Raw genomic sequence first — 142,851 nt, forward strand, 5'->3', positions numbered from 1 at the left:
AAAGGCTTAACCCCCAATCTGATGGTATTCAGAGGTGGAGCTTTTGGGAAGTAATGAGGTTTAGATAGATCATGAGGATGGAATCTTCATGATGGGATGTGTTCCCTTATAAGAAGAGACACCATAGAGCTTGCTTTCTCTCCACATGTGCACAAAGAAGAGATCATGCAAGCACGCAGCCAAGATGATGCCCACAAACAAGGCAGGAAAAGAGATCTTTACCAGAAACTAACCATGGTGGCATCCTGATCTGACTTCCAACCTCCAGAACAGTGAGAAAATAAATGTGCATTGTTTCAGCTACCTGGTCTATAGTATTTAGTTATAGCAATCTGAGCAGGCTAAGGCAAGCATAGCCTGACTCCTAGGGACTGTCCCTTCTGGGAGATATACCTAGGGTATTTTCTGAGGCCCATCCAGTTTGGCAGAACTTGAACTCTAACCTCCACCTCCCTAATAGTTTTAAGTTGCTGAAAATCCTGCTCAGCTTTTTGCCTCTGGTCTGCTCTTGCCTGCTGGGTTTCTTGGATTCTGTTCCTACATATGCATGGTTTAGTCATCAGCCAATCACTGGAGTGTAATATCTTTGGATAATTTTGGGGTCACTTTTTTTATAGTTCCCTCCTTTCTGAGACTTTGCTCTTCAAGTTCCAAACTCTGATGTCCTCAGTGAGACTGCTACTTTCTGCTTAGGTTCTATTATCCTTTGCACAAAATTAGAAATACCCTCAGTGAAAAAGGAAGGAAATTAACTCTCTAATACCTTAAGTCATTTTATATATTTTGCCCATTTTCCATTATTGTTTCCAATAAAGGGTTCATTCTGGATGTTCTGTAAAAACCAGAATACAAAGTTCTGTACTCATATTTTGTGATTCAACCTAAATGTGACTTCCTTTGTGAAGTTTTTCCTGATTCTTTTGCTCTAGAGTAGAATTATCACTCAAGTGGAACTTTCTCTGGTTGCCATAGAACCTGGCACATACCTCTATCATTACCCTTACTAGATAATGTTCCCATTTTTATGTAACAGTTGTCTCTCTAAGGGACTACCCTATTAAGTTCATTACCTTTTCTGAAAAATTCTTTAAAGACCTAACTATACTCAGTCTCTCATTTTTCTCTTCATCTCCTCCAACTTTTCCTTGAATCTACTCCAAACTTGCTTTTGCTCTCAACCATACCACTAAAACTTACATTATCGTGCCCATTGACAATTTCCATGTTCTCAAATCCAATGGTGAATTCTCAGGCCACATCTTACTTGACTTATTAGCAGCAATTGGAACAACTGATCACTCTCTTAAGGATCCCCCCCTGACCTGGTTTCCCTCTACTTTCCTAGTGGCTCCTCTTCATCTCATCAACATCTAAAAATTGTAGGACCTCCGGGCTCATTCCTCAGATCTCTTCTCTTTTCTATCAACATTCCCTCCCTTGAAGATCTTGCCTTAGTTCTAGATACCATCCATGTGTTGATAACATTCTAATTTATATTTCCCATCTGTACTTCTTCCCTGAACTCCATACTCATATATCCACCTGCCTACTTGACATCTCACCTGGATGTTTAATAGACCATCTCAAATATTAACATGTTTAGAGCTCCTCATATTTCCACAAATGTGCTTTGACATTACTCTTTCCCTTCTCCATCAGCAACTCTGTCCTTCCAATTACACTGAGAACAGAAAACTTCTGGTTTCTTCATTTCTTACATCCAGTTTCTGATCTACAAGCTAATCATCACTTCCACCTTCATATTTTACCCAGAATCTGACAATTCCTTGATATCCCCATTGCTATCACTCTCATTGAAGCCATCCTTACTTGTCAACATTACTGTAATAACCTTCAAACTTGTCTTCCTACTTTGTTCTTGTTCCTTTTAGTGTATTTTCAACTCAGCATCCAAAATGATCCCATTATAAGATAATTTAGAACATGCTTCTCTTCTGCACAAAATCTTTCAATGACTCCCTAATTCGGAGTAAGAGGCAAACTTCTCTAAATCACCTACAAAGCCTCACATGATCTCCCTGCTCCCCGCCTAACTTTTCTGACCTCATCCTCTATTACTACTTTCTTGCTCCTTCCACAGGCACCTCCTTGCCGTGCCCCCATCTCTTTGTCCTTGCTTTTCCCCAAAATACCTCATTGCTTCCTCTCCCCAAAATATCCTCATGGCTTCATCCCTCACTTCCTTTAGTTATGCACTCAAATATCACCTTTACAACCAGCCATCCATCTAATACTGTGATACACTCCTCATACATACATGCACATCTCCTATCCAACATCGGTGCTTTTTTCTCTTAGCACTTACCACCCACTAACATACTACATAGTTTCCTCATTCATTCATTCATCTTCCTCACTAGCATGTAAGCTCCACATGGGTAGGTATTTTTGATTTATTCACAACTGAGTCTTTAGTGTCTGGAACAGGTGCTGTGCAAGTATTTACTGAATGAATGAGTGCCTTTTTGTATCACTTGTATCTACCATCAGATATTTTTGTAGCTGGTACCTGCTTAGCATACATTAGTCAGAAATGTTTGTGAATGAACAGGTACCCCGTATATATACATATTTTTAAAATAAAGAATTTTTTTTAACAGTTTTAGTTTCAAAGCAAAATTGAGTGGAAAGAGAATACTCTCACATATCCTACCTGCCTCCCAACCCCAAACACACAGCCTTTCCCACTATGAACATCCTGCACCAGTGCCGTACATTTGTTACAATCAATCAACCAACACTGACACATTATCAAGCAAAGTCCCATTCACATCTGGTCTCACTCTTTGTGTTGCACATTTGTGGGTTTTGACAATGTATAATGTATTCATCATTACAGCATTATACAGAATAGTTTCCCTGCCCTAAAAATCCTCTGTGCTCCACCTCCCTACAAATCTGACAACCACTGATTTTTTTTTCACTGACTCCATACTTTTGCCGTCTCCAGAATGTCATATAGTTGGAATCAGATGTAGCTTTTACAGATTGGCTTTCACTTAGAAATAAATCAGCATTTAAGGTTCTTCCATTCCTTTTCATGGCTTGACGGCTTTTTTTTTTTTTTAGTGCTGAGTAACATTCCACTGTATAGAGGGACCAGTGTTTTTGTACATTCACATACCAAAAAGAACATCTTGGTTGCCTTCAAGTTTTTGCAATTAGGAATAAATGTGCTATAAACATTCATGTCAGATTTTTGTGTAAATATAACCATTCAACTTTTTTGGGTAAATACTAAGGTATGGGGTTTCTGGATCATATAATAGGATTATTTTCAGTTTTCTAATGCCCAACTTTCTTCCTAAGTGGCTCTACCAATTTGTGCTCACAGCAACAATGAATGAGGATTCCTGTTGCACCACATCCTCATCCATATGTATTCTCAGTGTTTTAGATTTTAGCCATTCCAATAGGTATGCAGTGGTATTTCATTGTTGTTTTAAATTTGCAATTCCCTAATGACCTACAATGTTGAGGACCTTTTCATGTGCTTATTTGCCATCTGTATGGTGAGGTGTCTGTTCAGATCTTTTGCCCATTTTCTAATGGGGTTGCTCCTTTTATTGTTGAGTTTTTAGCATATTTTGGATAACAATACTTTATCAGATGTTCTTTGCAAATACTTTCTCCCAATCTGTGACTTCCCGTTCTCTTGAAGAATGCATTTGACCCTTGAATGCAGAGGTTAGGGGCACCCCTAACCCCACAGTTGAAAATCCACATATAACTTTTGACTCCCCTCAAAACTTTACTAACAACCTACTGCTGACTAGACGCCTTACTAACAGTCTATTTAACATATATTTTACGTGTTATATATTGTATTCTTAAAATAATCTAGGTAAATGTAAATGTTCAAAATATGAGGAAAATATTTACAGTACTCTATTGTATTTATTGGGGAAAAAAAATCCACCTATAAGCGGTACCCCCATAGTTCAAACTCCTGTTCTTCAACGGTCAACTGTGTATCTTTTCACAACATGTAATCACGCTATGAATAATTGCTTTCTAATATAGCACCATAGCACTTCCCATTTTGCGTGATCACCATTCTAAAAGGCTGCAAGATAAGTATCACATTTCTTCCACCACTGAGAGGACTTTATTATCCTCACTTCACGTGTGAAGGGAGATAAGAGAATGGTAATTTGCCTAAGGCTGTAGCGCCAATAACCCGCAGAGCTCAGAGTGGGAGTTGGAAGGAGCGGTGTAGTGCTTACCCCTAGGCCAAGCTGCCCCTCCCCGACCGCGGAGGTTTCTATGACTAGGTAACATTTCCTCTTTTGGCCTCCCACCGACTTTAAAAGCCAAGATTCTCAGGGTGACAACTCCGGGATTTAAAATCTGGGGGCAAGGCCATTTGGCTGCGGGGCGGGCGCTCTCCTCCCACACGGCTTTGGAGCCCGCGGAGGCGGAGCGAGCAGTCCACGCCCTCTCGCCGGTCCCAGCGCACTTAAGTGACACGCAGAGGGCGCGGACACCGGACCTAGCCTGCAGGAGCACGGCGGTCCTGCCGGGCCTACATCTCCAGGTGCGCGAGCCCGCTGTCCCGCTGGGGCGAGGGAGCCGGGGCCGCGCGGCAAGACGCGCGCTGACCAGCGGGGCCCACGGCGCCGGGCGCGGCGAGCCATTCCGCGGCCCGGCCTCCCCGAGTCTGACGGGCTCTGTCCCCGGTGACCACCTCTGTCAGGCTCGGGCGTCGGCCCCCTGCTCGCCCCGGCTAGACTGTCGCGACGTCGGAGTAATCCCGGATCTCCCACCGCCGCTTCTTCCCTTACCCAGGCCTCGGGAAATTTGCCGCGGAAACGAAAGTAAATTAAGTCTGGGTGCGTCTGCGCGGAAGGAGCGGCTGCCACATCCAGGTTCTTGGGAGAGAGGCTTGCAGGCGGGGGCGGGGCTTCCTGATTAGGCCGGCGGGCGGCGGGCGGGGACGGCGTGCACAGGAAGTGGAACTGTGAGTGGGCCTGTCGGGTGGTGGGCGGAGCTCGCGGCTGTCGAGGAAGTAGAGCTGTTTGCAAGCCTTCCGTATTCCCTGAAATTGGGTGGTGGCAGGGCCCGCGGAATTTTCTGGGGTCCTGTGCAGAATTGTCAAAGGCCCTGGGCTGCGCTCCTTTTTCATCAGATGTTTCTCACCAGGTGTAACTCGGTACAAGGGCTGAAACCTGCCCTCGGGCCAGGATGACTGTGTGGCGTGTTGCGTTGTTGCTATCATTTTGTAGCGTTGATTGGTTTTTATTGCAGTATCCTTAAGGTACAGTGGTGCATGCTCTGGTCACTATAGGATTACGTAGCTGTCCCAGGGTGGGACTGCTTACCAACCCTTTGAAAGGGCCTTTTACTCTTGCCCTTAGGGCTGCGCTGGTTGCAGAGATCATCAAAAGCATTTCCGAATAATCTTAGACGTGAGCTGGTAAATTGAAAAGAAGGGCCAACTGCCATAGCGACAAAAGGGACGAATATCATAACCCTAGGAGACCTCTTAGGTAGTCATGGCAAGTTTGCTTTTACGAAGTACTGCAGAATCTCTTCAGGATTTTGAAGAGGTTAAGCTACAACCTCCTTTCCTAAGCATTTGACAAAACCTCAGGGATTGGAGGAGCAGTTATTTCTTTATTTCTTGCTGATCTTTGGCTCTTCCTTGTCCAGAGCTCCTGTTTATCTTGGGCAAAGCCTGAGGCTGTTACATTCAACCACTCTTCTGAAGTCCTTTGGTAAATAGATAGGTGACAGAGTAACGAGGAAATTGTGATCAAGTGAAAATGTAGAGGGACGCCTGGGTGGCTCAGTGGGTTAAGCATCCGACTTCTGCTCAGATCATGATCTCACAGTATGTGGGTGTGAGTCCCGCATTGGGTTCTGTGTTGACAGCTGAGAGCCTTGGAGCCTTCTTCAGATTCTGTGTCTCCCTCTCTCTCTACCCCTCCCCCGCTTGTGCTTTCTCTGTCTCTCTCTCTCTCTCTCTCTCTCTCTCTCAAAAATAAATAATAAACATTAAAAAAAGTTTTTTTAAAAAAAAGTGAAAAATGGGGGAGCCTGGGTGGCGCAGTGGGTTAAGCATCCAACTCTTCATTTCAGCTCAGGTCATGATCTAAGAGTTGGTGAGATCCAGATCAAGCTCCTCTTGCCTTACGCTATCCGACTCTGCAGTGACAGCGTGGAGCTTGCTTGGGATTTTCTCTGTCCCTCTCTTTCTGCCCCTCTTTCTGCTCCTGCTCTCCCTCTCTGAAAATAAATAAAAAAAATTTTTTTTTTAATGTTGAAAACCGCAGCTCTTCTAAACACAAAAAGTGAAGACCAGGTTTTTTTAAAATTTAGGATGTGTCATTATTATTGCTAATAAAACAGCAGTAGTGATTAACTTTAATTTTCATTTTCCTCTGTACTATATTGAGCACCAGAGATATGTTACACTTTTAAGAATGTGAATATTAATGAGGTTAAGAAAAATGCCTTAAATATCAACTTCCAAAATGGCAAACTATTATGTGGTGCTTATTAATCCATAATATATCAACACCACAAATATGATCTGGAATTTGAAAAAATATATGTGGATTCCTGTGCTTTGGTTGGATGTTGTACTCTGGCAAAAATGATTCCATCAGCCTGTAGAGTATTGATTTTGAATCACATATTTTATGTTCTAAAAATTTAATCTGTGTTTTCCCTATTTCTGACTGTAACATACTCATTTAATATAGGTGAACAAGGCTACAATATTAGGTTTTTGCATGGAATTTTAAGAAAGAGTATAGTTTACTATCTAGAGAAGTAGCATGTGTTAGTGAATTGATGGTGGAGGTTTGAATGAAGAAACAAAAGTTCAGTTCCAGGATCTGCCACTTTAGGTGAATCATTTAACTCCAGATTTTAGTTCGTTTATTTCTAAATTGGAATGATAAGAATAAAACGTACTCATGGGGTCATAATGTGCTAATGTACGTGATAATACTTGGTTAAACACTTTCAGTCTTGTCCTTTGCTTTTCATTTGGTTCTTCCTTACTCAGGGCTCTTGTTTATCTGGGGCAAGACATTAAGCTGTTATAATTATAAGAACGTTAGAGAATTCCATGTTGGATACTTGAGTAAAATCAGAGTTCTATTAGCAGGGAAGAGGGGCAATGATAGGTAGGCAGCTGACATTTTCTGACTCTTTCTGTATGGTCATCATTGAAAAATTTTTAAAAAATAGTCTTCTACCACTGAAAGGTAAATATGAATATTTTTAAGTCTTCTTAAAACTTAAAAAAAATTTTTTTAATGTTTTTTATTTATTTCTGAGAGACAGAGAATGAGCGGGGGAAGAAGCAGTAAGAAAGGGAGACACAGAATCTGAAGCAGGCTCCAAGCTGTGAGCTCTGAGCTGTCAGCATACAGCCCGATGCAGGGCTTAAACTCATGAATCACCAGATCATGACCTAAGCCGAAGTCTGATGCTCAACCAACTGATCCACCAGGCGCCTCTTTTTAAAACTTTTTTATTAAAGTGTAACATTAAATGTGAAGTGAACATTTCATAACTGAACAGCTCTATGAAGTATCACAAAGTGAACATTACACAGGTTAAGAAAAAGAACATTGCCAAGGCACCCTCAAGATGAAGCTAAACATCTCTTTCCCAGCTGTTGGCTGCCAGAAACTCATTGAGGTGGACGATGAACGCAGACTTCGTACCTTTTATGAGAAGCGAATGGCCACAGAAGTTGCTGCTGAGGCTTTAGGGGAAGAATGGAAGGGTTACATGGTCCAGATCAGTGGTGGCAATGACAAGGCTTCTCCATGAAGCAGGGTGTTTTGACCCATGGCCGTGTCTGCCTGCTGCTGAGTAAGGGGCATTCCTGCTACCGACCACGGAGGACTGGAGAAAGAAAGCACAAATCTGTTCGGGGTTGCATTGTGGATGCCAATCTCAGTGTTCTCAACTTGAACATTGTGAAAAAAGGGGAGAAGGATATTCCTGGACTTACTGATACTACTGTGCCTCATCCCCTGGGGCCCAAGAGAGCTAGCAGAATCCGCAAGCTTTTCAATCTCTCGAAGGAAGACGATGTCTGCCAGTATGTTGTGAGAAAGCCCCTAAACAAAGAAGGTAAGAAACTTTGAACCAAACACCCAGGGTTCAGTGTCTTGTTACTCCACGTGTCCTCCAACACAAACGTCGGCGCTTTGCTTTAAGAAAGAGTGCATGAAGAAAAACAAGGAAGAGGCTGCAGAATATGCTAAACTTTTGGCCAAGAGAATGAAGGAGGCCAAAGAAAAACACCAGCAACAGATTGCCAAGAGACGGAGGCTGACTTCTCTGAGAGCTTCTACCTCAAAGCCTGAGTCTAGTCAAAAATGAGATTGTTATAAGAGGAACAAATAAATAAGATCAGATATCAAACCAAAAAAAAAGAAAAGAAAAAAAAAGAACATTGCCATGATTCTGAAGTAAGAGGTTCACTGTCTCCTATCTTCTGTCATAGTGATCACTGTCCTGCCTGTTAATATCATGAATTAATTCTGCCTTTGTTTTTGGCATTATTATTTATTATTTATTTGTATTTCCCCCAGTTTTAGTGAGGTTTAACTGACAAAATTGAGTACAGAATATGAGTATTTTCATATAAATATATATAGATTTATTTTGCTTTAGGAGAAATTTTAGAAATTTGTGAAATTCCTTGAAATTTTCAGTTAATCTCAGTGGACAAAATTTGCTTTCCTGAGTCCATGAATTAACATCTGTTTATGAAAAAAACAGTAAGAAATTCCATTAAAATGGACATAATTACATTATTAGTTGAAATTAGTTATCATCAGGTGATGTAAGAGGGCAGTGTGCTTTCATTAGTTACTCTGTAACATGGCCTTATAATGTGGTTTTCTACCTGCCTCCATTCAGTGTTTTTGTGACTCTTGGGTATCTAAACTACTCACAAGACCTTTCTAAGATATTCAGTGCTTATAAAGTTGAATTGTTCCATGGAAAAAAGGGAGGAAAAAAAACCAACAACAGTGAAAACAAAAGAAATCACTGGAAACCATGCAAGAGGTGCACAGGATTAAGTAAGACCAGACCAAACCAACAAACTGCAAGACTGGAAGGAGAACTGACTTGGGTCCGGAGCCGGCCTCACAAAGGGTGGTGGAATCACCTGGAGGCCTCCTTCCCCTAAGATTCATCATGCTTGCAGGAGGCACTGCAAATCCTAGTTGGTTCTGGCAAATTTGAGGAGACAAGATCTTGGCTGAAGGAGAGAGAGCTAGTAGAACTCAAAAGACATTGAAATCTTATACCCAAATGGCATATTTCAGGGTTAATAATTCCTTCGTGTTTCTTTACTCTGTGAGCCTTTTAAAAAAAAATTTTGTTTTTCAGAGACAAAGCAAGACAGAGCACAAAGTAGGGGAGGGGTGCGGGGTGGGGGTGGGGGGCAGGCAGGGGCACATAGAATCCAAAGCAGGCTCCAGGCTTTGAGCTGTCAGTACAGAGCCCGATGTGGGGCTTGAACTCACCATGAGATCATGACCTGAGCCGAAGTCAGATGCTCAAATGACTGAGCCACCCAAGCACCCTGAGCCTTTTTTTTTTTAAAAGGTTATTAAATATTCATATACAACATTATTTTTGAAAACTGCTAGATATATTTCAGAGTATGGATGTGCCATAATTTCTTCTGTCTTCTGTGTGTGTAAATTGTTTTGTATGCTTTTGACGTTCTATGTAATGTTGCCAGGAACATCCTTGTAAATAATCTTTCTCAGCAGCTCTGATTTAATTAAAGAAATACTGAGTGAAGGAATTATTCTCTTTAAGAAATACATTTTATTGGGGGCACCTGGGTGGCTCAGTTGGTTGAGTGTCTGACTTCTGCTCAGGTCATGATTTTACAGCCCATGAGTTCGAGCCCCACGTCGGGTTCTGTGCTGACAGCTCAGAGTCTGGAGCTTGCTTTGGATATGTGTGTGTGTCTCTCTTTTTGCCCCTCCCCTGCTCACGCCCTCTCTCTCAAAAATAAATAAACACTAAAAAATTAAAAGAAATACATGTTGTTATAAATGTATTTCATGTTTATTGAAGGAAATTTGGAAAATGTAAAAGTGTACAGAAGAAAGTAAAAATCACCCTTCTATCCAGATATAATCCTTGCTAACATGTTGATGTCTTTTGTTGTCTTTTTTTTCTGTATATGTATCTATATATCTAGACATCTACCTGTATGTGTAGATTTTTTATTTTTACCTGTAATTTTGAATGATTATATAATAGTCCATCTTATGAATGTCCTGTAATTCATTTAACTGTATCTTTTATTTTTGGACAAATAGTTCTTTTTAAAAAATAATCATCCATTTAATGATCAACTGCCATGTGCTAGGTTTTGTCCTAGACATTGCAGACGGTGTGCAAGGTAGTTTCCTGCCTTCTGTGAAATTAATTAGAAATAATTCTCAAATTAGAGCTGTCTTAACTGTTTCAAGGGAGAAGTAAAAGGTGCCGTGAAAATGTCTAATGGGAAGACCTAGGATGGTTTCCTTGAGGAAATGACATTTCACGGAGACCTGAAGGATGAATAGGATGAGCCAGGAGAAGAATACGCCCTAAGAGGTTTATAGGGGAGAGTGGAACAAATTACTCTGTCTCCTCCCACTCTACCATTCTTACAGGGATGGATCAGTAGAGCACTGCTGAGCAGAGGATCTCAGCTGCACCCTGGCATTCTCAAAACCCACTGAAACGGGTTAAATATGGATAAATGTGGGCGGCTGGGCCAATCATAGCCAAAATCATAAAGTAGGAAATGTGTTTTCCTTTCAGAAATGAGGAAATTGAGGCTTATGTAAGTTACCCAAGTCACGGGACTAACAAATTTTAGAGCTAGAGTTCATACTCACAAGAGAAAGGTCTGTGCTCTTTCCACAGCATTTATGGCTCTGCTACCTCTCCTTCTATGCCTGCCCCAGCTCCATCACCACCCTCTACCCCTGGTCTTCATGCCCGTTATTTAGGTAGCCTCCCCCACTCCCTGTCTACCTGATAGATGTGCATCTTTCCAGAGGGTGCTTCCTCTTGTTTGGGGATGTCTTATGTTATAGAAATAGTGTCTACTGTGCTGCTATGTGAGCTTTCTGGGGGTGGCATGGTCTACCCACAGCCTTTGTACAAGGTGTAGATGGTAACCTGAGGCAGATGACCACAGGCCACTACACAAGACCACTATCAGCCTAGGCATTTTCAGAAACACCTGAGGTAATTTTTTAAAAAATTCTCTGCCTCACAATATTCTATTATGAAAAATTTCAAAGTGTAAAGTTAAAAAGATTTTACACCCACAGCTAACATAATATTCAATGGTGAAAAGCTGAAAGCTTTTTGTCTAAGATCAGGAATAGGACAAGGATGCCGAAACTTGCCACTTTTATTCAACATGATATTGGAAGCACTAGCCACAGCAATTAGGCAAGAAAAAGAAATAAAAGCATCCAAATTGGAAAGGAAAAAGCAAAGCTGTCACTATTTACAGAAGACATGATATTATCTATGGGAAACCATGAAGATTCCATAAAAAAACTGTTAGAAGTAATAAATGAATTCGGTAATGTTGTAGGATACAAAATCAATATAAAAAAATCTGTTGCATTTCTAGACACTAATAATGAGCTATCAAAGAGTAATTAAGAAAACAGTTCTGTTTTTCAATTGCATCAAAAAGAAAAAAAAGTGCCTAGGGGGGTCACCTGGGTGGCTCAGTTAAGTGTTCCACTTCCACTCAGGTTATGATCTCGCAGTTTGTGAGTTCGAGATCCACATCAAGTTCTGTGTTGACAGCTTAAAGCCTGGAGCCTGCTTCAGATTCTGTGTCTCCCTCTCTCTCTGCCCCACGCCTACTTGCGCTCTGTTTCTCAAAAATGAATAGATGTTAAAAAAAATTAAAGAAAAAATGCCTAGGAATAAATTTAACTGAGGAACTGAAAAATCTGTGTACTGAAAACTATAAGATATTTTGGAAAGAAAATGAAGAAGATATAAGTGGAGAGATGTTCCATGCTCATTGGAAGAACTAATAACGTTAAAATTTCTGTACTACCCAAAGTAATATACAGATTTAATTCAATCTCTATTAAAATTCCAATGTTAGTTTTCACAGAAATAGAACAGGCAACCCTAAAATATATTGAACCACAAAAGACCCTGAATCAGCAAAGCAATCTCCAGAAAAAATAAAGCTGGAGGCATCGTGCTTCTGATTTCAGACTCTATTACAAAGCCATAGTAATTAAAATAGTGTGGCATTGGCATAAAAAGAGACTGATCAATGGAACAGAATAGAAAACCCAGAAATAAACTCGCACCTGTGTGGCCAATTAATCTGCAACAAATGAGCCAAGAATATACAATGGGAAAAGGACAATCTCCTCAATAAATCATGCTGGGAAAATTGTATAGCCAAATACAGAAGAATGAAACTGACCACTATCTTATACCATACAAAAAAATTAACTTGAAATGGATTAAAGACTTGAACATAACATCTGAAACCATACAACTTATAGAAGAAACCATAGGCAATAAGCTCCTTGACATAGGTCCTGGCAGTGACTTTTTGAATCTAACACAAGTAAAAGCAACAAAAGCAAAAATAAACAATTTGGACTACATCAAACTAGAAGCCTTCTTCACAGCAAAGGAAAACTGTCAACAAAATGAAAAGGCAACCTACAGAATGGAAATCAATATTTGCAAATCATGTATCTTAAGAGCTTGCTATCCCAAATATATAAAGAATGCATAGCAACTTCATAGCAAAAAAAAAAAAAAATTCCGCTAAAACATGGGCAGAAGATCTGAATAGACATTTTTCCAAAGAAGACATACAGACAGACAACCAGTAAATGAAAGATCAGCATCACTCATCATCAGGGAAATGCAAGTTAAAACCACAAAGGAATATCACCTCATACCTGTTAGAACTGCTGTTACCATACAGACAAGATAACAAGTGTTGACAAGGATGTGGAGAAAAGGGAACCCTTGTGGACTGTTGGTGCGAATGTGATGTGTAGTCATTATGGAAAACGGTATGGAGCTTTCTCAAGAAATTAAAAACAGAACTACCATTTGATCCAGTAATTCCACTTCTGGGTATTTACTCAAAACAAAAACGAGGACACCAGGGTGGCTCAGTTGGTTAAATGTCTGACTTTGGCTCAGGTCATGATCTCATGGTTTGTGGGTTTGAGCCCCACGTTGGGCTCTGTGCTGACAGCTGAGACCCTGGAGCCTGCTTCAGATCCTGTGTCTCCCTTTCTCTCTACTCCTCCCCCACTCTCACTCTGTTTCACTCTGTTTCTCTAAAAAATAAACATTAAAAAAATTAAAAAATAAAAGAAAACAAAAACACTAACTCAAAAAGACATATGCAGTCCCATGTTCATAGCAGCATCAATTGCAATAGCCAAGGTATGGAAATAGCCTAAAAGTCCATCAATAGATGAATGGATAAATAAGATGTGACATATATACATATATATATCTTTTTCTTCTTATTATTCTCATCATTATTCAGTCATAAAAAAGAAGGAAATCCTGCCCTTTGTAACAACATGGATGGACCTTGAGGGCATTATGCTAAGTGAAGTGTCAGCAACACAAATACCGTATGATCTCACTTATATGTGGAATCTTAAAAAAAAAAAAAAAAAAGAAGAAGAAGAAGGAAAAGAAGATCATAGATACAGAGAACAGATTGGGGTTGCCAAAGGCAGGGGCTGGGAGAAATGGGTGAAGGGGGTCAAAAGATTTTTAAAAAATTAAAAAATCAAGAGCTACAAAAGGCAATGTGGTATTCTGGATTGGATCCTGGAACAGAAAAATGTCATTAGTTAAAAAAAAAAAATGAGTTAATCAAGTAGGGTGTTTAGTTAATAGTAATGTACAAAGTTGGTTTCTTAGTTTTTTTTATCTGTACTATTAGAAACTGGGTGAGGAATATATGGGAAAAATTAGTAAAAATAGAAATGTAGAAACAAATTAAAAAAAATTTTACACTGAACTTTCGTGTGTCTACCATGAATATTATTTTATTCTGCCTGCGCTATCACAGACCAGCTATTTACCACTCTTTCTACCCACCAGTTTGTCTGCAAAGTAAATTGCAGATACCAGTACACTTTTTTCAGCATGCACTTCATTAACAAGATAGACTTCGGTATGTTTACAGATTTTTCTTTTGTTGTAAGATTTACCTAGAGTATATTTACTGAGTATTGACAAATGCTTATGCGTGTATAACCCTAACCCCCAATGAGATGGCAGAACATTACCATCACCCAGAAAGTTTCCTCATGCCCCAAACCATTCAGTCCTCACCCTGCCCGTGGGCAACCAGTGTTCCTTTTCCAGTGTAGATTACCTTGTTCCAGAACTTAATATAGATGGAATTATACAGTATGTATTCTTTTGTACAAGGCTCCTTATACTTACCATGTTTTGTGACTCATTCACATTGCTGTGTGTATTAGTAGTTCATTGCTTTTTATTACTGAGTAGTAATCCATAGTATAAATATACAATCCTTAAAAAAATTTTTTTTACCTTTATTTATTTTTGAGAGAGAGAGAGAGACAGAGTGTGAGCTGGGGAGGAGCAGAGAGAGAGGGAGACACGGAATCTGAAGCAGTCTCCAGGCTCTGAGCTGTCAGCACAGAGCTGACGCAGGGCTCGAACTCACAAACCACAAGATCATGACCTGAGCCAAAGTTGAACGCTCAACTGACTGAGCCACCCAGGCACCCCTACAATCCTTTTTTAAAAATCCATTTCCTATTGATGCATAACCATTTCCAGTTTGGGGATAACATGAATAAAGCTGCTGTGAACATCATACTAGTCTTTGGGGACATAGGACGCATCTTCATGTAGTGGAGAGAGAGAGTGAGAACTCTCATATTTTTTATAAGGACCCTGATCTCATTCATGAGGCCTCCACTTTAATGACCCAATTACCTCCCAAAGACCCCATCTCCTAATATTATCACAATGGAGTTAGAGCTTCAACAAATGAAGTTTGGGGCAGACACAAACATTCAGTCTGTAGCAGCCACCATGTGGGTCATTGCCCTGCGGCCAGTGCCCTGTTCTTTTTTTAGTCCCTGGAGTTATTTTCCTTTCCATTGGCCTACCTATGCATTTGAGTGGATATTTGTGTTATGCTATTCAACACACATAGGTCTTTTGCAGCAGGAGGGTTTTAAAATTTTTCTAGTCCTCCATGTTGCCAGAAATGGAAGTCTAAAGGAATACAAATTGTGGTTTTCACATGAAAAGATGCTCAACATCACTCATCCTCAGGGAAATGCAAATAAAAACCACAATGAGATACCACCTCACACCTGTCAGAATGGCTAAAATTAACAACTCAGGAAACAACAGATGTTGGCAGGGATGCAGAGAAAGGGGAACCCTTTTGTACTGCTGATGGGAATGCAAACTGGTACAGCCATGCTGGAAAACAGTACAGAGGTTCCTCAAAAAGTTAAAAATAGAGCTACCCTATGAGCCAGCAATTGCACTACTAGGTATTTGTCCAGAGGATAAAATACAGATTCGAAGGGGAACATGCATGCATCCCAGTGTTTATAGCAGCACTATCAACAATAGCCTAATTATGGAAAAAGCCCAAATGTCCACCGACTGATGAATGGATAAAGAAGATGTGGTGTATATATATACATATATACATATATATACACATATGTATATATGTATATATGTATATATATATATGTATATATATATACACACACACACAATGGTATATTACTTGGCCATCAAAAAGAATGAAATCTTGCCATTTACAACAACATGGATGGAACTAGAGTGTATTATGCTAAGTGAAGTAAGTCCATCAGAAAAAAAGATTTCACTCATATGTGGAATTTAAGAAACAAAACAGATGAACATAGGGGAAGGGAAAGAAAAGAAAATAAGATACAGAGAGGGAGGCAAACCATAAGAGACTCTTTTTTCCCCCATATTTTTAATGTTTATTCAGTTTTTGAGAGATAGAGCATGAGTGGGGGAGGGGCAGAAAGAGAGGGAAGCAGAACCGAAGCAGGCTCCAGGCTCTGAGCTGTCAGCACAGAGCGTGACTCAGGGCTCGAACCCACGAACCTTGAAATCATGACCTGAGCTGAAGTCAGACGCTTAGCCAACTGAGCCACCCAGGTGCCCCAGGAGACTCTTAAATATAGAGAACAAACTGAGGAGCTGGAGGGTAGGTGGTTGGGGGGCTGGGCTAAATGGATGATGGGCATTAAAGAGGGCACTTGTTGGGATGAGCACTGGGTGTGTACATATGTTATGTGTAAATTCTGAAACCAATACTACACTATATGTTAACTAGAACTAAAAAAAAAAAAAAAAAAAAGTAAAGCTGGAAAATGAGATTGGTAGAATACCAGTAAGAGCTTTAAATGTGAGGGTGAGAATTCTATGCTTAGTTTGGTAGACAGGGTTCAGTTATACAGGGCCACACAAACCTTGTAGGTCTAGAGTTTTTGAATTATATGACTAAATATGAACTCTCATAAGATTAATCTGGCATCCTATATGTTGGTTGGCTAGGAGAGAAGGACACTTGTTAGATGTTTTCTGTAAAAGTCTGGACAAGAGGCAATGAAAGTCTTTATTAGGAGAATGTCTGTGGGCATGGAAAGGAGTGGGTGAATCCAAAAATACGAACTGTCTGACTTGGTAAATGATTAGTTTTAGGTTGGAAAAATCAAAGAGGTAGCCAAAGGTAGAGTGGAGGAACAGATCACATTTGCACATTAGCTAAAGATTTAACCTTTGTAGATAAAGTTTATTTTAATTTCTGGGTGCTTTTTGGAGTGTTTATCATTTCAGAAAGGGCTCAGCAATGTTTAAAATAAGTTGGGGGTCCATTTAATCCGTGTATCTATGCGTATGACCTTGTTCAGTTCAAATATGTTTATCGAGCATCTGTTATATCCTAAGCAGCCTTCAAGGCACTGGGGCTAAAATTCTGAAGCAAAATAGGCATGGTTCCTGCTCCTAAAAGCAATAGTGTTTTGAAATATAATAATAAATTAGTTGTTGATTCAATATTAGTATAAATATAAAGATGCATATTGTGTAATGAGTGTGTACTTGTTCCAGCTCTGTTCTAAGTGGTGAAAATACAACAATGAGCAAAACAGACAAAAATTTCTACCTTCATGGAAGTTATATTACAGTAGAGGAGACTGACCCCTTGAAAGTAAACATATAAATGAGGTTATTTCAGATAATGATAATTGCTACAAAAGTGGAACTAGGTTAAAAAGTAAATATATATTGACAGAAGGGGCTTACTTTAGGCCAGGAGGCCAGGGACGGACTTTTTGAGGAGAGAGCAAATCATGCAAAAATATCCAGGGAAGAGCACTCCAACCAGAGGAAAGAGTAAATGCCAAGGTCCTCAGAAGAGAAAGAACATGGCAAGTTCAAGACACAGAAACAAAGCCAGTGTGGCCAGAGTCGAATAAGCAAGAGGAAGAGAGGTAGGCAGGGGCAGGCTCTTGGAGGGTTCTGTAGGTCATGGTAAGGAGTTTGGTCTTACCCTGAGTGTGTGGAGGGTTTTAGAAGTAACACAATTTAGTTTACATTTGTAAAAGGATCCTTCTGGCTGCTGTGCTGAGAGTAGTCTCTAGAGGAATAGGGATAGAATCAGGGAGACCCATTAGGAGGCTACGGATACACATGTCTGTCCATATGTATGTCTCTTGTCTTTTAATGGCAAAACACCATGTGTCTCCCTTTACAAAAAGATAACCTATAATATAAAGACTTTGTCATCACTCATCATTTTTTGTTCCAATATTGGTCAATAAAACAATCTTTTAAAGTAAAAATAAAATGTGGTTTTCTGTGATTCCACCGAACATATGATAGAATTTCATATGTTTTTTGAATAATGATTTTGTGCACTAAGATGTCCTTTTGTCTTTCTTACAGGGCACATCTCCGAAGGGGGAAAAAGTGGTGCATTTTTGGACATTCTGAGGATTCACAAGGAAACCAGACATGTCCTTGGATGACATTAAGATGAAATCTAGTGACTTTTTGGAGAAGGAGCATCTTGACAGTGGGGGCTTTGGAAAGGTGTCTTTGTGTTTACACAGATCCCATGGACTCGTAATCCTGAAAAAGGTGTACACAGGCCCCAAGTGTACTGAGTGAGTTGGGATCAGAGGTGGGTGGGCCAAATTACAGGCTGGCCATGGGAAGAGTTACCGTGGAGGAGCAGGGCAAGGCAGTGGATATGCCATGGCCCAGGCTTTAGAATGAGACAGACTGTGGCATATCAGCGTGTGGGCTTTATGTCAGATAACCCTGAAAGCTGGTTATTATTATTCTCCCTGTGCCGCTGATGAGGATTCTGAGGCTGGTTAGCAAAAAGCTTGCAGTAATAAATGATGAAAGACAAAGAGAAGGAAATAAAGAAGGGGAAGGAGATTAAGGGTAATGAGGGAGGCAATGAGAAGAAAATGGGGAGGGGTCCTTGAGATAGACTTAAATGCTTCCTTCACCATTTTGGTAAGGACCAGCCCTAAGTCTGGGGGTGGGGGAAGTAGCCTATTAATTAGAAGTTCCAGAAGCCCTCTCTTTAAAGCAGCTGGTGGACTTGTTTTACCTCCCTTTGTTCCTGCCAGAGTGGTTACCAAGAGAGGCTGCCTTTTTTTTTTTTTTAATATTTATTTTTGAGAGAGAGAGAGAGACAGAACATGAGTGGGGGGGAGACAGAAAGAGAGATGGAGACACAGAATCCGAAGCAGGTTCCAGGCTCTGAGCTATCAGCACGGAGCCTGACGCGGGGCTCTCATGAACCATGAGATCATGACCTGAGCCCAAGTCAGACGCTTAACTGAGCCACCCAGGTGCCCCAAGAGAGGCTGCATTTTTAATTATCCTGTCCAACGCAGCCCTTTTCTCAGGCTGCTTCTCCTTGCTGCTCTTCATTTCCTTTGCATTCATTCGTTATTGACCTACTGTTTCTTGAGCACTCACTGCCTGTAACTGGGAAGGAGGAATCTGAAGATGAGCAGGAAACGCCTCTGCCTCTGGAAGCTTGTAGCCTGGATCCAGAAGGGATCAGTACATGCACAAGTACCAACACAAGCCCATGTGATGTGATGCATTGGAGGCATATGCTGTGTTTCTTGGGGGAACAAGGACAAGGGCACTAACTGTGCCCATCTTAACAGCACCTTTCTCTCCCGCAGGTACAACGAGTCCCTCCTTGAAGAGGGCAGGATGATGCACAGGCTGAGACATAATCGGGTGGTGAAGCTCCTGGGTGTCATCTTAGAAGAAGGAAACTACTCCCTGGTGATGGAGTACATGGAAAAGGGCAACCTGATGCACGTTCTGAAAGCGGAGGTAAAGAGGGCTTTGCTGTGCACCGTACGGGCACAGCGGCTCGGGGGCTGCCTGTCTGTGATGGTTATTGCCACTGTGTTCTTTTGTAGCTTGTTGGTGTCAAATAACCCTTGTGTGAGTGGCTAGATACTTTGGATTTTCTGAAGTCAGTCCCCTTGTTAAAGCATCCTGGACTTTCCCTGCCCCAGAAGGTGGTCTTGCATTCCCGTCAATCCTTGCAGACAGCTGTCTGTACCCCTCACCTGGGGAGGTCCCCCCCACCCATGTCTTAGTCTTATAGTAGGCTTTTGTCAGCCACCCCAGCATCCACTGTTCAGGGACAAGCACTGTCTTCATGATGTGAAGTGTATGCCTGATAGGTAACAGTAGACACTGACTGATTGGTTAAAGGATGTACACTCTCAATAACTGTGTGTGGAGATGGAATATTGATGATTGCCCTTTGATACCATTTAAGAAACTTACAGGCTAAATATAGAACACTAGAGGCAACAACACTGGATAAGTAAGACTTAAAATAGGAAAATAAAAATTGATTTATGAAAACCAAATCACGTTGATAAAACATTTTATAGAGTTTATCTGTTAAAAAAATTTTTTTAATGTTTATTTATTTTTGAGAGAGAGAGACACAGAGCACTAGCAGGGGAGGGGCAGAGAGACAGGCAGACACAGAATCCGAAGCAGGCTTCATCCACACTGTCAGCACAGAGCCTGACATGGGACTCAAACCCACAAGCCATGAGATCATGACCTGAGTCCAAATCCTGTGCTTAACCAACTGAGCCATCCAGGCACCCCATAGAGTTTATTTTTCTAAAGGTATTTCATTTTGTTTTGTTTTTGTTTGTTTTGAGAGAGAGCTCAGGGGAGAAGGGCAGTGGAAGAGGGAGGGAGGGAGGGAGGGAGAGAGAGAGAGAGGGAGAGAGAGAGAGAGAGAGAGAGAGAGAGAGAGAGAGAGAGAGAGAATCCCAAGCAGTCTTCATGCTGAACTTGATCTCACGACCATCAGATCATGACCTGAGGCGAAAACAAGAGTCAGACACTTAACCGACTGAGCCACCCAGGTGCCCTGAGTTTATCTACCTAGTAAGAGCAAGGCCTTGTGCTAGTTAATCAAGAAGCAATAGCAAATATGACACACATAAAAGGGACAGATAAGGAAGTGAACAGTATGGTGCAATTGTGTTTTGATAGACATCCTCCTAGTGTGCTGTGGGAACACAAAGGAGCAGCAGTCACTTTAGCGTGTGATAAATAGGAAGGGATTCCAGAAGGAGGATGCTTGGGCCAAAGCCCAAATGACAAGCAGATAATTAGGGAATAAGGGTTCCAGGCAGAGACAATGGCATGTGCAAAGGAATGAGAGTATGCCATATCTGGGAAACTTACAAATAACTGGATTTGGCCAAAGTGTAGATTGCATGAGACACTGGTGGGATGTGGCTTTCTTTAGGGCAGATATTCCCCCTTTTCCTGTCTTCTCCCCCCGACCCTACATCTGCCCAAAATTATGTCTGTTCTTCAATTCTTTTAAGTCCCAGACATCTCTCACAGATACCTGTGGGAAGGGGTAAGAGAGGTTCACCTATACACATTGTGTTGTAATTTGATCAGATTGCTCTTCTCCCCAAAACTGGGTAAGATCAGCTGCTGCATGAAGTAAATAGTCATTTTGATTGGGAGGTAAATCTTTTGGGACAAGGGGGCATTCTCCCGGATCAGGCAAAGATAAGGTAGACTAGTTTGGGCTCCAGAGGGAACTCAAGAGGACATGAGGGAGAAAATCAGGAAGGGGAATGAGAAGGTCTTTCCTTTGCTTGCTCAGAACTTTTTCCTAATTCCAAAGGTATATCAAGGAAGAAAGGAAAATCTCTGGCTATTTTTTGTATGCTGGTGATCAGGTGACTAATTCATCTCCATTGTGGGTTTTAAATATGATTTGGGGGGTTGACTTGGGAATCTAACTTCCATCATTTAAATTTTTTTCCTGTTTACCAACAACCAACATATATCTAAATTTTTAGAAATCAGCCTAAACAGCCTTGTTTGTAAACTAGAGACTGTGCACATATACACGTACACACACATACAAACAGTTTGTGTTTTTCATTGTTAAGCAAAACTAATGTTTAGCTGCTATAATAGAAATTGGAGTTGTCTGTATTAATGTTGATATTTATACAACTAGAATACAGTCGTAAGTAAGAGTGACTTAAGAATTTACAAAGATCTAAAATAGATGATACCAAATCACCAAATAGATATTAAACCCACTTCAGCATTGTTTTAACATCATGTTATCCCATAGATTAGTCTTTACATATTTGTAATAAGTGTGAGCATGTTCTCTTGTATTCTTTTTTTCTCAATGTTCATCTATACATTTCTGTGACACTGTTCACCTATTTAATATATAGTAGCACATATTAATGTACTATAGAAAAATACTTGTTTTTTGTTTATTTATTTATCCATCATTCAATAAACATTCCAGGCACCATGCCAGATAGTCAGGATGCATTCTAGAATGATGATGATGATGGTGGTGGTGGTGGTGATGTTTTGCTCTCAAGGAGCTTAATTTTACAGCATTTTAGTATATTGCCATATTGGCATGAAAGTTTTATTTTTACATGACAGAGCACAACATTAGTACTCTTAGCACCTGGGATGAAATCTTTCTTTAAAAGGGGACTTCTTTTAAAATGACAGCAGTGCTGAACAGCATAATAGAAGGAATCCTGGTAACTGCAGATAGTCCCCAACTTATGATAGTTGGACTTACCAATTTTTTGACTTTATGACAGTCAAGAGCAATAGGCATTCATTGGAAATGATACTTTGAATTTTGAATTTGGATCTTTTCCTGGGCTAGTGACACACAGTACCAGCCTGTCTTATGATGGTAGGCAGTGGCCATGAGCCGCACCTCCCAGTCAGCTATGTGATCACAGGAAAACAGCCGGTATGCTCACAACCATTTGGTTAGTCACACAGCGATTCTGTTTCTCACTTGCCATTTTGTATTCAGTCAGTTACATGAGATGTTCAATGTTTTATTATAAGATGGGCTTTGTGTTCAAGATTTTGCCCAACGAGGGCTAATATAAGTGTTCTGAGCATTTTTAAGATAGGCTAGGCTAAGCTATGATGTTCACTAGGTTAGTTTAAACACATATTCAATTTAACGATATTTTTAACTTATGATGGGTTTGGGATGTAACCCCATTATATGTCAAGGAAGATCTGTCTGTTCTAAGGTTCAGACCCCAGCACTCTTGAATAAAACAGTCGGTTTGGCCTGTTTGATTACCTTTCCATTTCATAGACTTAACTATCACTGTTTTAGATCAGTATCCCCCTTTCTGTAAAAGGAAGGATAATTATGGAAACCATTGAAGGAATGTGCTACTTACATGGAGAAGGAGTAATACACAAGGACCTAAAGCCTGAAAATATCCTCGTTGATGATGACTTTCACATTAAGGTAAATCATAATCTAAAGGTTTCTAGAAGATTGGGGTGATTTTAGTTTTAATTCTCCACTATAGATCCATTTTTTCACATGGTAGACCTTAAAGGAAGACCTCACTCAGCTTATAACTGGTGGTGGTGGTGCTGGAAGGTTCTGCCAAGGATTGAAAAGAAAGATACGGACTTGATGGAGTCCATATTATTTATTTATTTACTGACTTTAATCTATATTTTGTATCAGTTTGTTTTTTTTTTAATTCTAACTTTTTCCATTGTAGTAAAGGGAACAAAGGGAAAGGATTTTCCTTTTGTTCACTCAAGAGCAAGATTTAACTAGATGGAACATCACGTCTAATTGGCTTTGGCAACAGGAATCCAAGCGCGAGAATCTGAAAGGGGAAGCAGCTTTTGGGGGAGAACTCAGGAACTGCTTACGCAGGCATCCTTCTACTACAAGATTGTGCTTCTAACACTTCCTTCTAATCTTGGACAGATTTTTAATCCTACGACTTTAAAGGAAGGTTCCTTCTTTACAATAATAACTTACCTCTAATGTATCTCTTATGTTAGAATCTCTGGATTTTAGATAATCACGTGCTGGAATTCATACCTATATGCTTGGATTCCTAGAGGCAAAAGTAAAACTGTCACCTTTGATTTCTTCTTAACCGTGCGGTTCTGTAATTTTATCCGGCCATCTCCCTCTTCGTTCTGTGTCTGACCTTTGTATTTGTCCCTTTGCTTTCTTGTCTGTTTTTCTCCTCCTTCCCATCCTGTCATCTCTTAGGTTCAGGCTACCAACTCAAAACAAGTAACACTACCATCCTTTTCCTCAGTGTCTTTGGAATCCTTAGACTCTCGCATCCATGGGCTTTGGAACACCGTTGGGGAAAATTGAAGGTGCAGTACCTACTCACCATCTGCTCTACAAATCTGCTGAGAAGAAAATACCTTGTATTCCTAGCCCCAGAAGTAGTTGAAAAAAATATGCAGAGTAAATGAGGAATTAGAATAAACATGTTTTACTGTAGTTCATGTCAGAAATACTTCTGCTTTTCCTCTTTCCTCCCCCTCCCCCAACCCTACTAGCAAATTCCCTGGGTTTATTGCATAAGAATTGAGATACCAGAATTTCACATGAACATTTCTTAGGGGAGATTTTCTTAGATGGCTGAAGAGACACAAAATTTCTGTGAGTCTGTTCAGAAATAGCTGTTTTAAATTTATCTAGTGTAACCACTTCAGGAAATTCACTATACCTTGCATCTATTAGATAAGCCCCAGAGTTAAAGACAAGTCTGATTTGCTTATAGCTTTCACAGAACACTCCCATTGGCTTGATCTCTTGCAGATAGCTGATCTTGGCGTGGCTTCCTTTAAGACGTGGAGTAAACTGACTAAAGAAGAAAATAATGAGCAGAGAAAAATGAATAATAGCGCCCCTAAGAAAAATGGTGGAACCCTCTGCTACATGGCCCCTGAGCATCTGAATGACATCAACGCAAAACCCTCAGAGAAGTCAGATGTATACAGCTTTGGCATAGTACTTTGGGCAATATTTGCGAATAAGGAGCCATATGAAAGTAAGATGTTTATAGAGGAGTAGAATCTATGTGTTAATCAAAACTGTTGAGTGAAATAGTGGCCTTCAATGACATCAGTTAAGATTTATAACGTCTTTTTACCTACTAGACCATAAGCTACACCAGGGCTGGGACGGTATCTGACTGAGTCAGTGCTATTTCCCCAGTCTCTACACACACAGTGCCTGGAACACAGTTGGTGTTCAGTACATTTGTGGTGAATGAATGATTAATCTCAGTTTAGGAATCAGGGATCACAGGACAAATAGGAGCCTTGATGATATATCTGAGCTTGGGAGGTATTGTAGAATTCCAGGATTTTTCCTGGACAGGAAAGCTTGCTTGCTTCTGCTTAGGAGACATATGCCTCATACTTTCACTCAATCGCTTGCTCCTTCACTCAAGAATTACTTCTTTTCGGGGCACCTGGGTGGCCCAGTTGGTTAAGCTTCTTACTCTGGAGGTTCTACATCTCAGGTCATGATCTCATGATTCGTGAGATCCAGCCCTGTGTTGGGGCTCTGTGCTGTTAGGGATCCCTGATTGGGATTCTCTCTGTCCCTTCTCTCTCTGCCCCTCCCCTGTGTGCACTCACACTCTAAATGAATAAATAGACAAACAAACAAATAGATAAGAATTATATCTTTTCAGTACTTACTATGGACACTTTAATTGGAATTAAGAATAAAAAGATGAGAAAGACATGATTCATGCAGGAGAAGATACAGTACTCATTCCTCAGTTTGTTAAGTGCCTAAATTACTGGCCATTTCCTGGTCCCTTTTTCTTGGGTCATTATTGGCTCCTCTGGTTTAATGATCACTACTTTGCCAAGGCCTCTCAAATCTCTTATCTAGAGCCCTGGCCTGGATATCCACTTATCTGTTGTATCTATTACACATACCAGAGGAACCCCAAAGCAACATGCCCTCAAACAGATTCATCTACATGTTCTCCGTGTAGTCCACTTGGCTCTGCTCTTCTCATGTTCAGAAAATGGCATCACCCTCTCTCCTCCCACCCCCTGTACCCTACCTAGTTGTTGGGCCAGAAGCATTTCACGTCTTAGCTTTGCCTCTTGTCTCCCACATGCAATCACACGTTTAAACCTATGAACTCAAGATTATATGTGATTCAGGCTACATCTTGAATCCATCCACTTCTCTCTATCCCCACCAGACTCTATGCAGTTCAGACCCTCCGTATTTCTGCTGATGGCTTCTCATGCCATCCCCCATTCACACTTCAGCCATGCTGGTTGTCCTAAAAGGCAAGTATGACCATCTCACTCATATTTTTGAAATCTTTCCAAGGCTCACTGGGCCTTCAGGATAAAGTTCAAATTCTTCAGTATGGAATACAAAGCCCTCTCTGATTTAGCTTTTCCATCTTTCTCTAGCCTCATTCCTTACCTGTCTTTCTTTAGTCATTTTGCCCAGTTATGGTGAGCTACTCATAATTCCTGGGCTACATTATGATTTGGGGGACTTCCAGTCTATTCATATCCTGCTTCCCTAGCCCAGAATCCTCCTCTCTGAGTCCTCCTTCCTGATTCTTTACATGGATAAATCCCACTTAGGTTTCTAGACCCAGCAAATCCTTCTCTGACCCTCTAGTCATGGTTGTGTTAGCAGAAACCTTTGTGCTTACTTTTTAAATAGCAATTATCACTCTATATTTTATGTTACTCTCAATAAACTGAGCTCCTTACAGGTAAGAGCCGTACCTTATTTGTCTTTATAGTAAAATCTGAAGTATGCCATTGGTTTTAGTCACATATTCTATTTGTTCTACCAGGAGACCTCTTTGGTGTGAATTCTGTCTTTCATCTCAGAGGTTAAGATGTTGTTTGATCATCTGGGCGGTGGACCATGTCAGAGGGTCATTCTGCCCCTAAGGAATGAGACAGCCCTACTGAAAACACACCCCAGGCAGAGAGACATCCAGCCTTGTCCAAACCCTGCGATCTTCCTGCCTGAGACATTTAGGACCTGAGAAAAAGTCAACTTAAATCCCTCTTTGCTTTATAGATGCTATCTGTGAGCAGCAGTTGATAATCTGCATTAAATCTGGGAACAGACCAAATGTGGAAGACATCATTGAGTACTGCCCAGAGGAGATTATCAGCATCATGAAGCAATGCTGGGAGGCGGATCCAGAAGTTCGGCCAACATTTGCTGGTAAGAGCAGCTTTTATGGCTATATACATCGCCTATGAGGCCATTTTCTTAGTAAGACATTATCAAAAAGTTGCTCTAAGTTTTTAAAACACTGAGCTCTACTTGTGATTTCAGATTGCTTTTCTAGATTTCAAACATTTTGTTCAATTAAAAAGATACTATCCCTCTCAAAAGCATGAAGGCATATAAGGCCCTCATTTCTTTTTTTTTCATAGAACTTTTTAAAAAATTATGTTAAAATATACATAACACATAATTTACCATTTCAGCCTTCTCTAAGTGTACAGTTCAGTGGCATTAAGTACACTCACAGTGTTGTGCAGCCATCACCACCGTCCATCTCCAAAACTTTTTTGTCTTCCCAAACCAAAGCTCTGTACCCATTACATACCAACTCCCCATTCCCCTTCCCCCAGCCCTTGGCAACCAACCATTCTCACTTTCCATCTCTAGGAATTTGACCTCTCTGGGTACCTCATATAAGTGGAATCATACAGTATCTTTTTGTACCTGGCTTCTTTCAGCATAATGTCTTTAAGGCTCCTCCATGTTGTAGCACATGTCAGAATCTCCTTCCTCTTTCTTGCTGAATGGTATGTATATACCACATTTATTTATCCATTCATCTGTTGGTGGATACCTGGGTTGCTTCCACTGGCCTTCTTATTTCATAGCTTCTTTTCTTTCTTCTCCCTCCCCTTGTGTAGCTGACATATTTGAAGATGTATGTTATTTTGATTGGGCCTGTAGTGGAGGGAGAGGGCAAGGGATATGGATGTTTGCCACATCTTGTACCTCCTCTCATACCCCTAGGTTACCTAGGATCTTGCTAAGATCCTAGAGGCAGAGGAAAAATGGAAATCAGAGGAAAGAAAATCAGGTGAGGACAAAATAAATAGTAGGAAGTCACTTAGGAGCCTACAAAGCATTTTACTTTCATATTTCTGCTATGAAGAAACAGAATTAAAGCCTCATCTACCACTACTACCAACGATTAGAGTGGTACTTTAATTTACTTGCTTGTTTTCTTATTCTCTTAGTCAGCCTGAATTTTCTCCTGGCTTGGTCTCTTCTCTTCTTCCATGCCTTTTTCGTTTTTTTTTTAAATTAAATTTCTTGAGGCAGCTCATTCTTTTAAGCATCCGACTCTTGACTTCAGCTCAGGTCATGATCTCACGGTTTATGGGTTTGAGCCCTGCATTGGTCTCTGCATTGACAGTGTGGAGCCTGCTTGGGATTCTCCCCTTCCCCCCCTCTCTCTCTCTCTCTGCCCCCCCCTTAAAATAATTGAATAAACTTTAAAAAATGAAAATTAAATTAAATTTCTTGTTTTGAGATAATTATAGATTTTTGTGTAGTTGTAAGAAAAAGACAGAGGGGAGTCTGGCTTTCTCAGTTGGTAGAGTGTGCGACTCTTGATCTCGGGGTTGTAAGTTCAAGCCCCAGGTTGGGTGTAGAGATTACTTAAAAATATCTTCTTTTTTTAATGTTTATTTTTTAGAGAGAGAAAGAAAAAAAAAATCACACAAGCGGGGGAGGGGCAGAGAGAGGGGAACAGAGGATCTGAAATGGGCTCTGGTTTTGACAGGAATGAACCTGATGTGCGGCTTGAACTCATGAACTGAACCATGAGATCATGATATGAGCTGAAGTCAGATGCTCAACCTACTGAGCCACCCAGGTACCCCTACTTAACAATCTTAAAAAAAAAAAAAAAAGGAAGAACACAGAAACATCCCTTATACCTTTTACCTAGTTTAACCCAATGATAGCATCTGACCAAACTATATATAGTATAGTATCACAACTAGGATACTGACATTGATACGGTTAGATATGGAACATCTCCATCACCATAAGGGTCCCTTATGTTGCCCTCTTATAGCCAACCCTACTCTCTTCCCCAGCCCCACCCCTCTCCTTCACGTTCTGGTGATCACGAATCTGTTCGCTATCATTTTGGTCATTTCACAAATATTACATGAATAGAATCATAAACTACTTTTTGGGATCCCTTTGGATTGGCTTTTTGCCACTCACCATAATTCCCTAGAGATTCATCCAAGTGGTTGTTTGAATCAATGATTTGTTCCTTTTTGTTGCTGAGTAGCATTCCATGGTGTGGATGTACAACAGTTTATTTATTCACTCCTCAAAGGAAATCTGGTTTGCTCCTAGTTTTTGGCTGTTATAACTAACAGTGCTGTAAATATTCATTGTTACATGTTTTTATGTGGATATATGTCTTTATTTCTCTGGAATAATACCCAGGAATGAGATAGCTAGGTTGTATGGTAGTTTCATGATTGCTTTTTTGTGGGTTCTCTGATGGCTAAGGACATTGAATATTTTTTTATGTGCTTTGGTGAAATGCTGCTTTATGTCTTTTGCCCATTTTCTCATTTGATTGCTTTGTTTTTTACTGTTGAATTTTGAGTGCTCTTTATATATTATATATAGTATTTCTTCATTGGATATGTGGTTTGCAAATATTTTCTTCCAACATATAAGGGTTTCTTTATCCTCTTAGCAGCATCTTTCATAGAGTACAAGTTTTTGAAGTCTAGTTTATTGATTTTTCCTTTTTATGGATTGTACTTTGATGTCAAGCCTAAGAACACTGTCAGTGTTAGATCTCAAAGATTTTCTCATGTGTTTTGTTCTAAAATTCTTACAGTTTTACATTTAATTCTGTGTTAAGTATATTTTTTTCTATATATATTTTTTCTAATTGTCCAGGAAAATTTTTAATTGCTAACCAAAGAACAGTAGCACAGAACTAAATATTTGGTTGTCCTTCTTGCCAGTTTTCAGTTTATATTTTATTGGAAAAATACCACATCCGTTTTGAATTAATTTTTGTATAAGGTACATGGCTTAGTTTGAAGTTCATTTTTTGCTTATGAATATCCACTTGTTCAGGCACCATTTGTTTGAAAGTCTATCTTTCCTCCATTGAATGGCTTTTTCTTCTTTGGCAGAAATCAGTTGGGATGTTTGTATGGGTATATTTCTGGGTTCTGTATTCTGGTGTATCTCTATTCCATGCATCTCCCCTCTGTCAGTACCCACAGTCTTAATTAATATAGTGATATAAGTCTTAAAATTGAGTAGAATTAAATAAATTCTTTATTTAAAAAATTCTTTCAGCTCCTCTAGTTCCTTTGTCTTTCCATATAAAATTTAGAAAAATCTTGTCTGTATCTACCAAAAAAAAAAATCTTACTAGAATTTTGATAGAAATTGTGTCAAATCAGTATATCCATTTGGGGAGAACTGAGGTCTTTACTATATCAAGCTTTCAAATCCACAAACACAATATGTCTCTTCATTTATTTATATCTTCTTTGATTTATTTTATCAGGGTTGTATAGTTTTCAGCATGCGAGTTCTATATATTTCTGTTTTTTGACAAATTATAAATAGTTTGTATTTTATTTTTTTAAATTTTTTTTAACGTTTATTTATTTATTTATTTATTTATTTTTTTCAACGTTTATTTATTTTTGGGACAGAGAGAGACAGAGCATGAACGGGGGAGGGGCAGAGAGAGAGGGAGACACAGAATCAGAAACAGGCTCCAGGCTCCGAGCCATCAGCCCAGAGCCTGACGCGGGGCTCGAACTCACGGACCGCGAGATCGTGACCTGGCTGAAGTCGGACGCTTAACCAACTGCGCCACCCAGGCGCCCCAACGTTTATTTATTTTTGAGACAGAGACAGAGCATGAACGGGGGAGGGGCAGAGAGAGAGGGAGACACAGAATCCGAAGTAGGCTCCAGGCACTGAGCCATCAGCCTAGAGCCGGACGCGGGGCTCGAACTCAGGGACCGCGAGATCATGACCTGACTTGAAGTTGGACACTCAACTGACTGAGCCACCCAGGCGCCCCTAAATAGTTTGTATTTTAAATTTAGGTGTCCATTTGCTCATTGCTAGAATATAGAAATATAGTTTTTTGGGTTTTTTTTTTGTATGTTAATCTTGTATCTTATGACTCTGTTGAACTCACTTATTAATTCCAGGAGTTTTTTAGGAGATCTTTTTTTAGATTTTCATGTCATCTCCAAATAGGGACAGTTTTATTTCTTCCTTTCTGATCTATATGACTTTTATCTCCTTTTCTTACTTTATCATATTGTCTAGAATTTCTAGCATTATCTTAAATAAGAGCAGTGAAATCAGATATCCTCATCTTTTCTCAGTATTTGGGGAAAGCATTTGGACTTTCACTATGAAGTATGATGTTAGTTATGGGTATTTAGTAGATACTCTTTTATCGGTTGAGGAAGTTCACCATATTTGTTCTTATTTTTCTGAGAATTTATCACGAATGGGTTTTGAATTTTGTCAACTGCTTTTTGTACATTGATTGATATGGTCATTATTTCACTTCTTTAAACTGTTAGGATGGGGAATTAACACTGATTGATTTTTGAGTACCAAACCAGCCTTGCATCTCAGGAATAAAACCTATTCAGTAGTGGTATATGATTCTTTTTATTTATTGCTAAATTCCATTCGCTAGTATTTTTTAAGACTTTTGCATGTATATTCATGAGGATATCAGTCTATACCTTTCTGGTTTTTATAGTGTCTTTTTTTTTTTTTAATTTTTAAAGTCTATTTATTTTGAGAAAGAAAGCACAAGTGGAGGAGGGCAGAAAGAAGGGGAGACAGAATCCCAAGCAGGCTCCGCACCATCAGCACAGAGCCCAGTATGGGTCTTGAACTCATGAACTATGAGATCATGACCTGAGCTGAGATCAAGAGTCAGACGCTTAACTGACTATGCTACCCAGGTGCCCCCCTTTGTCTGGTTTTGCTATCAGGGTCAATATTGGCTTCACAAAATAAATTGACAAGTTTTTCCTCCTATTTTCTGGAAGAGAATGGATGTAATTGATGTCAATTCTTTAAAAGTTTGATAGAATTCTCCCATGAAACCATCTGGGCCTGGAAATTTCTTTTTTGGGAGTTAAAAAAATTTTTTTTAATGTTTATTCCTTTTTTGAGAGAGAGAAAGAGAAAGAGAGTCTGCACATGCGTGCGTGGGGGAGGGACAGAGAGAGAGGGAGACACAGAATCTGAAGCAGGCTCCAGGCTCTGAGCTGTCAGCACAGAGCCTGATGTGGGACTCAGACACATGAACCGTGAGATCATGGCCTGAGCCGAAGTGGACGCCCAACTGACTGAGCCACCCAGGCACCCCTCTTTTTTGAGAGTTTAAAATTGTGAAGTTAATTTCTTTAAAAGTATAGGAGCTATCCAGATCTGTTTTACATCAGAGTAATATGTTTTATATCAGAGTAGAATACCAAGTAGCTTGGTAGTTCTAGTTGTGATAGTCTGTATTTTTTGAGGAAATTATATATTTCATTTAAGCTGTCAAATTTATATATGTAAAGTTGTTTGTAGTATCCCTTATTAGTATTTAGATATCTGCAGTGTTTGTAGTGATATGCCCTGTTTCATTCCTGGTACTGGTTATTTATGTCTTCTGTTTTCCTTTGTCAGTCTTCCTAGAGGTTTATCAATTTATTGATCTTTTCAAACAACCAGCTTTGTGTTTCATTGATTTTCTCTATTGTTTTTATGTTTTCTAACAGACCCCTGTTCCTTATCATTTCCTTTCTCCTACTTTTTGTTTGTTTTGTTCTTCTTTTTCTAGGTTCTTGAGATGGGAAGTTAAATTATTGATTTGGATTTGAGACCTTTTCTTTTTTCTAATATGTATGTAATGCCATAAATTTCCTTCTCAGCACTGCTTTAGTTATGTCCCCACAAGTTTTGATAAGTTCTTTTTTACTTTCATTTATTTAATTGCATTTAAAATTTTTCCTCGAGACTTTCTCTTTGATCTATGCATTATTTAGAAGTATGTTGTTGGGGAGCCTGGATGGCTCAGTTGGTTAAGCGTCCAACTTTGGCTGAGGTCATGATCTCATGGTTTGTGCATTCGAGCCCCACATTGGGCTCTGTGCTGACAGTGCAGAGCCTGGAGCCTGCTTCAGATCCTGTGTCTCCTTCTCTCTCTACCCCTCCCCTGCTCACACTCTGTCTGTCTCTCACTCAAAAATAAAGATTTAAAAAAAAAAAAAAAGTATATTGTTTAGTTTCCAAGAGTTTGGAGATTTTCCTGTTATCTTTCAGTTATTGATCTTCGGCTTGATTTCATTGTAGTCAGAGAACACATTCTGTGTATTTCAACCTTTAAAATTTATTGAGGCTTATTTTATGTCCAGGATATGGTGTATCTTGGTATATGTTCTGTGGACACTTGAAAGAAATGGGTTATTCTGCTGTTGTTGGGTAGGGTATTCTGTAAATCTCAATTAGATCCTGTTGATAATGTTGAGTTCTTTTATACCTTGTCTGATGTTTTTTCTAGTACTTTAAATCGTTGAGAGAAATGTTCAAATCTGCAACTAGAATTGTGAATTTGTCTATTTCTGCTTTTCGTTTTATCATCTTTTGCTTTATAGATTTCACATCTCTGTTGTTTGGCACATGTATATTTAGGATCGCAGTGTCTTGATGGATTGATCCTTGTTTTCTGTTCTTTCTGTTTTTCATTTCTCTGTTTTCTTTTTGCTGCGTTCCTGTGCATTCTTAAACATTTTTAGAATCCCATTTGAATTTACTGACAATATTTTTGAGCATAGTTTTCCTAATGGATACTCTAGGTGTTATACCATCTGTACATAATTTATTACAGTCTACTAATGTTATTTTACCAGTTTAAATGAAGTATAAACACTTTACTTCCTTTACTTCTCTTTACTTTCCTCTGTATATAATTGCCTTAAATATTTCCTCTACATACATTTATAATACTTTGACATTGTTACAGTTCTTCTTCAACTGTCAATCATAGTCTAGAAGATTCAAAAGGAGAAGGAAAGCCTATTGTATTTAGCCATATTTTTTATTACTGTGTTGTGGGGTATTTTTTGTAATACTACTTCTGACACCAAATGGGTCACAACTGGGTACTCTAGAATTCAATTAAATTCTGACATTGACTACCTGGAGATATTGTCAGATTCCACAGGTTTAAGGGCTTAGTCCTGATGTAAGATTGTCCCCACTTTATATACCAGATGCAGATAGGGTGCCCAGGCTACCCACATTTCTGCCCCATCAAATACAAATCTGAAGGTCCTCATACTACCCCCTGAGGTTTGGTAATTCACTAGAACAACTCATAAAACTCAGGAAACATTTTGCTTACATTTACTGGGTTATAATAAAGGATACAACTCAGGAACAGCCAAGGGAAGAGATTTCATTAAGCAAATTATTGATGGTGGGAGTGATGTGCCATGAAGCTCTCATGCCCTCTTTGGGCATGCCACTTTCCCAAAAATGTACCCACTCAATGTATTCACTAACCTGGAAGCTCTCCAAACCTTGTTGTTAACAGGTTTTCATGGAGGCTTAATTAGGTGGGCATTATTGATTAAATCACTGGTGGGCTCAATCTCCAGTCTCTGTCTGCTCACTGTAGGTCAGGGAGCTGTAATGAAAGCTCCAAGCCTGTAGTCATAGCTAGGTCTTTCTGGTGACCAGCTCCCATCCTGAAGCTATCTATCTTCTCCTCCCCATGCCTCCAGCCTGAAGCCATCTCATTAACATACAATTCTTACTGCCTAGAAGATCTTAAGGATTTGGGGAAGTTCCCTGCCATGAACCGGCTGAAACTGGGAAAAAGAACACCTATTTATTTTTTAGTTATACCATATGTGTTCTTTCTTCCTGATATACCAAGTATCTTTTTTTTTTTTTAATCATTTCCTTCTTGTTTAGGAAGTTTCTTTAGCCATTCTTTTAGAGTGTGTCTGCTAGGGACAAATTACTGCAGTTTTTCTTCATTTGAGAATGTCTTGATCTTCCCTTCATTTCTGAAGGATATTTTTGCTGGGTGTAGGATTCTAGGTGGACAATTCTTCTCTTTCAGGACCTAATAAATACTGTGCCACTTCTTCTGGCCTCTATGGTTTCAGTTAAGAAATCCTTTTTTCTTTCTTTTCTTTTTTTTTCTTTTTTTAACTTACAGGTAAGGTATTTTCTGACTGCTTTCATGATTTTTTCTTTATCTTTCAGAGGTTTAATTATTATTCATTTTGGTATGAATTTCTCTGGGTTTATTCTGTTTGAGTTTTGTTTTGATTTTTGAATCTGTTAGGTCATATATCCCTTGCCAAATTGGAGAGGCTTTCAGCCATTATCTCTTAGAGTACTTTTTTCAGCCATGCTCTCTTTTTCCTTTCTTTCTGAGATTCTGTTAATAGAAATACTAGAACTTTTGTTAGAGTTCCACTTGTCACTGAGGTTTTGTACACTTTTTTCTCAGTTTATTTTCTCCCTCTTGATCAGATTAGTATATTTCTATCGTTCTGGTCTTTCAGTTCACTGACTTTCCTCTGTCCCTTTTATTCTGCTGTTGAATTTATCCATTTTGGTTTATTATATTTTTCAGTTCAAAAATTTCATTGAAATTTATTTTATATCTTCTCTTTCTTTGTTGAGGCTGTTTTTTCATTTGTTTTAAGCTTGTTTGTAATTGCTTATTGAAGCATTTTTATCATGGCTGTTTAAAAATCCTTAAGCAGGTAATTCTAATATCTCTAATATCTTCGTGTTGGCATCTATTGATTATGTTTTTTCCTTCAGTTTGAGATATTCCCGGTTCTTAGTGTGATGAGTCATTTTTCTATTGAAACTTATACATTTTCTTACAATGTTATGAGATTCTGGATCTTCCTTAAGCCTTCTGTTTCAGCTAGCCTTTTCTGACATGGCTTTGGCAGTGGAAGGATGACTGTTACCTTTTTGTGACAGGTAGAGGGAAGTCCAGGTTTTCTATTGAGCCCTGTTGACACCTGGGGTGGGGGGTGGGGCTTCTTTTTACTGGTGAGGGTGGAAGTTCCAATGGAGTCCACCTGGTCCATGGACACTGCAATGGAAGTGAAAGTTCTGACTCCCACTAGCCCTTTTCTGACACTTCTCCATTGGAATGAATAGGGGCACCTTACAACTACAAAGTAAGGGTGCAAGTCCAGTCTGCTCTGGTAGTCCATTGACACCACTGAGTGGAGTGCTCATTACCATCTGGCAAGAAGGAAAGTCCTGGCTTCCTTTTTGGCCTTCTCTGACATCACCCCGGTAGGGGTGTTGGTATACCCTGTTACTGTCTCATGAGGTTGGAAGTCTCAGCTACCTACCTGGCCTTTGCTGGTGAGGTTGGGAATGGAGCTACAGTATTTTCTATGATGTTTGCCTGGAGAGTGGTTATTGACTAAAGGTCTTTTGTCTTGCTAGGATGCTCTTTGCTTAGTCCTTTGGCTCAAAGGATCAGGCTTTATTTAATTAGGATTTTTTTTTTCCATTGGGTTGCCAGCTTCTTTAAGCCCAAGTCTGGGATCTAAGAGGCAAAAAGAAATCCTAAATGAACACATTGTCATGTCTTTCCTCAGATCCCAAAGTCCCTAGTTTGTCAGCCTTTGTCTTTCCTTCTTTCAGACTCTTTTTATGTTTGTTTTATATGTGATATCTAGGGGTTCTTGTGCTTAGAGGGAGAAATAAGGAAAAGTATGCCTACTCCATCTTCCTGGAAGTGAAAGTTGCCTTTTTCTTTTAAGGCTGACAGCGTTTCACTTTTTATATCAAATCACTATTCTGAGTATTCTATCCTATAATAATTTTTTTAAGTGTATTTATTTTGAGAGAGAGAATGTCAGCAGGGGAGAGGCAGAGACAGAGGGAGAGAGAATCTCAAGTAGGTTCCACACTGTCAGCGTGGAGCCCGATGTGGGGCTCAGATCCATGAACCATGAGATCGTGACCTGAGCTGAAATCATGAATCGAATGCTTAACTGACTGAGCCACCCAGGTGCCCCTATCCTAGAATTCTGATACCAGGGAGACAGAAACAAGGAGTCCACCCATCCTTGTTCACTTGGAGATTAATTTATACTAGATAGGGCTTTGTGCTGCAGTGAGAGAAACATGCTATTAGGCAATAGCCCTTGGTTTCTTTTTTTTTTATTTATTTAAAAAAAATTTTTTTTAATGTTTATTTATTTTTGAGATGGGAGCGACAGAGCATGAGAAGGGGAGGGACAGAGAGAGAGGGAGACACAGAATCAAAAGCAGGCTCCAGGTTCTGTGCTGTTAGTACAGAGCCTGATGCGGGGCTCGGACTCACAAACTGTGAGATCATGACCTGAGCTGAAGTCAGACGCTCAACCAACTGAGCCACCCAGGCACCCCAATAGCCCTTGGTTTCTTGTATTACCCTGTTCCTTCTTCTTCCACCTAGTTATTAGTCTTGCTAATCTCTTTGGGTAAGTCAGAGATTTGGCATTTAAATTTTTATCTTACTGCTTTGTCCACAGATTAGGATAAGTAATTCAAAGATAATAGATTACTAATACTCAAATTTTACTTTAGGGTTGGCGTTAGCTCAAGCGGTTATTTCGCATATGGTTATTACTTTAGAAAATACTTAAGAAATTTATAGTATTGTTTCTTTACATAGGTATTGAAGAAAAATTTAGGCCTTTTTATGTAGATCAATTAGAAGAAAATGTAGAAGAGGATGTGACAAGTTTAAAGGTAGGTAATGCTCAAAACATTAACCTATCAAAGCATATATATTATCAATCTTGAAATTCAAAGCAATATAACTTGTTACTAAGATTTGAAGTAGGCTAGCTTAGTAATCACATGAAACAAAATTAGCAATTTTATACAGATATCATCAAGTTGGCATACTGGACCCATTCCTCCATCGAAACTAATGAAATGAGAGAAATTATATATAGCAATATGAAAACAAAAGCACAGCATCACTGGAATAGAATGGAAAGTACCACAGGTGGATCAGTCATTCTGAGGAATTCTTGAAAGATAGAAAGCCAACAGAATTAAATTTGCTAAGACATACAACAGAAAAAAAAACCAAACACTACCCCTAAACATAATGCTGAAAAAGTATTGGAGGAGCGAGCCTTGTGTCAACGTACCGAAGAAACAGCACGGTCACCTGGGACATCAACGATGAGATCTTTACTTGGGAACCAGGTTGTTGCAGTTTCAAAAGTTGGCTCCTCCCCCTGATAACCTTGTGCTAAGCAAAGGAGCAGCATCCACTTCAACCTGAAGCAATGAATTTGGTGTCTGGGCTATGACAAGGATTGTTACCAACAAGTAACCAAGGGAAACAAAGACCTTCCCTACATACACACCCTCAGGAAATAAGCTGCTAGCATAAGTCTTACAGCAACATACTATAATCATGAAGGCAAGACTACAGTAAAGAAAATAGGCAGGCATAAGGAGGTTTTAAGATAAAGATAAATTAAGAGAGTCAATATCCAGTGTTCCCCCATTGAATGGTCTTAGCACCCTTTGTGAAAATCAATTGCTCATACAAAGGTTTATTTCTGGGCTGTTATGTTCCATTGGTCTATGCTTATCCTTAGGCTAATACCACATTTTTTTTTATTAAAAATTTTTTTTAATGTTTATTTTTGAGAGAGAGACAGCGTGAGCAGGGGAGGGGCAGAGAGAGAGAGAGGGAGACACAATCTGAAGCAGGTACCAGGCTCTGGGCTGTTAGCACAGAGCCCAATGCGGGGCTTCAACCCACGGACGGTGGGATCATGACCTGAGACGAAGTTGGATGCTTAACCAACTGAGCCACCCAGGTGTCTTGAATACCACATTGTTTTGATTTCTGTAGTCTTGTAGTGAGTTTTGAAATCAGGAAGTGTGAACCTTCCAAATTTGTTCTTTTTTTTAAAGATTTTATGGCTATTTGGGAAAAAAGATTATTTTTAAAAAATATTTATTCCTTGTAAGAGCTATATGAAATTTCTACCTTTTGAAAAGACTCATTTTTCTTATAATAATTTTCTGGAACTATTTTCTACTGTTCACTAAAGTGTGCATTTACGCTCTTAATTATAGAAAGAGTATCCAGACCAAAATTCATTTGTGAAGAGAATGCATTCTCTCCAGATTGACTGTATAGCAATACCTCCAAGCAGGTCAAATTCAGGTAACATACTATGATTGAAAGTACTTTATTCAGTCATTCATTCATTCACTCTATTTTCTAAAGTAACTATTCATGACCGTATAAGAAACAGAAGACGCTATAATATTTAACCCCTGCCATAAGGGAATTTATAATATATTTGGGAGGGAAAATACATATATTTGAAATAGTAAGCAACCTTGCGTTCACTAAAATCATAAAGCATCTTGAACATATATCTGATAGGGAGAAAGTGACATCAGGACAAAGAGAGGACATATGTGGAAGCATAGTCCTTGAGAAGGTCAGGGATAATGGATTCAGAGAACAAGCAGAGAGGTTGGTCTCAGATTCAAGGAGGGTACTTTTTTCCATTATAACAAAAGGGAAAACAGACAATAGGATATTGAAACCACTTAATTGCTATCTATTTTGGGGCAAGTTAACCTCTTGTAAACTTCATCCATCAAATCATGATAATAATTGCTCCTATTCTTACAGGGCTTTTAAAGAATAAAAGAATCCATGGAAAGTGCTTAGCACCAAGCCGTTACTATTCCTTTTGTCCAGCCCTGCCTCATACCAAGGAGACACCCACCTTCTCTGTTGCAATACAAGTCCCTTTCTTCCTTGGTCATTCCTGTGACAATCATATTTCTGTTGCTTGTTAAAATTTCTCTAGTGCTCTCTCACCACCAGGCAGGGGCTTCACTTTATTACCTATATAACTTGTAGGAAGAGGACCATCAAGTAAATGCTTTTTGATTTGTTCTCAAAGTTTTCAGTATGTTCTGAGGTACATATTTATGATGGTGCTCAGGTTTTATTTTACTTCTTATTGCTTTATGAAACTCTTTCCAATGTTTATCTTTTGTTCTCAGCCCCAGAACAGCCCAGTTCTCTGCACAGTTCACAAGGACTTGGGATGGGTCCTGTGGAGGAATCCTGGTTTGCTCCCTCCATAGAGTACCAGCAGGAGGAGAATGAGCTCAGCTTGCGGAGTAAACTCCAGGAGGAAGCCAACTACCATCTTTATGGCAGCCGCATGGACAGGCAGACAAAGCCACTCAGACAGAATATGGTTTATAATAGAGAGGAGGAAAGGAGACGAAGGGTCTCCCATGACCCGTTTGCACAGCAGAAACCCTATGAGAATGTTCAGAACCCAGGAGTAAAAGGCATTCCTTATTCCAGTGCAACCGGTCATGGTAATGCAGTACACCAACCAACAGGGCTAACGAGCCAACCTCAAGTACTATACTGGAACAATGGATTGTACAATCTGTATGGTTTGGGAGCAAGACCATTGGATCTGGGAACACCAAGTCCAAGAGTTTGGTATGGACCAAATCCAAGCCATATGCCAAGTGTGCATAAAACTCCGGTGCCTGAGACCAACCTACTGGGAAACACACCCACCATCCCATTCAGCTCTTTGCCATCAAGAGGTAAACCGTTTTTTCAGTTACAATCTAAACAATTAAAATTTCTGAAAATAAAGCAGCCATTAGCTCTGTTGTAGACTACCAGGTAACAAGGGTGAGTTGTTCGCAGTCTTCAGTTGCCAGATGCAGTTTGTAGCCATGGAATAGTCTCCATCAGACCACTTGACCTCAGTCTGGGTAGAATTCATTGCACCTGCCCACAGGTGTTGGGTTACAGGTCCTGATAACTGGTAGGCATCTTCTGCTCTAACGTTCATCACAGTGGTCCCATTATCCTAATCCCTGATGGAAGTGAAGGTCACTGCTTGTGTTCTTTTTCTTGCTTGCTGTTTTCTGAAGGTAAGAAGTCTTAGATATTTTTATTTCTTATCTTATATAGGCCAAAGACAACCATTTGTGGTGAAGACCATAGTGTTGGGCTACCATCACCACCATTTATCTCCACAACTCTTTTCATCTTCCCAAACTGAAACTCTGTACTCATCAGGCACTAACTCCCCATTCCCTCCCACCCAGCCTCTGGCACCCACCATTTACTTTCTTTCTCTATGAACTTAACCACTCTAGGTACTTCATATAAATGGAATCATACAGTATTTGTCCTTTTGTGACTGCCTTACTTCACTTAGCACAATGTCCTAAAGGTTCATCCATGTTGTAGCCTGTGACAGAACTTCCTTCCTTTTTAAGGCTGAATAATATTCCATTGTCTGTATATAACACATTTTGTTTATTTGTTCATCTGTTGACAGACACTTGAGTGGCTGCTATAAACATGAGTGTGCAAACATCTGTTTGAGGCCCTGCTTTCGATTCCTTTGGGTATACTCCCAGAAGTGAAATTGCTGGATCATAGAGTAATTCTGTTTTTAATTTTTGAAGAACCTCCATACTGTTTACCACAGTGGCTACACCATTTTATATTCCCACCAGCAGTACACCAGGGTTCCAGTTCATCCACATCCTTACAAACACTTGTTATTTTCTATTTTTTGTTTTTGTTAATGGTAGCCATTCTGATGGATGTGAGGTTGGTTCAGCTACATTTTAAAGAAGAAAATTTCAAAGAGTGGCATAGGATAAATAACTTATACATCTGGAGTAAAGCCCTGCCCTCTTACCATATTGTATCTATTTCTCTTGCTTGCTTTTTTTTTTTAATGTTTATTTATTTTTGAGAGAGGGAGAGAGAGAGAGAGAGAGAGCGCGTGCACCTGAGTGGGGGAGGGGCAGAGAGAGGGGTGGGGCAGAGGATCTGAAGTGGGCTCTGACTGTAGAGAGCCCAATGCAGGGCTCGAACTCATGAACTGTGAGATCACAATCAGAGCTGAAGTCGGACACTTAACCAACCAACCACTCAGGTGCCCCTCTCTTGCTTTCAATCTAGATATACTTACCTGTATATTCCTCTCTATTCAGATGAGTCTATAAAATGTAACATATACAACAGCGCTGGCATTCAGGTTGGAGACCATAATTATATGGAGATTGGGGGATTGAATTCAGCACTACTGGAAAGCACACACGTGAACTTGAAAGAAGAGCCAGCTTCTAAGTACCAAGATATCTTTGGTAAGATGCCCTTAAGGATCCATTGCCTAGCAACCTTGAACTTTCTTCCTTGTTTAGAAGGATCTAATGGAATCTGGAAATTTCTCTGATTATTCTCTCTGAAAATTGCCCCGTGTTTTCTCTGTAATTTCCATATAATTCCTTTGTGATTTATTTATATTTAATATGGGGATGATTACAATATCTAACTCATGGATTTGTTATGACAATTAAATGAGTCAATATGGATAAATAGCTTAGAACACTGCCTGGCACATAGTTAGGTCAAGTGTTAAATACATCATCATCAATATTACTACTCAGACCTAGGAGAGATAGCTCCTTCAGGTCTTCATCAAGAGGGATTCTGTAAAAGAAAGAAGACTATGCCTTCAATAGCACCTCTGTAATAAAAATAATAGGGCTTTCTCTTACAGCTTTCCACTATGCAGGCTCATAATATTAATCCCAAAACACAACCTGGGAAAAGGAGTCACAAGGCTAAAACAATGGGATTTAAGAACCTAGCTTAATGATTAACTCTAGGATTGGCAAAACTTTTCTATCAAGGGATAGATAGTAAATATTTTAGGCTTCACTGGTCCTGAGGTCTCTTTTGCAACTACTCAAGTGACACTGTAGTACAATAGCAGCCACAGATAATATGTACACGAACAGGTATGGCTGTGCTCTAATAATAGGAGGTTCCTAACTTTTGGGCTGACAGAGGTACCTTTGAGAATCTGATGAAACCCAGGATCCCTCTCCCAGAGAGGTATTGACAAAATTTGACAAATATCTTGGGAGGTTTTGGACTGCTGATGTCCAGGGATGATGACAGAAGCTGCATTGTGGGAAGCGGAGGAAAGAACGGGAGTTGAGGGGTAAAAAAATGAGATGTCTTTTCCCTTATGTTCAGCTTTTTGAGGTAGGGTGTGGATCAAGGAAAATGTGTGTGGTGGTTATTTTATATTTTAGCCTCCTTTTGTTATTTTTATGAAGGACAAGGGGAAAGAATGAGTAGAAAGAGGGGTTGTGGCTGTAGAAGAGAAGACAGACTTAGGGTAGAGGAGAAATGAGTCCCAAAATAGACCTTGAAAAGTAGATCCCTCATTCCTTAAAAGACCAGGGAAGTCACTGTAATTGAACGAATTCACACTTGATGGTCTGTCTCCTTAATAAGAGAAAAGTGAACTGTTGGGTGCAGGGGATTAGGAGTTGAATGACCTTAATTCTGCCAAATGTAAGTGGAAAATGACAAAAGGAACAAAAGTGGTGTTTTCCCTCATTACATCAGGAAGGTCTGATATTAATATGGCCGTTATAGCCTAGTAGCCAAGCAGGGGTTTCATTCCCAAAGCCATCAGCTGTGGCTCAGTGTTGCATGTGCTATGAGGAAGGGGTTCTCTATTGTATTCATATCAACACTCCAAATAGGCTTCCAGACATGGAAAGCATCACCCAATGAGTCAATAACTATATAATTTAGAAGTTATCTTTTTTTTTTTTACTGTCTCCTGGGACTCTTTCTACAGGTTTTTGAAGCTAGAATGTTCCAAATGGGTCAAAGCTTTATGTCTTCTTCTCTTTTCTGTTTGGCAGATAATATCACTAGTCTGACTGATAAACATCTGGACCCAGTCAGGGAAAATCTGGGAAGGCAATGGAAAAACTGTGCACGTAAGCTGGGCTTCACTGAATCTCAGATTGATGAAATTGACCATGACTATGAGCGAGATGGACTAAAAGAAAAGGTTTACCAGATGCTCCAAAAGTGGCTGATGAGAGAAGGCAGTAAGGGAGCCACAGTAGGAAAGCTGGCCTATGCACTCTACCAGTGTTCAAGAATAGACCTTCTGAATTATTTGATACACATCAGCCAGAGCTAATTCCAGAACAGGCTTTGGCAGCATAAGGTAATCTCACTTAGTAACACACTGAAAATGTGCTGCCTCAGAATGTTCAGAATTCTTTCCTTCCTGATAGAGGTTCTATGTCTGCATAAAATTCTCCTGCATCCCATAGCTGGAGCATGGGAAAGAAATCTACAGCAAACAACCCACTAACCAGGAAGATCTATTAATGGTCAAGCCCCCCCCCCACAAAAAAAAAAAAAAAGCCTAATTGGGTTTTGAAAGGGAGAGGGGAGGTATTTGAGGAAGATAATTTTGTTTCAGTATATTCCATAACCTTCAGTGATGCTATTCATTTCATTTCCTGGAGTTTTGTTTGAGAAGGAAAAGCAAATTCAGAGAAATGTAAACTAAGTCAACTTTCTTACCTTATGCTCTCTTCTCCATGTAGGCTCCAGTTATAACCAGAGTACAGTGAAATTGCAAGTTCTCTTCAAATAGTTTTTTTTTTTTATTAAAACTACAGTTCATTCCAAAGCTATAAGGTCTGTTAACTTCAGTATCAAATGTTGTATCAGTCACTACAGGCTTTAAAAATTACATGCAATCACCACTCCATAAATTAGCTGAATGGATTTTAAGGAGTAAGGAGAAAAAAAATAGAGAACAAAAATATCAGAATTTTCCATTTGTTGCAAGGAATTGCTACTAATTGTGGTTAACTACAAAAATTTTTGACTAAGTTTTTAAGTTCTTTCCTAGCATTCTGATACCTTATATATTTTCCCAACCTCTGCCCTGAAGAGGGAGCATGTATGCTCTGACTGGAGCTTTGGGGCTGATCACTGTTGAGCAGCTTCCTCAGTTTACCCCAGAATTCTGTAGAAATTTCTTCTTTTTGTGTGTGTGTGAACTGTGATGTCAAAAAAGGACTGCTTCAAAGCTTGGTCACTGTGCCTTTAGCTAGCATCATTCACAGTCCTCCTGAAACTCAGGAATGAGTGAAGGAACCAGAAGACCAGAAGACTGAAGCCAACCAGGCCATCCAGTATCACTGTATGCACTTTGATAAACAGAGAGGGTATGTCATTGTGCTTAGCCCTTCCAGGAGGGAGAGAAGGATGCAGCATGGTGACTCCGGCTGTCAGAACAGATTCTAGGAACTGGTGATTGATAACAGTATTGTGGTTCTGGTTCTAAATCCCCTCTGGCCCTAAATGATATACATACACACACACACACCCCTGAGGTGGGACTGTAAAACAGGATTTCTCAACTTCTGCGCTATTGGGATCTTGGGCCAGGTAATTGTTTCTTGTGGGGGCTGCCCTGTGCATTGGAGGATTTGGATGTTTGAAAGTGCCCTCTACCTGCTAGAAGCCAATAGTGCTGTTCTCCCCTACTCTATCTTCAGTTGTGACAAGACACTGCCACATACATGTTCCCTGGAAGTGCAAAACCGCCCCCGGTTGAGAAGAGCAGTGCCATAAAGTAATGAACCTCAGCCCCTTATCCACAGATATCCAGGCTCACTATTAGTTGCCACATAGCATTCGATCACATAGACCAAAAGGAAAATTGAACGGGGAAAGAGTCCCAGGCTTTGCTGGGGTGGGGGTGGGGGTGGGGGTGGATCATTGCTTTTCTAAATGTATCCCTTGTACCTCTGTCCTCTAACAGTATTTAAATTCTCTAAATTCCCAAGAGATTTAATGATCAATGTTTTAAGAGGCAAAAATGGAATGTATTTTTAATGGCCTTCTAAAAATAAAATTTTGTACCTCAAATATAAGTAATTGAAATGATGTGTTTGTAAACGAAACTGTTTGGGCTTCTCCACGTAGGTTGACATTTCCTGTATGAACTCTCCTTTTCACCCTCCCGCTATTAGCAGGCAAGAGGAAGTGATGGTATAAAGGGGAAGCTTCTGGACAGCGCTATTTGTCTCTCAGGATGAAAACTTGCTGCCTTGAGAGCCTGCAGCATTGCTGTCCTTCAAACATGATTCAGAAGTCCTTCCTCCAGCCCCCACTCTGTCAAAACTGGGCTGAAAAGAGCCAAATTTGTATCTAAGGAGTTTCAATACAAGAAAATCAATTGGGTAGAAAATCAGTTAAGTGAGATGACACAGACTACAAGATGAGAGAGAAGCCTATCCATACCTTTGTTCCAAAAAAGATATTCAGACCCTAAGGTTACTAGTGGTAAATAACACCTCCAGCTCTCTCAGCTTTGTGATATCAGTATATTTTCCACTTGTTGCTGTGGTTTCAGTATTTGTTTTGGCTCCATAAAATGAAATTAGGTCTTCAGGAATGGTTCTTTCTTTCTCAGAAAATGGTTTAAATAGTATTTTGATGTACATTTTAATGTGCACTACTTCTAAAAGTTTTTTTTAATAATAATATAAATAAAACTAGGTGTTTACTAAGATAAAGGGCTTAGCCAATTTCAGATAAAAGTGTTTTCCATCAGAAGTGGGCTGTGACAGGGCACCTGGGTGGCTCAGTCGGTTGAGCATCCGACTTTGACTCAGGTCATGATCTCACGGTCTGCCAGTTCCAGCCCTGCGTCGCACTCTGTGCTGACAGCTCAGAGCCTGGAGCCTGCTTTGGATTCTGTGTCTCACTCTCTGCCCCTCCCCTGTTTATGCTCTCTCTCTCTCTCTCTCTCTCAAAAATGAGTAAACATGAAAAAAAAAAGTGGGCTGTGACACTACAGTGGAAAACAAGCTCAAGCTGACTTTATGAATGGTAAAAATTTCCTTGCCACAATGTGCAAAAGTAGATGGTATTAATTCTAATTTCTCTCAATACAAGGGTAACCATGTCAATGAGATCAATTCTTTTTGTCACATCTGTTGTAGGATAAAAAATATCTACTAACCGCCAAAACTGAATTTAATACAAAATCATGGTTTAATTTTTAAATTTACTTTATTTAGCCCATTGGGTTTTAATTTTTTAGGAGGAGTAAGAAGTGAAATATTGATGGTTTTTGCCCATTGCAATCAGCCAGGGTTAATGTGCAGTTTCACTAAAAAGGACTAAAGTGAAACAAAACAAAACAAAACAGAACAAAATGAGGAGTAAGAAGTGAAATACTGATGGTTTTGCCCATTGCAATCAGCTAGGGTTAAAGTGCAATTTCACTGAAAAGGACTGAAGTGAAACAAAACAAAACAAAACAAAACACTAGGTATTTATATGTTCAAGATCTTAGAAGCATCTGAAAGTGTTTTTATATTTTATTTTTACTTTTTGTATTATTATTTTTAAAGTAATCCAACCTGGGTCTTGAACTCCTGACTCCTAGATCAAGAGACCAAGAGTCTCAGGCTCTACCCACTGAGCTAGCCAGGCACCCCCAAAGAAGCATCTGGTTACAAAGAAATCATTGAAGGCCTAATGCTGTTACAGTGAATTCCACAACACATAACAATCCAAATACAGGTTCTGAAACCAAGCAGGCTTAAATTCTCCTCTGTACTCTAGCTATGTACTCAAGGCCTGCTTCCTAACCTCTCTTAATCTCAGTTTCCTCATTTTATAAATAGGCCAATAAGGTTGATGTGAGGATTAAAATAATGCATCATAAGGTACCTGGCACAAAGTTACTCTTTAATCAAAACTGCACAGTAGTGTTATACATAAAGGACTAGTTCTCAAGTGTACACTTAAAAATAAATTGTAACCAATAACTTAAATCTACCATTTTTCACAGTGCTACCATTTTTGCTGATTTATCAGTGGGATAACGTATTAAAAATTGTACAGACAACTATTTTTAACTCTCATGATCTCTGATAAATCCCAGTCAACCTCTCAGGAAAAAGTAAGGAAACGTTGACCCACCAAAGATTTCTGAAAGTCAGATGATAACAGCTGAACTGTATTTCTCTTTCCTTCTATGCAGGAAATTGATGTAGTAGATTTATGTTGAAAGAAAATTTTTGCCCAAGAAACTCAAATGGGCCAGTGAGGATACTGCAGGTATCAGAACCCCCATGGCTGTAACATGTTACATAATGTCTCAAAGTTCATATTATGGCATGTGTCAGAATTTCCATCCTTTTTTTTTTTTTTAAATCTTTGAACGTTTATTTTTGAAAGGGGGAGGGGAGGGCAGAGAGGGAAGGAGACAAAATCTGAAGCAGGCTCCAGGTTCTGACGTGACAGCACAGAGCCCATGTGGGGCTGGAACTCACAAACCCTGAGATCGGGACCTGAGCCACAGTTGGTGGCTTACCCAACTGAGCCACCCAGGCGTCCCAACATCTTCTTTACAGAACAACATTCCATTACATGTATACACAGGTATAAACCTTCATCCCTCCATTGACATATGGGTTGCTTTCCAATTTTCCACTTTGGCTATTGTGAATAATGCTATGACCATAAATAGCTTTGAGACACATCAATTCTTTGGGGGTATATACCCACAGGTGGAATTGCTAGATCATATAATTGTACGTTTAATTTTTTTGAGCACCCGCCATGCTATTTTCCACCACCACTGCACTATTTTGTATTCCCACCAGCAGCGCACAGGGTTCCAATTTCTCCACATACTCACCAACACTATTTTTTTTTTTTTTACAATAGCCATACCAAGCAATGAGTATGAGGTAATATGAAGGAAAAAAAAATAATGCCATCATTCCTAGAAGCAAATGCATTTCACTCCACCGACTGCAGCCAGCCTTGAAGCCTCCTTCTCCGTCCACAGGTCCCTCCTCACCACCCACTCCCTGAGAAGGGCGGGATGGGGGAGGGGTGCAGCCTCGCCTCTCTGGAGGGACTGGTCACCGCGGCGGTGGGAGGGCAAAGCCGACTGGGACGTACCCCTCGTAAGCCAGAGCTGGCACCCCGAGAGCAGACGATCTGTGTTGCGGTACCACTGGGACTTCGAGCCCCGTTACTGACAAGGGTCACAAAGAGCCTGGCGGGCTACGGGTCCTAGCATCCCGGCGTGACAAGCCGAAGCGGGCGATAGGCTCTGGCCGGAAGTTCAGGAGCAGCGGGGTTTTGTCGGGGCAAGGCGGAGGGTGTTGAGGGCGGCCGCTAGACCTTGGCGCTTGCATGTTTCCTGGCGACGGGGCGTAGCGGGACGTAGTGGGGCGGGGCGCAGGCTTGTTCTCAGGCGGTGAGGGGCGGGGGGGTGGACGCGGGGCGGGAGGTGGAGCCGGCGCATGCGCGCTCCGGGGCTCCTCGGAACCTGTGACCATGGCTGAAGTGCTGGGCGGCCGTGCAGTGCGGCAGGTGCGGCTACTCCTGTCGGTGCTGAAGCCAGGGAACCACGTCCCGTATGCTGGGCCTGCAGCCGCATTCGGGTAATGATGCCCGCTTCCCTCCGGGGGCCCCTGCGGCCAGGGTTGCGTGCTGGGGGGCAGTGGGAGGGCAACCCGCCAGCCAGGAGGCGGGCGGGCAGGGCGGTGCGGGTTGCTGCCGTGGGCGCAGCCTCGCTGCCCTCTCGCCCTTTGCTCCAAGACCCGAGCCTGTCCCACGTGGGTGCGCGGGAGGCGGTGCAAGTAACCACTTCTGCTGCTCCTGGCCTTGGCACTGCAGCCGTGCGTCGGCTTCAGTTCTGTGACTCGAGAGCCCTAAAGGACTTGGGTGATGGAGTCCAAGCCCCTCATTGTGGAGACGAGAGACCCAGGGAGGTAACGTAATTTGCCCATAGTTACGGACACACTCATGACCGAAATTAGAATCTCAAACCCTTCATTCTTAGTTGGCTGCTCTGCCCTGTGTCTTCACACCCTCAGGGCTCCAGTGTCTCCTGCTTCTTATATCAAAAACCAGCCTGAGAATCTCCTTAACCTATGAGCTGTTGTAGTCAGGCCCAAGCCCCTGAGTCATCGTTGTCACCTTCTTGTACTCCTTCTTTTTTCTTTTTCTTTTTTCCCCCTTATTTTGAACTGTAATGTGCAAAAAAAGCACCTTGGGAACCTGGGAAAATTCACAATCCTTGGCCTGACTCTCAGAGCTTATGGTGTAGGTGGAGAAAGCCAAGAATCTGTCTTTTTCTTTTCTGACCCTCCCTATCCCTCATGCATATTTCGAGATAAAACAACAAAAACAGCTAGATTAATCTCTGACCTACCGTCTTTTTTTTTTTTAATGTTTATTTATTTATTTTATTTATTTATTTTAAGGGAGAGAGGGAATCCCAAGCAGGCTCCACGCTCAGTGCAGAGCCCCACTTGGGGCTGGACCCCACAACCATGAGATCATGACCTGAGCCAAAACCAAGAGCCCCAGGCTTAACGAACTGAGCTATCCAGGCGCCCTCCCCCTTTTTTAAATGTCTGACCTGTCTTAAAAATGGGTGCTCTTGGCCCCAAGAGATACTAAGCAGAAAATGTAGTTAGAGCAGCATGAAACTTGCTTTACTTTATTCTCTCTACCTGTACACAAATGTACACAGGATATGTATGCAATTAACTGCTGATGGATCAGTTCCATTTATAGGAAAAGTCAAATGCTAGATAGGTACCTGGCATTCAGAATTTGAGTTGATCTGGGGTGCCTGGGTGGTTCAGACGGTTAAGCAACTGACTTAGGCTCAGGTTATGATCTCATGGTTTGTGAGTTCGAGCCCCACATTGGGCTCTGTGCTGACAGCTCAGAGCCTGGAGCCTGCTTCGGATTCTGTGTTTCCCTCTTTCTCTGACCCTCCCCCATTCTCTGTCTCTCTCTGTCTCAAAAATAAATAAACATTAAAAAAAAATAAAAATTAAAAAAATTAAAAAATAAAAGAAAAAGGAAGCACCTGTCAGGGTTCTGCCCCAGTCATTGAGTGATAGTCTCTCCTAGGATTGTCCTAGGCAGTTTATATATATATTTTAAATGTTTGATTTATTTTTTTGAGAGAGTGCAAGCAGGCGAGGGGCAGAGAGGATCCAGAGTGGGCTCTGCATTGACAGCAGCGAGCCTGATGTGGGGCTTGAATTCCTGACCTGTGAGATCATGACCTGAGCCTAAGTCAGAGGTTCAGCTGACTGAGCCACCCGAGACACCCACTAGACAGTTAATGGTTTTAACTCTCCACAGGTGATTCTAATGACCACACCTGCTTAAGAACACCTGGGTTAGAGAAGCAACGTGATTATTAGGGAGAAAGTGGTGGTAAAGATGGATTGACACCTGAAAGATTCATTTTTGGTCTTTATAAATTTTCTGAAGTTTTGTATCCTTTTTCCTATGTGAGAGTTTGATTGTGGTTCAAGTAATAAGCACATTTCAGGGCCATCAAAGGCCTGGTCTCTGCAGCCTGATTTTTCTTTTAACACACATAACGTGAGGCCTGAATTACTGTCCAAGAGCCCCTTGATAAGCTGGAGAAAAAATGCTTTACTCATTTCATTGGTCTTATATTTATGTGAAAATAAATCATTCAATAATTCTGTTTTTTAATAAAATGCTTTTTCTTGTATTTGTAATTGATTTGCTTTGATTTACTTTCATTCATAAACAGTTCTCTGCCCTGTTTCCTCCACCTGGAGATTGATGAAAGGTTTTTGGCAGCCTCCATTAACCCCAGTGGGTGGGCTGATATGATAGTGGCGTGTACCTCTGGTGTGGTGACATACAGGATGTTGATGACAAGGCACTAGGGGCATTTTCTTTCCCCTCAGCCTAGCTTCAAGCCCCCTTGGCATTTGGCCCCAAACTGTGCTCACTCTTTGCCCCCGTACCCCTGCCAGACTGAACACTGCCTTTCCCCCGACATATGTCCCTTGCTTCCGGGCCTTTGATTATGCTATTTCTTCTTCTAGGAGCACCCTCCCCATCACATTCTTTTTTTCAAAATTTTACTCCTCTTGGAAGTTAATTCAAATGCTACTTTTTCACTCCTCTTCAGATACCTCTACTCAACCCTGATAATGGTCTCTGTCTCCCTTCTTTCTTTTTTTTTAATTTTTTTTAATGTTTGCTTATTTTTGAGAGAGAGACAGAGCATGAGCAGGGGAGAGGCAGAGAGAGAGGAGAGACAGAATCTGAAACAGGCTGCAGGCTCTGAGCTGTCAGCACAGAGCCCGACGCGGGGCTTGAACCCATGAATAGCGAGATCATGACCTGAGCCGAAGTCGGACGCTCAACCAACTGAGCCACCCGGGTGCCCCTGTCTCCCTTCTAAAACCATCTTCTGCCTTAGTAAAGCCTTCCCTGACATTGAGTTCCATTATGCCAAATCTGGACTACATGGTTTTTACATTCATTTTAGGCAACCAAAAGATGGGATGGGGTTAATTGAGAGGAAAAGTTTGGAACAGGGAATCCAAACACAGGTATAGCAAAATGCAAAGGGAATATAGAGGTTTTTTGCAGAAGAGACTTCAGAATGATCACGAAAGCTGAAGGAAAGGAAGCCCCTGGAAGGCAGTGCCCTTGTGGGGGCCCCTGAGCAGATGCACCTAGTGAGAGCACACCCAGCCATGAAAACTTGGACGTTGAGAAAGATATTGTGCATAACCTCCTCACGGCACAAGATGATTCTTACAAGCATTCTTGAATACCGCCAAGGAAGGGAGACCCTCAAAGATCTTTAGGGCATGAGGTGTAATAAAGGTACATGTTATCACTAACATGAGCCATGCAAATGCTAGTCACCTCTAGTTAGGGAGCTGCCTCATTCCTGTGTAGTGAATATAGGAAACACTAATAACTTGTTCCAACCGGGCTCCTCATGCTTCTTGTCTCAGTCATAACCTACTCCTCCCCGACAGATTGCAGAGCAAATCTCTTGTGTCTTTTATCTTCTCTCCTACTAGATTGTGGGCAAAACAGATGTGTCAATAAATGTTTGTGGAAATGAATCTTTATTACTAGAGTGTTATTTGCTTTTATCTGGATCCTAGAGCCATCTGAACATAAAAATGAATGGCTCAAAAGAATAGGACATTGATAAGTAACATGGCAGTGTCAGTATGCCACCACGCTTGTTCAGTGGCTTTGTTACTGCTCCTCATAATTTTCCTATAGGTAATGAGCTTATGGTTATGTCCCAGCTTTATTACCACCCAATTCTGTCATATTTGCAGAAGTTGTGTTAAGACTTGGTGTACCTGCATTCAGCACATCCATTTCTGCATGCTCATTTGAAATGGGCGATGACATGAAACCCAAAGAGGAAAGAGCACCTCATTTTGTAAAAAGTGCTTCATTTCAATAAGCATTTTAACTAACTGCAGAAATAGGGATAAAGAGTATATAAAAGAAAAAGAGAGGCAGCGGTTAATTTAAATTCCTTAATATTCTGTGTGGAGAAGAGGAGCACCTCCTCGCATCTGTCTTGGCATACCAAAATGTCCCTTCCATGTGTCACTCAGCTGTCTGGGAAATTGGTGGGGAGGCTGTTAGGGCCTGATGCAGGAGCCATGTATGTGTTCTATTGCTATATATCCCTGCATAGTCGTTTTAGAGCTTCTGGAAGAGCAGGAGAGGACAGTTTCTTCAGAGAAGGACCCTTGGCAAGGTACACATGTGAGTCAGAGCAGACCCTGGCCTTGATTCTGGCCCAAGGTGCACTCCTGTGCCAACATGTCCAGTTAGATCCTGTGTCGGAGGTTTTGGGCCAAGGAGGGTCCACGGTACAGGGGAGGGCTCTTGGAATGGAAGCTTATGGACCTGGCTGTTTAACAACACAAATATTTCAACATGTTAAAAACCGGTCTGGCCATAGCAGTGCAGACAGGCATTCCTGCTAAGAATGCTTCTGTGGCTGGCTAGAGAACATGAGAGGCCATACTCCTAAAGGACTGCCTGGGGACCCCTGAGACCATCTCACCTTTAGGAACTCTGTCGATGCAGCTGAAGTTCAGGTAATCCCTTTAGATCTGTTCCAAGGTCTTCCCTGTTGTTGCTGACCCTAATGTTCCATTGTGTGGAGCTCCTGTGTCAGCCTGCACACTGGCCCCCTGGCTTCCAGCTCACCAGGCATGTGCCCATGGGACCTGTGTGGCCACTGGTTGCAGCAACATGTCAGTACTTTTGTAGGGTAAGTCCTGGGCTGGTGTTGTAGGATATTCACATATGAAGGCACAGTTCAGATCTGCAGTCTAGAAAGGTCCCTTTTCAGGTTGGAAAAACTTAAGCACACATCAGAGTAATCCAAGAAGCCTGAGGAGGGTCCTGGAGCTGACGCGGGTATGTAAAAGGACGATTTTGTCATATTAACATTTGTGCTAAGTAATTTTTCTTTGGGGATGGGATTTTTCTCTTCCAGCACCTCAGTAACCTCTGCCAAAGTGGCTGTGAATGGTGTCCACTTGCATTATCAGCGGACCGGAGAGGGAGAGCATGCAGTCCTGCTGCTTCCTGGAATGTTGGGTCTGGAAGTTTTTTCATGGAATTTGCATGCTGTGTAGTCTAGGATGCATTCACAATAGTAGATGCCAAATGTTGATTATTAACTTTAGTGTTTTGCTGAAATGCTTTAAGAGTTTTATTTATTTGTGAGAGAGGGAGGGAGACGCAGAATCTGAAGCAGGCTCCAGGCTCTGAGCTGTCGGTGCAGAGCCCGACACGGGGTTTGAACCCATGAACCATGAGATCATGACCCGAACCAAAGCCAAACGCTCAACTGATGAGCCCCCCAGGCACCCCTTAAATGCTTTAATATTTGCTACAAATTTAAGTGACTCAGAAAAGAAAGGCAACCTTTTACTCTATGTAGTCTTTATTCTTTTAAATACCCGGGTTTTTTTCTCCTACAGACATACTGTGTAGTTGCCTACAACTTGGGAAGATGATAGGAGTCGAGGAAAGGGGTGTGGGAAGAAGGGATAGATGAAGCTAGAAGATGAGCTAGTGACCAACCATCCCAGTGTGCCTGGAATTGAGGGGTTCCAGGATACAAGACTTCCAGTGCTAAAACATGGATTGCCCTGTTGCAGTTGATTATATGCTCAATTAAAATAAGAGCTAAGAACAAGCTTAGTTTAAAGTCTTTTTGTGAATCAAAATTAAATTGGCATGAATGGAGCATGGTGAAGCCAACTGAATCTGTCTCATTTTCCAGATAAGTAATTTACATGTGGACAGTTTAGGGGGATAATTTCCAGCAATCCCAGGACATCTCAGATTTGGTTTTAAGGGCTTTAATATTGTTTTGACTTAGTTAAATAATCCCAATATATACTATTTCCTTATGATTTTTTTCTTCTAAAATAAAATGCTAAAATTTTCAATTACTTGATGGTTCCACTTGACTGAGCCTTAGCTGATTGTGGTACTATTGTAGCTATTGAAGCATCTTTGTCTAGATAGTATTTAGTATTTTTTTTTTCCTCCTAAGCTTCAAAGGAGGAGATTTACTCCATTGACTGGTGTAGGTCTAAAGGTATCTGTAAAGTAGTGAACAAGTTACCAGCTTAAATTTCCATTATTTCAGTATTGTGATCGTGATCCAGGTATAAAAAAACTTTTCATAACTTAATTTCTTTATGTAAAACGTTAACCTGATCCCCAAATTAAAAACAGTGAGATTCTCTCTTCCAGTCCTCTGTCACCTAGTACCCAGTACCCTTCCCCACAGGCAACCAGTATTGTGTTTCCTTCTCAGGTATCATATACTGGTAACTATTCCTTAAAATAATTTTTTAAAGGTTTTAGTGTTCTTTAGTATTTAGTATTTGGTATTCAGATGTATACCTGTGTGCCAGAAAGGAAGCGTCTCATCATTTCTGAAATTGGTCTTGAGATAAACTGTTCCCTTTTCCCACCTTCTCACCTCCTCCACCTCCTTCAGGGTGGTTCCCATGTGGAAGTCTCTTCAGCCCAGGGACCACAAGAGATGCTTCGTGTGTCAGAGCAGTAGACCTGCGCTTGAAATCCATTTATATTTTTGCCTTAGGTTTCCTGAATGATTTATTTACCTGATGTTGAGAAAGATAGATCTTTCCAGGAAGAATGGTAGTCCTATAATAATTAACATTATCCTGTAACAGAATCCTGTAACATCTTGAAAGACATTTTCTAATAGTAGCTTGTTTATCAAGCAAGATGTTCAGTATCCATGTGTGGCCTGAGCTACAAGTTCTTAGAAAGTAAGCAGACTTTAAAAATGAAATGCTGGGGTGCCTGGGTGGCTCAGTCGGTTAAGCGTCCGACTTCGGCTCAGGTCATGATCTCACGGCCCGTGAGTTCGAGCCCGACGGGGCTCTGTGCTGACAGCTCAGAGCCTGGAGCCTGCTTCGGATTCTGTGTCTCCCTCTCTCTCTGACCCTCCCCCGTTCATACTCTGTCTCTCTCTGTCTCAAAAATAAATAAACATTAAAAAAAATAAAATAAAAATAAAAATGAAATGCTGACTGGTCCCTAGACTGGGCTCCTTGAGAGTCTGGCCTTCTGGGCCACATGCAGTAGGTGTGTGCACACAGTGGCCGTGACCTCGCAGGTGGGCTGGGAATTGCCAGTCAGATCCACCACAGGCTCAAGAACATAGTTCTGCTGGTTAACGTTTGCTGGTGTTTTAATGAAATAATTAATTTGATTTCCTCCCTCCACATCCTGCCCTCCCCCTGATTTCAGTGTTTTCGTTGAGTTTTCTGGTATTTATTTATAACCAGAAAATAAAATCTTCAGGGCTGTTCACATTTGCTTAGTAAAAAACACCTGGGAATTTAGAATTCTCCTTTGAATAACTTGTACCAAATCTCATACATTTGTTGACAGATAATATTGGGATCTCTCTCATTTATAAGTCATTTTTTTTTAATGTTTATTTTTTTGAGAGAGAGAGAGAGAGAGCGTGCGCGCGCACAAGTGGGGGAGGGGCAGAGAGCGAGGAAGACACAGAATCTGAAGCAAGCTCTGAGCTGTCAGCACAGAACCTGATACAGGGCTCAAACCCACATATCGTGAGATCATGACCTGAGCTGAAGTTGGATGCTTAACTGCCTGAGCCACCCAGGTGCCCCTATAACAGCCAGTGTTTTAAAAGGAAAGAAAAAATAACCCAGAAACATATCATATCAATAAGTCAATTTCTATGCAATTTCATGAATTCCTTTTTTTTTTTTTTAAGGAAGATTAATTGAAAAAGTATCAAAAATGCTGAAATAATACAGGGCCAAATGTATTGGAGCCTCTGTCCTCAAAGTAGCCACTGGGAGGAGACAAAAGGCAGGTCTGAACTCTACCAGGAAAGGAAGTCAGCCTTCCAGTAAATGGATTTTATCATCACAAGACTATTTTGCTGACTGCATCCCACTGTCTAACTTTGAGTAGAAACTAGTTACTTTGTTTTAAGATTGTAGTTGTTTCTGCTTTTACTGTACTGTGTTTGAAATAATGAAATCCTTCACCTGAGGGTAACCAAGTGACTGTTTTTAGGAAGTGGAGAGACTGATTTTGGACCTCAGATTAAGAACCTCAATAAAAAGCTCTTCACAGTGGTTGCCTGGGATCCTCGAGGATATGGACATTCCAGACCCCCAGATCGAGATTTCCCATTGGACTTTTTTGAAAGGGATGCAAAAGATGCAGTTGATTTGATGAAGGTGGGTCTCTCAGGGAAGAGCCCAGAGGAGGGAGGATGACTGGGCCTGTCTTCATCTATTTTGTTTTTGTTTTTATTTCTACAAGGGTGATGCCATGTGATTCTTATAGAAAATTCAAGTTCAATCAAATAGGTGTGAATAAGGAAGTAGAAATATCCCACAATCCAACTAGAGATATCACTGTTATGACTTTGAGACTCCCTTTCCAGCCAATCTTCTGACACATATAAATACACAGGATTGTATTGATGGCATCATACTATATCTAATGTTTTTCCAACTTACTCTTAGAACAGTTTGTCGAGGAAATACTTTCATGTTAACAAATATAAATTTACATAAATATTATAATAGTCATATAGTAGTCCATTGTAGGGATGTACTGTCTTATTTAATATATCTCTAATGGTAGATAAATAACTTAATTTTTAAGTTCCTCTTTTTTTTTTGTGGTTATGAGCAGCAGGGCAGTGAACATTGTTTTGTCCATGGACGTTTTAGTTCCTTTATAAACACCGTTGGTGTGGACACCCTACACCTGTCTCCTGGTACACATGTGCAAAAGTTCCATACATATCTAGGGGATGATGCCGGGTTATAGAAGATGCAAATGTTCGTTGGACAAGATAGTGCCAAATTATTATCCATGCGACTTCTAGCAATTTATAGTCCCATCAGTATCTTGGACTGATATTTGTTAAATCTTTAATTTTCCGAGTCATTCTAGTTTTACCCCTAGGCAACATCTGTCAGATGTAATCTTTGTTCAGTTTCCTTGTCAAACACATTTTCAGAGCCTGGTTGATATAAGGACTAGCATAACCTCCTGTGACACCATTCTCCTCCAGCCTGTCTCCAGACACTTCTTGCCACAGTTGCCCTCAGTGGTTTTATCAGGTGCAGTGACTTCATTTCATCCAGTAAATATCAAGTTCCCCTGTCTAATCTACATTACTAGTCTCAAAGTCTTTGCTCAGGTGTGGGTGTGCATGCACATGTGATTTGTCATTTCTAAGGACAGCTGATCTCCACTGTTTCCAGAGATTTTATCCAAACAGAAGATGTTGTTCCCTCATAATTCAAAACAATACTGTGTACTTAGGTTTTTATGATACTTACATTTACACCAGAACTAAATGAGAAAAAAACATTTCTGTCATCAAATGCTGGCCTCTAGGACTTTAATTATCAAGTGATGCTCCAAACCCCACACTGTATTGATTTGGATGATTGTTAATGATCAGATTCTCTAGCAGAGAGGAGCAATCACCTGTGCTGTGCATTTCTCTGTATTTATCACAGACATTGAAGTTTCAGAAGGTGTCCTTGTTGGGGTGGAGCGATGGTGGTATTACAGCACTCATAGCAGCTGCAAGATATCCATCTTACATCAATAAGATGGTGATCTGGGGAGCCAATGCCTACGTGACTGAGGAAGATGAAACCATTTATCAGGGTAGGTTTCACAAGCGGGCGATGTCGTGACAAGTAACATCTTTGCCCTCCCCTTCTCATGTCTTACTATTACGTGTACTAACAAGGCCTATCTCATCTGCTTCCACTTCTCAGCTCTGCAGTAGGAAGAGTAACAAATTCTTGGAAGTAATATGGTTTAACCAGTCTGTGTTTTGAATTTTTTTTTTAAGGTTGTTTATTTTTGAGAGACAGAGTGTGAGCAGGGGAGGGCAGAGAGAAAGGGAGACACAGAATCCAAAGCAGGCTCCAGGCTCTGAGCTGTCAGCACAAAGGCCGACGTGGGGCTCGAACTCACAAACTGTGAGATCATGGCTAGAGCCGAAGTTGGACACTTAACCAACTGAGCCACCCAGGCACCCCTAACCAGTCTGTCTTTCAATGCTTTCTATTTCCAAAAGTAACACTTTCATGACTCCGGAAAAGGTTTTATAAAACTCAGTGTTCACATTTCCTGCACCTGATAGTGAACTTCAAGGAGGGAGGGGTTGATGTAAAGTCTCATTTAAAATAATGTGAGTGTAAAAACGCACATTGTATTCAAATATGAAACCTTATATTTTGATAAAGAAATTTTTTGCGATTCACATTTCATTAGGTTGTCCTTCAAGCTTATCTTTGAAGTTTTTAGAGGCAGAAGAACGGGGGCCAGCAAACCTGGCAGCCTGTGGGCCAAATCCTGCTTGGGATTGTCTCTCTCCATCTCTCTCTGACCTTCCCACATGCATGCTCTCTCTCAAAATAAATAAGTAAACTTAAAAAAATTTTTTTTGTAATTTTAAATAAATAAGTAAACATAAAAAGAAAGAAAATGTACACATGATGTAAGATCAATCACACCCCTCTTCTTGAAGCTTTCTCTGCCTTGAAGTTCTTGCCCCCATGTTCTCAGCTTGCCCTCCTATCTCTGCTTGTTCTGTGGCTTAGACACATCCCCACTCTGCTGGGCCCTGTGATGTTGGGCTCCTCCAGACGCCATCCTTAGCGCTCTCTCTGTTCCTCTTCTCTTTCTTACACTTGAGGAACTTCTCACATGCCTTGGCTTCACCAGACTCCCAAATTCCAGATATCCAGCTTCTTACCTGGTTGCCCCACGTGCATCTTATGTTTACTATGCCTAAAGTCTAGCTCATAATCTTTCCTCTACACCCCTTCTTCCTGCTACATTTCTCATTTTGGTAAGTGATGCTCAGAAATATGCTATTTCTTCCACAAAATAATTTGTGATAAGTGAATCAATAGTTATGATTTATTGAACGCCTACTGTGAGCTAACACTGACATAGCCCTGTATGACTTCAACCCAGGGCACAGAGAAGTGAAGAAACCTGTCCTGATGGTACAGACGTGTGGTGGCTGTTCCCCTCTGCAGTCTAGTGATCCAGCCCCGTGTTCTGCCTGCGCTCTGCCTTTGCTGTGCCTGGAATCCCTCCCAGCTTTTCCATTCCTCCTGCCAGGCCTCCATCTGTCCCCACTTAGATTGACCAGCACTTTCCAACCTGTCCTCTGTCTCAGCCTCCTTTCAGTGTGCTTTCCAGACTGCTTAGATAGGAGTTTGCTAAGATGTAAATCTCATTGTATCTTACTTTGAAGCCCTTCAAGGTCTCCCATAGCTTTCTAGGTAAGTAGAGTTCAAACTCCTCTGCTTTGCCTACAAAGTTTGAGGAAACCAGGACCCCGGGCCTTTCTGGGTCCATCTCCTGCCACTTTTGTCTCCTCTACCCCCACACACCCATCATTTTCTTCAGGTACCTGAAAACCCCTGAAGTTCCAGCAGTAGGGGGCACGGCTCGCTGTCTCTGCCAGTGTGCTGCTCCCATACTTGCTTGCTGGCTTGTGTTCTCACGGACTCAGATCCTGCAGTGCATCCTCCGGGAAGCCCCCCACCACTGCCACTCCCGCTCATTGACCCCACCCCCCCGTCCTCCTTCTTTTGGGACATTTATTCTATTCCACTCCTCTACAGAGGTCAGAGGTCGGTTACAACTCTCTAGACCATAAGGCCCTTGAGGGCAGAGGCCTTATCTCATTCAGGTTTGTATCTGCTGTGACTGGCACTCAACAGGCTTCAGATAATGCTTACCAGAATAATTCACTAATTAGTGGTGAGCGAATGAGTTTTATTCTGGTGCTTAGCACAAATTATATGCTCAGAAAGAGAAATGTATCAGTTTTGGGGGGAATACAAATCATATCTGTTTTGCATCAGCAAACAGTTTGGTTCAAATGGTTTTTTTAGGAACTAAAACATAATTGCTGCTTTTAAATTTTTTTTTTGGTGGAAATTATGCTTTGGGGAAAAACTGGCTTCCTCTTGGAAAAAAATTAACAGAAGTAAGTAAATATACAGAATATTTTTGAATGTTTGTTACATGCTGGGTACTGTTGCTAGCACATTCCATGTCTGACTTATTTACTCTTTATCTCGGAGTGTTGTTATAATTCTCATTTTTCGGATGAGGAAACTAGCACAGAGGTTAAGGAACTTGCTCAGGGTGACATGGCTAGCAGGTGCAAGTGCTGGCATTCAGACCCAGCCAGCTTGACTTCTGAGCCTGTGTGTTTAACCACAGTGTTTGATGTGAACATCTGGCTTGCCCCAGCTCAGCTGGATACCCCTGTCCCTCGATATTTCGGTAATATTTCCCATTAGAGTCTAAAGCCTTGCCCCAGATTTTACATGCTCATAGATGCCTCTTCACATGCCTGGTTGTACTGAGTTAACTCACTTTGAGAATCTCTCACTTTCCCAAGAGGAGGAATTTACATTTTAGCAAGAAAAACGTCTACACATTAAACATTAGCCAACTTGGTTCTTAAAAGATCTTGTCCTTCCTGGGACGCCTGGGTGGCGCAGTCGGTTAAGCGTCCGACTTCAGCCAGGTCACGATCTCGTGGTCCGTGAGTTCGAGCCCCGCGTCAGGCTCTGGGCTGATGGCTCGGAGCCTGGAGCCTGTTTCCGATTCTGTGTCTCCCTCTCTCTCGGCCCCTCCCCCGTTCATGCTCTGTCTCTCTCTGTCCCAAAAATAAATAAACGTTGAAAAAAAAAAAAAAAAAAGATCTTGTCCTTCCTGTCACAGAGGAATTTTTTTTATTTTATAAAAATATAATTTTATAAAATATATAACTTTAAACCATTACATTTAGATTATATATTAATAACATAGTAAAAATATAGTAATAATAAAGTACTAATAATATATCACATCTTCAAATTAAACATTAAATATTTAAATATATTTATATATCTTATAAATATGTAACATAAATATCATGAATAATATATACTATATACTAAAGTATATAATACATATTTAAATTTTATTCTGTAATTATATATTTAAATTTTTAATTCAAATTTATTTAATTGTATAATATTTGATACATATAATGCAATACATGTGACACTGTGAATTATAGACACCCATGAGCCCACCATGGAACATAAGACTGATCACTGTTTGTACCCTCACTGTATGCATGTGCTTCCTCCCCAGGCCTCCCCTACCTCTAGCCTGAGTCCTACAATCATCCTTATGCCTTTTTGAAAACACGCCTGTCACATATGTTTATATTCCTAAACAGTATATAATTTAATTCTATTTGGTTTTGAGCTGTACAAAGTGACTTTATACTGTATACATCATCTTCTGTGACTCACTTTTTTTCAGTGAACATTGAATTTCTAAGATTCATTCATGATATTTCTGTATTATATTCCATTGGGCAAATGTATTTTATTTTTCCTCTCTTTTATCAATAAACTGTAGGTCTGTTTTCACTGTTGCCGTGAACATTCTTATACATGTCTCCTGGGGCATCTGGGCAACAGTGTCTCTCTAGGGGTATATGCCCAAATGTGAAATTTGCTAAACATTGTGGTATGCAAATACACCATGTGACAGGTGACCAATTATTTTCCAACTAAATAAATTTGTGTTTCCACCACGAGTGTATAAGATTCCTTAACTTGTATCCTCAACGAAAACTTGAAATCATCAGACTTCTTAATCTTTCACCAAATGGGCAAGAAATGGTATCTTACTGGGGGACTTAATTTTCCTTTTCCTATTACTAGTAAGATTGAGAATCTTTTTTTATGTACTTATACATCATTGGGGTTTCTTTTTCTGTATTGTACCTATTCATGTCTTTTCATTTCTTTTTGTTTTAAAACTTTTATGTAATATTTGATAAATATAAAACCTTGTGTTTAACAGGGATACCTTATGAAGTCTAGCAACAAAGCAAACACCCAAGGACTCTCCACCCACTCAAGACTAGAACACTTCAGTGTTATTATGACGTTATTGATTTGCAGGGTTTTTGTTGTTTAATAATATGATGACTATCCCCTTGTGGTTAGTAATTGTGTCAGTCATGGTACACAGCTTGTTGCTTGTCCTTTTGCTTTCTCTATAGACAGAACTAAATTTAATGTAAGAAAATGTTACAGTGTTTTATTTTCTCACTTGGAAAGTTTTGTTGGTTTTTGCATTTACAAACACATTCCTCAGTTTCTTTACTCACCTTTCCTTCTTTCGTCTCAGATATTCCCTCTAGGATCACTTCTCTTTCTCCTCAAGTTATTTTTTACGGGTTCTTTTCTTTTTTTTTTTTTAAAGTTTATTTATTTATTTTGAGAGAGAAAGCGTGAGCAGGAGGGGCAGAGAGAGAGATAGGGAGAGAGAGAATCCCAATCAGGCTCCATGCAGTGAGCACAGAGCCAGATGCAGGGCTGGAATCTCACCAACCGTGAGATCATGACCTGAGCTGAAATCAAGAGTCAGACACTTGACCGACTGAACCGCCCAGATGCTCCTGGAAGTTCTTTAAGGGGAGATCTGTTAAGAGTCAACTCAGTTTTTATTTCACTCTCATTCTTGAAAGATTGTTTGGCTAAGTACAGAAATATAAATGGGAAATTCTTTTCTCCACTGCACACTGTCTGCATTCCTTAACCACTGCTGTGAACTTTTGCCAGCGAGCTTTCCTCCCTTTGGAGAGATGTGTCTTACCTCTGGCTGCTTTTCAGGTTTTTGCTTTCTCTTTGATTTACTGCTATTTTGCTCTTCTCTGTCTAGATGCAAATTCCTTTTTATTTATCCAGTTTGGGTTACACTTGAGTTTTGTCTGTGGACTTTTCTCTGATCAGTTCTGAAAACCTTTCTCAGCGGTTTCCTTCTTCCCATATTTCTTCTTCTCCATTCTCCTCCTCCTCCTCTCCTTCGGGGACTGATTGGACTTTGTGGGCCTTGCTTTCATTCTGCTCTGTCTCTTGTTCATCTTCTTGTCTCTCTGTGTGGTGGTCTGCATCATATGTTAAGCTTTCTCTTCCAGTGTTCTAGCTTTTTCATTAGCTTTATAAAGATTCTGGTCGTTTTGTGATCTTTGATTAGGAGTGAAATTTGCTTACTCTCAATCTGAAAACCCACAAAAAAGACCGTGAACACAAATTGATACTGTTTTCCTTCAGAGAGGATTTACATTTGCTATTCTTGGGAGCCTGGGAGCCATGGGATAATCACAGCCTGGGGCCATTTTCATCTCAGTTTAATCTAGGAATCTCAGGTTCAGCTCTACCCACTGCCCCCAGCTAGTAGTTACATTTCCCCCAAAAGCAACGCTGCCTTTTGAGTAGTCTTACCACCCTTTGCTCTGTTTTCTGGTTCTCTTCCATCTTACACACACACACCCTAGTTTGCATTAATCGCTGCAACTCCAGCAATGCAACAAATCATATGTTTTATGAAAGGTCTAGTCCTTCCACTGCAAGGGCACCTCGCAGAGGGTGCTGTCTACAATAGTGCCCAAAGTAGAAATATCTACAGGGGATTTTTTTACTGACCATCTTCATGACGTCTTACTGGCTCCTCTCTCCTTTCCTCTCTTCCAACTCTTTTTCTTCTTCCCAGATCTCCCCACCCTCTTAATTTCCAGACTTCTCTGCACCCCTCTGTGAAGTCTTTTTACTCCTGTGCAGAGCAGGTCAGCTCTCCTCAGCTTTCATATGCACCTCTGGGCTTACCTATGCAGATTTGAACCAATCTGGCAGTCTGTCATCCTTAGAAGGCAGCTGTAGTTGTAAATAGCAGTTTTTCCTTCACTCTGTTATTTCTGTTCCCTGAGTACACACTGGGTGCCTGCCAGGGGTCTGGCACTGTCCAGAGCACTGTGGAGGGGTTATTGTGCAATATGAGTTCATATCATTAGTAATGTGTTGTCTTTGAGGTATATTGTGTACCAGAAGCACTGTGTTAAAAGCTGTCCATAAGCCATATGTAATATGCTCAGAAAAATTAGAATTATCAGTGTGTTTAAAGAAATATGGACACAACTGGGCTAAGTAATTGAATTTGTTCATGCATTTTATAAGTGGTTTTTAGCTATTATTTCCTAAGAGTGAATCATCTGTACTTGTTTCAAGTTCATAGTTAGCCTTTTACAGTCATATTTCTTCAGTAACAGAAACTAGAATGAATAATTTGTATGTTTTTCAGTGTACCTGAATGCAATTCAGAAAATATCTTCTCTCTTTTTTTAAATTATTTTTAAATGTTTATTTATTTTTGAGACAATGTGAGAGACAGAGTGCAAGCAGTGGAGGGGCCGACAAAGGGAGGCACAGAATCTGAAGCAGGCTCCAGGCTCTGAGCTGTCAGCCCAGAGCCTGACACGGGGCTCAAACTCACAAACTGTGAGATCATGACCTGAGCCGAAGTCAGATGCTTAACCGACTGAGCCACCCAGGCGCCCGTAGAAGATACCTTCTCTTTAATAAATCATGTCAGTTTTACTCAGATAACCCTAATTGCAGGAATATCTTCTTATATCTTATACTTTTAACAGAAAGCATTAAATGCAGATCTAATTTCACTTAGTAAAAATTTATGTTGTGCCTCTTTTGTGCCAGGCTCTGGCCGAGGCTCTGGGCATAAGTGGGAGGCAAAACAAAGCCAAGTCCCTTATCCTGGAGCTTTCATCTTCCTGGGGAGACAGGCACTCAGCCATGGACACAAAATGCTACAAAGCACTGAAAGATGCAAAACAGAGTAGATGGAGGGGAGGGTGCTCTAAGAGGATGGTCGGGGAAGGCCTCACTGCCCTGGACAAAGTGAGGAGTAAGCCAGGTGGAAGGCTGGAGAAACATTTCAGGCAGACAGAAGAGCAAGCAGGATGACTCTGGGGTGGACTATGTTTGCAATATTTAAAGATGAGCCTTAACATTAGACTAGACTTATTCTTGTCACTACTTCTGTTTTTCAGGTATCAGAGATGTTTCTAAATGGAGTGAGAGAACAAGAAAACCTCTAGAAACCTTATATGGGTATGACTACTTTAGCAAAACCTGTGAGAAGTGGGTGGATGGCATAAAACAATTTAAACATCTTTCAGATGGTAAGTTGTGTGAACTGTTTTAGCTGTTCCTTTGCTGATCAGAGAGGCTGCTTGAGTTCCTCCCCTGGTGTTCTAGAATTCCCTGCTGATTAGCACATTCACCCACTGTTTTCATGCTGATGTGTGAACAGAGGATGCTAGTGACTGTACACAGTACAAGCCCTTGTATAATACATCTGCCTTAAACTGTACTAAATATATAGTTGTATCAAGGTTCACATAGTTAAGTCTTTAATAGAAGACTGTTCCTTTCTCCTTCTAATCCTTGTGTGTATGATGACAAAATAATTCTCTAGAAGCCTCAGATAGTGTATATGTTCTAATTCTGGAATGGATAATCAGAAAACAAGCCACCACACAGAGCGTATTTTTTTCTTTTTCACGTGTTACCCGCTACATACTCTGTTACTAAGACAAAAAAGAAAGAAGGACCTTTTTGTCATGACCTTCAGCCCCAGCGAGCATGAGGAAGAGTGTTCAGTTCACTTCCCACCTTCAGAACTTAGTTAAATGACTATAGCTCCCTGTCTTTATCTGAAAATTTAACACGATTTCCAATAACAGTAAGAATTGATCTCTTTAAGAAAATTCTGAGTTAAAGTCTGTTTTTAAGTAGCTATTTACATTTATACTCTCTCACTCTTCTATTTTAACTGTAAAAGAATAGAGGGTAGCTAAGATCTAATCTGGGAGCACAATTCAGTTACAGAATGGCTGCAGTTGAAGGGCCAGTTTGATCTATTAGGTAATCATTTCCAGAGTGAGTCACCTATCAAAACTTTCACAATGAAAAGGGCATTTGAAAATGTTACTTTTTTGGTTTAAGTTCAAAACAGTAAATATATCCTGTTCAAATGAAGTACCCACCCATAGAAATAGGTCTTGGAAATGTGTTTCCCTTAGCTCTTAAAAATGCCGTAAAAGATGTCTAAGACATCCATTAAAGAAGGCAAACTTTTGAAATGTAAACTTTTTTGCTTTCCTGACAAGAGAGCTGAAGGGGTAGGAAGATTCGAAGGTAGAAGCAGAATTAAATCAGCAGTTCAAAACTATGCCCTGTGTTTGTTAAAATTTAAACCTTCCACTCTGCGAAAAACACCATCAAGAGAATGAAAAGACAAGCCACAGACCTGGAGAAAACATTTGCAAAAGACACATGTGATCAAGCACTGTTATCCAAATGTGCCAAGAACTCTTACAACCGAACAATAAGAAAACAAACAACCTGATTAAAAAGATGAGCCAAATAACGGGATCCCACTGCTCACCTATTAGAATGGCCAGAACAGGATGTTGAGGGCAGTGAAAATACTCTGTGACACCATAACGATGGATGCATGTCGTTATGCATTTGTTCAGACCCACAGAATGTACAACAGGAGTGGCCCCTAATGTAAACTCTGGACTCTATGGTGGGGGATGTTGATAGTAGGGGAAGCTGTGCATGTGGGGGGGGGGCAGGGGGACAAGGGAAATCCCTGTACCTTCCACTCAATTTCGCTGTAAACCTAAAATTAAAAAAAATTAAATATAGTTTTTAAAAAAATGAAAGAGAAGGGAGGGGAAATGCCAGAATATAGAGGAGCTAGCAGTATGTAAATGATCTTATAGCAAGACTGTTAACAAACCACGTATCTCCCTTCCACACTCACTAATTTGACAGGAGCCCTTTTCTTCCTACTTGTATCCTCATGTTTATGGACGCTCAGTTTAGCAGAGGAGTTAACTGCACAGATTTGGAGTCAGACGGTGGCCTTGCCACTTGGCTTGCTGTTAGAATGAATTGGGCAGATTCATTCATTTGAGCTTCTCTCAAAGCTGCAGTTTCCTATCTGGGAACTGGAGATACTAACAACTACCTCATAAGGTTGTTGTGAGGATCCAACCAGGTTCTGTACGTTCAGCTTTGGTGCAGTACCAAATACAGAGTAAGTGCTTAATAAAAGGTTATTATTACTATCGTTAGAAAAGTGCTTGGTTTACAAATAATTGTACATACTAAATGAGTTAAAACACGTGACGAAGTGTTCCATGGGCATCAAACCACTTGAACAGTTTCTGACACATAGTGCTCAGTAATAAGTGATTATACTATTGGTGGGTGTGTGTCATTTCAGGGGTAGGAGAGGGAAGCTTCTGAGACCTAGGGAAATACTTCCCTGGCCAACCCACCACCTTCTCATTTAGCAGGCAGTGACCCCCAAGTGAGGGGGAGGGACAGGCCAGGTGCCTGGACAGCTTTCTCAGAGCCCCAGCACTTTCTTCTCAACGCAGGCAGAGGCAGGGAGGAGGAAGGAGAGGAAGGAGCTCGCTTTATGGAGTACCTGCTGGGTGCCTAGAACCTTCAATATGACATCTCTTTTTAGCCTCATGGTTAACCCCAGAGAACTGTAACTATCCCTGTTTGACCAAGGAGGAGGCTAAAACTCATAACTAAGGAACCACCAAGATTTCACAGGCAGGAAACAGCAGGACAGGACCAGAACCAGGTTGTTCCACATTCACCTTAGAAATGTTGTTACAAATGGGGGTGAGGACCTCATAATCTCCGAAGTATGTCAGTCAGGAATGTCATGGAAGCAGGAGGGATGAAGAGAAGCTGGTTTGCCATGTGTAAATTTTAACCTCACAGTAAGGTATGTAAGCTTTAAGGGCTAGCTGGAAGTCCAAGAACCATTTAAGACATTATTTCAAGGGAAAAGCTTTCACATGCCAAGCATCTACCATCACTTTGCAAATTGGGGACTGCTCTATATAATATAAAGAATTGTGGGGTTTTTTGTTTATTTTTCCTATTTTACATGAATTATGACTATAAATCAAGTGAACTTCTTGTTTACTAATAGAGCTTCCAAAGCAGAGGGGAAAAAAATAGAGAAACAGGAAGACACCTCAGACCCCATCTTTTTTTTTTTTTTTTTAATGTTTATTTTTTTTTGAGAGAGAGAAACAGAGTGGGAGCAGGAGAGGGAGACACAGAAACCAAAGCAGGCTCCAGGCTCTGAGCTCTCAGCACAGAGCCCGATGTGGGGCTCAAACCCACGAACAGTGAAATCATGACCTGAGCTGAAATCTGAGGCTTAACTGACTGGGCCATCCAGGGCCCCCACCTCAGACCCCATCTAAGGCAAACCACCTCTTCTACAGACAGGGACACTGAGGTCCAGAGAGAGGCATGATTTGTCTCAGTTCTCTGCTTTTCTGACTCACCTCCTGGGATGGTCCCGTTGAAGCAGATTATCCTTGCTATTTGTCTTTCAGGGAATATCTGTCGGCACTTGCTGCCCCTGGTTCAGTGCCCCACCTTAATCGTGCATGGGGAGAAGGATCCTCTGGTCCCACGTTTCCATGCCGACTTCATACACAAACATGTGAGAGGGTCACGGTAAGTCCAGTCTCTGCTTCAGCGCTCTGCCTTACCGCCTTAGGAAATGCGTGGAAGAAGCCTTGTAAGGAAAGGAAGCATGAAGATTGGGGTTTTTTAAGGTATTACCCGCCCCCTCATTTTGCCCATGTCAATAAATAGTACTGCTCTATTTAGGGTTCCAGGGAAACATGGCGCACACGGAGCCCTGATTTGTGGGTAACCAGTACCCGGAGGGAAAGAAATTCTTGGGTGGATTATTTTAATGTTGCCGCAAAGGCATATCTGCTAATAGGTAGTAAGCCCTGTAACACTGCAGACAGTTTAGATTTATAGCAATCATTGTTAATTAAAACACTTTTATATATTTGGGAATTTTCAGGTTAGTTTATTATTATAAAGGTACTATCGACCCTAGGGAAACTATATTAATTCCAGAGATGCTGTCATTACTCTGGACATCTTTGGAATTCTTTTGGAATTGGCTTTAGTAATGAGAAAATCCTCCCTCCCTTCCTCTTTGCCTCCCTCCCTCTTTGCCTCCCTCCTCTTCTTTCCCTCCATGAGCCTTGTTTTTTTTTTTTTTTTAATTTATTTATTTTTGAGAGAGAGACAGCATGAGCAGGGGAGGGGCAGAGACAGAGAAGGAGACACAGAATCTGAACAGGCTCCAGGCTCTGAGCTGTCAGCACAGAGCTGAACACGGGGCTCGAACTCAGGAATGGGGAGATCATGACCTGAACTGAAGTCAGACACCCAACCAACTGAGCCACCCAGGCTCCCCATCCATGAGCCGATTTCTGATGTCTACTGTGGACCAGCACTGCTTGGCATGGTCCTTGCTGCCCCTGCCCTGTGTGCACACAGCAGCCCATCAGGGAAAGCAGACTCAGAAACAGTTCTACAACTTCTTTTTTTAATTATTAATTTTTTTTGAATTCCAGGATAGTTAAATATTAGTTTCAGATGTACTGATTTAACAGTGCTAAATATTAGTTACAGGTGTACAATATTGTGATTCAACAATTCTACACATTACTCAGTGCTCATTATGACAAGTGTACTCTTAATCCCGTTCACCTATTTCACCCATTCCCTACCCACCTCCCCTCTGGGAACCATCAGTCTGTTCTCTGTACTTAAGAGTCTGTTTCTTGATTTGTCTCTCTGTCTCTCTTTTTCCACTACTCGTTTCTTAAACATCACATATGACTGAAACCATATGGTATTTGTTTTTCTCTGACTGGCTTATTTCACTTGGCATTATACTCTCTAGATCCATCTTGCAAATGACAAGATTTTGTTCTTTGTACAACTGAACAATACTCCATTGTGTGTATATACCACCTCTTCTTTATCCGTTCACCAGTCGATGGACTCGTGGGTTGCTTCTATAATTTGGCTACTGTAAATAATGCTACTATAAACATATAATGCATGTATCTCTTTGAATGAGTGTTTTTGTATTCTTTGGGATAAATACGCAGTAGTGTGATTACTAGGGTGGGGTAGTTCCATTTTTAACTTTTTGAGGAAACTCCATACTGTTTTCCAGAGTAGCTGTATCAGTTTGCATTTCCACCAACAGAACAAGAGAACTCCCCTTTCTCTACATCCTCGCCAACACCTGTTGTTTCTTGAGTTGTTGATTTTAGCCACTCTGACAGGTGTGAAGTGATATTTCCCTGTAATTTTTTGATTTGCATTTCCCTGATGGTGAGTGATGCATCTTTGCATGTCTGTTGGCCATCTGGATATCTTCTTTGGAGAAATGTCTGTTCATGTCTTCTGCCTTATTTTTTAATTGGATTATTTGTTTTTTGGATGCTGAGTTTATAAGTTCTTTACATATTTTGGATACTAACCCTTTATCAGATATATCACTTGCAAATGTCTTCTCTCATTCAGTAGATTGTCTTTTTGTTTTGTTGATCATTTCCTTTGCTGTGCAGAAGCTTTTTAATTTTTTTTTTTAACATTTATTATTATTGAGAGGCAGAGAGACACAGAGTGTGAGCAGGGGAGAGGTAGAGAGAGGGGGAGACACAGAATACGAAGTAGGTTCCAGGTTCTGAGCTGTCAGCACAGAGCTCGACGTGGGGCTCGAACTCATAATCTGTGAGATCATGACCTGAGCCGAAGTCAGTCGCCCAACCAACGGAGCCACCCAGGTGCCCCTGTGCAGAAGCTTTTTATCTAGATGTAGTCCCAATAGTTTATTTTTGCTTTTGTTCCCTTGCCTCAGGAGACATATTAGTAAGAAGTTGCTATGTCCATGTCAGAGAAATTACTGTCTGTGTTTTCTGCTAGGATTTTATAGTTTTAGGCCTCACATTTAGGTCCTTATGCATTTTGAATTTATCTTTGTGTGTGGTGTAAGCCATCCACTACTTTTTTTTTTTTTTAATGTTTATTTATTTTTGAAAGAGGGAACGTGGGGTAGGGGCAGAGGGAGGGGAACATAGGATCTGAAGTGGGCTCTGCCCTGACAGCAGAGAGCCCAATGTGGGGCTTGAACTCACAAACTGCAAGACCATGACCTGAGCCGAAGTCAGACGCTCAGATGGCTGAGCCACCCAGGCGCAACAGCCATCCACTGCTTCTTAATCATATTATTCCATGATACATTTCAACAAACAGATTTCTTAAAGAATATTTAAATGTAGGGGACATGCTTCTTATTCTATAATAACATATAATTATTATAAAACTGTATAATTTTTATATCCATATAGCATGAAATATTTTAAAGGGCATTTTACATACAATATCTAATAACTCTTCATAACAAACTTATGAAAGAATATTGTCCCCATTTACAGATGAGAAAAATCAAGGCTAAGAGATGTTAGGCAATCTTCTAAGGTTGCATAGCTAGTAAATGACAAATCCTAGATTTTTTCCCCCTCCTAATATAGCACTTTTCCCCCACAGCACAGCTGCCTCTCATAAACATACTCTTATTTTAATATGATGGTAAGATGCCTGGATTATATACTTGCTGACCTGGTTAATTATCTTCTAGCTTCAGAAATGACAGGTTTTGCACACTGATGCTCATGGTAAATGCAGTGTGTTCCCTCAGAAAACCAGGTTCAATAAAAGTCAGTCTGCAGGAAAGTTTAATTTAGGAATTCTCTTCTAAACCCATCTCCTAGCAACAGAATACATCAATATGGGAAAAATTTTTTCCCTTCCCGTTCAGATGTTAATTATTTCAGTGGACTATTTTGTGAAAGATCATTTTTTTTAGAGCAGTATTCTTTGGAACAAGTGAGTTGAAGGTGAAGTGTTATTGGCAATGATTGTCTTCAACTGGTTTGCATTTTATACCTCTTACCTTTGTCTGCTAAAAGACCACTTTATGTTGGACATGAATATGAACCCACCTGGAACACAGGTGGTTTATTTTGGACCCCACAAAAGGAAAATGGGTTCTAGAGTCCTTTGAGATTCAGCCATTTGACAACAGGGAAGCAGGTTAGAGTGGCAGGTTCCCAGTGAACTTAATATTTCATTATCTTGCTAGGTACATTTATAATTAAATTTAAGGATACAGTCTATCCCTTCAGAGATTATATCAACAGGTATTACATATGAAACAAATGCCTTTCTCTCAGAAGGAGGCCAAATGGGGGGTGCTGGGTGGCTCAGTAGGTTAAGGGTCTGACTTCAGCTCAGGTAATGATCTCACAGTTTGTGAGTTCGAGCTCCGCATTGGGCTCTCTGCTGTCAGCAAAGAGCCTGCTTCAGATCCTCTGTCCCCCCCTCTCTCTCTCTGCTTCACCCCCAACCCTGCTCTCTTTCTCTCTCTCTCTCTGAAACATAAATAAACATTTAAAAAAAAAAAAAAGGAGGCCAAAGGAAGGGCAGGGTTGTTCAGCAGGCCTGCTTCCTATGTCAATTTGTCTCTCTTTTTGTGTATGTGTATGTGAAGAACAATGGTAGACTCTCTTGGAAGCGAAAAGGCCTTAAAGATCATTCGGGTTCAGTGGTTTTAAAATTTGTTTTTAGCTGAACCGTTCCTCCTAATAAACTCTGGTGCAGGAGTCCAAGATACAAAACATAAATAACAGCTATTCTGATAATAGCAGTGATGGGGAGCAGACCTGTCCCTTTGATTCTTCTTGTTCTGCCTCAGCCCCTGTGCATTCCCTGCTCATCCAGCCCTCCCTCCTAGACTGAAAAGCCCTGATGTGGCTCACCACCTCCCTGGCTAGCTAGCTTCTTCTTGGGCATCACCCTAAGGTCAGCCCTGGCTCGCTTTCAGAGGATTTGTGTTGAGCAGAGGTTGGCGTCCATCAGACCCTTTGGGGTTGCAGTGGATGGGCCCCAGGAGGCAGTGGGGCTGAGCCAGCTCAGAAGATGATGTGACTACACAGCTGAGTAAGCTACATGTGTGCTTACAGTGTATACTGGTCAGCTGGGGCCGCTGTAACAAGTATCACACTGGGCGGCGTAAACAGTAGAAATCTATTCCGTCAGAGTTCTGGAGCCTGGAAATCTGAGATCAGGGTATCAGCAGGGTTGATTTCTTCTTATGCTTCTTTCCTTGGCTTATAGATAGTTCTTCTCCCTGTATCCTTACATGGTCTTCCCTCTGTGTATGTGCCTTCATCTCCTCTTATAAGGATACCAGTCACATCGGATTGGGGCCCACTCATATGATCTCATTAATCGCCTCTTTAAAGACCTTCTATCCAAATAAGTCACACTTTGAGGTCGTGGGGGTTAGGACTTCAGCATATGGATTCATAGAGGATGCAGTTCAGGGCATAATCCTATGTTTCTGTGGAGGTGCTCCGATCTTGGGAATGAGAGGACCAGCGGAGACGAGGGTCTGGGTTTCAGACCCAGCTGCAGATGACCAGCACCTTGCCTGGAATCCCCTTCCAGCCCTCAGCCCCTTCTGTGGCCTGGCCAAGTGTGCTCATCCCTCAGGTAGCAACTCAGATGTATCCTCCTCCAATTACTTATCTTTTTGGGATCACCTGGTCCTTTTTAACTGCTGTTAGCATGTAAATTTAATATTCCTCCTGCTGAGCATGTCAGCACCAGTCCCAGGATGTGGTCTAGTGCATTTTAAAGTGCTTAGTACACTTTGAAAGAAAGAGAACATGAGAGGCACACAAGGGCCATTGACTGGTGACTCAGTCCCAAAAAGTGTGGTGCAGAGTCCCAACTGCATGTTCTGAGACCAGGGCCAGAGAGCCAGGTCAGGTGGGAAAGAATGATGGGTAAAGTGTGCAAAGAGCTGGGGTTCAATGTCAACGAAAGGGGAGAGGTGGAAAATGGAGTCTTTCCTGGAAAGCAGAACTGGTGTGTTGGAGTCCTGGAACCCTTCATAGCAGTGGTTACATGCCCTGGCAGGGAAGGAGATGGACCCAGGTCTGAGTGCTGGCTCTGTCACTAAGTGTGTGCCCTTCAGCAGTGTGCATCTGTTTCTATACCTCTGTTTCCCTGTGTGTAAGATGGTGATGATACCTGTCATTTGTTTGTACATTTAAGATTTAATAGGAGCTCAGTATGCAGTAGCTGCCACTTCTGTGGGTGGAATGCTGCTGTGGGTTCAGGTGATCAGGGGCCCAAGGAGACAGCTGGGGTGTGGCTTGTGAGTAGGTCAGTGGCAAGCTGCCCTCGACCCAATTTTCAGCACCAGTGTCAGTACAGGTGTGTAGGTGTATTAGCGTTCTCCAGAGAAACAGAACCAATAGGATACACATAACACACACACACAGGGGCTCCTGGGTGGTTCAGTTGGTTGGGTGTCTGACTTCAGCTCAGCTCATGATCTCACAGTCCATGAGTTCGGGCCCCGTGTCAGGCTCTGTGCTGACAGCTCAGAGCCACGAGCCTGCTTTGGGTTCTGTGTCTCCCCCTCTCTCTCTCTGCCCCTCCCCTGCTCATGCTCTGTCTCTCTCTCTCTCAAAAATAAATAAACACATTTAAAAAAATTTAAAAGAAAATAACACACACACAGGTTGATTTACTATATGGAATAGGAATTGGCTCGTGAAATTATGGAAGCTGAGAAGATCTTCAGTGGGCAAGCTGGAACATCTAGCAAACTGGAGACCTGAGAGAGCCAATGGTGTGGTTCCAGTGTGACGAAGGCCTGAGAACCAGAAAGAGTCAGTGTTTCAGTTTGAGTCCAAAAGCAAGAAAAAGTTGATGTCTCAGTTTGAAGGCAGTCAGGCAGGAAGCATTTCCTCTTATCTGGGGGAGGACCAGCCTTTTTCTTCTATTCAGACCTTCAACTGATTGGATGTGGCCCACCTATATCAGGGAGGACAATCTACTTCACTGAATTCTAATGATTTAAATGTTAATCTCATCCAAAAACACCCTCACAGAAACACCCGGAACAATGTTTGATCAAATATCTGGGCATCCATGGCTCAGTCAAGTTTACACATAAAACCAACCACCACAGTGGGGAGGGCAAAGGTACAGGCATTCTCCACAGAGGTCTTGGCCTGTGGTAGGTTCACTGGAGGATGTGCCAGCAGGCTGGCAGTGAGGGTACACGTGATTAGGTTGTCTAGGCAGTGGGCCAGGTTCTGTCCTCTGACTCATGGAAGGGAAGAAGAGAGGAAGGGACTTCTCTCTGTAGCTTCCTGGGCTCTTCAAGTCTGGCCATCAGAGGTCAGATGGCCCCAGACCTCCAGTGCAGGCCAGGAGGAGATGCACATGAGCGGGGGTGAGATGAATTGACCTAGGTGACAGAAATTCATGCTGAGGACAAAGGTTTGTTTTTAGCTCTGTGGTAAAGTGAGCCAGGTTACTGAGAGTAGGTGGACAGTAAGCAGGGATGGCTGCCTTGGCTTCCACTTCTAGGCCAACCCCAATTTGTGACAGGGGAGGGGAGATGTGCCCTCCCCTCTAACTGCCCCGGATGACTTTCTCTCTAGCTCTCCCCATCCCTTCCTCCTGCAGGTGCTCCCTCTAGTGCCTCATCTCTAACTGCTTGCTGCTGTGGTTGAATGGAAAGCAATCAGCTCAAGATCCCACTTAGGGTCAGGTTACAAGATTAACTCCAAACAGGATTAGGCTCATCCTTACGAAGCTGAATCCTTTGCATTGTAGCGAGAGTGGGGTCTCATCCTTTCTAGACAAGACTTGCCATGACATGTTGTAAAATCTCTCCAACTGGAGTGGATTGTGTTAGCCAAATGTAAATAAATTATGCTCCCAAATCAGAGCATTTCATTAATATGCCATACATAATTAGAACCTTTGTAAGGACTTTTGCACATTGTAAAGTACAATTCAATAAGAATAAGAAAATAATAGCAAACATTTATTGGTCACTGTGTGCCCAGAGATCCCATACTATGAGCCTCATATGCATTTTGTCATCAGAATAATCCTATGGGGGTAGATGCTGTTACTCATCCCCCTTTTCCAGATGAGGAATTGTGGTTTCAGGAGATGAAGTAACTTGCTAGTATAGATCCCATGTTGATTAGACTGGACATGTCCTGACCCCATACTGCCCATGCCTTTAACCCTGTGGTATCACCTCCAATAACATGCAGCTGTGACCCAAAGAAAGCTCTCAGTCCAGTCAGAAGGCCCCTACTTGGCCCTTGTAATCCCCCAGGTTTGGCAAGGCTTGTGTCTCCACACACGAGTTACAAGCATCCATCTGGTAGACCCCGATAGCCCAGAGGGGTCTGTTCCTAGCTGTGGCATTACTAGAAAAACAGCCTCTGAGGAAGTTTTGTTTCTTTCTAATGCTTGAGACAAGGTTGCATTTGAGAGAAGAAACAAGGTTGCATTTGAGAGAAGAAACTTCTCAGCAAGACCTCTACTTGCGCCTTTCCCAAACATCTACTTGGGCCTGGCCGCCCTCCGGCTGAGAGGAGCAGGCTGGGAGGCCATGCTCTACACCCCTGCTTTACCGGCTTGAAGGGAATTATGGCCCATCCATTATCACCCTTTTCTTAGATGGGCTCTCTAAAAGGAACAGAGAGGGGCGCCTGGGTGGCGCAGTCGGTTAAGCGTCCGACTTCAGCCAGGTCACGATCTCGCGGTCCGTGAGTTCGAGCCCCGCGTCAGGCTCTGGGCTCATGGCTCAGAGCCTGGAGCCTGTTTCCGATTCTGTGTCTCCCTCTCTCTCTGCCCCTCGCCCGTTCATGCTCTGTCTCTCTCTGTCCCAAAAATAAATAAACGTTGAAAAAAAAAATTAAAAAAAAAAAATAAAAAAAATAAATAAAAGGAACAGAGAGGGCGCCTGGGTGGCTCAGTCGGTTGAGCCTCCGACTTCGGCTCAGGTCATGATCTCATAGTTTGTGAGTTGGAGACCTGCATCAGGTTCACTGCTGTCAGCACAGAGCCTGCTTCAGATCCTTTGTTCTTCTCTCCCTGTGTCCCCCCCCCCCCCGTGCTCATGCTGTCTCTCTCAAAATAAAGAACATAATAAATAGATGGATAGATAGATCGATAGATAGCAAGCAGAGAATAAAGAATTGAAAGGGGATGTTGTTGGCAGCCAGGTTTGGATGGCCTGGGGAGGAATGCCTGAAAGAGAGAAGGCCTCCCTGTGAGTCACATTGCTCTCCAGTTTTCATAGGGGAAGAGCTCCAGGTACAAACAACGACTACTTTGGTTTTTGGTTAAAACAGAAATGCTCAGACTTAACTAACAACTTTATGGGTTCATATATAATGTAGAGGTTTATCATATCCAAAGTGAAGGAAAAAACTATAGCGCATTACTTATTGCCTGTTCCTGTCTGTAGCTCTCCGAGCTTAACTTGAAAGCTGTAGAAGGTTAGACTGAGGAAGGAGAGGTAATATAGTGGGGCCAGCGTGTTTCTCCTTTGTCACTTCATCTGTGAAGAGCATCCTGGAAAGAGTGTTCTCAAGCAGAGGTAAAACCACCACTGAATTTACACTGTGGGATTAGACACATTTCTGATGCTGAGAAGATCTAGAGTCACATCTCTTTTTCTAAAGGAGCCAAATGCAGGCAGGAGCCGGCCCCAGCAAGCAGGAGGCCCCTTCATTTCCAGCTGAGCCATGTGTTTGATTGTGGGGGACTTGCTACTGGTTTTCCTGGAAAATGTGGTTGTTTGAAAACACAGAGCATGGGATTAGTTCCTTTTGTTATTTGGGTGAGAAGCTCCCTCAGCAGTACACTGCTACATTGCCTTGACATCTACATATTTATGCCTGTCCAGGTGACTGTTCCCAAAGAGGTACACTTGGTAAGTGTTAAGTGTAGTGAATCCTGTGTCAGACCTAAAGGCCAAGGATATACTAAGGACCTTGAAATGACCTCCAAAATGTATCAAGGAGAAGAGCAATTTTCTTCATAACCCCATCCATCCACCCACCTATCCACAGTCCAGTGCGGTTCTGAATGTAGATGCCTCAAAACAGGCCTCCACTATTTTTAATGAAGGGGACCTAGTTTTTCTTTACCTGAGACCTATAGAGATTACCAATGAATAGTGCAGGAGCACAGGCTAAAAAACAGAAGAGATTCACAGTAGGTGTCTCTCCTTCCTTGGGAATCCTGAGAAAATTGTAGCAACAGGGCAGAGCATGTGATAACCAGCTTGACTACCCACGAAGGAAAATGTCCAGCTTTGGCAGGTCGGGGTCCCTCTGCTTCAGAGTTCAGTTAGTATACATTCAGTTTAGCATAGACATGTCCTTCTATGACCTTTCAATATCCTTGCAGTTTGTTATTTTCTGCCTTCTAAAAATGGAGACCCTGAGCATCCCTGCAAGCCCTTGTTCCATGTGTAGCACAACTGGGGTCCTGTCTTTGGGGTTGGTGCAGCTTATCCTTTATTTCCTGAACCACATTAAAATTGAATTTGGAGTGTTCTGGCTATTAATAGCATTATTAGCTTTCCCCATGGCCTCAGAAAAATGCCAACAATATATCCTTTTTCGAGTAGATTATCATGTGTATCTACATACACCTACCTCACACCCAGTGTGGTGGAGTTGCAGGGGGCCCAACATTGTCCAAGGACAGCTCTATTCCCCAGCTCCTTTTCCCTGCAAATCCTCCTTAGTGCTCACTGAAGTTCTTAGAGCTCTCAAACCCCAGTTGCTGAAAGGTCAGAGAATTAGGCAAAGTAGTAACTGGCATTTTGCCCCAGTATGACCCTTTTAATGTCCCTATTGTTACTGTATATAAAATAGCTTGAACTTTTGCTTATATCCTAAAAGCTTTGTTTAAAACTTTTATTATTTCTGCGCTTTTATAGCCAATAAGTGCAGAACTCAGAGAAGACTGCTTTTATTAAAGAAATTGCAACCAGCCACATTTGACCAAAAGCTTATTGAAAGAAGTCTCATGAGCACAGTGAGGTTTGCCACAAGACATGTTGTGACAGCTGCAGAACAAAGCGTTGCTGATGCCGCCTCCAGCTGCCCTCACAATCCTAAGGAACACTTAACTTGCCCTTTGTCTGGTGGCTTGTATCCAGACTTAGTCAATCTTCCAAAAATGACTGGGTGATTTTGAGCCTTAAACAACAGGCTGGTGGGGGCTGTGATTTCTGATTTGGGCTTTCACTGTAGGAAACCCCAAGAAGCTCACCTGTTCCAATCCAGTGGAGTCTGGACATTTCGTATTTTTATCATCTCCTCAACCTTCTCTCTTAAAGTCAACCTTATTAAAATGGATTTTTTTTTCTCCCTAGGTAACGACCAAATCACATCCCCCACTCTCATCAGATTTAAAGTCAAACTCTTTGTTACAGGATACAGTTCCAAATTCCAGTTGCCATGTGTGTGCTCTGTTAAGTCAACGCCCAAGAAGCTTTCACCCTTAAGTCTATATTCGGGGAAAGTTTGTATTACGTATCTTATGTTTTCTCCCCAATAGTAGTCACGAAAAGAAGGGGCGGTTTTCCACTTCAGATTTTCATGAAATGTTAGAAAGGGTAAGAATTTGATTAAATTGTGTGCCATTAATCATAAGTGCTTTTTTTTTTTTTTTTTTTTTTTTTAGGTTGCATTTGATGCCAGAAGGCAAACACAACCTGCATCTACGTTTTGCAAATGAATTCAATAAGTTAGCAGAAGACTTCTTACAATAAAAATGCCCACTGCTGGGAGCTGGGCATTCCTTAGTGTGGGGTTTCAGCCTGTTGCCACCTGTGAAACACACCCGTCACACCTCACCTCCATGCTTTCTACTCCCTGCAAAGTACTCTCAGACATACACAAATAATGACCTATTAAAACGTCTTCTAGGGGCATCTGGGTGGCTCAGTGGATTAAGTGTCTGCTTCTGGATTTCAGCTCAGGTCACGATCTTGTGGTTCATGAGTTCGAGCCCTGCATCCTGCTCTGTGCTGACAGCTCAGAGCCTGCTTGGGATACTTTCTCTCTGCCCCTCCTCCCCTCATACTCCCTCTAAATAAATGAATAAACACAAACAAACTTAAAGTCTTGTAGCTATAAAAGCTACGAAAATTAGATCTGATTTTTTAAACATTAAGTTGTGAATTCTACCGTTAGTTAAAATAAATTCTGGTTGTGATTTACTTTCTCTCGTATCTTAGGTGAAGCATTTGGAGTATTTATCACTGTTATTTCAGGGTACATTGAATCTTGAATTTATGCTTTACTTTTTATCTGAGAGGTACAAGTTTTCACTGGTCTTTTTACTTGTGTTTGTCACATTGTTCAAAGTAGAGAAACACGACCCTCCATACTACATTTTCACAAGGGTTGCTGGAACTACAGCAAGTAAGGTAGGAAGGTTTGCTTTGTCCTTGAATCTCGATTCACTGCTGGACGTTTACTGGATTCATTTACTTTAATACTTGGGGTCAGTGAAAATGAAAAATATGTCTTTATATCTGTCTTTATTAAAAGAGCAGAGAAGCCATTAACTTAAAAATACTTAACAAAAATCCAATTTTGTTAAGATGACTAAACCCAGAAGCATCTACTGGAAGGGCACCTGGTGGCTCAATCATGAGCTCACTGTTCTGGATGTTGAGCCTGGTATCCAGCTCTGCACTAACAGTGCAGAGCCTGCTTGCAATCCTCTCTCCCTCTCCCTCTGCCCCTCCACCACCTGTGCGCACACTCTCTCTCAAATAAGTATTAAAAAAGAAAAAAAAAAGATAAGATGTAGTGAGTTAAAAACCAAAAAAAAGCATTTAGTGGAATAAAAATTACCTGAAAGGAAAAAAGAGACCACCACAAAGTTTTAGACACATGCTTTTTTATTAGTATAGATATCTTAGACAATACTGTAATTTTTAGGAGTTCCACATTATTACATCAACAGTGTGAATTTCTGACAGAGGCAAAACTGAGCACCATAGTATACAAATAGAAAGACCATGCTTGATTGAGGACAACAGAAGTTCACTAAAGATGCACGATGTATTTGAGAAGTCCTTAAGCCTCGTCCTCGCCCTCCTCCTCCTCGAACTCGCCCTGCTCGTCGGCCGTGGCGTCCTGGTACTGCTGGTACTCGGACACCAGGTCGTTCATGTTGCTCTCGGCCTCGGTGAACTCCATCTCATCCATGCCCTCGCCCGTGTACCAGTGCAGGAAGGCCTTGCGCCGGAACATGGCCGTGAACTGCTCCGAGATGCGCTTGAACAGCTCCTGGATGGCCGTGCTGTTGCCGATGAAGGTGGCCGACATCTTGAGGCCGCGCGGCGGGATGTCGCACACGGCCGTCTTCACGTTGTTGGGGATCCACTCGACGAAGTAGCTGCTGTTCTTGTTCTGCACGTTGAGCATCTGCTCGTCCACCTCCTTCATGGACATGCGGCCGCGGAAGATGGCAGCCACGGTCAGGTAGCGGCCGTGGCGCGGGTCGCACGCGGCCATCATGTTCTTGGAGTCGAACATCTGCTGGGTCAGCTCGGGCACCGTGAGCGCGCGGTACTGCTGGCTGCCCCGGCTGGTGAGCGGCGCGAAGCCGGGCATGAAGAAGTGCAGGCGCGGGAAGGGCACCATGTTCACGGCCAGCTTGCGCAGGTCGGCGTTCAGCTGGCCCGGGAAGCGCAGGCAGGTGGTCACCCCGCTCATGGTGGCCGACACCAGGTGGTTGAGGTCGCCGTACGTGGGGGTGGTCAGTTTCAGGGTACGGAAGCAGATGTCGTACAGCGCCTCGTTGTCAATGGAGTAGGTTTCATCTGTGTTTTCCACCAGCTGGTGCACCGACAGGGTGGCGTTGTAGGGCTCGACCACCGTGTCTGACACCTTGGGCGAGGGCATGACGCTGAAGGTGTTCATGATGCGGTCGGGGTACTCCTCCCGGATCTTGCTGATGAGCAGGGTGCCCATCCCGGACCCTGTGCCGCCCCCCAGTGAGTGGGTCAGCTGGAAGCCCTGCAGACAGTCACAGCTTTCTGATTCCTTCCTCACCACGTCCAGGACCGAGTCGACCAGCTCGGCTCCCTCTGTGTAGTGGCCCTTTGCCCAGTTGTTTCCAGCACCGCTCTGGCCTGCCAGAGGGAAAGGAGAATATTAGACACTAAAACATAAGGAAATCTGAATTCTTTCATTTTGACTATAGACTAATCTTGGAATTGCAGATTCTTCTCTTTTAGATATGCTTTCTTACAGAAAATTTTCTATACATCCATGATCTTCAAAAACACTGGAGATCATAAGCAAGTTTATTCATATGGAGTTATTAACTGATCAAGAAGACGGTTTAACAAAACCCAACTGGTTTTAAAATTAGGAACAGGAAGCTTCTGTGAATAGGTTTAATAAACAGGCAAGGGCAAGGGTACAATATGATCCAAAAAGAAGATGGGCTCCAAGCTGCTGTCTCCACTTCTGGTCACAACCTGTGCCTTTGGCCTTTGGCTTCCTGAAGTGGTTACCTGCTGTCTCGGGCCCTCTGACGTCACCGGCAGACTGTTAACCTTCCTGTTGGAAGGTTCATCACTGCTCAGTATTCTTTACTGCCACGGGCTGCTCTGTAGTAGGAGCACCATAGAAGCCCTCTGCAGGCTGACAGCTCTTTGAGCTGCCCAGAGAGGGGCCAGAGAAGTGGCCAGGACCCAAGGCTGTCCATGGACACACAATCTCCACCTTAGCATTCAGCACCAAGAACGATGATTTCCCCAGTGTTGAGAAAGGAGACTCACTGAGCCATTTGCCATGGATCAGGCCTACATACCGAACACGAAGTTGTCTGGCCTGAAGATCTGGCCGAATGGTCCAGACCTGACCGAGTCCATGGTGCCTGGCTCCAGATCCACCAGGATGGCCCGAGGTACGTATTTGTTACCTGTGGGGAACAGAGCCAGACTTAGACCTGCAGTGGGCAAGGGAATCACAGGCAAGACTGTGCTCTATGTGCCTTTCACGGCAGAATCATTAGAGAAAATTCTAGCATCTGAGGCAAAAGTGAGCAGAGGTGCTTTTCTGCTTTAAAAGAGATGATGGCATGCTTAGTCATGGCAAACATGCAGGAGTCGTAAGGAACTATAAAGTGTATTTTTGCCAGCTGACATTTAAAATGAATGCAAGAAGCATGTCTTTGGCATTTGTATGTTCCTAGCACATTCCGTCTGCCACGGTATGCAAAGCAAGGTTGACTGGGCAAAAAAACAAAACCAAACAAAAAACACCGAAATAATCACCAGCAGCTTCGTTGTAGTACACATTGATTCTCTCCAGCTGCAAGTCACTGTCTCCATGGTAACTGCCAGTGGGGTCGATCCCATGCTCATCACTGATGACCTCCCAAAACTGGGGAGAAAAAAAAAAAACACCACATGATGGCCTAGCATCCTAAATATCAAGAAGGATGGCCCTTTTCTCCCTGTCATGTCCTTGGAACAGTGGCCATTGTGGTCAGACAGTGGAGGAGTCCTATAGGCACAAGCCCCTGTTCCTCCAGCAGCTGCTGCAGAGGGGCTTGGAAATCTGCAGAGCATCGGCCATATTATGGCGACAGACTGCAAAGCCGGGAAGGGCACTGAACCAGGAGGGTGAGCCCAGCAGATCCCCTTCTAGGGAAAGCTGTGGATGCTGGGGAGGCCATCACCCCCAGGCAGGGCTGAATGTCACAGCATCCCAGCTGATGGACGGGTCCTGCCAGCCAGGACCAAGGACCACTTGGACCCCGCCCTGAGAGACTGCCTCCAGGGATCAATGTCTCCTGGCGCAAACCCCACCCAGCCCTCCAGGCAGCACAGTTTTCTACCACTGACATCCTGTGGCCTGTCGCCCCTGCCCCCAGCAGGGGATGGTTGGGGAAGGGCAGGCAGGAGGAATCTGGGAGCCCGATTGGGGACAGTGGCCAGAGCAGGGCACGCTGAGGGCACAGGCTCCATTGTGAATTTGCAGCAGGAAAGGGGGCGGGGAGGTTGGGGTGGGCAATATGGCGGTTCTGAAAGAGACCACGTCCTTGTCCAGGCGCCCGCCCACACCCTTGCACCACGCTGGCTCCTGCCTCGCCCACTGCGGTGGGAAGTCCCAGCCCCAGGACGGTCACCTGCCGCCTTCCAGACAGGAAGTCAGACTCTGACATTATGTATCATCACGTCCAGATGGTGCTCATATTAGGGAAATTATCTAACATCCTCGTCTTTGTAACCCGACAAGAAGTCTCTCTAGCTTGTCACCCCAATGACATTGCATTTTTTTCATTCAAATTATAAAGGAAAATTAACAAATTGAATTCCACATGAGGCCACTGGATTAATAAGACCTCTGCCCCTACCCAAATTTCAGAGAGTAATACATCCAGGGTAATGTCGACTACTTCTGGCAGAAGGGCCGTGTCCGAGGAAATTTCAAAAGGCCTTGATTAAAGACACACACAACTGCGTCGCCGCGCGCATCGTGGCAGGTTGTGTGGCTTCCTGGGCCCCACCCGGCGGCCGCGCCGAGAATGCGCCACCGGGCCGGCGGGCTACCGCCGCCTCCCCCCGGCCCCTTCCCTGCACCCTGGGGTCCCGCCGCCCCTGACCCGGGTCCGCACCCTCGGGGCCTGCCGCCCCCTGCCCAGCCCCTGCCGGGCGGTGCGCCCACCTTGGCGCCGATCTGGTTGCCGCACTGGCCCGCCTGGATGTGCACGATCTCGCGCATGGTGCCGGCTGCGGAGAGGGTGGAGGCGCTGGCCCTCGGAGCTGTGCACGGCACGACCGGCGGACTCCGCAGCAGAGACCAGTCGCCGCCCCCCAGCCCAGCCTTTTATATGGGGGGACTGGTCCCCTCCCCGGTCTGGCCTGCGATGACGTAATGGAGGGCGGGGCTGGGGGCGGTGCCGAAGGGACTGCGGCACCGCGAGGGGGAGCTGGGGCGCGGTGCGAGGTGCGGGGGCGCTCCGGCCTGACTGCTGACTGCAGGGAGGGCGCCCGGCACCTTCGTCCGGCGGCCAAGGGCGGTGTCGCGGCATCGGGCCCAGCCAGCCGCGGTCGGCTGGATCCACGGACGCTGCCCCACCCTTGAACTGGGTCCTTCAGTAAACTGCATCCACACCCACCTTTCCACTCTGGATACCCGAGAGGGGCTGGAAACCTGGGTCGCGGAACCAGGGGGAGGGGCTGCCTCCAAAAGGGGTCTTCGCCTCCTCGGAAGGGTGAGAGGCAGCGAGTACCCTTTGGAGTAGGGAGACTAGAAGTGATAGTGGGCTCTCGCTCTGTTCGCTAAGCTTTCCTGCCTGCCTCTCTAGGCAGGGTCCCCGAGTCCCGGCCGCGTTCTCTTTCTATTTAGGGTGGAATTCGCAGCTAGTCTAAACGAGGGGAGGGGGCGCAGGGTGGGGAAGAGTGAGGGGTTTCTCGGTGAGAGCAGATGGGAACTGTGTTCAAGGAAACCAAGGATGGCAGGGTGGCATTTTCCTTCTACTTGTGAGGAAGGTGGTTGGTTTGGGAGGGTGCTGGATTTGTCTCAGTCTGCTTTGGGTCTTCTTCATAAAAACCACTTAAATGTGGAAAATTCTGCGTGCGAGAGTGTGTGTCAGAGAGGATATTCTAGCCACACATCACCCCAGGCATGTGTGCCTTGCATTCAGTATGTCACCTGGAGCTCACCGCAGCCTTATAGAGCTGCCCAGTCTGGTTCAAAGGCCACCAGCCACGTGTGACTACTAAACACTTGAAATGTAGGTAGTTTAAATTGAGATGTGCTTTAAGTGTAAGTATTCACTGGATTTCGTGGACTGGGCACGTTAAAAGGCTGTAAAATATTCCATTACTACTTTTGTATATTGATTACATATCAAAATAATATTGTGGATCTATTTTTAAAATTAATTTCACTCATTTTTCTTTACCTTTTTAAATGACTGCTGCACTAGTAGTGACTACTGGAAAAATTTGTTACCTTTGTGACTCATATTGAACAGCCCTGTTCTAGAGTAAATGTAATGACTCTCCCAATTTCACAGCTTGGAAAAGGAGGCTCAAAGAGCTGACTAGCTACAAAGCTAGTAAGTGAGGACATCTAGATTCCTTCTACAAAGACAAAGCCCAGGTGAGTTTTAAAGGCTTGGTCAGGTTGACGTAACACCCAATCTTAATTATTCTCAAAGATGATCCTGAACATTGGGCTAGGTGAGCAGGGACTTGGGGACTGTTTTTGTTTCCCTGCACATACTCCTTTTCCTCTCTGGGGCCAGTTTCTCCAACTATAAAATGATGATAATTATAGGTGCCCTGCAGCCAGCTTTGTGAGTAGGAAATGAGAAGCTCTATATGAAAGCAGGTCAAGTTTATGGAGCAAAACTGCCCCCCATAAAACCAAGCTGATGCTGTCGTTATAAGTAGGAAGCCTGCTTGCCATGTTAATAGTGGGCATATATCAGAGGCGGGCAGTGCCATGGCTTCATCACGCCTGCTTTAAGAAGCCAGTCTTTTGGGGTCCTCTCAGAACCAGTCAGGTGCCTGATGCCCTGTCTCAGAAAGGGATGGGTTTCCTAGGCTCTCTCCTCCCTTCCCTCCCCTTGCAGATGGGCCCCCAGTACACAGTCCATCCCACTGATGCTGTTCCCAGGTTCCTAAGGCCTGGCCTCCTACCTTCTCCCCATGTTTGCCTCCAACTAGGACATCTTGGACTCTTCATGACCAGCCAAGCTTGGTCCCCTCCAGAGAATGGCCCTGCCCCAGGTAACTTCACCAATAGCACAGTGCCACAAAGATTTTCTAGAGATAATTGCCTCTGGCCTTGTTGTTGCCTTCAAGATGGGGACTTGGGGCCAAATAGCAGAAGATGTGACCTGATAGGGACCTTACTGGGGACATGGGACCCGGACAGGGGTGCTTTTCCCTACCTGTGGAGGACTAGATCACCCTCATGGATGGTGCCCCCTCTGCTTTGTTTTGGTTGGGTCCTTAAGCACATCACCTACCTTCTCTGAGCCTCTGTTACCATATCCGAAACCTGGAAATCTGTTTTTGTTATGTTGTGTATGTGAGACACAATGTGAGCTGGACGTTTAGTGAACATGCAGTGAATAAATAAATGACAACATTGATTACAGCAGGCCCAGGCACATGAGGACTGCCCGTGGATTACTGGCAACAAATGTCCTTGGCCGAGGCTCCCTCCTCCCGCCACCCAGTCTGCACCCAGCCTGCTTTCTCCTCTGCTCACTCCTCCCCCAGTCCCCGCCCCTGTTGTCTGTTGGAATATAATCAAAGAAGCACACAGGCAGATTTTTAAATAATGCCTGCCCAGCCTCAGGTGACTCATCCGATGGCTGTGAGCTCCAACTCTCCTCCATGTGGGCGTCGCCAGCACCACCACATTGTCACACAGCAAAGCTATGCTGCACAGCACCCATGCAGATGATAACAGGGGGAAACGAGGCCCACTGATCCTCCCCTTCCCTGGAATAGGCTTTTGGCAAGCTTTGGGGAAAGGTGGTTTTCTCCCCTACGCTCCTGTATAAAAAGGAGCAGATCTTCTGGCTGTTGGGCAGGGTGGTGGGGGAGGAGAGCCAACATCCTCCTGCCACCTGTCATTTCCTGCTTTGGACTTGATGTCACTGTAGAGTGTTTGAGCCATCCCTGCCCTGAAGGCACTTTGGGGTGATGATGACAAAATTCAGACTGGAAAGGAAAGGAGTGAATTCCCAGTAGAAGGCTGGGCCGGGCCTGCATTTTACAGAGGGACTCAGGATCTCACGTTTCGCTCTGCTGGGCTGTTCTTATTTCCTGCCTTCCATGAGAGGAGTCTTGTGAAAGCACTCTGGAGATGTGGGATGATGATGAACATTGCTCTCAGTGGATGCCATCTCTAACGCGACACATGTGATCTGGTTGAGAGAGATTTAATTGGGATTCTGAAATTTTGAGCATCAGTAGAATAATGAAAACCCAAGAGCCATTCCAGCAGTAAAGTTGTATGAATTATTCGGGAACAGTCTCACAGTGTATTTGTTTGTGTCCTCAGAGGAGGTCCAGGGGACAAAGCACTTCTACTTCTCTTTCCTGTGAAACTCGTCTAAAATAGCCTTGCCTGCTATATGTGTGCTGTGAGCACACATCTTCAAGCTTTTGAATAAAAGCATTTCTTTATGAAGATGGAGGAAATTTATTTAAAGCACCTAAAGTGCTTCCTCTTTATAAAGACCACCTAGGTGTCAGTTGATCATCCTACTCTTGATTTTAGCTCAGGACATGATCCCAGGGTTGTGGGGTCCAGCTCCGTACCTGGTGTGGAGCCCACTTAAGATTCTCTCTCTCCCCCTGCCCCTCTCCCCTGCTTGTGCCCTCTCTTTCTAAAATAAAAACAAATAGGGGCACCTGGGTGTCTCAGTCGGTTAAGCGTCTGACTCTTGGTTTCCTCTCCGGTTATGATCTCACGGTTTGTGAGTTCGAGCCCCGTGTCAGGCACCGCTCTGATAGCATGGAGCCTGCCTGGGATTCTCTCTCTCTCCCTCTCTCTCGTCCCTCCCCTGGTCACTCTCTCTCTCAAAATAAATAAATTTTTTAAAATTAGTAAAATAAAAATAAATAAAATAAATAAAAATAAAAAATTAAAAGACTGCTTAAAGTATAAATAGTCTGAGCCCCAATTTAACTTACTTTGAAAATGTCTTTTCCACCACGTTATAGTTTATAAATGTTTGCACCAGATAATAATAATTTGGAGTAAATATATGGCAATGTTTTTTAGCCCCTTCTAGAATGTTTCATTCCCAGTGTGTGTTACTTTTACTAGAATTGTCAATCTGGACCTTTCAAAATAGAAAACAACAAATATGTGTGTGTGTATGTATGTGTGTGTGTGTGTGTGTGTATAATATACACATACGTTATATACACATATATATTTTATTATGGTAAGAAAACTTATTTTACATATTCATATTTTCTGACTACAAAATTAGAAATTTTAGAAAATACTAAAGAACATTGAGTGTCTTTCTACCCTTCTCTGTATGTGCTTTTCTTCTTCCTTTTCCTGGTCATTCGGGTGTTTCTGTTTGTTCTTTTTTAACATCATTTCAGTTATGTTCACCTTGGACATTAGAAATGAAGAAATACTATATTTTCTTATGCCACGACCTAAATCACAGTCTTACAAATTCTCAAACATATGTAACCTTCTCCCAACTGTTACCATTTTCCCCATAATCTAGAGCATCTGGAACATACCAGATTCTCCAAACAAACTCTGCTTCACACACCCAGGGCTGTTCACATGACTGGAATGAATTTCCCCCCATTCAGCCCACTCCCACATTGCCTGGATGGAATTAAGAGCACAGGCCCTGGATGGAGTGGGTGCAAATCCTTACTCTAACACTCATTAGCTGTGTGACTGAGAGAAAGTTACTTAACCTCTCTGTGCTTCAATTGCTTCATCAGTAAAGTGGTAATCATAATAGCACCTACTTCTTAGAGTTGCTACAAGGACCAAATGAATTAATATGTGAAAGCAATTAGAATACCACCTGCCCCATAGTAAGTGTTATATAAATATTAGCTATTATAATTGGTATTATTTCCTTCCTTCCCTCTTTCCTTCCTTCCAGGGAGCTCCTGTCCATAAATCAGGGCTCACCTCCAATGTCACTTTTTCTGTGATGCTCCTTCTTTTGTACCTCATAATATTGTGTACACACCTTCATGTTATCATCTTGACCATTAGTCCCTGAGATGAATTACAGCAAGGAAAAGTACTATTGCAGAAATAAACACACAGAAGAACTGGGCAAGCAGTGAGCTGAGGCACCATTCGAATGCTGTTTCCCCTCCCAAACCCCAAGGGCCTACAGGTCAATGGGTGTTACCACACCGTGCAGGAAGCTCTGAGCCTGAGCACCCCCACAGGACACTACCAGCTCCTAGAGGAGGCGTGGAACACAAGAGAACCTATTCTCATCATTTCCAACTTTCTGGCTCCCTCGACACCTGTTTTCTGTATACAGACTTTTTTTCACACCAAAATCTGAGTTGCAAAGAATCTGGGCGAGGCCAGCCATGCTGACTCCCATGGGGCCAAGCCGGGTGCACAAAAGGTGCTGGTCATTTTCTTGGAAGCTCCAGGGCTCAAGTTGTGTTCTGTTTCACCATCAAGGCAAATGGTGATTACGGAAAGGTTGACATCAGCATTTTCCTCCCTGTGGTGAGAAAGCCATTAAGTTGTGCAGAGCCTAATAATTCTGCCTTCTGCTGAAAGCGTGCTAGGGAGAGGCTTCCAGAGCTCATAGGCGGGGAGTGCCAGGAGCTGTTGCCCTGGCGTCCTTGGCCCAGTGGCTGCAGCTCTGGCCGGGCTTTGCCGTCCTGGAAGGTGTTCCAGGCCTTCTCAGTGCCTCAACGCAAACTGCCAGTGTTTTAACCCATAATGTAGGAATCACCCCCTCTCTGCCCACCACCAACATGGGCTGTACAAGCTGTCTCAAGAATGGTCTTTGGGGGTGCTTGGGTGGTTCAGTCGGTTAAGCATCTGACTCTTGATTTTGGCTCAGGGTATGATCCCAGGGTCATGAGATCGAATCCCACACAGGGCTCTGTGCTGGGCATGGAGCCTGCTTGGGATTCTCTCTCTCCATTTCTCTGCCCCTCCCCCACTCTCTCTCAAAAAGATAAATAAATAAAACATTTATATATAAAATAAAACACTTCTAGAGAATGGTCTTTGCAAGCAACCGCCACCACTCAGAAAACACCTAGGGGGAGAATGCATTCAAAATACAAAGTGCCTTTTGTTTTTAATTACAATATTGAGGTACATTTTTTAAAAGCTTTATTGGACCTAGCGCATTTAAATTACAGAATAGTATAGTCGCGCGGGGCCTCCTCCATCGTACAGCCAGGAGTCTTCAGAGAAAACTCTAAACTGTCTCTCATCATAATTTCCCAACTAATTCCCAGAAATACTTGCTATGACTGAGTAGAAATACTACTACTTTTTTGTAATCAGTTTTGTTTTGTTTTATTTTTACTGGAAGCCTGTATGTCCCACTCCCCATCTACCCTCTGACAACCATCAGTTTGTTCTCTGTATTTATAGGTCTGATTCCGTTTTTCATTTATTTGTCTTTTAGATTCTCCATATGAGTGAAATCATGTGGTATTTGTCTTTTTAGTCTGACTTATTTCACTTAGCACAATACCGTCTAGGTCCATCCATATTGTCACAAATTACATGAACTCATCCTTTTTATGGCTGCATAATATTCGTGTGTGTGTGTGTGTGTGTGTGTGTTTGTGTGTATGTATGTGTGTGTGTGTACCACACCTTCCTTATTCATTCACCTATAGATGGACACGGGGTTACTTCCATATCTTGGCTATAGTAAATAATACTGCAATAAACATAGGGGTGTATCTTTTAGAATCAGTATTTTCATTTTCTTTGAGTAAATACCTGGTAGTGGAATTATTGAATCATACAGTATTTCTATTTTTAATTTTTTGAGTATCCTTCATACTGTTTTCCACAGTGGCTGCACCAATTTACATTCCCACCAACAATGCACAAGGGTTCCTTTTTCTCCACATATTTGCAAACATTTATTATTTCTTATCTTGTTGATTTTAGCCATTCTGACAGGTATAAGGTGATATCTCATTGTGGTTTTGATTCACATTTCCCTGATGATGAGTGATGCTCATCTTTTCATGTACCTGTTGTCCATTTGTATGTCTTCTTTAGGAAAATGTCTATTCAAGTCCTCTGTCCATATTTTAATTGGATTGTTTGTTTGTTTGTGGTTTTTTTTTTTTTTTGGTGTTGAGTTGTGTAAGTTCTTTATACATTGTGGATATTAACCCCTTATCAGATATATAATTTGCAAATATCTTCTGCCATTGAGTAGGTTGTCTTTTAGTTGATGATTTCCTTCACTGTGTAGAAGCTTTTCATTTTGATGAAGTCCCAATAATTTATTTTTGCTTTTGTTTCCCTTGCTTTAGGAGACAGTTCTAGAAAAACGTTGCTACAGCTGATGTCAGAGAAATTACTGCCTGTGCTCTCTTCTAGGAATTCTATGGTTTCAGGTCTCACATTTAGGTCTTTAATCCATTTTGAATTTATTTTTGTGTATGAAAGAAAATGGTCCAGTTTCATTCTTTTGCATGTAGCTGACCAATTTTCCCAATACTATTTATTTTCATGCTACAGGACTATACTGTCTTTGCCACTGTATAGTCCTGTAATCAGTTATTCTTTATGCCTAATTGTCATGTGGTACAAAAATAGTAATAGGCAGCATTTCAAATATGTGGTAGATGAAAGTTGTTAAATGTATTATTTAACTATACCAAATTTTGTTGAACACTCATAGTCTGATGCTTGTGTAACATGCTACCAATAGTCTTTTGTTTTTCTTAATTATGAGGAATATTTGTTATTTCCACTCTTTTAATATTACCAGTAAAGCCAATTTTGCCCATTTTACAAGTTTACCACAATAAGTATAGCACTTACTAGTTTTCAAGACCTAAGAAAATGTTTGAGATGGGGTGGGGAGGAAAACTCCAAAATATAAAAAGAATACTACAATAGTAATATTCATAAATGTTTAATTGCATACCTACCAAACATAGCAATTAGTCAAATGTAACTTAACTTTTATATCATAACATAAAAATATTACAATTAGTGTAAACATGAAATAATTAGATTCTTTTGATAACCAGAAGAAAGAAGGAGGTATGGGGACAAATATGTTGGGAAAGGCATCCTCTGAGAGAGATTTAACAAGAGCTGAGAATGTTGAAAGAGGAAAGGGAGGGGCACATTGTGTGCACAACTACCTTGGTGAAAATGAAAGGGGAGGAGAGGTCTTGGACCAGTCATTTCCCCTCACTGGCCAGCAGGGGGTGCACTGGCCAAACACAGCTTTGTTGCTCTGTGTGTGTTGGGGGACTAGGGGAGGGTTAGGCCTTTGGGTGAGTTTTAGGATAGAGGAGCAATGTGCAACCAGACATAACTATGTACTGGGTGTTTCAGAGTCAAATTTCTGTTAACTCAGGGAATACTGTGTTGATTCACAGATGACTTTTAAGATTGGATAGTTTTGCAATGAATGAGGCATTTGGATCCTGTTGAGATGCCAATACTGATATTGGAGAAATGAAGCTGAACATAGTGCACAGGCTGAGGCTTTCCATAGTGGGGAGAGCCCACTATACACTGAGTACAGGAATAGTAAGAGAAGGAAAAGGCCCAGCAAGATTAGGAGCTGTGTCAATAAATGAACTGTCAAGTCTGATGAGATGCTGGGACCAGAACCTGCTGTCCAATCTTAATTTGGAGTTGAAAGGAAGTGATGGAAAAGCAAGACAAGGAAAACAGGAAGTACATGTAGAAGGAAAGTTAGAATGGGCCCTCAACCCTGCAAGGCTGCCTCAAAAAATCTTATGTTGCTACTCAGAGCCCAGCCTAAGCTAGCAATTTCCACTATAGCCACCTGTAGTTGCAAATTTAACTTACTGAATTGGGACCAGTCCTAAGTAAAATTGTAAGGGTGGTTAAATTTCCCTTTTAATTCTTTTTATCACCTCTTGCTACTCTTCCTGAAATTTGAGCACACAAGCTCTATCCCCTTATGAAAATCTGTACCAAAAAAACATTTAATATCAGTCAATTAAGGTCTTATTTTGATAGGTATATTAGCTTTTCCAAGAACATTCACATTGATCCATAGACTTCTGTGGCCAAAAGGGGATCTGAAAATCATATTTTCTAAAATTAAAAGAAATTCCAAAATAAATCTATCTTGGTCCCTGCCCCCTCTTTGCAGAATTCCTAGCAAGAAGTCATATAGCCTGTTCTTGAACACCTACCTGCCTTAGTAGGATGCTCACTGCAGCACCAACTGTTGCACTATTGTGTGACAAGTACTATACATATGTCATTTCATTTAATCCTTGCAATAACCCTCTGAAGTACATACTGTTATGATCACTTTCTGGAAAAAGAAGCTAAGGCTCAGAGAGAATGAATACTTGCCCAAGGCCATACAACTAGTAAGTAGAAACATCATTTACTCTGTGAACATAGATTCAAATGTCAGAACCAGATGTTTCAAAGACCATGTGCTTTCCATTCCCCAAACTGTCCATTTGGAGAGGGCAGAATTCTAACACAGCCCTGAGAGCCACCTGGCCCTGGGGTGTACACAACTTTTCCCAGTTACTCAAACACTAATCTAGGTACTACTGTGAAGGGATTTTGCACATATAATTAAGATTCCAGTCAGCTGACCTTAAAATAGGGAGATTACGTGGGTGGGCCTCCTCTAATCACATGAACTCCTTTAAAGCAAAGAATTTTTTCCAGCTGGTAGTAGAAGAAGACATCAGAATTTTGAAGCAGTAGAGACACTCTCCTGCTGGCCTTGAAGGAGCTGCTACCACGTTGTGGAGATGTCCAGGTGGCAGGCAACATCAGGCAGCTTCTAGGATCAGAGAATGGCCTCTGATCAACAGCCAGCAAGCAAACAGGAACCTCAGACCCATGAGTGTGAGGAACTGACTTTTGCCAATCACCCAAGGCCATGGAAGAGGGCCATGGGTTCTAGATGGAGCTGCCCAGGATGTCAGTTGAGGACATGAGCAGAGACCCATGACTCTTGCCCCCAGAAACTATAAGATGATTATGATGCTTTAAGCCACTGAGTTTGTGGTAACCTATCCCACAGCAATAAAAAACGACAGGATCTCCGCTTTGGTGAGTGTCTTAGGTCAGTCCCCATAAGCCAACCTGAGACAAGGTTCTGAGTGAAGTTTACTAGGGAGGTGGTTCCAGGAAGCAGCAAGAGGGTAGTGAGGAACCGAACCAGGAAAGGGAAGTCCCCAAACTGCATTTGCAAGCAGGTTACTGGGGTGGGTACAGGGCTCCACACTGGGGGATCTGTAAGGGACCAGAATTGTCACACCAAGAGCCAGGAAAGCTGGCCTATTTTGCCTCTGGTCTGTCCTTTAACAGTCCTCCTTCCAAAGGGGCATTGTGGGCAGGACATGCAGTAAGGGTTCGGGGAAGAATGAGGGTCACAGGAACATGGCCTGGTACCAACAGTGTCTGCTACAAAGTTCCTTAGAAAGTTCCTTCCTATCTATTGATACATACCATTTAGCCATTGGTTCAGGTTTGGTTCGTCAGCTAAAGATGTGTATCTTCTCCACACTTTTCAGATACCCGCAGTTTTCATACTCCTAAGGTATTGCCTCACTGGCTAAACATTTCAAGTTTCTTCCTGGACTCCCTCCCCGCAGCCCCATGAAACAGGATTTTGAGTTCAGAACTAGTTCGATTGTTCTTGACTATGAGCTATGAATGCAGCTCGGACCACATCAGCTTCTGGGCAGCCTCATCATACCGGTGACTCATATGAAGCTGTCCTGGTTCTTTGCGGAGTTGCTAAGATCTCACTCTTCCTGTTCCTCTGCTGTTAGTATTTGGATTGTAGGGAAGGACATTTCATCTGCGGGTGATCCTGGGCACCATTAGGGGCTGATAAAGGCACCATGTTCATGACCAGTTTGTACAGGTCTGCATTCAGTATTTAATGTACTTAATGTAGGTACAATCAATAAACAAGCAAGGGCAAGGGTACAATATGATCCAAAAAGAAGATGGGCTCCAAGCTGCTGTCTCCACTTCTGGTCACAACCTGTGCCTTTGGCCTTTGGCTTCCTGAAGTGGTTACCTGCTGTCTCGGGCCCTCTGACGTCACCGGCAGCCTGTTAACCTTCCTGTTGGAAGGTTCATCACTGCTCAGTATTCTTTACTGCCACGGGCTGCTCTGTAGTAGGAGCACCATAGAAGCCCTCTGCAGGCTGACAGCTCTTTGAGCTGCCCAGAGAGGGGCCAGAGAAGTGGCCAGGACCCAAGGCTGTCCATGGACACACAATCTCCACCTTAGCATTCAGCACCAAGAACGATGATTTCCCCAGTGTTGAGAAAGGAGACTCACTGAGCCATTTGCCATGGATCAGGCCTACATACCGAACACGAAGTTGTCTGGCCTGAAGATCTGGCCGAATGGTCCAGACCTGACCGAGTCCATGGTGCCTGGCTCCAGATCCACCAGGATGGCCCGAGGTACGTATTTGTTACCTGTGGGGAACAGAGCCAGACTTAGACCTGCAGTGGGCAAGGGAATCACAGGCAAGACTGTGCTCTATGTGCCTTTCACGGCAGAATCATTAGAGAAAATTCTAGCATCTGAGGCAAAAGTGAGCAGAGGTGCTTTTCTGCTTTAAAAGAGATGATGGCATGCTTAGTCATGGCAAACATGCAGGAGTCGTAAGGAACTATAAAGTGTATTTTTGCCAGCTGACATTTAAAATGAATGCAAGAAGCATGTCTTTGGCATTTGTATGTTCCTAGCACATTCCGTCTGCCACGGTATGCAAAGCAAGGTTGACTGGGCAAAAAAACAAAACCAAACAAAAAACACCGAAATAATCACCAGCAGCTTCGTTGTAGTACACATTGATTCTCTCCAGCTGCAAGTCACTGTCTCCATGGTAACTGCCAGTGGGGTCGATCCCATGCTCATCACTGATGACCTCCCAAAACTGGGGAGAAAAAAAAAAAACACCACATGATGGCCTAGCATCCTAAATATCAAGAAGGATGGCCCTTTTCTCCCTGTCATGTCCTTGGAACAGTGGCCATTGTGGTCAGACAGTGGAGGAGTCCTATAGGCACAAGCCCCTGTTCCTCCAGCAGCTGCTGCAGAGGGGCTTGGAAATCTGCAGAGCATCGGCCATATTATGGCGACAGACTGCAAAGCCGGGAAGGGCACTGAACCAGGAGGGTGAGCCCAGCAGATCCCCTTCTAGGGAAAGCTGTGGATGCTGGGGAGGCCATCACCCCCAGGCAGGGCTGAATGTCACAGCATCCCAGCTGATGGACGGGTCCTGCCAGCCAGGACCAAGGACCACTTGGACCCCGCCCTGAGAGACTGCCTCCAGGGATCAATGTCTCCTGGCGCAAACCCCACCCAGCCCTCCAGGCCGCACAGTTTTCTACCACTGACATCCTGTGGCCTGTCGCCCCTGCCCCCAGCAGGGGATGGTTGGGGAAGGGCAGGCAGGAGGAATCTGGGAGCCCGATTGGGGACAGTGGCCAGAGCAGGGCACGCTGAGGGCACAGGCTCCATTGTGAATTTGCAGCAGGAAAGGGGGCGGGGAGGTTGGGGTGGGCAATATGGCGGTTCTGAAAGAGACCACGTCCTTGTCCAGGCGCCCGCCCACACCCTTGCACCACGCTGGCTCCTGCCTCGCCCACTGCGGTGGGAAGTCCCAGCCCCAGGACGGTCACCTGCCGCCTTCCAGACAGGAAGTCAGACTCTGACATTATGTATCATCACGTCCAGATGGTGCTCACATTAGGGAAATTATCTAACATTCTGATCTCAGAAAGTTGCAAGCATCCAATGTCCATCAGAACAGACTTGTCTTTTATAGGGGGGAGGTGGGCAGGATCAGCAGGGACTATGTAGGTGAGGAGGGAAGATGGTGGGGCTACAGGTGTAAAATCAGGTTGTGCAGTGGGGAATACTTTTCTCCAGTCAGCAGATTCTCACACTGAACTGTTCAGGAGGTCGGTGTTCACCAGTGTGCTTGTTTAAACTTGGCGCAAGCCAAATTTATGGGTTGTAGGTAGGGGAAAGCCTACATAAGTTTGGGTGAAGCAAAGTAGAGGGTAAGAAGTGGAAAATTGTGAACACTTGGTCATTTACTCCTTTTATTCATGCATACAATCTGCTCTGGGGGATGGAATAACAGTCATTGTGAGGTTGGTGTTGGTTCAGTTGGTTGTCAGAGGTGGGCTGGCTTCCATGTTCTTGTTGGCTCAGAAAGACTAGCTGTTATCATCTGCTGGGCATGTCCTAAGACTGACAGGTGTCAGAGGGTCTTTGAGATCAGGGGTGTCACAGAGGTATACTTTGGAATACACTAAAAGAATAATTATTAAGGATTAAGTTAGGGAGTACAACCACAATTTGAAATTTGAAGGGAGTTAGCTAAGAAGGCTCTGAGATGTTGGACTTGAAGCATACTTAATGGCAGAAGGAAGATGACAGTGGCAATTTGGTGGATTTCTGGGTGTGCAGTGAATATTTCTGGTGGTGGCATAGACGTTATGGGAATACATGCCCAGTAGTACTTCTGACCACTGCCCAGGCACCCTTTTGGCAAGCCAGAATCCTGTCCAATGCCAGACAATTGTTAAGGACTATTCACTGGAGTTTCCCCTGGTTCTCTGGTGATGATGTTGGTGTCTTTGGTAAGATTGTCCATAGTTCTGGTCATTTCCTGAAGCAGAACATGGAACATGTAGGAGTTCTGGCACACTTGTCATTGGCCCACACAGCTGCAGCTCCAGGTGCAAAAATCTTCCCTGTGTGATCTGCTGTGACAGTCAAGCCTTCTGAGAGTCCTTCAATCCCCTAGACTCTTGTTCTAAGGCTTCTTCATAACCTGGCAAGGAAGGAAGGTAAAGCCTCTTTGTCTGGGACTGGGATTCCACATCTAGGCTCGTAGGTATAACACGCTTTTGTAAACCTTTTTGATCAATTAGTGCCTCAAGAACTGAAATCAAAATTTTATGGTGATGAAAGCAGGCAGTCTAGCTAAAGATTTGATATGGGTTAATAAGATTAGCTCAATAACAGGATCTATTCCAATTATGGGCATTCTTTTCTTCCTTCCTCCCTCCCTTCTTTCTTCCTTTCCCTTTCTTCCTTTTTCTTTCTTTCTTTCTTTCTTTCTTTCTTTCTTTCTTTCTTCTTTCTCTCTTTAATTTTTCCTTTCTTTCTTTCATTCTTCCTTTCTTCCTTTCTGCCATGCACCTCCCCATAGGAGACACTTGTAGAACCAAGAGGTCATATCCACCCAAAGCTTGTACCCCTCTTTTGGATCATGTCCCAAATCCCAGAATGTCTGAAATTCCTGCCCAAATTGCTCTGAGCCCACTTGTAGTACATGTATAAGTCTCTCTCCCTTTGTCTCCCTGAGGGCAGTCCATGCCTTCAGTGTGCACCCCTAGGACCAAGGGGAGACTGCATGTAAAAAGGGGATGATGGGGTTTGGATGTGTGGGCTGGGACATCCACATGCACATGAGGCACAATAAAAACTCTGAACACTGAGGCTCAGGTGAACTTCTCTAGTGGGAAGTACCCCTTGCATATTGTTGCACATCAATGCAGTGAGAATGACATGTCCTCATTCCATAGAAGGACAACAGTAACTCTGTGTATAGTTCTCCTTTGGACTCTTCCCTTTGTGCTCTTCTCTTGCTTAATTTTCATCTGTATCTTTTATAGACTTTCCCTTTAAAAACAAATCTCTAACTGTGCATATAACAGCTTTCAGTGAATTCTGTGAGTCCTCCTAGTGAATAATCAAACCTAAGGGTAATCTTGGAGACTGTTGACCTTGCAGCTCGTGTCAGAAGGAAGGATGTTTTTGGAGACTGTTCCCTCTGACTTCACAGTTGGCCCAAATGCTTCCCTGTTTGTGTCAGAAGTGGGATTCACTAGCCTGACCCTGACTCATGGAAACATTGTTCAAGAAAGAAGAATGAATGGGTGGGGGGTGGTGAGGCTTTGATTCCTGGGTGGCCACAGGGTCACCTAGGATACAGAACTGGAGCTGTGCCACAATTTGTTACTGGAGGTAAAAGTTACCAAAAGAATTTAGAAATTTGGCTCCAGCTCCTGGAGGAGTTGTCTCACTGGATGCATAAGGAAGTGCAAAGTAACAAGAAACAAGCAAATATCACTCCCTTGGTTGTTGTTATCTGTAATAACCAAAATGAAAGGTAGAGTGTTGGGATGGATCTTGAGGCTGAGCCAAACTTTGGAATCAGTCTGTTCTGTCTGTCACCAAAGGAAATAGTTAAACTGAAGCCACAGATAGTTAAGATTTGCAAGATAATGGGGGGAAAAGACAAAAGGGAGAGTCTAGAGACCCATCCCAGGAAGATAGAAACCTTTAAACAGTTACTGGATAAATAAAGCAGACATAGAAGGGACCAAAATAAAGGTCTTACTGCAGCAATCTCAGAAACTGGACAGACTGATGAGAGCCACTGCAGGACCCCACACTGAAAGGCCTTACACAAATCTGCTTTATTCACCCTAGTTTGAAAGAATTTCAAAAGTTGGTTGGCAAAGATGAAAATGGGAAAACCTCCCTAGAATTGCTTGAGGTGATGGTTCCACAACCTAATCAAGTTAATGATTGGCCAAAGGGCCCAAGGGTTTGTGCACATGAGTGGGTAAAATAGCTGAGGAGTCTAAGAATGATGTTTCTGGGACTCCTTGACATGGGAGCCCTGTGCGCCATGATGCCAATGCTTGAAAGTAAAGTTCTGACAGTGGTTACAGTTAGATTGGGTGGATGAGAATGAAATAGTGGGATTCAGGTGAAAAGTTGGATGAAATGTTTGAACAGACTATGAGAAGTGGTTGTGTCTCTGTTACCTGAATATATTATGGGGGTGAATATTGTGTCTAATTGAGGCATGCTTCCCCTACCTAGTATCATCATACAGAAGTCATGTAAAGCCTCCTTTCAGCCATTATTAATTAGACAGCTAAATGGGAGTCAAAAACATTGCCTGAGCCCACACAGATTGTTAATTCGACTGGGGTGCTGGTAGAGACAGATTATCTGCACAATAACCCTATGTTGGGTGCAGACTGGAGCTAATGGCAAAAGCCTACGAGTGCCACCCAGCAATGACCACTGGGATTTCCATTTGAAAATTCCAGAACATTCCCATTTGAAAGACAATTACTAGCTTGCTATTTGACATGAGTTGAAATTGTTCCTATGACTGAAAGACATAGAATAATATTGAAATACCTATAATGTCTTGGATAATGTCCTAAAAATATTATAATGGGGAGGGGAGTGCTCAGAAGAGTTCCACAATAAAAAAGAAATTATTTATATAGGAAATGGTGCTAAGGGAAAACAAGGAGATATATTCCTGAGCAGGGAGCTCCTTTTTCTCTGGGTCTGACTTTGGAACCACCTGAGGCGCTGCTAGCCCCTATGTCTATTTGAGTAGACATTGACCACTCTCTATTGACCAACTCTCTATTGACCAACAAAAAGCCTCTTGGTTTATGGGTAAGAATTCCAAAGTGAACAGTTTCAAGTCATTCTTATTGAAGAAAATAAAAACAATTCAGCTCAGTGGGCTGGAATGCCTGCTATTTGCCTCTGTGTTTGGGTTTTTACTGACTCATGGTGGTGGCCAATGGCCGGGCTGTGGGGTCAGGCAGATAGACAATGGAAAGCTGGCCTATTAAAGAGATATCCATATGGGGTACAGCCTTATGAAAATCATTATGGGAATTTTTATTATTTTAAAACTTTATTATTATTTATTTATTATTTATTATGATTTTATTATAATTATTATAGTAATAATAATTATTATTATTAATTTTGTTGTAAGACTAAGTAGTCTTCATGCCTAGTGTGGAGCCCAGCGCAGGGCTTGAGCTCATGACCCTGAAATCAAGACCTGAGCTGAGATCAAGAGTCAGACACTTAACCAACTGAGACACCCAGGCACAACAAGAGGTACATTAAAGTAGGACATGGCAATGCCTATGAGAAGAACCTCCTCCTGGTATCAGGAAGTAGCTGGAATTGGCCAGTGGCAATCCTTGTGCACTCACTTGAGGTGGCCTCCTGTGTTGTCCTATAGCAATTCAGAGATGGGCTAAATTTAGACATATTCCTCCTGCACCCTATGAAGCACAAAATACCAACTGTACAGTCTGCCCACAAGAAAGAGAGAGGCTGCAGATGGCTCTGGGGTAGTCTCCAAGGGGAAGGCCATGCACATAGCTGTCAAATCGAGCTGATGCTCCTAGAGATTACAACTAGGTTCCTGCCATAGTAGACACTTGCTCTGGATTGGGTTTTGCATACCTAGTGATAGAGGTGAATGTTCAAAATACTATGAAAGGACTGAACTAGAAGATATTGTACCAAGTTGTGCCATCAAGTCACATGTCTTCAGCTCAAGGAACATACTTTGATCCTGATAGTTTGATAGATAACTAGAACAGTCAATGATTAAGGCATGAAGGGCTGGCTTACATGCCTTCATGAGTATGTGCTCACACTCAACATAAAGAGGGCCAATGAAGTGTACCCATCAGGTAGATTTCTCCATTTTTCTATGAGATCTGGGGAATGAGATAGGAGGGGATGCTATTACTCTACTATTCTTCCCCATATAACCTCAACTTTCTTTTTTCCTACCTAATACAGTGGTACTGGGAACAGAGCAACAACCACAGGTGCCAGTAGGAGGGATGATCCCTAAGCAAGAAACTGTCACCATAATTCTGAATCTTATGTCAGAATTACTAAGGGTCTGATGGAGTGGGTGGTGCCTTTATCTCATCTTGCAATACTGAGGTTAACAGTGAATGCAGCTACACTATCTAGAGGTCAAGAAAGTCCACTATTTCTGTACACATGTAACCCTATCTTACATGAATGAGAGAGTATTGAGGGAGAGGTACTTGCTAGACTAGTATTGCTGCTGGCAATCTAGACCAATACAGTAGCCAAACATAACATCCTTTCCAAAAAAGAAGGTGGAAATGCTTGGTAAAATTAAAACGGTAAATGTGGAGAAGGAGGAATGGTGAGGATAAAAGGTGAGGATAGAAGGAATGAATAAATGGTTTACACAATGAAGGAAATGCACTATTATATTGGGGCCTTAAGAGAGACTCGGACAAGAGATGGTATTGTCTCTTAGCCCAATTACACCAGATGCCTGAAAGGGTGGAGCCATACACTTTGGTGGACTACTCTTGCCTTTGGAACCTTGCCACAGTCAAATGGAAGCCTACAAACTGAGTGACATGACTCAGAGAGAAATCATAAGATTCGATGATGGACTGGACTAATTGATAATGACTCAGTGGGGCTCTGGTAATATGGCAGATCTTTTGACTCTTATTTTTCAGGTTGCTGTGCAACCTGATATGGTGATATGGTGTAACACTGGCCTTGTTGATCAGAGTTAACCACCTTAAGTAAACAGGTCTTATGGTAATACTGATATTGATAATCAAATATATTGAGAAATTGAATTAAGTCCTCATCAGGATTAATAAAATGACTGGCTTGAGGAACAACTGGATTTAACTAACCATCACCTAATTTTTATGCTAAACAGTTCTGTACAAGATTATCATAAAGTACAAATAGCATACATTGAGAAGGGAAAAGAGTAATCAACCCAGTACAATAATATGAACATGTATGTCATGGCTTTATAGGGTGAGTTACTATTGCTTTGTGTAGTAAATACTATATTAATTATAGATGCCCAGACAAAGGTAATTGTTTTGCTGTAACAGAGTCTTGGCCAAAAGCTTGGGGGTGACCTGTATAGTGAAAACTTATTCTTATCCAAAGGGAAGTCTGGCCTTTGCTCTTGGCTCCTGGGAAGTAATTTCTAGGGCCCTGGAATGTCTCATAGGAGCGTTTTTATTTGCTTGAGGGCTTTAGCCACCAGACAGTCTGTCAATGTGCTTTATGATAAGGGCTTTGGTACTGGTTTAGATCTCCCAGGAACTAGAGACTGAAGGTATCAGAAGGGGCTGGAGACTAAATGTTGGCCATGTGAGGAGTATGTGTCCCTGATGGCAGGAGATAAAAGCCCCAATAAAAATTCTGGACCCCACAGGCTCAGGTGAACTTCCTTGGTTGTGTGTGTTTCATACACATATCCTAGGGATTAACATTGTCCTTGATTCCATGGGGACAAGATGACTGGAATCTCTACATTTGGACCCTTTAGGACTCTTCCCCAAGTGTTTCCTGTCTTGGCTGATTTAAAAAAATATATTTTTTAATGTTTATTTATTTTTGAGAGAGAGACAGACAGAGCGTGAGTGGGGGAGGGACAGAGACAGAAGGAGACACAGAATCTGAAGCAGGCTCCAGGCTCTGAGCTGTCAGCACAGAGCCTGATAGCTTGAGCCAGGGTTGGAAACCACGAACCGTGAGATCATGACCTGAGCCAAAGGCAGACACTTAAACTGTCTAGGCTGATTTTAACCTATATGCTTTCTCCATAACAAACCATAACCATGAACATAACAGCTTTCAGTGAGTTCTGTGAATCCTTCTGGCAAATTACTAAAACGGAGTGTGTTTCTGGGGGCCCCTTGAACTGGCACTTGTTGTTAGAAGTGAGGGTAGTCTCCTGTGTGAACACCTTATGTCCTCTAAAACTTCATAGTTGGCCATACTTTATTCAGGGGACTAAATGAATATTTACATTATGAATGCTCAAAAATCCAGCCTTCTACTCATCAGTTGGAATGCTGGCAGCCAGGCAGAAGAAGCAGGGTATTGGTGGGGATAATCTGAGCCATATGATCATTTTAAGAAGAAAGACGTAATAATAATGATTATATATGCTATCTTTTGCTGCATAAAGATCCACCACCAAATTTCGTGGGTTAAGACAAAATATTTACTACTAATTATAGGCTTGAGGGTTGGCTGAGTGGTTTTGTTATGGGCCAGTTCATTTAGGGCTTGATGTTCTAGGGTAGCTTCACTCACATGTCTATTGGCTGGCAGGCTTATTGGTCTAGTGAGGGACTCACTGTCATGTTTGGCAGTTGGCTTGATGTCAGCTGGAAAAACCATGTGTCTTTCATCATCCATCAGGTTGATCCTGCTTGTTTATGTGGTGGCAAAATGGTCCCCAGTGGCAGGAGAGGGCAAGCCCAATCCACAAGTCCTTTTCCTACCCTTCCTTGTATCACACTTGTTAATGTCCCGTTGGCAAAAGCAAATCATGTGGCCAAATCCAGATTCAAGAGGTGGAGAAATAGACTCCACTTCTTGATTGGTGGAGTAGCAAAATTATATGGTAAAGGAGTGTGTATCAGTCATTTTCTCTAGAAACAGAACCAAGAAAGCCTGAAATCTGCAGGGCTGGCCCACATGCTGGAAACTCAGGAAGGGTTTCTATGTGACAGTCTGGAAGGGATTCATCTCTGGGAAACCTCAGTTTTTGTTCTTAAGGACTTCAACCATTGGATGAGGCTCATCCATATTATAAAGGGTAATCTGTTAATAAAACGGTAAGTTGGTTGAAATGTGAGTCATGTCTACAAAATACCTTCACAGCAACATCTCGACTATTGTTTGCCTGAACAGCTGGGTTCCATAGTTCAGCTAAGTTGACACACAAAATTTCACCATCAAAGAGCAAATATTCAGCTGTTGTCCAATTTGTACACTGCCACTGACCGTTCTCCAAGCAAACAACAGGACAGATCACCCATAATTCACCTAATGAATCTTATGCTCAAAACGCTCTACGCATGGGCTCGGAGGTCCCGATTAGCTTCTTAGTGACTCTGTCTTAAAAATGAGCACACAGGGGGCCTGGGTGGCTCAGTCAGTTAAGCATACAATTCTTGATTTCAGCTCAGGTCATGATCTCGCTGTTCATGAGCTTAAGCCTCATGTTGGGCTCTGTGTTGACAGTGAGGAGCCTGCTTGCGATTCTCTCTCTCTCTCTCTCTCTCTCTCTCTGCCCCTCCCCTGCTTGTGCTCTCTGTCTATGAAAAAAAAAAATTAAATAAACTTTTAAAAAATGAGCATACAACTAAAGATTACCAGATACTTATAAAAAGCTTCTATCATGAAAGACAGAGGCTCAAACAAGTAAACAAGGATTAAAAAGAAAGAAAGAAACATGGAGAAAATTACGAAGGGAAAAGAAAACATCTTTTAAAAGTTTCATGAATCTCCTCAGAGAAGGGATGATATAGTGTATCCATGAAATAAGAATAGAACACATATAAGGTAAAATTAAAGAATTGAGAAAAATTCTTAAAAATTAGAAAATATACTTGGGGCGCCTGGGTGGCGCAGTCGGTTAAACGTCCGACTTCAGCCAGGTCACGATCTTGCGGTCCGTGAGTTCGAGCCCCGCGTCAGGCTCTGGGCTGATGGCTCAGAGCCTGGAGCCTGTTTCCGATTCTGTGTCTCCCTCTCTCTCTGCCCCTCCCCCGTTCATGCTCTGTCTCTCTCTGTCCCAAAAATAAATAAACGTTGAAAAAAAAAATAAAAAAAAAATTAGAAAATATAAGAACATAATTGAAAACTCAGTTGAGACCCTGGAAGGTATAAGTCAAGCAAATCTAAAAGGGGTAGGGGTATGGAAAATAGGAAAGAATTTGCTGAAAAAAATTAGAGGGCTAGCCAGAGGCCCAACATCAGATGAATAGCAACTCCACAGAGAAGCAACTGAAGAAAAAAAAAAAAAAACTGGGGAGAAATATGATCGTATAAATATATGAAGAAAATGACAGAAGAATGTGAGTTTCCAGATATAATTCTGTATGGTAGAGTCTATCACCTCCTTACAATCTGGATACATGATCCAGTTACTTGAAAATTACTTGTCTCCCAACGGTCCCTCGGGAAACAGACTTGGAGAGATTTGTCCAAGAAGCATATTGGAGTCCCAGGGGATGCCCTGGAGATGATCCTTCAGGGATGTCCCAAATTGAGGCAAGGGGGCTAAACCTTCATGCCCTCTTCAACATGCAACATGTCCCTGAGGAAGGGACCATGCGTGTGGGTGAGGCAGCTTTCTAGCTGAAGGCACTTGAAGACAGGGGCTCAGCTAAGTTTCCACTGGTGACCAACTTCCAGGAGCCTCGGAGTCCTGAAGGGGGAATTCGTTTCCTTAATTCAATTGGAAACGTCTAGTTTTAACTCCTTTGAAGTCCTTAAGGCCCACATGGTCCGCAACCTCTAATTACACTGCGTTGCTTGGATGGTGGTCTGCCTGCCAGGAGAGGGTGCTGTGGGCGGCCTGTACCAGGAGGCGAGGAGGCCCATCCCTGGCAGGGGTGCTAACACGGGGAGGGGCCACGGCCTGGGGTGGGAATGTGAAGTCTTTCCAATTCTAAGGAGCAGCATCAAAAGGCCCATTGTTGTTGCTTGGTCAGTACTATGGGTTTTATCGGTAATAATGCTGCCATTTCGCCATTGATATTATGTCCAACTCCTCCAGCCATCTCTCATTTGGTCTGAATTCATGCAGAGCAAAAAAAAGGGAGTGCTATTTATGAGGCTCATCAAACCCCTACTAATTGCAGCTGTATTGGCTTAAGGAGCATCTAAAACATTACGTTTTCAAACTTTCAAATTAATAAAGGCAATAAACTAGAAGTATTTGCATTTCAAATGATCTTTCAATTTACAAAAGATTTACCACCTAACACCAAAACTAAACTTTCTTATCAAGTGTTAAGTATCATTCCAGTTACAGAAACTGAATTAATGTCTCGTTCGTTACCAAAACTGTTTCTATATCAGATCTCTATCCCATTTATTCAGTGGTGCCTATTCAGTGCAACATGTTTGTGAGGTGAGTGGGAAAGAAGGGAGATCCACGCTGAGCTCCTTCTGTGTTCTAGTGTCAGTTCAGGCACTTACACACACACACACACACACACACACACACACGCACATGCACACATGAGGTAGAGATGATCTCCTCCTGGTGCAGGATGAAACTGTTCAGAGGGGTTAAGAAAATGGCCTGGCATCATGTCATGCCAGTAGAAAATTCAGCAGTTGCATCTCCTGCCGCCTGACAGCACATTTTCTGGAGTTTCACATCCACAGTTGCCTAGGTAACCACTACACAGCCTCCAGGACTGTCTGCATGAAAGGGAAAAAGGGGGGGAGGGAGCCATCTACTCTTCCCTTCACTTCCTGCATCAACAATGCTGCAGCCCTTTGTCAGGGTGTTAATGTGGCGAAAACAGAAAGCCCAAAAGCCTGCCCATGGGATTACACTTCAATGAGATATTTCTACTCACTGAAGGACCAGATTCACTGAGAATCTTGCCTGCCAGAGCATTGAGCCTGTTTCTATTTTTATTCACTCCTAGGCTTTTTCCTTTTCTCTTGGGCTTTTTGTCCCTCCAGCAAGTTCCCCTTCCTAGTGGGCAGGAGTAGGGAGTACTCCTTATTCAAATAAGCCCATGCCCTTGATAAATGCCTGCATCTCTCTGCCATGGGCAAAGAGCTCTGCAGAGTCCTCCCTGTTCTCTGGACCTGCAAGTGACCAGGACAAGAGCCAGGGCTGGCAAATGTGTGTGTCACCTGACCCATTCATCCTCGCACGGAATCTTTGCTAATTGTGTTCAGTCCTGTCACGGTCATTGCAGATGGCCACTGGGACTTGAAGAGTTTTTTTCTCCCTGCCCCGCTACAAGAGACAGGCTTAGGCTGAGAGATTAAATAAGCAAGGGGAATGAGAGTTGAAGCAGTTCACTTCACCACCGTCAACAATTTGGTCTTCATCGGTCCAAGGCATTCCTTTCACTAAGAAGATGAAACGCACCTTGCTTTTATGAGCAACTCTCTTTTGACATAAATATTAATGAAATTTAAGTCATGGGTGTTGCTGCTAAAAGCCATTTTGTTTTAGTAGCGTTGTGCTCAAAAACAAGTTGGAAGTGTCTATGGCCAGTCCTATTACATATGATTAACATCTTCACTTGCCATTTGAAATATCAATGGACAGCTACTGAATGGCCACAGGTGAAGGTCAAGAGGCATCAGCCTGGCTGCAGGTCTAGCCCACAGGGATAGGGAACAGTGAGCTCAATTATAGGGGTGTGGGAAGGCATCAGCATCCAGAGGTCTGTGCTGGTGGATTCAGGTGACTGACATAGGCTCTGGGCAGTCCAACATAGTCTCTGCTCCAAGTCAGACTTCTAGGTTTGGACAGGCAGGGGACAGGGCTGGGACAAGGCTCAGTGCCCAGGCAGCAAGGCCTGTAGGAAGATGGGCTGAGCCAACTCACGATCCTGGGATGTTGTGGCTGGCATTTGGATATTAGGTGACACTAATGAATTAATGATAAGTTTCTTGGTGGTAGTAATGGCCTTGTAGTTATATAAGAGAACGTTTTTGGGGTGCCTGAGTGGCTCAGTTGATTGAGCGTCCGACTTAGGCCCAGGTCATGACCTCACAGTTCATGAGTTCAAACCCCGCATTGGGCTCTGTGCTGCCTGCTTCAGATTCTGTGTCTCCCTCTCTTTCTCTGCCCCTCCCCTGCTCTCTCTCTCTCTCAAAAAATAAACTTTTAAAAAAAATTATTTAAAAAAAAAGAGAGAACGTCTTTGTCCTTAGGAGGGGTATCCTGAAACTTTTAGGGGTGAATTTTTATGATGTCTATAATCTACTTTCAAATAATTCAGAAAAATATATATATATAAATGTATATCTATACACAAGCAAATGCCAAAAAATGGGCAAAACATGAAAAACTGTTGAAATTAGAAGAAGGGTATACAAGAGTTGACTGTGCTATTCTTTCAACTTGGTAGTTTTAAGTGATATTTCTTAAACAAATTTTTTAAAAGTTTTTTTTTAAAGGGTTAATGATTAGTTCTAGGCCTGAAACATAAAACAATTTTTTTTAATACCAGGTGGTACCGTTAGCTAATGTTTTGCTGACTTCCTCTTTATAGATGCAGTGTAGTCCACAAAGGATAGAATAAGCTAAAACTGTTACCTTTAAATCCACCAGTTAAAAATGTGTTTCATAAAGCAGACTGGTGAGTTCTATTTTTATCTGGTGTTTTCTTGTTCTCACATTTTCAATGCTTAATTGTTTTTCTCATTCAGAAGAACGTTTTATCTGACTACCCATCCTGTGGCAGGAAGTAGAAGGGAGTGCTGTCTGGAGATTAAACCACAAAAGTGGACAGAAAGTCTTCCAGACCCCTGCCATGGTTCTGCTTTTATAGTCCTGAGGAAATAACTCGATCAACCAAAACACACAGAGCTGCCACATATCAGTCCACTTGTTCATAATTAGTGAGATCATTTAAAAAAAAATGGGCATTCCTATTTTGATGCTTGTGCAAATATAACATGAATGCAAGGCTCAAATGGGTAAATGCATGAAAATCACATGATGATATCTATCTCCCTTCCTAGACTGTAATATCCTTAAGAGCAGGAACAATGTCTCTCTTATTTATATTTGTACCTACATTGCCTAGCATCATAAATATTTTTTTTAAATGTTCATTTATCATTATTTTGAGAGAGAGAGAGAGCGAGCATGAGCAGGGGAAGAGCAGAGAGAGAGGAAGACACAGAATCCAAAGAAGTCCCCAAGCTCTGATGTGGGACTTACACCTGTGAACCGTGAGATCATGACCTGAGCAGAAGTTGGACACTTAACCAAATGAGCCACCTAGGCACCCCTATATTTCTTGAATAAATGAGTAAATAAATTAATTAATTTAAAATGTAGAATAAAGAGAGGTGATGATATTTGAATTTCACAACAGCCAAGGACTGTGAAAATCCATAATACAATTGTTCTTATGTTTTATCATGTTTGTAGGCTAAATATAGCAGACTGATAACCAATGCTTAATGACACAGCATGATAAATATGTAAAATATCTGTGTAGTTAAACAATGATTAAAGCTAATATTAAAAAAGCAAATAACTGCTATGTTAGAGAAGTGGGATTTCAGGGAATCTTCTTTATCCTGTGTACCATTTTTTTAAAAAGTTGTTTTATATATTATTTATTTTTGAGAAAGAGAGCGTGCAAGCAGGGGAGGGGCAGAGAGAGAGAGGGAGAATATCAAGCAGGATCTGCACTGTCAGTGCAGGGTCAGACGTGAGGCTCAAACTCACGAAACTGAGATCATGACCTGAGCCAATGTCAAGAGTTGGATGCTTAACCTACTGAGCCGCCCAGGTGCCCCCCAGTTTGTTTTTAATCAAAGTAATTTATAGATGGATATTACCCTTGCAGGCAAGCAAACCAAAGCTGTTTAATATATATAAGAAAATTGCACAACACGGAAAATTACTTGCCTGTTATGAGGAATGTAGATTCAAAGAAGTATATGATTATTTTTATTAGAATATTGCGAAAGAGAAGAGAGATTTGGGAAGTAACAAAATCCTGAATCACGCAGAGCCTAGTGCCCTGGCCTTGTTTCCAGAAGCCAGTCAACAGAGTTGAGTGGAAGGCATAGCAGGGAAGTGTATATATGAAAACAAAATGGAATTTCCATGGTAAACAGCATCAACATACAAAAAGGGCAGAAAGTCAACTTGAAATGGAGCAATATGTCTTGTAAGTGGTCTATTTAGTCCTTGACAAATGGTTAAGTCTACTCACTTTGAAGATAAAAGTAGGGGCACCTGGGTGGCTCAGTCATTTGAGCATCTAACTTTTTATTTCGGCTCAGGTCATGATCTCAGTGTCATGGGATCAAGCCCCGAGTTGGGTTGTGTGCTGGGCATGGAGCCCGCTTGGAATTCTCTCTCAGTCTTCCTCGCCCTCTGCCCCATCCTCATTCTCTCTCTCTCCCTCTCTCTCAAAAAAAAAAAAAAAAAAAAAAGTAAAAGTAGCAGCACCCATTTCTGTGCACATAGGTTTGTCTGCAGATTCTAAACTGTAATGTTAACTGCCCTGAATTCAAAAGCACTGTGGGGGATTCAAAAATAGTGCCCCCAATAACATCTGAATGATGCTTTTCCTCACTGATAATTAAGAAATAGAAATGGGGGTGTCTGGGTGGCTCAGCCAGTTAAGCATCTGACTCTTGACTTTGGCTCATGTCATGATCTCATGGTTTGTGAGTTCGAGCTCCGCATCAGGTTCTGCCCTGACAGCGCAGACCCTGCTTGGGATTCTCTCTCTCTCTCTCTCTCTCTCTCTCTCTCTCTCTGCCCCTCCTGCACACACACACTCTCTCAAAATAAATAAATAAACTAAAAAAAAAAGAAGTAAAATGATAGTGGGATATTTCTCTTCATCAGGTTGGCAAAATCTTTGAATCTGATGATGTCCATTGTTAGGAAATATGAATTTTTAGTGCTTAAACAAAGGCATATAAAAATTTTTAAGTCCTCCTAAAATTGATCTTAATTTCTATCTCAAGACCCCCTATTCTGTTTGGCAGAAATGACAATGCCAATGTAGTCAATGTAGATTAATACTTATCAATTTAGGAGACCCTCAGTCAACTCAGAGTTTTCACCCTCTCCTTCTGCTCCCTGAGGTTGGTTCTAAGCAGTAGGAGGCAGATGTGATGCTGGCACAGGGACCTTATCAGACAGGGGTGTCCTGTTCACTGTCCTCCTATATGCTCACACATTTTCAGACACCCGCATTCCCCTGTAGTCTGACATTCTAAAGTTCATGCTGACTTATCCTGCCTTGTCCTATTGTGATAGTTACTTTTATGTGTCATCTTGACTGGACCATGGGGTGTCCAGATATTTGGCTAAACATCATTTCTGTGAGGGTGTTTCTGGATGAGATTAGCATTTGAATCAGTAGACTGAGTAGAACAGTTGCTCTTCTCAGTGTGGGCAGGCGTTATCCAATCCACTGGAGGCCTGAATTAGAACAAAGAGGTGGAAGAGGGGGGAATTTGCTGTCTGCCAGACTGTTTGGGCCGGGACATCCACCTTCTGTTCTCAGACTTGGACTCACACTAACAGTTCTCTGGATTCTCAGGCCTATAAACTCAGCCTCTAACTACACCTGAATGTCCAGCTTGCAGAAACCAGACCACAGAACTTCTCAGTCTCCATAATCATGAGAGCTAATTTCTTATAATAAATGTCTTTATATATATATATATCCTATTGGTTCTGTCTCTCTAGAGAATCCTGACTAATATGCCCCTTGTCTAGATAATGAAGACTCTTTGGTTACCTCCGTTCTTCCCAGTGAAAACGTGAAACTTTCTGAAGCTCTCTGGCAATGTTCCAGGGTGCTGTGAGGCTCCCAGCGGGCTCAGGACCTCTCAGTCTGGACATGCAACTTGCTATTTCCATTCTACTGCCCGCACACCAAACTGGCGGGAAGGAATGCGGTTGGGTTTGATTTGCCATTTCCCACAATCCAAAATAGAAACTTAGTGTGCATATTTCTGGCTTGAGAAACCACCCAGGAATGTATCACCTAGGATGCTTTTGGCTGCAAGGAACAGAAGATCCAACGGAAAATACCTTTAACAATAAGAAATGTTTGACCTCATATAACAAAAATATTACAGTAGTAGTTCTCAAAATGTGATCTAGTGACCCCTGAAGGTCCCTAAAACCCTTTCAGGGCCTTGGCATGATGAAAAACATCCATCCCAAGTGCAGGATAGACCGATGGATTTTAATTTGTAATAAAGCAGAAGTCAACAGTTGTTTACGAAAAGTTTATTTCAAAAAAGTTTATGTAAATAAAGTTTTATTGGAACACAACCATACTCATGTGTTCACATATCATCAATGGCTGCTGTCGAGCTACACTGGCCAACCTCAGCAGCTGTAACGGAAACTTCAAGGCCTGCAGAGTGGAAAATATTGACTGTCTGACCCTGTACAGTAAAAATGTCCTGAGTCCTGTAGCAGAGTATAAGTATTTTTGGAGATCCTTTCAGAGCCCACATTATAAATAACCTGTAAATAACTGCAACTTGTTAAGTTTTTGGTGTCTACTAAAGAAGAATATCCACAATTCTCTCAACACGAATAAAAATATTCCTGCCTTTTTCCACTACATATCTGAGTGTGGCCAGATTTGTTTGTTTGTTTGTTTTTTCAACCAAAACAACAGATAAGAGGAAAATGAATTCAAAAGAAGTTATGAAAATCCAGCTGTCTGGTATTAAGCCAGACATTAAAGGGATTTGCAAAAACAATGTAAAACAATGTCACTGGTATCCCTAAGTTATTTTTTGTTTTATAAGACATTATTTTTCATAAAAATGTTAGTTGTGGTAATATGTCATCGGTTTTAGATTCTGTAATAGATTAATTATCTACTTAAACACTTTTTTATGTTTATTTTTGAGAGAGAGAAAAAGAGAGACAGACTGTGAGCCGGGGAGGGGCAGAGAGAGAGGGAGACACAGAATCCAAGCAGGCTCCAGGCTCTGAGCTGTCAGCACAGAGCCCAATGTGGACCACGAGATCATGACCTGAGCTGAAGCCAGACACTCAACCAGCTGGGCCACCCAGGTGTCCCAATTATCTATTTAAAGTAATAATAAATACATGTTTTGTGATGTTCTCAATTTCAATTAATAATATGGTAAATATTGATAGCTATAACTCACATATACAAAAGTTCGTTGGGATCTTCAATAATTATTTTTTCTTTAATTTTTTTAAATGTCTACTTATTAAAAATTTTTTTAATGTTTATTTATTTTTGAGACTCAGAGAGACACAGCATGAGCAGGGGAGGAATAGAGAGAGGGGGGTACACAGAATCCAAAGCAGGCTCCAGGATCTGAGCTGTCAGCACAGAGCCCTACGTGGGGCTCAAACTCACAAACTGTGAGATCATGGCCTGAGCAAAAGTAGGACGCTCACTGACTCAACCACCCAGGCACCCCTCTTTACTTATTTTTGAGAGACAGAGAGTGCACAAGCAGGGGGAGGGACAGAGAGACAAAGAAGAGAAAGAGGGAGACAGAAAATCCAAAGCAGGCTCTGTACTGCCAGCTGAGAGCTCAATGTGGGGCTCAAACTCATGAGCCGTGATGTCATGACCTGAGCCAAAGTTGGATGCTTAACTGAGCCACCCGGGTATCTTCAATAATTGTTAAGACTGTAAAGGGGCCCTGAGACTAAGTGTTTGAGAATGGCTAGTTTAAAGCTAGGACAGATTCAGGGTTGGTCATCTCACTGATGTTATCACAGACCTAGGTGTTTTCTAGAACTGTTATTGTCAACATCCTGTTGGCCTTCCCCTTAGATCAGCTTCTCTCATGGGTGCTGCTGCAACCCTTTGTGGCATCACATGTCTTCAGAGGCAGAAAAGGTACTATTTATTTTTACCCATTTATTTTCTAAGAGTGAGGAAAACCTCTCTTAGAACCAGTATACTGGTTTTGTATTTGTATTTTTTTAAAACCACATAATAACTCCCTCCAAACCTCATTAAAAGAGTATATAGGAAGTAAATTGATTCCAGACCAATTCTTGTGCCATAAACAATGAGAGCACTGGACAGGATATAAGAAACCACTGTTTCCAGTCCTCAGAAAACACACACCTTTTGAAAAAAGGGGAAATGAGCTGAATCCTACAATCACTTGTGCTTTCTGCCTGAAGAACCTTCTAAACCATGGTGCAGAGAGAAGGAATCCAAGCAGAGCACAGCAGTCTTGCTGAGCTGAGAAGACAGAGACAGACGTTTGGAACGCTGAGGGAGGCTGAGGTTGCAAAGCAACGCAAGGAAATAGCTCCATAAATCTGCATGACACTTTTGAAGGTTCTGGCTGAAGGCTAGCTTCTGTGATATACAGGGGAGATTCCACAAGGCCAAGCAAAGAACAGCTACCAGAGAAAAAAGAAACGATTTAGTAATTATAGCTTGCATGGCACTGGAGACATTTGAGTTCTGACCAGCCACATGGAGATATGTCGATGAACACCCAGGATATTCAGTAGAAATCCCAGAAAGGTCACACCTGAGGAACAGAACTTAAGTAGCACTAAAGTAAAGGCTACTCCAGATTCACCCAACAGAGCTTAGAAACAAGCCTGGGAAGGACCCTGCCGATCTGCAAGTAAGAGAACTACCTGCAAGAAGGAAGCCCAGCACTCTGTCAAAGAGGACAACAAAATCCAAATGCTCGAAAATGAAACATTTGCAATATCCTAAATTCAATCAAAAGATAGTAGACATGAAAAGAAGTATGAAAATGTGACCCATATTTCGGGGGTGCGGAGATCAAGGCAATAGAAAGAGAGCCAGAAATGACAGATTTTTTAAATGTCAGGATCAGACAAGGATTTAAAAACAGCTTTTATGAATATATTGAAGGATTTAAGTGGGAGGCGGAGCAGGGCTTGGGGAGGAGGACACGCTGGGCTGAGAGAACTGTCTGGGAGCAGTTCTGACGGAGGTGGGCGAGCAGCCCGCGGAGGGGGCGGGGCGGGGCCGGGCGGGGCCCGCCGGGGTAGCAGCCGGCCTGTGAGCTGTGCGTCGCTCATCGCTCATGGAGCGCTTTGTGCTGCAGGTGCACGTGTCCACGTGTCGCTGCCTGGCCACCGTGGGATGCCTTCCACCGAGGCTTCTTCCTCTTCAGCTACCAGAGCCACCAGGCTAAGACGGCTGTGAGTTTTTAGGAACTAGGAAAAAGGAGTATTACTCCTATGAGACACCTCTTGAGGATCCGCCCCACAGACAGGAGAATCCTTGTGCCTCCAGCTGGAGTCTGGTGCTCCCCTCTTCAGGGCCTGCGGCTATCTGGGCCCCCAGACCTGCTCCAGATGTCCCAAAGCACATTACCGCTTTGGATAGTTGAGTTCCAGACTCCCACTTCCTCTTTTAAGGATTTGAAATTGTAATAGAAACAGAAGATGGCATTACACCTGAAGTCGTGGGAAAGGATGATGTTGCAGAGATCATAGGAAGCGTGGGTGAAGCGCACGAGAAAGAATTGGATTCCACAGCAAAACATGAGTCCAGGGAAGATAAAATCTTCCAGAAGTTTAAACCTACCATAGCTTTTGAATCTGGACAAGATTCTCAGAGATTGGCGGAAGTGTTGTCCTGATCTGGATTCCTGGTGAAAATATCCCCCCAGAAAAGGGTATTCCAGATTGCCCCTGTAGTGCCAAGAGAGTATTTGAATTCCAGGCCATGCCTCAGCAGCTCAGTTACCTTGAGGCAGACATACTAGGCAGAAGTGTTGACTAGGCCGCCCGGCTGGCCTCCCTGGTGCTCAAAGCTGTAGACTGGGCTCTGGATACACAGAAGAATTTGTATGAAGCAAGATGTAACAGATACACCTCATAGACATCGTTGTAAAGCCTTAAAAATGCTGCTAATCTCTCAGACCTTGCAGTTCTGTGTCTTGGACTTTATCCTAAGGAAATAATTATACCAGAGACACTAGTACAAAAATGTTATTTTAGGCATTGCTTACAATGTCCAACAAAAATGTCCAGTGACAGGGAATTAAATAAATTTTGGTACATCCATGCAGCGCAAAACTATGCAGTCTTAACAGTACAGACCTATATGGACACCAAACAAGATCTGGATCTAAACTGATCTAAACTGATCCATACCAAGGGGCCATTATAAATGGTATTCACAGTATGATCATATTTTCATCAAAATATTTGTACATGTGTATGTGCACAGAAATAAATCTGGAAAGACATATACCAGGTGTGAACTGGTTACCTATGAATGGTGAGACCAAGTGAAATGATCCTTTTACTTATATGTATATGTCTTTCTACAATAAAAGTGGATAATATGCCTAAGTAAGGAAAAAGAAGTTTTGTTTTCTGTTAAGAATGGATTTTTAGCAATCCGATGATGTAAAGTGAAATGGCTACAAAACTGTCAAATTAGGAAAGATTAGCCATGCCAAACATTAGGTGAAGCAAGATAGAACTAGTTTTAGAAGGCACAGAGCATTTGGATTCCTTTTCCATTGCATTATATCCAAAGTTGAGATTTCCAGGGTGGGAGCAGATCTAAAATTCCTGACCCACTCTCCCTCTAGAGTGGTAACATGCTTGGCCAGAGACATCAGCACCAAACCCTTCTGCCCTTTGCTTGCCTACTTCATATTCTCCTCACCCTGTGCTGACAGGGTTTTTATTGATTCTGGCCCGACAGCTGGGCTGTAAAATGTCACATAGCACGGATGATGCACGTTCACCCTGGAACATTTTTCATTCCTCAGCAGTCTGTAGCCCAGCCCTTTGCCAGCAGCTGTGAGGCCAAAACTAATGGCTTGGAAGCAGGTTGAGGTCCATGGGCATCTCAGATGGGAAAACCACCAGGCAGAGGTTCCTACCAGGGGGCATAGTACTTATAACAAAACGCAGTTCAGCAAAAATTGGCTGATGGAGAAGTGATTGAGACCATTCTCTACACTTAAGAAACTTCAAGTGTAGCAGAGAGAGAAGCAGAATTTCAGTGTAAAATTGTCAGAACCAAGGGGGTGCAGGAAATCCACGCGGGCGTTCAGAAAAAACGGATTGGGAAAGGGGAGTCACATCTGGAAATGGATGGGTGAGGAATGAATGTCTACAGGAAGAGGGATGGAGCAGGTGCCAAGGGTCAGAACTGCTCAGCAGGAGATTGTGGGGACAGAAGTATAGTACTGGGCAGGGCTGGAGGTAAGGTGAGCTGTCCCTGAGAGGGTAAGTCTGCTTTCAGCAGGTATCAGAAGTGCCATATTAGGGGGCTTCCACATATACTGTGTGGAAGCAGAATTGTAAGAGAAATAACAGAAGGTCAGGTTTCATTTCCAATAATGACTCCTGCCACAGTCCAAGGCATGGGCGGGAATTTTTCTGTGTTACACAGTGCCTCTGATGTGGTAGGTGCTCAGTAAATACCTGTTGAATGAAAGATCAGTGAATAAAGGAAAAGAAAAAGTTCCTTTTTAATAGGCTTAGTGGGTTTGCAGCAAAAAAAGTAGATTATGAAATTCTCCAGACAGGTGGGGTGGGGGCGGGGGAATGTGACACCGCTGTCACAGGCACAACCAGGTGCAGCTTTGTTTCATTTTGTTTTTAATATGCTGATATTCCCAGGGAAAGGTTTATCCTGGGAGCTCCAGACCTAGAATGTGTCAAAACTCTACCGACAACATTATCTAGAGCCCTGCTACTCACAGGATGGTCTGGGGGCGGCAGCAGCATCCACTGGGTGCTTGTTAGAAATGTAGGGCAGCCAGCCCTGTCCCCAGCTGAGTCAGAATCTGCATTTTAACAAGTGCCCCGGGGTGGGGGAGGGGGAGAGCAGGCAGTCTAAAGTTTGAGGTGTCAGTCTGGGTGTGGAAGCTATGCCCTACATGAGGAGTCATCAGGAGGACCTGGGAGAGGGGAGAAGAGCTAGAAATCCCCATTTCCCTACTTCTCCTCTCCTGAGGCTCCAAGTGGGACCTAACAGGAATCTATGAGTTTCTTCCCAAACCCCAGCAACTTCACACAGTTCAACCTCACACTTGCCTGTTTTTTTTTCCTTTTTTTTTTTTTTTTTTTTGCCTATGAAAATGTATTACTGTCGTGTGTGCACCATCAAACTTAAGATCCTGGTCTTTCTTTCTTGCCTTTTATACAACCAAAACAGAGACTTTGGCTACTTTGACATCCTTAATGTCTCCAGGAATGTCACTGACAACATGATCTTTGCAACCAAATCCAGCCACCAGAACTTCCATCATTTTCCTCAATAAAATTCAAACAACCATCATTGGGTACAAAGGCTGTGATTATTTATTTATTTATTTCTTGCCTTTCTTGATCACCTGGACCCTGACGCACTTTCTGATACAGAATTTGGCTGTTTGTCTTCAACCCCTACTTTTTCCAACACAATTCCTCTTGCAGAGGAAGCACCTCCAAAATGGTTGGCCTTCGAGGCTGTGCCCAAGCTCGCTTGTGCTGTTCATCACACCACCTCTGATCTCAATGGTGGCTATGGAGCTTCCTGGCAGTACAAAGCCCCCAACACTTGCCCGTCCTGCTGGCACCATGGGCCTGAGCCAAAGAGCTCAACCTTACACTTTGGGAGTGCCCACAATGAGGCTCGTCCATGCCCTCTCCTCACTCAGCTACTGTGTGTGTGTATGTGTGTGTGTGTGTGTGTGTGTGTGTGGTGTCACCATCCCTCTGCTCTCTGACTTGAGTACCAGCCATGCCTCCTGAGGACAGACAGGTAGGAGGCTTGGCTGGGAGGGCACTCTGTTTAAGAGATGACAGTTCTGGGGTGCCCGGCTGGCTCAGTCGGTTAAGTGTCCGACTCTTGATTTCGGCTCAGATCATGATCTCACGGTTCATGAGTTCGAGCCCTGCTTGGGATTCTGTCTCCCACTCTCTCTACCCCTTCCCCACTTGTGCATGCTCGCTTGCACTCTCTCTCTCTCTCTCTGTCTCTCTCTTTCTCTCAAATCAATTAAGTAAACATTAAAAAAAGAGAGAGATGACAGTTCTTCTGTACGTGTTTAATGCTATCCATAGTCCTGACCACAATCAGTAATAATATCAAATACTGGGGGTGCCTGGGTGGCTCAGTCAGTTAAGTGTCTGGCTCTTGATCTCCACTCAGGTCATGATCTCACGGTTTGCTTGGGATTCTCTCTCCCTCTCTCTGTGCCCCTCCCCTACTCATTAAAAAAAACACTGCTATTTTAGCACTGTTCTAGATACACAAATGCACTGTTCTAGGTATTGCATTTGTATATAACCTTATAGAACAGCCATCATGACCATTCCTAGTTTAATGATGCAGAAACTAAAACCCAGAGAGGTTAAGTAACTCGCCCAAGTCACACAGCTTATAATCAGAACGATGCCGGATTATCATTTGGGCATCAGTGGCAGAGCTGCTTGATGCTCTATTGGACAAAACCTTCAGCAAAAGAGCTTTGCTCATTTATTGTTGGACATACGAGCTAAAAGCTAGAGAAAGCATTCAGAAGGAGCTTGGGACTTAGTGAATAGCTTAAAAATGAGTTAAAACATGGGGCGCCTGGGTGGCTCAGTCGGTTAAGCGTCCGACTTCAACTCAGGTCACGATCTCGCGGTCCGTGAGTTCGAGCCCCGCGTCAGGCTCTGGGCTGATGGCTCAGAGCCTGGAGCCTGCTTCGGATTCTGTGTCTCCCTCTTTCTCTGCCCCTCCCCCGTTCATGCTCTGTCTCTCTGTGTCTCAAAAATAAATAAACGTTAAAAAAAATGAGTTAAAACAGGACATATGGATCTGGCTATCCAGCTCACTGCAGGGTAGATGTGTTCCCTGGAACCAAGGTGCTCCTCCTAAGTCCCCGTAACTGAGGCATAATCAGTCCCAAACTCCAGCCCATGCATCTGGGACAAATAGAGGCATCTTTACTGAAAGATGCTGTTGTCGTGAACAGCCGGTTGACTGTGTGTGTGGAAGGCAGGAGAAATGGAGCCAAGGTGGGGGGAGAATACCAGGCTAAGGCCATGGAGCTGAAGGATTTGTTCAAGAAGATTTGAAGCCCCAGAGAGAAATACCGACTGTCCAAAGGGGAAGTGTCTGCATCACCAGTGGCTCAGCGATAACTGAAAGAACAAAACAGAAACCCTGGGTAGCCCAAAGCCAGAGCTCCCACCTCAGGCCATGCCCAGAAGTGAGAGAAAGAAGGAAACCAGTACTTAGGGGGACAGAGGGCCCCATCCCAGGTCCATTGTGGCCCAGATGACCCAGTCTCTCTGCTTGGTGCCCAACTCAGACAGCGTTGAAGTAAGGAAGATGGCGGACAGGAGCCCAGTGGACGGTGCCAGCTGAGCCAATCTGCAAGATAGTTGAGTTAGGACAAGAATCTTGCAGCTTAGAAGTCCTCTGCTTCCAAGCTTTAGAGTTTCTAGTTTCTTTTTCTTTTTTTTTAATGTTTATTTATTTTTGAGAGACAGAGGGAGACATGGCATGAGTGGGGGAGGGGCAGAGAGAGAGGGAGACACAGAATCCAAAGCAGGCTCCAGGCTCTGAGCTGTCAGCACAGAGCCCTACGCGGGGCTCGAACTCATGAGCTGTGAGATCATGACCTGAGCCAATGTCAGATGCTCAGCTGACTGAGCCACCCAGGCGCCTTTAGAGTTTCTAGTTTCTAATTTCTTCAATGAAGTTTCTAAGTTCATCTTACAGAACTGTCCTACAGGGGTGCCTGGGGGGCTCACTTGGTTAAGCATCCGACTCTTGATTTAGGCTCAGGTCATGATCTCACAGTTCATGAGTTCAAGCCCTGCATCGGCCTCCATGCTGACAGTGCAGAGCCTGCTTGGGATTCTCTTTCTCTCCCCCTCTCTCAGCCCCTCCCCACTCACACTCTCTGTCTCTCTCTAAATAAATAAACTTAAAAAAACAAACCTTTTTTTTTAAAGGAACGATCTTGCAAAAGGGCTCCCCACCTGGTGAGAAATCGGGAGTGTCAGTGAACCCCTAGATTGCAGGAGGAGTGGTGATCTTGCAGTGACTTGCCTGAAGGCCTGGACATAGAAGCTGGTCTGGGGACGGCAGGGCACCCAGAAGGGCCAGGATGAGGGGCATCTAGGAAGGCTGTTAATCCCTCCTGTCCTGGACTGTGAATTCTCTTCCTCTTCCTCCTCTTTTAGTCAACAGCTTCCAGCTGTGTTTCTCCTTAACAGGCTCCTCTTTCTGGAAGGTCATTATTGGTGCTCATATAGAGAAGGCCTTCTTTAGCTCACATCCTCCTTTCTTCCACCTCCTGCCTGGCTGGCCTCCTCCTGCTTCTGAGCTTCTGGTTCTGTAAGAAGCAATAGCATCACAGACTGAGGAAATACTGCAGAAAATAACCACATCTTCTATGTTAAAAAAAAAAAATCTAGTTGAAGCCTTGCATAATTGAGTACAGGATTCAACACACAAAAAAATTTTTTTTTAAAATTCTTATGAATAGAAGTCAGACCCACACATGGGTGCTGTATAATGAAGATCTGCCCACAAAGACTGCTCTGGGTAAAAGCTGGGTAGATGGCAGCCCGCCCTCTTCCTGTGCCAGCACACACACCAACCCCTTGGCTTTATAAGAATACCCAAACAAAGGAGCTTGATTGTGTGAAATGCTAGCCAAGGAGCCAGCCTGTGAGCCTACCCAGGTGACCGGATGGTGCAGGGCTGGCGGTGGACACCACAGGTCAAGAAGGCAGGAATGCTGAATGCAGGACCCTGCTTCCAGCAGAAGAGTGGCAAGCTATATTCTGGTGTGTCTCCTGTGAAGAGAAAGAGATAGGATCTACAACAAGTGACAGTCATACCGTCTTCCTCCCAGAGACCTGTCAGCATTGCTAGCAAATAAAACAATAGAAGGAAAAGGAGTCCATGCTGAGGGTGACAAGAAGCACACAGTTCTGTACAGGAGACAGTACTCATTATCTCGCTGCATTTTCTTTAATAACATAGCTTGGCTGTTTCAAGAGCTACTGTTTAAATCAGTCCACCCTCCTACAAGAATCCTGATTCCTATTATTATGTGGATCACATTAGACCTTTTAGTTTGGGATAATGTAAATGTTGCTTCTTTATGAAAATTGCCCTGGCTTCAAACCAATAAGAATTAGTTGTCATTTCTGTGTCTCCATGGCACCTTCACAGCATTTACCGCAGTCTGGCTGTACTTAATTGTGCTTATACTTGCCTCCCTGACTGACTTTGGAGACTCCTTGAAGGCTAGAGTATGTTTATTCCTATTTGTAATTTTTAGCACAACATCATGCACGCAGTGGGTACCCAATAAATATTTGTTGAAGTAAATGAATAATTAAATAGAAACATGACAGATGGAACTACAAGACTTTAGAAATGACTGGATTCTGGGAAATGTGGAAGATAGTGGAGGTGGGACCATAGGTTTGAATCTCCCTTGACCATCCTTCCCCATCAGCACCACCCCCCCCCATCAAAAAAACAAAAAAAAAAAAAAACAAACAAAGAAAAAACATACCAAGAAGCTAACTAAATGAATGCTCAAACTAAAAAACCAAAATCCCTTTCAGAACAAGCCTGAAAGTGAGTAAAAACTGCTGGAAGGAGATTCCATGATATGGAGGATAAGATTAACAGCAGCAAAGGAAAAAGAAGATCCCAGTAAAAATGAAGGAGAGGCAACATTGAAGCAGATCTTTAAAGTAGGGCGGTTTCTGAAGCCAACAGAAGGGGGAGCTATAGAGCCATTCACCCCTTAAAACTATCCTGGCCTTTCTCTTACTCCTAAAACCACAGTAAAACTCATTTCATCTAAAAATGGGCAACAGAAAAGGATCATGATCAAATCCAATAAAATCAAGAATAAACAGGAGCAGACTAATGTCTTTACAAATGATGAAAGAATGCCAGAAAGACAACAGATACAAACTCGTGAAAACTCACCTCAAATTTCAAATTCACCAAAAAAAGAAGGAAAGTCAAGCAAAGGATAACAGATATATAAGGAAAAAATATGTTAAAATTAGAAAAAACTCTGACATGAGATTCTTGGAGAAAAGAAATATTTGTAAATAAGTGAAAGAACTGAGAAAAAAAAAAAGGCAAAAATAAAGAAAAAGTTATAAATGAAGTCCAAATTAAAAGGAACACAAGAGTAAGTAAAGAGGACAGACACTAAGAGAATTAGTAGATGGAAAGAAAGAAAACACACTTTTAAAATTTATCTATTTTGAGAGAGAGAGAGAGAGAGAGAGAGCATGGGAGGGACACAGAGAGACAGAGAGAGAGAGAATCCAAAGCAGGCTCTGCACCATCAGCACAGAGCCCGATGCAGGGCTCGAACTCAGGAACCGTGAGATCATGACCTGAGCCGAAATCAAGAGTTGGGCGCCCAACCGACACCCAGGTGCCCTGAAAACACATTTTAATCAAAGAAAATGAAGAGAGGATTTCTACTTTTGGCTGGGATGAGGCAATCAGCGTTAGATATATCTTCCTGACTGCAATAACTAAAAAGGGGGGCAAAATATATGAACCAATGTTTCTCAGGACATTGCACAACAAGCAATGCATGACAGACGGGGTGGAGGGGGGGGAGCTTCACCCAGAGAGCTCTGGAGATCTGCAGAAAGGTCCTCTCCAGTCTTGGGCTGAGAATTGACAGGCACATACAAAATTAGAAATTACTCAAGAACAGGGAAGGAACAACTGGAAAGCAGTAAACCAAACAATTCCTTGAGGTCACACAGGGCTAGGAATGATTTGTGTTCCTGTGAGCTGGAATGGAAATGCCTCCTGGGCATTGCCTTAATAGTGGGGCTAAATTATCCCGAGACCTAAGAGTACTCTGGACTTGCCCTACTGTAGCTTAGAAGCAAGCTTCGAAAAGATCCAACCTATTCCAAGTATGTCCACTGTTCTTAAATAACAAGTTTTTTTTAAAAAGGAAGAAAAGAGATCATCTTACTAAAAGCAGCTAGGCATAATAAAACATTACATACATACATACATAATAAAACATAATGACTAGTGCCTGCTCATACAACACAAGTCAGGAGACAATACAATGCCATCTTTAAACTTTTCTTTTTTTTAACATTTATTTATTGTTGAGAGACAGAGAGAGACAGAGCATGAGCAGGAGAGGGGCAGAGACAGGGAGACACAGAATCAGAAGCAGGCTCCAGGCTCTGAGCTATCAGCACAGAGCCCGATGTGGAGCTAGAACTCATGAACGGTGAGATCATGACCTGAGCCGACTGAGCCACCCAGATGCCCCTAGAATGGCATCTTTAAAGTGTCGGCAGAAAATACATCGTCTATGTAAAATTCTATATCCGGCAAAAATATCTGTCAAAAATGAAGCAGAATGAAGACTTTTTCAGCCAAACAAAAGCTGAAAGATTCATTGCCAGGATCAGCGAACAAAAAATGTGAAAGGAAGCTTTTCAGGTAGAAGAAAATGTTATTCAACCCAAACAGAGGAAGAGACCTGAATTGGTAAATATGTGGATAAATATGTTTTCCTTAGTTTTTAATGTTTTATAATGATAACTGTTTAAAGCAAAGCAGTGACAGTGTAGAGTGGGGTTTTCAAATATGTGAAAATAAGATATGGCTACAAACACACAGAAAATAGAAGGGCCAATGGAAGCACACTACTGGAAGGATCTCATCCTGTATGTGAAATGAGACACTATTTTGAAGGTAGATGATGGTAAGTTAAAGATTTATCTTAAAAACCCTAGAGGGGCGCCTGGCTGGCTCAGTTGGTTAAGTTACCAACTTCAGCTCAGGTCATGATCTCATGGTTTGTGAGTTTGAGCTCCATGTTGGGTTCTGTGCTGACAGCTCAGAGCCTGGAGCCTGCTTCAGATCCTGTGTATTCCTCTCTCTCTGCCCTTCCCCCACTCATTCTCTCTCTCTCTCTGTCTGTCTCTCAAAAAATAAACATTAAAAAAATTAAAAAGAACAACTTAGAATAACCACTAAAAAACATACACACAATGAAACCGATAGTGGAGATAAAAATGGAATAAAAAAACCTCACTCATAATAGAGAACCAACGAACAATAACCAAAATTGAAGGTGAAAATGTTAGGACTGGAGTTGGAATGGCCTGGCTCCTAGGACTAGGCTTTTATTATACAAAATGCAAAGAATGTGCCACATGAGGCATCAGGTAAAGAAAGTTTTCGGAGAAGAAGGAGGACCTTAGTATAATGCTAAGAGCTGAAAAGCACTTTGGGAAGAGAAGTAAAACAGGATATTCTTCAGGGGGGAGGATGGTATCTACAATGGTGAAGGATGGAGAAGAGGAAGTGTGACATTTTAGTTGGAGAAATTAATAAAAGGAAGTATTCGTGCAGAATATTGGAAACTAATAAGGGAGGTAAAGAGGTTTGCCAGATGGTCCAGTTCTTTGAAGTTAGACTTGAGTCGCTAGTCAAGATGGAACCTCTGAAGATTTGCTTATCTGTGTATCAGGCATGTGTCCTCACCTGCTGCTCTAGATATCCCTTTATATGTGGCTCTCGTCACTTTTTTGGTATTGTGCTGCAAATATCATGCACTTTGGAGTCAGAAATCCCTGGGGTTTACATCCAGATCCCCCACTTAGAGCTGAATGATTTGGGGCAAATTGTTTAATCTAAGCCTGAATTCTTTTAGAAACTGTCGGTTTCCAGGGGCGCCTGGGTGGCGCAGTCGGTTAAGCGTCCGACTTCAGCCAGGTCACGATCTCGCGGTCCGTGAGTTCGAGCCCCGCGTCGGGCTCTGGGCTGATGGCTCAGAGCCTGGAGCCTGTTTCCGATTCTGTGTCTCCCTCTCTCTCTGCCCCTCCCCCGTTCATGCTCTGTCTCTCTCTGTCCCAAAAATAAATAAACGTTGAAAAAAAAAATTAAAAAAAAAATAGAAACTGTCGGTTCCCTAAACGATGAGACTGTCAGTCACGTGGCCCTTCCTTGCACACCTGCTAGGAGGGCACATGATACAGGTAGTTAGTTGATCAGTGTGTCTTTTCCTTTCTCGAATTACTGATTCAGGGGTGGGCACCTGACACAGTTCTGACCAGTCTACCTTCTTCTTTTCTTTGGTTCTCTAGCAATAGGGTGGGTAGAAATGAGCCTAAAGGTGCCACTATGTGGGGAAAGCCTGACAAAGAATGAAGCTGAAACAGAATGCGGAGCCAGGACAGTAATAAAGGAAAAAGTTCTGATAACATATTTAGAGGCTCCAGATGTAATCATGGTGGAACTTGAAAGATCTGCCCCTGGACTTTTTGATTATGTGAGTCGATAATTTCCAAAACTTACCTTTTCATGAGCAAACTTTTAAATTATCTTGGACTCAGTCAAAAGCACCTAAACTATATAGCATTTCTGTAGGATGAAATGAGAAAAATGTGTAACAAACAGTTCACATTCGATTAATACTGATCATTATCACTTTCTTATCACTGTATATACCTCAATGACATTTAAACCTCTGATAAGTAGATATTAAGAACTCTGTTTTATAGGAGGATTTAGAGAGGTGGGGGGGGGTAGCTTGTTAAGGACCCGAAGTTAATAAATGACATAAATGAGGTGTTTCTCATTCTACACTATAGTCTCTGCAATAACATCCCTAGCACATGGTAGGCATTTGGTAAATGTTGATTCCCTTCCTCTTTCCTGTAAATGAGACCCTAAAATCATGCCTAACTACTCAGAGATCTAAAGGAAAGCAGAGTCTGGTAACTTGCTTCTCTACATCTGGCTCACTTAGGCATAGTTCACTCGTCAGAGCATTAACTTTGAACAATCTTTCCTACTTAATGTTTGACTCTTCCTGTCCTAACCTCTGAAAGCTTGTCCCTCTCAGCTGACCTCCAAGATTCCCAGCTACTTCTGGATGTGGGTATCTCAGATTCCCTGGCATGGGCTGGCCCTCTAGCCCTTTGACTTGCACTAGTCACTGACGCCTACCAGTATCTTCCTGAGCAGGTGTCTCTCATAATTTCTTCCATGTGACCCATGTGGCCCCACAGTTGCTCATGCCTGGTGTGTTCCCTGGTGCCCTCTCCTCCCACTCAATTCACCAAAGTAGCTTTGGTTCTTTCTCCTCAGTGATCAAGTTTGCAAGTCACAGTGAAATACATTCATGAAAGAAAAATCCTATAGCTTTGGCCTATAGGCCAAATGTTCACGATCAGCACAACCTACTACTACGAACGTTTCATTATAGATCTTTGAAAGGAATTTCTCTAGAAGTCATGAATGTGTGTTGTCATCAGTTGATCACAAATTAGAAATGCTGAGAACTAAGTAAACATTTTGATTTAGAAATTTGACTCTAAGTTTTCTAAATATTGTAATCCTGAAGAAGAGACATCTTCTTTCAGGGGCATCTGGGTGGCCCAGTCGGTTAAGCATCTGACTCTTGATCTCAGCTCAGGTTTTAATCTCAGGGTCATGAGTTGGGCTCTGCACTGGGTGTGAAGCCTACTTAAAAAAAGATAAGACAAGAAAAGAAACCTTTCATTCAGTCTTCAGCTCTCTGCTTTGGAAAATGAGCACTTTAAACATGAAGCCCTTTGCAAACTTATATCTACAGAGAGCACTGGAAAGGAGCTGAGAGATCTGGGTTAATGTCACTTCTTGACCACTTTTTAATTATGAAAGAAACTGCCAGTTTCCCATCCAGTGTCCATTCTCCACTTCTTCCTTTCTAACAGAACCTCTAAATTATTGGGGGGATAATGTGTCCATCTAAAAGCCTATTTGTACAGCCTTCCCTGCAAAAAGGGTAGCCAATGCAATGGAAGAAGAAGTCTTTGGGGGGACTCCTGACATTATCTTTAAGGTGGCTTACTTAGCTAGAAGGTACCTTTTTACCCTCCCTCTTCCCCCTCTTCCTTGCTTAGATCTCTACAGTCCCCTCCATTTCTCTAACTATACAATATTAAGACTCTATATGAGTGCACAAGTACAAAATCCCAAGGCTTTCCTAATCTCTATTTTATCTTGGCCATCTGGGCAAATTCAAAAGCATTTACATTGTTAGGTGGAAGTTAAAATGATTATGAGCATAGAGTTACATGTGACCTACAATTCCACTCCTAGGTATATAGCCAGGAGAAACACACACACACACACACAAACACACACACACACATATGAATACTCATAGCAGTGTTATTATTTTTTTAATTTTTTAAGTTTATTTATTTATTTTGAGAGAGAGCGAGAGAGCAAGCAGGGGAGCAACAGAGAGAGATGGGGAGAGAGAATCCCAAGTAGGTTCCACACTGTCAGCATGAAGCCCAACGTGGGGCTCGAACCCACAAACCATGAGATCATGACCTAAGCCAAAACTGTGTCGGACCTTTAACCAACTGAGCCACTCAGGTGCCCAGCAGCATTATTCTTGATAGCTAAAAAGTGGAAACAACCTAAATGTCCACCAAGTGACGAACTGATAAACAAAATGTGGCATATCCATGCAATGGAATAATATTCATCCATAAACAGGACTGAGGCACTGACACATGTTATAGCATGGATGACCCTTGGAAACATTATGCAAAGTAAAAAAAAAAAAAAACAGACACAAAAAAACCAGAGTGTATGATTCCATTTACATGAAATGTCTAGACTAGGCAAATCCATAGTGTCAGAAAGAGTAGTGGTTGCCAAGGGGCTGGAGGAAGAGGGGAGAGGGAAGGTCTGCCAATGGGCATGGGGCTTGTTTTTTGGGTGATGAAAATGCCCTGCAATTACATAGTGGTAATAGTTGCACAACTCTGTGAATATAATAAAACTCACTGATTTGTACTCTTCTGCAGGTGAATTTTTATGGCCTGTAAATTCTATCTCAGTTAAAAGGAAAAGAAAATATGACTATGAAACATTTTGAGTGAAATAGACTGCACCCAAATAGGCTTCTCTGGGTATGTGTTGGCAAGCATGCCTGAAGAAAAACATGAGGAACAGGGAAGATAGGGGGGGAAAGCTTCTAAGAAACAAAGGTATGAGTGGGCCAATTTTCAAGGTAATAGCTCAACTTTGAGGTGCATTTAAAAAAAGCATGACTACATGATAGAATCTCTCTTAAACACTGGAAGTAAATCAGCATTACAGTAGTTGTCAAACAGCTTTGTCTAGTATATAAGTCACATCTTAACTAAAATGGGGATGTGTAGAAGGTGGCACTCCAATGTGCTACTTCCTACTCATTAACTTCCTACTCGTTTTCACAGCAACCATCCCCCGACAGAACATTCTAGCCACCATGATTACACTAGAACAGTGTATCTGCAGTGTTTTAGAACCAGGAAATTCAGCATCATCAGTCAAACAGTGATGCCTCTAGAGACAAAGGCCCTTCAGCATTTCATCTGTGCCCAACCTATCCAGGGAGGTTGAGTTGCATTGGAATTTTTTTCTGGAAGCCAGGACATTTCTCTTTCTCGTTTTCATGTGGCCTTGTATATAACAGAACCTGAGAGATGTTGTAGAGAGAAGAACACTGAGTCCAAGATCTGATTTGTACAGAAAAAGTCCAGTGACCTTAGACAAAAGTCACTGAGCTTCAATCTCTTCCCTTCCAAAATAAAGACGTCAAGCTAGATGATCTCTTAAGGTTACTTTTGGTTCAAATTTCGATTAATTGAACACACTTGTGATGAAATGGGAGCTCCAACATAGTCTAAGATCATCTCTGGGGCTGATGTAGAGGGGAAGGCAAATTTGGAACATATGGGATTTCTGTTCCTTCTCAGATTCTTGGAAGGACCTCAAGGTAACTCCAGCTTCTCCTCCCTAACCCCAACCTTTGAATCCCAACCTTTGAATCCTGCATCACATCCCAGTGGGTTTTATAATTTGGATACTGTGTCTGCCTAATAGTGAATATCTTCTTGGTGGCACCTCAGGGAGCAATAGAACATTTCCTTTGTTGAGGGGTGAAAACCCACACACATACACATACACACATACACTCACCACCACCACCACCACCAGCCCCACCAGCCCCACTGCCATGACTATCCCCACCACTACAAATTCCATCAATGTACAATGGGAATGCAACAAAAGAAACTAAGAGTTTCAAAAAGTATCTTTTAATCTAAGTGTTAGTCTGCATTTTCCTGCTTTTGAACTGTTTTCCTAAGTATGCATTCCAAGTCATAGTATACAACTGTGCTTTTAAAGCTTTGCCCCAGAGCATCTGCTTGGACTGGTCAGTCTGGCACCCACTGTTCTGATCATGTGGAAGTAAGGTCTAGCAGCACACAGACCTGGGTATGCTGACAGGCTAGCAGGCTGGCCTGCTGGGTGCCTGCCTGTCCCCTTCTCACAAGGTGCGAAAGAGGCAGGATACTTACAATATGCCAAGAAGCACCTGGCAGTGATCCCTGTCTTCTCCAAAGTCACTGGATCATGTGTCTGACAGGTTGTGGGGAATGCATGGCCAAGGATCCAGGGGGCCCTGGCAGCTGACCCAAGTGTTCAGGGCATTTAAAACCAATGTTCCCCTTCAATTAGGTTGTTGGAAGCTTTACATCAGCCCAGCAGGAATGGCACCAGCCAGTTCATTGTTAAATACAGAATATTGAAACAGAAGTCACTGACTCTTGACTCGTGCCCCTACTCATCACTAGGTCTAGTTTTTATAATATATAATTCTTGTAAAGTAAACTGCTGCTCTTTTCCATTGTGAGGGCCGTTTTCACACCATTTAGAATGACGCTGCTCACACTTTTTCTTTGGAACTGTTTTCATGAATACCTCAGCCTCTTTAAAACAGAAATCCCTTACCCACCCCTCATCTTTTCTCCTTCTCCTCCTTCTTAAAAAAAAAAAAAAAAAAAAAAGAACAGGGTCACCTGGGTGGCTCAGTCGGTTGAGCGTCGGACTTCAGCTCAGGTCATGATCTCACGGTTCGTGGGTTCGAGCCCCACATTGGGCTCTGTGCTGACAGCTTGGAGCCTGGAGCCTGCTTCTGATTCTGTGTCTCCCTCTCTCTCTCTGCCCCTCCCCTGCTCACTCTGTCTCTCAAAAATAAGTAAATGTAAAAAAAAAAAATTCCTTAAAAAATAAATTAATTAAAAAAGACAAAAAAAACACATTTGTGTAGGAATAGAAGCAAGTAGAATGAAATAAATACAGGGTCAGCAAGTAGAATGAAATAAATACAGGGTCAGATTTAAGGTAATAATTTTTCCAATTTTGCATTTGTTTAAAAAATCAGAAAAATTATAGCTCCAGTGTTTTATTTATTTTTCTTTCTATAAGGTATGTAAACAAATTTTGTACCTTTGTTTATAACTTACTCTCTGCTTTTCTTCCCCAAATAAGAAACTGACCAGCCCAAACTAAGGCAGAGCATGACACAACTTGGCAGAAAATTTCCATGGAAAAATTTACGGGATAGCTATTCTCATACACACAATGACATATACACAAAATTATTTATTGTGGCACTATACTGTAGGAAAAAAGTGTAAACAACCTACATGTCCATTGGTAGGGAACTGGTTAAATAAAGTATGGCACAATACTGTGTATCCATTTAAAGGAGGGAAGCTCTCTATATTTTGAAGATAAACTGTTCAGTGAAGAAGAATTAGCAGAACAGTGTTCCTATCATAAAATGTGTGAAGGGAAAAAAAGGGAATAATCTACCCAGATTTGAAGATATATGGGATATTTCTGCAAGGATTCAGGAAAGAACAATGATAAGAATGGTTGCCCTCCGGGGAGGAAAAGTGTAGCAAGAAACACAGGAGGAAGAGACGTACTTTCCACTCTCTATCCTTTAGAATTTTGTGCTGTTTGCACGCAGTAACTTATTAAAAAAAATTTTTTTTTGGTAAAGCAAGTGAAGACACAGTAGGATTTCTACATGAAAGGACACTTAGTTGGCTTTCAAGTAGGCAACCTTTCAACTAATAAAATATTTAAAGGCATTTACAAATTCGGGTTGATGTCACATCTTCAGCTGGGTATGACTGTGGTTGGTTCAATTTTAGCATGCCATCGGTAAATTCATTTTCACCCATCCCTTCCCTTTGCTAGAGGAAGAACTTAATATAATGTGTTCCAAAAGTTACATTCAAATGGCAATAAAGAACTCAATAAAGAGAAGGAGGCAGAAGAGAGGACACCATTAGGACACAAACGTTTATGTGATTTTAGCCGTTACAACAGTAGTTCAGAAATAGCTCAAATGTTACATTGATGTCAATATTACAAAAAGAAAGGAAACCAAATGACAGGCAACAGTGAAGAGCACCAGAGATGCCGCGCACACACCTAGAGAAGACCATGCTTCTTTCCTTCGACTGCCACGAGATTTTCACCACTAAGCCCCCCTCCCCCGTGCTTTTCCTTCTCAGCTTTCCCTAACCCGCTTTACACCGCGAGCTTAAGCCTCGTCCTCGCCCTCCTCCTCCTCGAACTCGCCCTGCTCGTCGGCCGTGGCGTCCTGGTACTGCTGGTACTCGGACACCAGGTCGTTCATGTTGCTCTCGGCCTCGGTGAACTCCATCTCATCCATGCCCTCGCCCGTGTACCAGTGCAGGAAGGCCTTGCGCCGGAACATGGCCGTGAACTGCTCCGAGATGCGCTTGAACAGCTCCTGGATGGCCGTGCTGTTGCCGATGAAGGTGGCCGACATCTTGAGGCCGCGCGGCGGGATGTCGCACACGGCCGTCTTCACGTTGTTGGGGATCCACTCGACGAAGTAGCTGCTGTTCTTGTTCTGCACGTTGAGCATCTGCTCGTCCACCTCCTTCATGGACATGCGGCCGCGGAAGATGGCAGCCACGGTCAGGTAGCGGCCGTGGCGCGGGTCGCACGCGGCCATCATGTTCTTGGAGTCGAACATCTGCTGGGTCAGCTCGGGCACCGTGAGCGCGCGGTACTGCTGGCTGCCCCGGCTGGTGAGCGGCGCGAAGCCGGGCATGAAGAAGTGCAGGCGCGGGAAGGGCACCATGTTCACGGCCAGCTTGCGCAGGTCGGCGTTCAGCTGGCCCGGGAAGCGCAGGCAGGTGGTCACCCCGCTCATGGTGGCCGACACCAGGTGGTTGAGGTCGCCGTACGTGGGGGTGGTCAGTTTCAGGGTGCGGAAGCAGATGTCGTACAGCGCCTCGTTGTCGATGCAGTAGGTTTCATCTGTGTTTTCCACCAGCTGGTGCACCGACAGGGTGGCGTTGTAGGGCTCGACCACCGTGTCTGACACCTTGGGCGAGGGCATGACGCTGAAGGTGTTCATGATGCGGTCGGGGTACTCCTCCCGGATCTTGCTGATGAGCAGGGTGCCCATCCCGGACCCTGTGCCGCCCCCCAGCGAGTGGGTCAGCTGGAAGCCCTGCAGACAGTCACAGCTTTCTGATTCCTTCCTCACCACGTCCAGGACCGAGTCGACCAGCTCGGCTCCCTCTGTGTAGTGGCCCTTTGCCCAGTTGTTTCCAGCACCGCTCTGGCCTGCCAGAGGGAGAGACTTCGTAAGTCACTGAACTGGATTAAATTCTTTTTTTACCTTAAACCCCTTCATGTAGATCAATGAGTCAGTGTTAGGATTACTTCAGATTATCACCAAAATGACCAGACATTAAAATATGTGGTTATACATATAATTATAAATAAGAAAGGCTAGGAATACCTGACTATTAAGGCTGAAAGGCAAATTGTTTTAGCCGACACGAAGACTGAACTGGCACACACAACAGGGATGTTCTTCACACAGTAAGCTACTTTCTCCCTTGGGCAGTCATACACCCCTCCACCCTGAGCTGTCAAATGAGCCTCCCATGCCATCAGCCATGCCAGTCACTCACCAAACACGAAGTTGTCTGGCCTGAAGATCTGGCCGAATGGTCCAGACCTGACTGAGTCCATGGTGCCTGGCTCCAGATCCACCAGGATGGCCCGAGGTACGTATTTGTTACCTGTGGGGAACACAGCTGGACTTAGACACATAGGCAGAGAGCTCTAAAGAGAAAGGCTTTTCTCCTTTTTGCAGGCACTGCTCTTGTCCCCAACAAAGGACATAGGAGGGGCTCAAAGGCTTTCGTTGTGAACTGGGGAACCCATTGAAATCATGCAGTGTAAAGTGGGAATCCTGAATCCTAGAGTCCTCCCTCCCCTGGGGCCACACTCCTGGAGTTAGTCCTGGGGACTAGAGAGTAAAAAACTGAAGGGCGGCCTGGGGGGGCAGGTGTAAAGCAATTACCAGTGGCTTCGTTGTAGTACACATTGATTCTCTCCAGCTGCAAGTCACTGTCTCCATGGTAACTGCCAGTGGGGTCGATCCCATGCTCATCACTGATGACCTCCCAAAACTAAGACACAGAAAAAAGTTTGCATTTAGCCACGCCCGACCTCTCAGAGAGCTTGCGTCTCACAATGAAAAGCCCTCGACTCAGTTGCAAAAACCCAAACTTTCAGGCAGCGTGACCCGGCCCAGCCTCAAGGCTTGTATTTTACCGGGTGAGAAAGTTGAAATTGGGCGTTTCCCCGGCGAACAGCTGCTGGCGGCAGGAGGTGGGAGTCTCGTCGGGGCGGGGTCGAGGGGGGCAGCCAGCAAGCTGCGGGCTCCGGCGACTGCGGAATTGCGCGCTCAGAGTCGCAGCTGCGTGCGGCAGCAGGAGGCGGGCGCGGAGGGGGTGGGCTGGGGAGCAGGGACCGGAGGCAGCGGAAGGAGGGTGGTTTGGGATTCAAAGCACGTCCTGAGACCTCTAGACAATCGCTCTCCTCCCCTCCCCCACAGCTCGCCTGGGGTTCCAGCGGGTAAAACCACTTCTCCGGGAGTCTCTGCCCCTCCGGTAAACCCGCGCGCACAGCCTCGGGGACACACCCGAGCCTTCTCCAGGCACGCTTGCCTTGCCGAGTAAGGAGCAGGGAGGAAGCGGAGACCGAGGAGTGGCCGGGATTCCAAATGAGTTACAGCAAAAATGAAAGAGAGGTTCCTCCCCCCTCCAAGTCGCCTCCGAGCCCACGCCCCACACCGCCGCACAAAGCAGCCGGGAAGGTCTGTTCTTGGGGAACCCAGGGCCTGCTCAGGTCGAGGCTCGCTCCCGGGAACCCCGAGGGGCTGCAGGCGAAGGCACCCCACCACCCCCCGACCCCTCCCGGCGCGGCGCGCCCACCTTGGCGCCGATCTGGTTGCCACACTGGCCCGCCTGGATGTGCACGATCTCACGCATGGTGTTAGCTAGCTTCTTCTGGCCCTGGTCGGCGTCTGGTCAGTCTGTCCGTCCTCCCTTAAACACCCACTGTGGGGTCACCGGGAACGCGCTCGGGAACCGACTGGCTGAGAACGTCGGCCCGGCGGACTGGGCCTTTTATGCAGGGAGGGTGGGGCAGCCTGCGTAGGCCGCGCCCCCAGCCGGAGCCCCCCAGTCCCCTTCGCGCTAGCGCTCTCCAGGCCCAGCTGACGTAATGCTCCGAGCCCCAAGGACCATCCCGGGGGCTGGACATTGGGCCCGCAGCCAATCAGCACAGGCTTGCGGACCAGGCGAGGGCTGGGGGCTTAGGGTAGTAGGGTGGGGGCGTGGGCATTGTCTAGGACTTGGATGGGGGGAGGTGGAAGAGATGGGTACTGAGAATTGGGGGTAGGTGAGGGAACTGAGGGCGGGAGGTGGGCGAAGCTAGGGTAACCCTTGTGGTAGGCCGGTGATGGGGGGAGAGCTGGTACTAGATGGGGTGAGCAGGGAGACTGGAGCAGGTGGAGAGGCCCTCAGGTGCTCTGGAAAGGAGCGCACGGTGCTCCGGAGGCTGGCAGGTGGAAGGTTGAGGTGGAGGGCATATGTGGCAGGTTGCTCTGCCAGCGTTGATTGAGGCGCCCCCTCAGCCAACGGCCAGGGATCTCTAAGCTACCCGTCCCTCGTGAGACCACTGCCTCTTTCCCCAACCCTAGAAACCACCGACTGTCCAGCGGCCGAACCCCGGTCACACAGAGCCTTGGGACACACGCAAGCCCAGAGGAAAATCGTGTGTGATAAGGCTTTTGGGGTCTGAAGAACAGTGCCCCTGGACATCCAAAGCCCAGGAGCCCCAGGGGGCTCTCCACCCCTCCCCCAGCATCCACTAGCTCTCTCTTTTGTCTCTGTTAAGGGCTTCTGGCTTCCTCTCGCTTGCGGTTGCTGCATCCAGGGGTGGGGCGACCTCCGCGCCCCTCCAGCCCCACCCGACTCTCTCCAAGACTCCCCAGCTCCCTGGCTGGTACCAAAGACCCTTCCACCCCAGGGACTGGCTTTTGTTCCTTGGGAGTAGATGGGGTGGGTGTGGCTGTCCGCGCACTGGTACTGTCCAGTGGTCAGAAAGTGGGTGGGGTACGGGGGGCGGGGCTGCGGCAGAACAAAGGGCTCACAAATATGTGGGATACCTCTCACAACTGAGTATTTAAAAATCACACCCCAGGCACTCCTCCTGTCTGGATTTGGTTCATCTATTGTCCACTAAGGAGATGGGTTTCAAGGGTGATCATCGCCCGCTCCACCGCTAACACTCTTATCTTTCATCAGGTGCTGGACCCTGCTGCCTGCCTGCCACGAGGTCCCCAACCTTGGTGCTACTGCTTGGGGGTGAGGGACACGCCTAAAAACTGCGGCACAGCAAGGGAGAGGCCACCCGAGACCCTGACGCGTACAGAGCGCGTGCGCAGACTCTGAGCACTGACACTAAAATCCACAGTTTGTAGGTAGTCGAAGGAGATTATCTCTTTGTTACTTTTCGTGTGTACGTGTGTATTGGGGGCGGGGTGCGGAATCAGCTTATGTTTAAGGGTGAGAGTTGAAAGCGTGCATGAAATGTTTACTACGGACCTGGAACCTGACCCCTGCAATATAATGGGTGCAGGACCCTTCCCCTTGTCGACTCAGGACCGGTCGCCTGCAAGGTGACGTGACCCTTTTTCATCCGCTGGCGAGAAGGGCCGAATGACCCGGGTTCCCGTGGGGGAGCGGAGCCTGCAGCTGTTGAGTGAGACCCTCCCAGAACTATCAGCAAGCTGTCACCGCCTTTCTTTCCCGCTGGGAGGTGGAAGGGGGGCTTTCAACTCAATTCCAGTGCACAAAGAGAAACCAAGAGAACAAAAGCCCAGCCTCCCCCAGACACCCATGGCGCCCAGACTGAACCTTCAGAATTCCCCAGACGCGGCTTCCCTTCTTGGGGTTAGGAGGGGGTCGGGAGAGAGGCAGAGGAGCCGAAGGTCCGCCCACATGCCGCACTTGCGGGGTTCCAAGGACCCAGGACCCCGAGTTTCTAATCCAGCTCCTACAGATGCAGAAACGTCCAGGGTGAACGACTCCCGAGGTCACACAGCAAGTTAAAAACAGGGCTCAGTCTGCAATCCCGTCTTCCGGGCCCCTAGGCCTCGGGGAAGGGGGCCACGTTGGGGCCGCAAGAGCTGTGGTTGGTGTCAGCACCCGGACCTGGAGGGCGGCTGCGATGGGACCGAGGCGTGCGGGAAGGAACCCAGCGAGGGTGGCACCCGCGCCCAGTGTAGATGCTCACTGAGCGGTTAGCGCCTGGCTACCAGGGCCGAGGGGTAACCCTGGCGCGCGGGGCTCCAGGGGATCGGCTCCATGCCGGGAAATTTGAGCCGGCCTCCAGCCTCCCTCACCTAACGGTTTATTTTCTCAGCTTCGGTTTCAGAGCCAGATTTCCGCGGAGTGTCGGGTGAAAGCGTGAGCTCAAGATTATGTGGATAAAAGGACCCTTTCCTCTCGGGTTTACTTCGGGGGGAAAAGGCTTGGGATAGAGTGAGGCTGGAACTCGAAGCCCTTCCTTTCACACATTTGCGGGTACTGTCGCCCACCCCCAGCCGCTGCGAAGCTGGCATTCTTGTTCTCGGTTTTACATCTCCCCCTGCCTCCCCCCCACACCCCGCCCTTTTTGGATTTATGCTGCTGCACATTTTTATTTTCACAAGAAGCTGATTTTACGTTGGTGACAGCCAAACCTTTCAGTTTATCTGCTGATCCTTATCATTCTTATTCCGTATAGTTCCTGAGGAGAGGCTGGTGAGGGAAAGAGATCCGGCCGCATTTGCGTCTTCCAGCATTTCTTTTTGTGAATTACACAGAATTCCTCTCCATCTAGGTCATTGTATATCAGGCGTTAAAGGTGTCAGAACTGTGTATTTCACCATCACTTACAGGCTAAGTAGCTTTAATGATATGCTAATATTTCTAAATTTTCCCTTCACCAGAAGTTGTAGACATAACTTGGTGTAAAATAAAATTCAACATTTATTTTATGCATAACTGATTGTATGGCTGAGGTAGGATACCCCCTAAGCGATTAAAATTATATTTGCCCTCACAACATTGAGAGTATTTAAATGCAAATTCTCAAGTGATTTTGCATTTATCTATTAGTACACGTAGAGTCACTGTTTTAATTAATTGAAGTCTGATAGGGAGTACTGTACAGCTGAATTGGTAGTGAATTTTTAAAGCATTGTTTCCTTAAAGCAAGATTTTTTTGTTTTACACGCTTATTGAAATCACAAGACCTCTAGCTTTCGCATTTCCTTACTGCCTGTCTGCATTCACCACTTAATACACAGCTCCAAGCCCGGTTAGCCTAACAGCCTACTCCGCAGCGAGATGCACGCGGTTTCCTAGGCAACCGACACTTGGCCAATGAATGAAGAGAGATTGAAAGAGACCGCAAATCCATCATTATTTCCTTTTTCTTTTCTTTTCTTTTTTTTTTTTTTTTAACTCTTCCCAATACTCTCCAGCTAGAGGTATTGGAAAGCTACCAATCCTAACTTTTATGTAAAGAAGTCAAATGCCCAGGGGAAGGGGTCGCAGCCCTATGTTGTGACGGTGGGGAGAAGGTGGTGCGGGGGCTTCCTAGGCTCCACTGAGACCTGCGCTTTCTCGGCTTTGTCATTCTCTCTGTTCATATCCCACTGTCCTCCCCCCACTCCCAGGCCTTCCCCTCCCCTGATGAGAAGCCAGCAGTTCCCGGCAGAGTCGGCCCCGTGCTATTTGGTCCAAGGGTTGCGGGGCTGTGACTCTCAGAGCCCTTGACCTTCCGCAGTCGTGGGGCTCTGTGGGGACCAGCCGGCCCAGGTAACAAAAGAGTGGAATGAGCAGAGAAAATTGCGAGCCCGTGAATGCAGGGCACTGCGGAAATATTTACTTTTGTTCCTTGGTAAAGCTGGCTGCTTTCCCGTTGCCTGCGTTCGAATTTGGGTTAAAATGGCCTCAGTGCAGGCTGAGAGTGCTGAGCTTTCACGGAAGAGATTTGCCTTCTTTGTCATACAAATGCGCAGAGGGAGTAGAACCCGGCTTTCCAAGGCGCCGGCGCCCTTTTATAAGCAGCCCCTCCTCCCCCAGTGTATCAATGATCTGTAAGACTCTTAGGCTGGGGGAGGGCAAGCCAGAGAATGCTCGCTCTGTGAATCCTAGGTAAATGGCATCTCAGATACAGAGCCAGACTGTGCAAAAGCAGAAACACAGGAGTAGAGAGTACTCTTAAATGGGAACATTATAAACTACTAAGCTTGACAGGGTGCAGCTTGCAAGGTGCAGTCCATGCAGTAGACAAATTTATAAATAAAGCCCTAATGAAATGAATTGCACACAAGAAGATACATTCGGGAGCCATTTTAAGTGGCAGTGGCAGACTGCTGTGGATTCATGCGATGGCAGTTCTGTCACCACACCTTAGAAACTTCCACCAGCAGCTGCTGCTCACAAACAGCTAGGCAGCTCACAGTTTCTCTTCTACATGGGCCCCTAGACCTTTGCTTGCCATTTAAATAAAATTAAAACACTCATATTCAGATAGATACAGATACATATGGTAACCCCCTTGCCTCTTGGATTTGGATGCCTGGTGGACTTTAGCTATGTCTTCACAGAAGAAAGAAATAGGTCAGCTTCTGAACAGGAACTCTTCTCTTGACATGCCCAGCCTACTTTGGAGTGCCAGCGCATATTCTCCTTACGTTTTCAAGAAAATAATGCATTAAGGGAACCTACCTCTTTCAAAATAACCCAGAGGAGGGGTGCCTGAGTGGCTCAGTCCGTTAAGTGTCTGACTTGGGCTCATGATCTCACAACTCATGAGTTCTCATGAGTTCAAGCATGAGTTTGAGCATGAGTTCGAGTGTGAGTTCAAGCCCAGCATCAGGCTCTGTGCTAACAGCTCAGAACCTGGAGCCTGCTTCAGATTCTGTCTCCCTCTCTCTCTCCACCCTTCCCCCACTCCAGGCTCTGTCTCTCTCTCACTGTCTCAAAAATAAATAAGCATTAAAAAGTTTTTTAAAAATCCAAAATAACCCAGAGGAAAAACATTGTAACTTATTAAAAGATAAAGTTTTTCATACACACCCCAAAGAATTGAAAGTAGAGTTTTGAAGAGGTATTTGTAGGGGCGCCTGGGTGGCTCAGTTGGTTAAGCCTCTGACTTCAGTTCCGGTCATGGTCTCACAGTTTGTGAGCTGGAGCTCTGTGCTGACCATGCAGAGCCTGGAGCCTGCTTCGGATTCTGTGTCTTCCTCTCTCTGCCTTCCCCCATTCATGCTCTGTATCTCTCTCCTTAAAAAATAAACTTTAAAAAAAATTAAAGAAAAAAAGAAGAGGTATTTGTACACCCATGTTTGTAGCAGCATTATACACAACTTCAAAGAGGTGGAAGAACTTAAGTATTCATAGACAGATGAATAAATAAAATGTGGCATGCACATACAATGGAATATTACTCATCCTTTAAAAAAAAAAGGAAATTCTGACACGTGCTACAACATAGATGAACTTTGACGATATTATGCTAAGGAAATAAGCCAGTTATCAAAGGACAAATGCTGGATGATTTCATGTGTATGAGGTCCCTAGAATAGTCAAATTCATAGTCAGAAAGAATGGTGATTGCCAGGGGCTGAGGAGAGAGGATAATGGAGAGTTAGTGTCTAATGGGGACAGAGTTTCAGTTTTGCAAGATGAAAAGACTTCTGGAGATGGATGGTGGTGATGGATGTACAGCTTTTAGAGAATGTACTTCATGCCATTGAATTCACACTTAGTAGTGAATAAGATGGAAATTGTATGTTCTGTGCATTTTACCATAATTAAAAGTGAACTAAAAAAAAGATTGGTT

General features: G+C 43.0%; 5 protein-coding genes and 3 pseudogenes across 8 annotated transcripts; 4 read left to right on the forward strand and 4 right to left on the reverse strand.

Annotated features, from left to right (window-relative positions):
• The first annotated feature begins 4,467 nt into the window (after positions 1–4,467).
• Positions 4,468–45,377, forward strand: RIPK1 (receptor interacting serine/threonine kinase 1). 4 transcript variants are annotated; one of them, XM_047103157.1, is made up of 11 exons: positions 4,468–4,558; positions 18,031–18,251; positions 19,299–19,455; positions 22,808–22,945; positions 24,284–24,515; positions 26,546–26,695; positions 37,239–37,315; positions 38,672–38,762; positions 39,623–40,189; positions 41,606–41,758; positions 43,340–45,377. In XM_047103157.1, exons 2-11 carry the CDS (start codon positions 18,100–18,102, stop codon positions 43,624–43,626), a joined length of 2,004 nt encoding a protein of 667 aa, XP_046959113.1. In that variant the 5' UTR covers positions 4,468–4,558; positions 18,031–18,099; the 3' UTR covers positions 43,627–45,377. The 4 variants fall into 4 exon arrangements, with proteins under 4 accessions (XP_046959113.1, XP_046959111.1, XP_046959110.1 ...); XM_047103155.1 differs by having other exon boundaries at positions 4,508–4,889; XM_047103154.1 differs by having other exon boundaries at positions 4,508–4,853.
• LOC124529311 (40S ribosomal protein S6-like) lies at positions 7,446–8,423 on the forward strand (annotated as a pseudogene).
• A 3,438-nt stretch (positions 45,378–48,815) lies between the features above and the next one.
• Positions 48,816–80,615, forward strand: BPHL (biphenyl hydrolase like). Its single transcript, XM_047102909.1, has 7 exons — positions 48,816–48,922; positions 53,821–53,924; positions 56,931–57,097; positions 58,400–58,553; positions 65,836–65,967; positions 69,229–69,352; positions 80,309–80,615. The coding sequence occupies exons 1-7, from the start codon at positions 48,816–48,818 to the stop codon at positions 80,394–80,396; spliced, it is 876 nt and encodes a 291-aa protein (XP_046958865.1). The 3' UTR covers positions 80,397–80,615.
• A 903-nt stretch (positions 80,616–81,518) lies between these two features.
• On the reverse strand, positions 81,519–85,466 carry TUBB2A (tubulin beta 2A class IIa). The gene is made up of 4 exons (XM_047102363.1): positions 85,324–85,466; positions 83,928–84,036; positions 83,462–83,572; positions 81,519–82,775 (listed from the first exon to the last, which is right to left on the reverse strand). Exons 1-4 carry the CDS (start codon positions 85,378–85,380, stop codon positions 81,715–81,717), a joined length of 1,338 nt encoding a protein of 445 aa, XP_046958319.1. The 5' UTR covers positions 85,381–85,466; the 3' UTR covers positions 81,519–81,714.
• An 11,206-nt stretch (positions 85,467–96,672) lies between these two features.
• On the reverse strand, positions 96,673–98,058 carry LOC124529217 (tubulin beta-4B chain-like). The gene is made up of 3 exons (XM_047103060.1): positions 97,958–98,058; positions 97,166–97,308; positions 96,673–96,810 (listed from the first exon to the last, which is right to left on the reverse strand). Exons 1-3 carry the CDS (start codon positions 98,056–98,058, stop codon positions 96,692–96,694), a joined length of 363 nt encoding a protein of 120 aa, XP_046959016.1. The 3' UTR covers positions 96,673–96,691.
• Positions 98,059–116,803: 18,745 nt separating this feature from the next.
• LOC124529218 (programmed cell death protein 2-like) lies at positions 116,804–117,688 on the forward strand (annotated as a pseudogene).
• A 2,173-nt stretch (positions 117,689–119,861) lies between these two features.
• LOC124529220 (40S ribosomal protein S23-like) lies at positions 119,862–120,374 on the reverse strand (annotated as a pseudogene).
• A 13,752-nt stretch (positions 120,375–134,126) lies between these two features.
• LOC124528698 (tubulin beta-2B chain) lies at positions 134,127–136,984 on the reverse strand. The gene is made up of 4 exons (XM_047102454.1): positions 136,881–136,984; positions 135,965–136,073; positions 135,570–135,680; positions 134,127–135,216 (listed from the first exon to the last, which is right to left on the reverse strand). Exons 1-4 carry the CDS (start codon positions 136,935–136,937, stop codon positions 134,156–134,158), a joined length of 1,338 nt encoding a protein of 445 aa, XP_046958410.1. The 5' UTR covers positions 136,938–136,984; the 3' UTR covers positions 134,127–134,155.
• Positions 136,985–142,851: the final 5,867 nt, after the last annotated feature.

Source organism: Lynx rufus, unplaced genomic scaffold (assembly GCF_022079265.1).
Source record: "Lynx rufus isolate CCGP_SWC_20201006 ecotype Redwood Valley unplaced genomic scaffold, mLynRuf1.p SCAF_6, whole genome shotgun sequence".
Taxonomy (NCBI): Eukaryota; Metazoa; Chordata; class Mammalia; order Carnivora; family Felidae; genus Lynx; species Lynx rufus.

What these genes read in the sequence shown, in the direction of transcription:
- BPHL (XM_047102909.1), top strand. Translation starts at nt 48,816, where the DNA reads ATGGCTGAAGTGCTGGGCGGCCGTGCAGTGCGGCAGGTGCGGCTACTC. An exon ending in ATGCAGTTGATTTGATGAAG is followed by an intron (nt 57,098 to 58,399) that starts GTGGGTCTCTCA and finishes TATTTATCACAG; the next exon opens with ACATTGAAGTTTCAGAAGGT. An exon ending in AGATGAAACCATTTATCAGG is followed by an intron (nt 58,554 to 65,835) that starts GTAGGTTTCACA and finishes TCTGTTTTTCAG; the next exon opens with GTATCAGAGATGTTTCTAAA.
- LOC124528698 (XM_047102454.1), bottom strand. Translation starts at nt 136,937, where the DNA reads ATGCGTGAGATCGTGCACATCCAGGCGGGCCAGTGTGGCAACCAGATC. An exon ending in GTACTACAACGAAGCCACTG is followed by an intron (nt 135,681 to 135,964) that starts GTAATTGCTTTA and finishes TGTTCCCCACAG; the next exon opens with GTAACAAATACGTACCTCGG. An exon ending in GCCAGACAACTTCGTGTTTG is followed by an intron (nt 135,217 to 135,569) that starts GTGAGTGACTGG and finishes TCCCTCTGGCAG; the next exon opens with GCCAGAGCGGTGCTGGAAAC.
- RIPK1 (XM_047103157.1), top strand. Translation starts at nt 18,100, where the DNA reads ATGTCCTTGGATGACATTAAGATGAAATCTAGTGACTTTTTGGAGAAG. An exon ending in ACAGGCCCCAAGTGTACTGA is followed by an intron (nt 18,252 to 19,298) that starts GTGAGTTGGGAT and finishes TCTCTCCCGCAG; the next exon opens with GTACAACGAGTCCCTCCTTG. An exon ending in GAATAAGGAGCCATATGAAA is followed by an intron (nt 24,516 to 26,545) that starts GTAAGATGTTTA and finishes TTTGCTTTATAG; the next exon opens with ATGCTATCTGTGAGCAGCAG.
- TUBB2A (XM_047102363.1), bottom strand. Translation starts at nt 85,380, where the DNA reads ATGCGCGAGATCGTGCACATCCAGGCGGGCCAGTGCGGCAACCAGATC. An exon ending in GCAACCAGATCGGCGCCAAG is followed by an intron (nt 84,037 to 85,323) that starts GTGGGCGCACCG and finishes TTTTCTCCCCAG; the next exon opens with TTTTGGGAGGTCATCAGTGA. An exon ending in GCCAGACAACTTCGTGTTCG is followed by an intron (nt 82,776 to 83,461) that starts GTATGTAGGCCT and finishes TCCCTCTGGCAG; the next exon opens with GCCAGAGCGGTGCTGGAAAC.
- LOC124529217 (XM_047103060.1), bottom strand. Translation starts at nt 98,058, where the DNA reads ATGTCAGAGTCTGACTTCCTGTCTGGAAGGCGGCAGGTGACCGTCCTG. An exon ending in GGAGCCAGCGTGGTGCAAGG is followed by an intron (nt 97,309 to 97,957) that starts GTGTGGGCGGGC and finishes TTAGGATGCTAG; the next exon opens with GCCATCATGTGGTGTTTTTT. An exon ending in GTACTACAACGAAGCTGCTG is followed by an intron (nt 96,811 to 97,165) that starts GTGATTATTTCG and finishes TGTTCCCCACAG; the next exon opens with GTAACAAATACGTACCTCGG.